Genomic DNA, 121,533 nt, shown 5'->3' on the forward strand with positions numbered 1-121,533 from the left:
ACTGAAGTAGTGTAAGGAGATCGCAATTCTTGGAAATCTAAGGAAGTCTCGTTTCTGGCCTACAAGGAAGAAAAGGAATAGTCGAATAAACTCGTTATTTTTGTTTGTTTTTTCGCACAAAACGTATTCTCGTCGCTTGATAAACATATAGTTGAGCCACGGTAGTCACTTGGGATATTTAAACATTTTCTTCATTGACTTTCTGGGCCGTCAAGAGGCAGTCCCTTAGGAGCCAATGTGGTAGTTATACAGCTCTCAAATTTAATCAAAAATATCTTTATTTGTGTTCCGAAGATGAACGAAGGTCTTACGGGGTTGGTACAGCATGGGGGTGAGTAATTAATGACTTAATTTTCATTTTTGGGTGAACTAACCCTTTAAGGAGTTAAAGGGGATACTCCACTTTTTGTGGGAAATGGGCTCATTTTACCATTCCCCCAAAGTTAAACAGTTGAGTTTTACTGTTTTCGAATGTATTCAGCTGATTTTCTGATATTTAAAAATATGTAAAATGAGCCTTTTTCCAAAAAAAAAAGGTGAGCATTTAGTTTTAGTGAGAAATTTTGTTTTCAGATTTCCTAGGTACAAAACCGGTAGTTATATTTTCAAATGTGATTTATATTGCCTGCCTGGTTGTAATCATACTTTTACTCATTTGCTCAATTAATTTTTTTTAAAAGACTGTTAGGTTGTTCTTCCAGCACAATTAAAATGGCTAAAGTCAATGTTACACTACCTCTCAAGACTTTAAATGAATCCAGGTCTAAATGTATAACCCTTTATACAAGTTTCTTTTTTTCTTTTATATGTGCCTGGTATAAACTTTTAATTGTGACATTTATCAATGACATGTGAAATCAAATTTTTTTTTTTTTTTTTTGTAAAAGCAATGTTGTTGGCTTTTCATCCATCAGGACGTAAGTAACACAAAGGAATCATTTTTTCCCCCCACAAACTTCAAAGATGTTAAATCAAGCTATAGGGGTAAATCACACAACACAATGTCTGAATAATGAAACTTTTGGTATACTAATCACAAAGACTGAAAATAAAGTTATTTTTCGTTTAATGTTTCCCCTTATCTGATGTATCACTTCTCACTCATGACTGAAAGAAGAAAAACTCACAAATGTTGAGAATCAAAAGTACTGATTTTAATTGGACCAATAAATAGTTCCGCCGAATGACCAACACAGGAACGTATCACAGCAGAGAGCCTGCATTATATCAGTGCTTATACAGATCTACAAACGGACCACTTTTTCTGAGTGCGTGTATGGTTTGCGTGTTCTCAGAATATGGGAAAACAACATTCAAATCTCCGACAGATGATTCAATCCCCATCGATCTAGAACAATTACCAAAAAATGACATTTTATTCTGTTTTAGCCTTTGTAAACACAGAAATGCATGGATTTAGTGGGACCAGGGAGTAACAATACAGGTCAAAGAAACAAATCAAGGCCCTATAAGTGGACAGCATTTGTTTTGACCTTCTGAAAGTCCAGAGGCTCTGCCCAAGACACGGCTGGATGGGTGTGGATTAGTGGGCATGTGGGGGTCTACCACGACCTCTTCCTCTGCCAGCAGATGCTGACGGGGCGTCAGCAGAGGAGCGAGGGTTCTTGATGGTCTCATCTACCGAGAGGATGAGGCACGCGGCCTCAGAGGCAGCGGTCAGGGCATTGATACGCACAACAGAGGGCTCCCATACACAAGCTTGGTAGTTATCCGCTATGTCTTCATTATTTATGTCCACTCCATACCACATGCCACCCTAGAGGAGAGGGAGATTATGCAAATGTACATTACAACATTGACATTACATTAAAACATGACATTATGATCAAGAATGACTTGTGTAGCTACCTGTGCATGCTTGGCCCTCAGTTTATTTAAGATATTGGTAGCATCAAAGCCTGCATTGTCACACAGCTGTCTGGGAATAATCTCCAGGGCTTTGGCATAGGCTCCGATCAGCAGCTGCTGCTTCCCAGGAATTGTTCTAGAATAATCCCGCAGATACTTCGAAAGCTCCATCTCAATAGCGCCACCTCCAGCAACAATTGAGTCATTCTGTCATGGGGAAATAGGAGCCAGTTAATATATATATTTATATATTTGAATTTGTCTCCCCCTGCTGGAAGTTCTTAAAACATTCTGAAAAGTCAACATGATTCCCTACCAGCATGTTTTATCATTTTACACAATTTCATGGTCACCAGCATTTTGTTGTAAGAATATTTGTACATGCAATATATAACGTTAGGTGTATTCTAGCTTCATGCTAATTTTAAAATAAATATTTGAGGGCAATTTTCATAAAAAAAGAGTGATGTAAAATGTTTAGTAGTACATTATTGAGCATTTGATCCTTTCTATAAACTCTTATCAGCTCCAATGTAATTACAATTCATATCAACTGGATCTAAAATACACTCCAGGGAAACAAATTAATGCAAGAAACTCAATATAGTGGTTGTAGGAATGGAAGTACTGCATTTCAATTAAGAGCCAAATGCCTTCTTGAAGGAGGGAACAGCTATTGGTTCACCCTGTAACATGCATTGCAAAAATAGCTTTGATTCGGCCGATAAGACAAAATACGTCTAATTGTAATTAATTTGAAGTATTATCTTAATATAATGTTTCAGCCATCTTTCTCCAAAAGACCTACTAACTAGCCAAAGGAAATCAAGGATAAGATCAAATCTGCAGTTGTAATATCTGTAGCAAGAAATGCTCAGGTTTTCCCCACCTTGATCGCTCTGCGCACAATCATGATGGCATCGTGGAGTGAGCGCTCCGTCTCTTCCATGAACTGCTCTGCGCCGCCCCTCAGGATGAAGGTGCAGGTCTTGGCTTTCGGGCAGCCTTTAAAGACGTTGTATCTGCAATAGAATACATATTGTTAGCATGGAAAATGTTAATGTGAAATCATCTATCAAATTAAAATCCCTCATGTTATGGACATAATTACGCCTTGTATTAACGTAAAAAAGAAATAAGACGTACCTTTCTCCTCCAACCTGCACTTCTTCAAAGAGCTCACACTGTCCAAGCACATCATCAGTCAGGGCACCAACACTGGTCTGAATCGAGCCGCCACAGGCCTGGAGGACACAAAACAACTGCTTTAAAGGGTAACTAAAACAAACATTTTTTAGTTAATGATCTGTAAGACTGGGGGTTTATTAATGCTTTTCATTGATTTAAGTCAATTTTTTGACATTTGGGTATAAATTGTTTTAATTCTACAATATATGGTGTGAAAAGCAAGAGGGTCGCCATTGTTTAGCAAGCCTTCACCTGCTGTTAGCATTCAATTGACTCCCATTCATTTTGGATTCACTTTGACAGCGAATAACTTTACATCTGAGGTTTTAAAGACTCTATTTGTCTATTGTTTATTTCTAAAGAAACACGACAGAGTATAAAAGGCTCCATTATCTTGCGTCTTACGGTTTGACCCTGTAGAAGCAGTTTTTGTAAAAATAGGCTAATGATTGTGTCATAACCACTCTCTGTCGCACAGTAGAGAAACTACCGTATAGACAGGAGAAGCACACAGGCAATCAGGGGGGGGGGGGGGGGGGGCGTGGAGGCATAAAGTACAGGTAGATGCCCATAGAGAGTCATAAAGTTGATCTGCTGCTAGTTCATGGACAACTCCTCATGCTCTCAGTCTCTGCAAGATTTGGAAGGGAATGATTCAGATTCCTTTTGGAGACAGGAGAAGCTCACAGGCAATCTTTTACTGTCTATGAGGTAATCGGGGGGACATGAAGGCATAAAGTCAAGGAAGAAACCCATAAATAGAGAGTCCATAAAAGCAACGGATGTGTTTCAGATTTCAATTCAGATTTGTTTTGGCACAGCTACAAGAAGACTTACAACTGCCTGACAGGTTGCTCACATATGACGTCAATACACACCATCATCGTTCTCTTGAGATCTTCCTCCACAACACGGCCTGCACAGAACAGATCTCTGTCTGCAAAGTATTGTGTGGCCACATCTCCGATGGGCAGCTTGGACAGCACCACTTTGGCGCCAGATTTGTAGATCTTCTCCAGCTTGTCGTACAGAATGTTCCATTCAGCATCAACAATGGCCTGATATTCCTGCAAACAGCCACATAAACATGAGGGGATTCAACTTTGTTTACATGGGCCCTGAAGGTTTACTGAAATAAGACTCTGTTATAGAAAATATTGGATTGTGGACTTTAGCGCTAGTTTCACTTCAATAAAATAATTGTAGAAGCTACAGAAATCAGATTTTGCCAGTTCAGTCAAAACATCACTCCAGGTTCAAATCACAACTACACCATCAGTAGCTGTTTCAATCCTTCTGGACCCCGAGCTGCTCATGGCCCAATCCTTTCGTTATTCAAAAATTAAAAGGAATATCCTTGACAAGTACATTCAAAAACCTGTGACGGTGAAGAGCAGCACTGACCTCCACAGAGTTCACCCGAACCTCAGCATTGTCCTTCTCTGCCTTCAACTCCAGCTCAATGTTGAGCAGTGCGATCTTTGGGTTCACATAGCGCTTGGGCTGCATCTCAAAGCCAGCATAGGAGAAGGTCTTCTTGAATGCAACACCAGCCACAAGCTGAGATTCCTGACAGACAGCAAAAACAAAAACAGTGTGAATGTACGATCTGCAAGATCATTTCAAGAGCTGCAATGTGTAAGAGAGAACGTTTGTAACGAATTGCAGTTTAACACAGATTGAACGTTTTTTGTTTTGCCAATTTACACTTTCAAGCAATTTTAAACCATTGGGTGAACGTTAACGGTTGAGAAAGAAACGTATCATTAAAAAGGATCAATGCATTGGTCCTAAAGTGACAGCAGCCTATGAATATGCTTACTTCTACTGTCTATGTCATTAAAGTTAATCAAAAAACAAAAATCTTTAACAAAGATTTATTTCATTTAATTTAAACAGCAAATGCTATAGTGTTATTTCACATTTAGGCCTAATTATTACATTTCTGTACTTGAATCCTATAGTTTTATATTTACCTATGCTTCTTAAATTACTACTGCCAATTATTTTTCTTGCTGATCCGAAACATTCTCCCCTCTGTGTCTCGAAACCTGTAATACGATCCAAACTGTGAGTTTTGTGATCCACTGAACCCCTTTTTTGTCCCTGTGACAATTTGCTAAGTAAGAAAATGTATGATGCCTAGTATCCTAAAAACTGTGTGAAAAGACGTGTCCAGACTAAAAGTAGTAATGACTAATAGTGGAACGGATCACAAAATTCACATTTCGGATAATTTACGTTTTTTGAGCCACAGATCGGATTTTTCGGATCAGCAAAAAAAAACAAAAAACTAATCATATATTAGTGAAGTGACGTTGAGGATATTTTCCCACTGGTTAATCAACGTGTGACAACACCGGTGGGGTTTTTTAAATCGCTAATTTAAAGGAAAGCGTAAAATGCGGGCGTCTGCTCGGGCATTCATAATGGTACGGAGGAGCACTGTTTTATATTGGTTAGTTCATTATAGGCTTTATTGGTTAGTTCATTATAGGCTAATGAACTAACCAATAAAGCAATCCGCCCCGAATTGGCGCTAATTTAAAAACGAAACTAACATGTATTTCAAGCTAAAATTATATTCGAAAATTGCTGGGTATTATTCGAAAAACGCACACATGCATGTATAGCATACACGTGTGACGCGGCTTAAATATAACTTAAACATTTCATATTTATTATTATTATTTTTTAAATTTCATCTATGTTGATTTAGACATAATTTTGTGTTTGTGTCCGTCCAAGTGCAAGAAAATGTAAAAAAGAGGAATCAATTCGGTTTTCTGAAACTCACCTCTCTCTGCGTGCACTTTCGGGGTGTGTATACAAATAACGCACGATAAATAAATCACCTCTACTGCATTTAAAATAGTTTGAATGTATAAATTGGCAAGACAAAAAAACTTCACTCTATGATGGTTAAATTTAGCAGTTTATCCACGAATCACATAAGTGCCGAACCACGGGGCCTGATCCATATGGATCACAGATCAACTGCGATCGATCCGCTTCACCCCTAGTGCTGACCCTTGTATCATTACAAAAGCAAGCAATAAGATACATTAGATTAGGGATGGGCAATATCAGTCCTGAAGTGCTAATGGGGATATTCAAATTAAATGACCCATCATACCATTGATCTGCTCTACCAAACTTGGATGTCTTTTATCCAGTAATAAATAAATACTGTTAAGTTGTTTTGATTGATTCTGTGAAGCAGCTTTGATACAATCTGTATTGTGAAAAGCGCTATATAAATATATTTGACTTGACTAATAAACCTGCCTGTAGCAGTAGTAATCTTGAAGACATTGATTTGCATTAGTCTGAAAAATTTTGCAGATTGTCTTTATGAAATCATTTTTCCTTGTTTGAATATGCTGATTTCCTTTATGGATATGCAAAAAATCCTTTAAATCTAGAGCACAGCTCCATCTCACCTCCAAAGCTCCACCCTGGACCTTCTTCACTCCAATCATCTTCAAAGGCAGCAGATCGTCCAGCATCATCACTGCATCCACCACCATCTTGGAGAAGAAATCCTTCTGTCCTGCGATCAGCTTTGAGTTCAAAGCCGTAGATGCACACTTCTCCAACAACCTCCTTTGTTCCCTGTGGTGGCAAGAGAGGATAAATGATCACATCTGTGATACTAACACATGCCTATGGAATAGCACACAGGGTCTGGACTTACTGCTCATCATCCCTTTTGACGGTAACAGCGATTTCCTTGATCTTTTTGACGGCAAGCTGGGTGGCGATGCGGAAAGCTCTGATGATGGTCTGGGGGTGAAGCCCTTCCTCCACGTACGGCTTCAACTGCTTCAGAAACTCGGCAGCAAGCAGAGTCACTGAGGTAGTGCCATCACCAACCTGAATGAGCAAAGAATGTTGAGGATACATTTTAATGTATTTAACTAGTTGTAAGTTAATTATGCACTTTTCAGCACAACTTGCTCCATATCAAGTTGTTTACACGACCACGATATGCTTGAAACGGAGAAGTTTTTCGCATACAGACGACACCATTGTCAAAACGACCCCCATTCACAAAGATCTGCAAAAATGACTAAAAACGCTGTATTCTGCTGCCAGGCTTTTAGATGGTGATGAAACACTACAGACTGAACACGTAAACACGCATGATGTTAATATCTTCAGAATTTCGTGTTTTTGCTGTTTACACAGACACCAGTTTCAAAACTTTGCGTTATCAGGCCCTCAAAACGGTGTTGACGTGTAAACAGCCCCTAAGAAACTGACGTGACATTAGTGGTCGATAGGGCTGCAACGATTCGTCGACGTTGTCAACAAAAATCGATAATAGAAATAGTCGACAACGAATTTCATTGTCGAATTGTCACCAGACAAGTTATTATTATTTTTTTTTTTCGACCGAGCACATTCGCTTCTCCGCTGAGCGATAACATACAGAAATGGCAGTGTCCAACGCAGCAGCTGCACATACCAAAACATGTAAAGTTTGAGAGCATTTTAGCCTGGATACGGTGAATAAAAAGGTTGCCTGTAGGCTATCATGCAAAGCTGTCCTTGCTATCACGGCAGCACCTCGGTGATGCACGAACATTTAAAAAGAAAGCACGTCGGACAGTTGAATAAAACGGAGTTTGACTCGCCTCGGTAAGATTTACTGTATTTTCCGCTCTATAAGGCAAATTTAAAAGCCTTTAATCGTCTCAAAAAACGACAGTGTGCCTTATAATCTGGATCTTCGCCCCGCGTTATTAAACTCGCGCTCGTGTCCATCTTATGCCTGCTTTGTCACACGGCCAGTTCAACCTCGTATAAATCACGTTATGTGCGTCTCCCGCTCACGAGCGCTCACTTTTAACAGACACACTGTCCCCGGCGCTACTCGTCACAGAACGTTCATAAAGCGCTCCCCGTTCATAGTAACCGGGTCGTCTCACTCTCATTCATAACAGCCAGCTGTTGCTGACGAGCCGCCGCAATATATGAGTCAGGCTGCGAAAGTTACGTGCAGCGCCGCGCACTACATTCCCTGATGCATAACGCAAAGTCGCAAACCCAGTCAAACGTGTGACTGCAGCATCTTATGCGCCTCATAATCCGGTGCGCCCTATATATGAAAAATGTTCTAAAATAGGTCATTCATTGAAGGTGCGCCTTAAAGGGTTAGTTCACCCAAAAATGAAAATTAAGTCATTAATTACTCACCCCCATGCTGTACCAACCCCGTAAGACCTTCGTTCGTCTTCGGAACACAAATGAAGATATTTTTGATTAAATTTGAGAGCTGTATAACTACCACATTGGCTCCTAAGGGACTGCCTCTTGACGGCCCAAAAAGTCAATGAAGAAAATGTTTAAATATCCCAAGTGACTACCGTGGCTCAACTATATGTTTATCAAGCGACGCGAATACTTTTTGTGCGAAAAAACAAACAAAAATAACGAGTTTATTCGACTATTTCTTTTCTTCCTTGTAGGCCAGAACGAGACTTCCTTATAGATTTCCACGACGCATGCGCGAGAATTGCGATCTGAAGTAGTGTAAGCTGGTGTAAGCAGATCGCAAATCTCGCGCATGCGTCGTGGAAATCTAAGGAATTCTCGTTCTGGCCTACAAGGAAGAAAAGAAAGTTGAATAAACTCGTTATTTTTGTTTGTTTTTTCGCACAAAAAGTATTCACGTCGCTTGATAAACATATAGTTGAGCCACGGTAGTCACTTGGGATATTTAAACATTTTCTTCATTGACTTTCTGGGCCGTCAAGAGGCAGTCCCTTAGGAGCCAATGTGGTAGTTATACAGCTCTCAAATTTAATCAAAAATATCTTCATTTGTGTTCCGAAGACGAACGAAGGTCTTACGGGGTTGGTACAGCATGGGGGTGAGTAATTAATGACTTAATTTTCATTTTTGGGTGAACTAACCCTTTAAAGTGCGGAAAATAGGGCAAATAACATGGAAGTCAATACGTTTTGTTTTGAATCACGAGTAGTAAAGTTATTTTGCAACAGATTGACCACTGAATGCATCTCACAAAATGCACTTAATATTTTTGTTCACTGTTTTATTGCTGCTAATGTGCCTGCCCCTGGTTTAGCTACAGGAAGAAAATGTTTACTTGATTTTAATTTATTTTTTCTTGTAAAACAAATGTGCCTGGCCTTTATAAAAATGATAGTTTCTCTATTTATATATTTATGTCTATACTGACCAAGCCCTCTGCCTAATTGGTTTTAGACAGGGCATTTTTTATTTACTTTTAGTATGAATCGGCCTATCAGCAGCAAAGTTTAATAAAATATGCATTTTTCATTGAAGTACCCCCTTCTTTCTTGTGTTTACTATCATTTTCCACAGAATTAAAGCAATTCATGCTAAATTTGAGAAAAATGTAATAATTATCCGATTAGTCGACTAATCGTTTCAATAGTCGGTGACTAGTCGACTATTAAAATAGTCGTTAGTTGCAGCCCTAGTGGTCGACCGATATTTTTTTAAAGGCCAGTGCCGATATCTTAGAGACCAGGGTGGCCGATATTACTTTAATAAATTAGAAAACAAAGCCGCAAAATAAACACGCTTATTATTTAGATGGTAACTTCATGAATCCGCAATCCTACTACAGAATTTTTCATAAATAATGTAATTGTTAAATATATGAATATGTGAATAAAAAGGAAATAAACACTTTAACAGGGCACTCAGTAATCTGCTAATTTCGTGCGCACTAGTAATCTTTTTTTTTTCAAATCAAGACAATGTAACACTAATTTTACATAATTTAGCATAATTTTAAAATTAAGGATTTCAAGTTTTTCGATCACGTCTCCAGTGAAGCTGCTAATAAACAGAACTGCATGCGCCTGGCAGAAGAACATTGTAGCCGGAGCTACTTCTCTACGTTTATGTCTATGATGCAGGCGAGTCATGCAGGCCCCGGGACACTCCGCAGCGGTGCCGACCCGACCGGTGTAAAGTAGTCCGACCGAGTCTAAACGCTTATTACAAGCTTACCGTTGAGATTCAGGAAAAGACAAAAACATGGTTTAAAAAAGGGCATTCATGATTGTATACATTTAGTAATTTCTGAACATAAAAAGTTACAGACTGCAGCTTAAACAATAGTCTTATGAATGTTTTGAAGCATCAGATGTAATCGATACACTCAATATTTGAAGTGACTTTCAAAAGGTGATTTACTTTATTTTGATTGCTACCGACATCAGTGTTTAGAATCAAACTGTAAACTCAGTACTTCTGTGATCATCTGAATATTTGCAACACAGAAATATCAATACTGTGTGGTTGAAAAGACTGTCCAAGTAAAGCGTTTTCCATATATATTGACAACTGCTCTGTCTGGGTCAGCGGCAGAGGAAACAGATTCAAATGTTCCGGTGTGAAGTATTTGTCATTCAGGAATAAGATCAATTGGGTGTTTGAATCGAAATTGTTTAAAGATTAATCGTGCAGCTCTATTCTCTCTTTATACTCTCTCTCTCTGCATTGATATCATACGCAAAATGCATACGAGTATCGTGAGGGCCAGTGCATTAATTACTTTTTTTAATATTCATGAGGTGAGACGTCGCTATTAAAGGATAAGCTCCCAGCACTTCGCCCCCACACATCACACCAGAACCAAAATTTAGGAATTTTGCACGGTTCCCGTATTTTACAAAAACACAAATGGTTCTGATAAGGATGATTTTCAGTTCTCAACCCTATTGACAACCAGAACCATTTTCTTTCAAAGCAGACTAAATATGCAGACATCTTACCTCAGCATCCTGAGATCTGGCAATGTCTACCAGAGTCTTGGCTGCGGGGTGTACAACTTCCAGAAGTTTCAGAATTGTGGCTCCATCATTAGAAATAGTTGCTTTGCCTGCAGGATAACATCATGTTAATCACAGCATCCTTCTAAGATATCAATAAATGTATCAATACTTTCCAATAACACAACACCTGTTTATGGGAGAGCAGACTTACCTCTGTTATCCACCACAAGCTTGTCCATGCCACGGGGGCCGAGGGTGGTCCTAACAGCCTCTGCCACAACCTGGCAGGCATTGATGTTGCTGACGAGCTGCGGGACCCCCTGAGAGGAGTCTGTGCCCTCCTTCAGGAGGATGACTGGAGTGGGCTGAGAGAAGACATTCAAGGGTCATAATCAATACAATATCAAAATTAATTGAGTCATTTAATTAAAAGTAGTTTAAAAATGTTTCTTTATTTCTAACTTTATTTAGAATAGAAATGTCTACAATATTTTGCTTATTACATGACATAATATTTGAAAATGCACTGATTTTTCAAGGTTTTCATGACCATGGAAGAGTTTTGACAGCTCCTGTACAGACAATGTAATTGATTATTTGTGTAAGTTTTGATTATTTGTGGAAGTTGTGCACAACGCTGCGAGGGCTTACACATAACTTACATGTGTGAAACAGTAATTTCTGCTCATTTCTTAGTTATTGCAGTTGATCATGTCGTCATGCACACAGAGAAGCGAAAATGTCTCACTTTATGGCACTATGTGCTAAAAATAATGCCTGGCTTTTAATCAAAAATAATCGTTTTATAAAGTCACCGTTTTATCGTAGTGACTTATGAGATGAACGGCATTCAAGGGTGTAACCGGTTAACAGTCCACTACCTCTTTCTCCATTACCGAAAGGATGCTAAACTAAAGCCTTTAGCATTATTTAGATACTAAACTATTGTGAATTAACAATGTGTAAATAAGTAACGTTATATATTCCGTACAAAAGTGATCTTTTGCACGTTGCGTCGTAACGCACATCTCTAAAATCTGCCTGTCATCCACAAACAGAAGAATGAATCGTTAGCAACCAAGCTAGCTAGCATTAATGCACAACTTTAAGTGTATTCTCGCATTTAGAATAAAAATAATCTCTCAGCCATAACCTTTATGCTTTAATCTCTCCGGGCGTTTATTTCCCAACACTAGGAGAAGAGAAAATAGCTAAGATGACGATGGATTTGAAAATAAAACAGGCATGAGTACGCACTCACCATCATGTTTGCGTTGCGGTGTAGAGGAGGAGGACGGTGCCGGTGAGATACCCACAATGCAACTAGAACTCTCTAGAACACGAGACGCGTCTGTTGTTGGACTGATGACGGCCGTCAGGGGGCGCTATCACTACAGTTTTCATGTTTCTGAATCCTGGTACTCAATTGAGGATCCCCTCCCCCAATATATTAACTTAATTTATGATAAATAAATAAACAAATAAATAAATGGACAGATAAAAAAAATAGTGGCTGCACAAATAATTATTAATTAATTATGTATCAGTTATTATTATATATTTTATAACAATAATGTGTTTACATTTATTTTATTAAATGTGTATTATTATTTATAATATTAAACAAATACAAGTAAAGGAAGGAAATAAGCAAACTAACCCTGTAGGCCACAATATGTAAAATGGCTGCTTTGCTACGGTATGCCTTTGTAAAATAGTCATTAAAATTTGCTAAATAAATCATTAATATGTAATATAAAAGGTCAAATGAAATTTCCACAAGGAAACATAATTGATGAAGTAAGAAGAATGTGGTAAAACTATTTGACATTTAGTATATTTTATCCGAATTGTTTATTTATCAGTTTCTTACATTTGTTGTACATAATAAAAAAGCCTGGTAAGTGAGTAGGCTATAAATAAATTTTGCATTATGAAAAGAAAATTTACATTTAAAAAGTAAGTGGTTTGTTTACATAGGCGACAATAGGCCTAAACTATTTTAAAAAGCTAAAACAGCACAGCAAACTTGAAAAGCAAACAATCAAACAATGATAAATAAATAAATAAAAGGTTTGCATTATGAAAGGAAATTGTGTTCATGTATTTAAAACATATAAAGAAAGAAATAAAAGAAACTGTATGAGATTAGGGATGAGATTGAATAGAGGCCATACATGTTAGGGATTTATGCAGATTATAAATCTCTCTCTTTCTCTTTCTCTTAGGCTAGGCTACTCCCCCTTCCACCTGTGCCTGTTATTTATAGGCTATCCTGTATGGGCCTATATATAGATTTTTTTGTTTTGTTTTTTTGTTTATATAGATTTTTCTCATTTGTCGGCCTCTGTCTTATCACCGGGCAAGCTTTATCATTTTTACTGCCTAGCCTTAACTTCACAATTTCTTTTTTGACCACAGAGAGATTATCCTTCAGGCAAACATCTGACGGTTAAGACATACGTCACCGTGTTTAAAGCGCAAATAACAACGCTCAGAGGGGGTTTGCTGATTTTTTGCTAGTCGACTAGTTTTGCATAACAGTCGACGACTAGTCGACTAGTCGTTAAATGGTTTATTCTAGGGGTGTGCGATATCCTGAATAATGTCTCGCAACGCATTCTCCACGATCTGCTTTTGAAGAAATATCGTAGTATCGTATTACCTACAGTGCATTCTATCAGTTGAGCCCCATTTATCCCGCTCTTACTTTAGCCATGTTCCCAGAAAATGTATAATTTTATTTGGAGGCACAAAGCTCATCATATTAAAAAAGCAGACATCATTAAACCTTACGAACAAGGTAGTTTGATGTTTTGTTTGTTTGTTGAAGACAGTTTTTGGTTTACAGTTCCTTCAACTTTATTTCAAGAATTTGGTGGAATTCAATATTTTCTCAATGTGATTTTGATTTATCCAAACTCCCGGTGAAACTACAGTATCAACATTCCATCAACAAGTTCTCTTATTCTGGAAATTGGCATACCTACACACAATTTTACACCTGTTTCAATTTGGAACAACAAATACTATATATTGCACAGGAACAAACCTTTATGCTTTAAGAATTGGCTGAGCAGAATATGGTCAGTGAGGGATCTAATGGATAAAAAGGGTAACCTTTTAAACTATAATGCTTTTACATTAAAGATTTACTTGTCACCCCAAAGAGTTCTTCACTGTCATTAATGCAATACCTTCTGGCATAAAAATGCTGATGAGATGCTCTTAGTTAACCCAGTTCTTCCCACTTTATTCATTGGTGATATTCATTTTGAAAGTGCTCACTGTACTAACAGTGGTCGTCTTAAAAACATGTTATCCCTGTCAAATTAAAAATAAATTAGATCACACATTTAATAAGACAACTGTAAAATATCTTAGAACAGCTTATTTAAGTTTTCCAATTCCCCCTAAAGCAAAAGAAACACACTTCAAAATCTTAAATGAAATCTATCCTTCTAACAAATTCTTAAATCAAAAATGTTATATAGATATTGTCCCCTGTTCTTTCTGTAATAACCATCCTGAAGACACTGACCATATCTTCTTTACATGCAATTGGTCCAAAATCTTCTGGATAGTGGTTCAGGTCTGGTTGATAGAAAAGAAGGTGATGGTTTTGCTTTTTACTATATGGAATTCCCAAAGACTGCTGTGCTAACGTTTATTTGATTAATAACATTGTAATAATGGCAAAATTTTTCATACACAAATGTAGATTTTTTAATTCTTTCCCATTACTTGTTGTTTTCAAAAATGGTTTAATATGTTTTTCTAGAGCCCTTAAAAAAATGAGAGGTGGGAGTGCGATTAAGTTGCTTGATCTTTTGATTGCTTATGACTTTGCATTGCATTGCCCCTTAATTCTAAATTTAAACCTTTTATTTTAGTATTTTTTTGTGTTAATTTTAAGTTAATGTAAATTTTGATTTAAATTTTGATTTATTTTCTGTTAAACTGTGTTGAGCCTTTTACTCGTTATCCTTACGCATTGTAGAAAGAATATGTTTGCCTTGGTTGTATGTGTTTTTTGTATTAAAAAAAAATCAGTTCAGTCGCTTGCTGATCTAAAGGCGACAGTAAATAGTCCTGCCGCTTGTACTTAAAGGGATAGTTCACTATATATAGTCGATTAAGGCCGACAGCGCCAACTAGTGGTTGTGACCAACTAGTGGTAGTTGATGAAACCCCTTCTTCTCTTTTTCTCTCTGCTTCCCGCATACACACACCCATGTTCAACATGGCCTGGTTTTAAGCACTGTGTTCTTCTCTATATATTTAAGATGTCTCAGATGTAACAGTATATGGATCATCCCCCCCAAATGTAACTACAGGCTTAGGCTGCTGTGGTTTGCAAGCAGTTCTGGATAGTGAGGGTGGCGCATGTTTCCCTGTGATGTGTCTACAGTCTGTGGCTGAACTCTGAGCTCTAAGGGTTCCCTGATTTAGACACATGTAATTATCAGACGTTATATATACCCGCCCTGCCTCGCCCTTATGGAGGGTACCTTTTAGCTGGGATATTTCTGGCTTTCTATGGCAGTTGACCCACCCATTTGTGAGAGAGAGAGCTCTGAAAAATATACAGCATTGAGCATAACCTGCCAAGACTGGTCAAGCGAAGCGCTCTGAATGTGATTTGAATTGTCAGTCAAACCCTTCAGAGCTGAACCTTCATTGACAACCTTTACAAATTGAATCAGATGTTAGGCACCCTGCCTTAGCACTCAAAAGAGACCTACCACAGATCTCATTCGGCCTTCGTGCCCTCTCTCTCTCTCTCTCTTTCTATCCCTCTGTCATTATCAACCCTCTTTCCAATCTCTCCTCCTTTACTGTGGCCATACAACTCCACATGTGTCCTCTGTGTGATGGAGCTCAGGCTGTAATAACAAACACCAGTGATGAATGAGGGCTACTGGTGGCTTTTCACACCGACAATCTTTTCCTCCCAGTCTGTTACATGGACCACCAAACACTGGGTGCTTAATGTGGTCTAGATGATTCCAACTAGCACAGAAATCAAGCTATATATTGGTCAGATAAGGCTGGGTAGTTCCAAATACTTCCATTCTAGGAATACTGCAAACAGTAATTTAATCATGGCACAATGTTCTGCGTGATGGATGCGCATTGGTTTCACGCATCTTTAGACATTAAAGAGCAGTGCAGTGATTTGGATCCAAGAACTTGCAAAGCGGGACTGAATCAGTTATGCTCGATTTTTAATTTGCGATAAGAGTGTGCATGTGCGTTCATGCATATTTTCTTGTTCCCTTTTTTTGAACTGATTCCCACGTAAATGTCCACACATGCACACTCAAATCCATGGCCCAAATTGTTATAGGGCCATTAATCTGAACACTTGCATCATGCTTGACAATTAAGAAGCCAATCCATCACAGCCTAATCAATACCCTCTCACTCTGAGGTGCGGGGGTGTTTGTCCTAATAACTGTTTTGGGACTTGACATTTATCTTTCTATAACAAATTGTGTGCGCTGTGTGTGTACTTGTACACCGGCCGATTTGGGGTTCAGAGTGAGGACATTTTGGCTGGTCCTCACTTTCTGAGACCTATTTAAGGCCTTTTTGAGGGACAAGACTTGGGGATTGGGTTAGGGATAAGATTATTATTAGGTTAAGGGTATAGGTTTATGGCAAGGGCTCAAGGTTAGGAAAAAAGGTTCGAAAGCTGTCACTGGGGCGGTACCTTTTCAAAAAGGTACACTTTTGTACCTAAAGGGTGCATATTGGTACCATAATTGTACAAATATGTACCATGAAGGTACCAATATGCACCCTTTAGATACAAAAGTGTACCATGAAGGTACCAATATACACCCTTTAGGTACAAAAGTGTACCTTTTGAAAAGGTACCGCCCCAGTGACAGCTTTCGTACCTTTTTTTTCTGAGAGTGATTGCATTGCCAATGAAAATCCTCACAAAGATAGATGTACAATGTGTGTAGGGTGGGTAGGGTTAGAGTCAGGTGTGTGTGTGTGTGTGTGTGTGTGTGTGTGTGTGTAAGAGAGAGAGAGAGAGAGAGAGAGAGAGAGAGAGAGGGAGAGGGAGAGAGAGAGAGATTATTTGTATTATATGATTTGACTGAGGCAACCACCTATAGGTGCAGATAGTAAGGATGCTACCATATGCTTAGGATTGTGGTTAGGATCAGAATCAGGATCAGCCACTGGGAAATTAATATTGATTGACCATTAATCTGAATATCCTTTAATGTCTATTGCTCAGACATCCACCAAAACACATTTACCAAACATGTTTTGCTTAATGTCAATAAAGAGGAATTAATTAAATTCCATATAAGGTTATTCAAATGGAGAGAAAGAAATCCTGCTAAAATAGCTGCTATTAATAATGCTTTCTGTATTGAATTATGATCAGTGAGTCATGACAACATGTTTTTACTATAATTTAACTCATCAAAAATAGGTTAAGCAACTTTCAACTTTCTTATACAAGATTTAACTAATTTTAAGTCAGTTTAATGTAATTTAAGTTGGAATGACATACATCTAATTTGACTGTACTTTGACTGTACTGACAGTAGGGTTTTCTTTACAGGGTAAGTTGGTTTGGTTATTTACAGAACAACACAATATATTTACAAGGAGGCTGTTAAAGGTGTACTCAGTAAATTGTTGCTTATTTTTAACTGCTTATTTAGGACTTTACAGTGACACCACTGGCCTGGATGCATACAATTTATTTTTTTACCATCTGGTAAAGACAAACATTCAGTTTGGACTGTCTGGTGAATTGCATGTTGATAAATACCATGACACAGAATTAAATGTACACTGTAAAAAATTAAAAATGAGGTTGTAAACTAAACAAAGATTATTGGAATACATTTTACAAGAAAAAAAAAAAATTCAGTCTATCTACTTTTCATGTTCAATTCAGTTTGTTATTTGTATGTTTACGCTTTATAAAGTGCCATGAGCTCTGACTAAAAGTATTACATAAATAATCCCTATTATTAGTAGCATGACTTGCCATGTGATATCAACATGGCAGAACTCATGAGGGGGCGACCAGGGGCCTGTAAATGAATAAATAGCATATATAAAGGTAAAATAAATTTAAAATCAATTAGATGAACTTATAAAATGACTACACTTGAGCTTAAATATTCAATTATCTCTATACCATTATCAACTAAACTAACTTCACAACTTTTACTAGCACTGATATACAGTAGCGAGACTTTTTCTTTAGTTGTCCTCTTTCATAGACAGCTATTTTCTTCTTGCTGTGAGAATTTGTTTAAATTCTTAAAATTGTAATACTTTTATTAAATAAATAAATAAAGAAATTGAGAAATGAATTTCAATGAGTTTTGAATGAGTTTCCCAGCAAGATTGGCTGTTTAGGCCACTTACTCCTATTCTCTGGATCAAAACCTGAGTTGACAGAGAAAGTTGATGATCAGCATTATGGTACCAACAAAGCCTGGTTAGGTTTGGTTTTGTCAACTTGAAACTAAACTACAACCTGTTTTTACGCATGATGTTGAAGTCATGAGCTCTCTCTCTCTCTATATATGGTAGCATCCTTACTATCTGCACCTATAGGTGGTTGCCTCAGTCAAATCATATAATACAAATATGAAATCTCTCTCTCTCTCTCTCTCTCTCTCTCTCTCTCTCTCTCTCTCTCTCTCTCTCTCTCTCTCTCTCTCTCTCTCTCTCTCTCTCTCTCTCTCTCTCTCTCTCTCTCTCTCTCGTCACCCTCGGTACAGCAGCTGATGCTGATGCAAGTACACTCATTCTGACTCTCCCATCCTGAGAGGACACACTGTCACCAGCGCCTCCCTTATCTTTTATGAACTTTGAACAGCGCGTTATAGGATAGTCAGCGGCGTTTCGTCTCTTTTATTCTCAATGAAGATATGACAAAGGCAACCACTCACGAAAGGAATAAATTACAGTAACGGTGATCAATCTAGGTGACGTGCATGGACACTAGATCAGTTTGATCTTTTGCAGGACACACAGAGTTCTGAGTCCAAAGAGGAAGCGAGAACCGTGTGCATTCCGTTCAGCTCAAACAGAGTCAAACGGGAACTGACGGTCTTTTTACTACAGATCGTGTGCTACTTAAGAGCAAAGAGAGGTGGATGAAGACTATTTTATTTAGAGATACATGTCAATACAAAACATCGCCGAAGTCCATCGTTAACAATAGAGGGGAATTCACTGACGGTGCGCTGCATTGAATTTGGAAGGTCAGTTGTCAACTTAAACTGAAGGATCGTTGTCTGTCTGTGAAGTTTTGAATTACGGTCATTTTAAAAGGATAAGAAGGCTACCATACCAGTGAGTCGCAGAAAATAATTATATTTTTAAAAATGTATTTTATTTTACTGTAAAATATCTGCTAGAAAAAGTAAAACTTAGTTCATTTTAACTGTAGCTACATGTTGTTAAAATAAAGTTACAATGTATGAAATATCAAGACCAAGGTCATAGGGTTAATTCCAGACTCAAGTAAATATAGGCTATAGCCCTAAATGCATTGCTATGAGCGTCTTCCAAATGTAAAAAGGTTTTAGCCATATTTAAGAAGACAACCCATCAAACCAAACAAACTTGCATTTTATTGTAAAATGAGTTTCAAGTTAGGCTACATTGGGTTGGTTTTATTGCTTTTAGGATATGTTTTTCAGTTTGTTTACTGTAAACCTATGATAGATGCAAGATCTCAAGAAAAGTCTGTTAAAGACCACTTCATGAAAGCATCTGCTGTTTACTAACATCTGATAGACATCATTAAGATATCAGTTTTACATCCATTCTAATCATAAACATTTTAAAGACAATTTCTAAACGTCTATTGGACATCTGAGGAAACGTCCATGTATGCAGATGAGCCAACATTCAAACAAATACATCTTTTAGATGTAAACAACACGCACATCAAATAGACATCTCTGTGACGTGCACTATCTGGGTAGAAGCTAACACTTAAAATACCTAATAATGCTTGAAACGTCTTTTTTTAAGGTTCTGTCAACCTTGGCATCCAAAATTGTAGGCCTGGCCTACAGTTTTATTGTGGACAAAACAATGACGCTTTTTGTGATGTATTTGAAGAGTAGCCTACGTCTTTAATAACGTGTTAAAAAAGAAAATGTTTTATCGACGCACAGCGACCGATAAAATGACCGAATCATCTGTTTCTATGGTTTCTATGGCTTCACCCAAAAGCGATTTCTATTCACAACGAGCATATTGTGCAATTTGATTAATTCATATAATGTAACTTTGTAGTTAAGATGTGAAAACATTGTTGAAACTTAAGAGCTACCCATGCATACAGTCCCTTTTTGGGGGTTCAAGGTTAGAGCATACTTGTCAGATGTCGAATAGACGTTTAGAAAATGTCTTGAAAGATGTTTATGATTTAGAAAGTACAGTATGTATAGCTGACATCTTAAAGACGTCTATTAAACAGCAGATGCTTTCCAGATGAAGTGATCTTTAATAGACATCTTGCAGATGTACTGCTATCTGGGTAATGTAGACCCCCCCCCCCCCTCCACTGATCTATATAATGGCATTCTATATCAGTGTTCCCTCCCCTCCTCCCCCATTCAAATCCTATATGCTAACCATGATTTTACTAATTTCTTATATGAGAAATTTCTTATATGAGTTAATATGGGACAATTGTGGCACTTATTATATATATATATATATATATATATATATACACACACACACACACACACACTGTATTTTATGTAATTTCTATTTTATGTAATTTCACTGTAATTTCTTATATGAGAAATTTCTTATATGATTTAATATGGGACAATTGTGGCACTTATTATATATATATATATATATATATATATATATCAGTGATTCTTGGGAATTTGGATAAAACAGGTTTTAATTTTGAAAATAAAAAGTTAGTTAAATTACAAAATCTAAAGGTATATCATTATAAAGCAAGGTCTTGGCTGTTCAGCAATGCACCGGTGCAACCTCCTCATTTTGTATTTTTTTCATAAAATAGGCGTTTCTCCAGTTATCACTTTGTTTTTGTCAACACCGTCAGACAAAATAAATAGCAAATTATTTTTTATTTGTTTGGTCTAATATGTATTTAGAATTTTTAAATCATTATCTGGCATTCTTGGTACACATATATGCTGTTAAATGTTGAATATTCACTTTTGTTCATTTTTTATACTGTTTTGCGTGTACTCCTTTAAAAGATATAACATCATACAACATTTACTTTAAGCCTAAATAGAAAAATTAATGTTGTTTTACTTAACAAACATATTTTTGTATTAAAAGAGACTATTACTTTAATAACTCAACAGCACTGAAGAATCATATTTCAAGTATATTCATTTAAAACCAATAAAACTCCCTCTGACGGTGGTGACTTTAGAACTGACGGTGGTGACATTAATCTGACGGTGGTGACTGTGACTCTTTACAACATACAATTCCACAATGTATACCACTCAAGTCAATCAATTCTTGCTTAACAACTTCATTTAACTCTTTGGTCCAAAAAATAACAATCTTGAGCACTGTGATAAACATTTTTTTCCTTTTATGAGGTATTCCTCATTTAACTCTGCCTCACTGTGTATTTTCTCTCTCAGCTTTTTTTGGTATTCCCTGTTTCTTCTCCTTCTCTCCTCTATATAGCTGCTGCCTAGCCATAACTTTCGAAAATACATAAAGTCAAAGTTGAGTGTAATGACTATGAAATTGGGGGTAATTACAGCGAATGTTAGATTTGTTTAAATGATGTCATGCCATTTTCATTTGGCTTTAGTCATTGGAGATGCATAGCCTGGAATGGATAGTGCATACTATGTGCTGTGTAGGTAGGCAGTAGCTGCACTATGTGCATCCTTAGTTCTGGTTAGTTCTGGCAGGTCACGTTAGTCAAGCTCGCATCAGCCGACTATTAGCTGATCCACCTCCCCCTATAGGAATATGACGCCTATCACTGTACACATATACAGTATAAGCTCCTTCAGTATTATCATCAGCTATCACGTTTCTCAGGAGCTCATTACCCTCCTCCTTCCCCAGCTCCACTCGTCAGTCAGGACTTGACATTCTGATTCCCCAAGAATCTGAATAAATTCTCGAATTATATTGTACTTTAAATTTTGAAATAATCTGCAAAACATTCATGTTGGTTCTGTTCTGTTTACCCCAAGGGGGTTATTGCTGCTCCTATCCATGCTAGGCTTTAACAAATTTTTAGTGTGGGCAAAAATCTAAATGAACGTCATGAAACACAATTTAATCGCATCAAACGTGTTCAGATTAGAACTGCTGTATTCCTGCAGCTGAACCACAGCCGTGAGGATATCAGGAAACATCCTCACTCTCACTCGCGCTCATAGTAGCATGCAGTGTAAGCCTGAATGGAAGAAATATAGGGGGAATTAAATAAATAAAAATATTAAAGAGGTGAATGGAACATTACAGGATAATATATTGGTATTTATTGTGATCAACAATTATATTCTAGCCTCTGTTATAGACCATTTGGGGGGTTTTGTCACCACCGTCACACGGTATGTCACCACCGTCAGATAGAAAACCTGACGGTGGTGACGTCTGACGGTGGTGACAAAACCTACTCTTTCACATGATATGCATGAGTTGTTCACATTATAGCCATCTTGTTTCCCCTCTGTTGCTAGCTACTTCAGACCTCTTCTTAAAAAGTATACAATTATGTCATAATCTAATCTAATATTTTCTATACAAAAGAGACGGTGTTGACATGTTATGGTTGTGACAGTAGCAGTGCCCAAATATATGAACAAATTTAAGAGAAAATAGCAAAATTACGGGAGCTTGAGTGATCTTGAAGCATGCTGTAAAGCTGAAGGTTTGAAAATGGGGTATGGAGGAATGTAGTTGACCTTGTAGTTGCCTGATTTTATTGCTTTTTATAAATATCTGACGGTGGTGACGAATATGTGGGACACATTTTGAACAACCACAAAATAATAGTAAATATTGTTCAAAACTCAATGTTTGTAGTTTTTAATACATATTACAATGTACTCTTTTGTGTGGTAAATATATTATTCAATTCAATTATTCCTTTTTGTTTTTTTAATCAAGTTGAAATGATTATCTCCTATCCGAGGACAGCTGATTTTGTAGGCAATGGGCCAGGATATAATCATTAAAATAATAAAAATGAAAAATAAACCTATAAAAGAACCTTACATATGTGCAAAGGACCCCCTGATTATAAACTTGATTCTTTTCATTCATGAAAATGTTATTAATTTCCAACAGAATTAGCACTTTTTTTAGTGGGACATGTTTTTGCCAAAGTTTCAAGAATCAGTGATATATATATATATATATATATATATATATATATATACTGTATTTTTTATATTTCAACACTTTGATTTTGATAGGCTTATAGCTTTTTGGTCAGTCTCACAATTTTTGTATTCAGTGCTCTGAGATTATTTTTAACTGTAAAAACAAATTAAAAAGTAGCTTATACATTTATAAATTAGCCTACAGATGTACAGGTGTACAATTCTTCCAACAATAAGTGATGAGTTCTAGCGTAAGCACTCGTGGTGACTCGTTCATTAAGGTTAGGCTACACAACTTGTTTGAGGCGCGCCTCAGCAGGGCTTTTAAGGTGGTTAAGTTGTTTATTATTTGTGTTACAGTGTGGTCAGCGTGATAACCGCACATAATCGGGTCTCCTCATACCGAGAAGCTAGTCTGGCTGGAAACCTCGCCTTGGACGCGCTGGGGAAATAGATCCCTGACATGAGCGACTAACACTATCGACAAACAACAACACACATCGGCGGATAAACCGCACTGATCCCTGAGTGACCACCTGTTCCCTGCACAGACCAACCGGTAAGCGCTTAACTTTACTGAGGGACACTAGCATACACGAGAATGCTGTTTGTAGCCTATACGTCTCCAAAATGTTTATCAGATGTCTCTTCATGTGAATATTGCCGTTTGGGCGACCGCTATATGCAAAGCGCATTAGATATTAAAGAGTGCTGCAGGGGTCTTGGAAATCGTTTAGCCATAGAGTTATCATGCTTTATTATCCAATCACTTTATAGTGTAGTTTAAAGAGTTGAATGATTGTTAAAAAGAGCACAGAATCACAAATAAACGAGATAGGCTACTTCAAGGATTCAAATCCACTTTCTCTTCTTTCATTCAGACTTTATCTCAGTCACCCGTTCCCCTCATCTCTTGCTCAGATTATTTTCCTGTAGCCCAATCCAACGCGGATTCTTCCTCATATGGACCAGCGTTACGCAATTGGTAACACTTGGATGTAGTTTTAGGCGCGCGTAACCTACGTGTGTTTCGTGTCGAGCAAATTCCACATGACAGATTATTGAGAAATGGAATTAACGTGGGTTTGTGATGTGTTGGTTATACATTTTAAAAATAGATTTTTTTTCTTATTGTTTCTTTTCTCTTATTATTATGAGAGTAATTGCTTTGTATTGTCATTCCTAAAATGTCTTGCTCAGGAATTATTAGTCACAGAACATTTTCCAGTTATGCTAGATATTTTGTCCTGTGCGTGTCCTTGCTACACTGCCAACAATACACACACAGACACATAATAATAACAATAATTTGACCAACACACCCAAACAAGCAGGGAGAGACATACTTAATGACCAATTATACGGCCAGATGCCTTTCTAACCCTTGTTTGGTTTGAAGGAACATCATCCCAAGAATATCTATGATGTCAGAGTTGTGACGTTACTGGCAGCAGAAAGGGGGAAATATTAGACTAATGCTTTTAAAAAACCATCAGAAAAATACTCAAGCACTGGTAAAATATCTTTTTTGCTATTTTATTGTTTTACTTTCTTTTAATCGTTTGTTTGGAAGTAAGTACATTTCAGTCCTTTCGAACGTGCCTTCATTGCTATTATCCATGATAAAGTTGAATGCAGGTTTTGTTGCATGGGCTGATACTGTATATAGAGTGAATGCTTCTGTTCTGTATATGACTGTCTTTCTTCAGAAGAACACAAAAACTTTTAGATTTTTAGAGTCCACATAACGCAAGTGGATAGATCCCTCAAATTTGATGCTTCAAAAACCATTCAAAACAAACGATAATCCATATGAGCCCAGTAATCAATATCTATATATCTAATTTGAAAACTTGGCTGAGAACTGAATGAGCTGGAAGATCACATCACTGGTCATCACTGGATCACAGAGCTGCTTTATAGATGCAGTTAACTAATAATTGATGATCTTTACAATGGAATTGAATCAAAATGGAACTGACTTTTCTGACACATTCCTTTTTTTATTTTACAACTGCTGTGCTGCCAAAATGAATCATTTTCCTGTCACTGTAAAGCTGTTTTGAAACAATCTGTATTATTATATCTAAAAATAAAGGTGACTTCACTTGTGAAACTTGCATGGGAAGTGACAGTCCTCTCTGCTTCCAAATCACTTCCTCACAAGTTTCTGAAATTGCTGATAACACGCTTTGCAATGTGTTCACAGTAATGTCAAGCGAACACATGTTTGACAGTTGGCTGGAAGCAGTGGTTTATAGTTTAAAAACTTCAGAATTGATTCATCAACTGGGGTCATATGGGGTCAGATTACAGTTGTGTTTTGCATGTTTTGCATGGTTTTTGAAGTGTCGGCTTGCATGGAGGGGCCTATCCATTTGCCTATTATATACTGTAGAATCACGGAGATTAATTATTTTTCTAAAAATCTCAGGCATGACGCCTGGGTGCGTGAATGAGAGAATTTAAATTTTTCTGTTGAGTATCTCTTTAAGAAAGGAGATAACTTCCTGTCGCCTTTCGAGCTCTGATCAATACTGAAGTCTTGTTGAAACATGGGGTGGTGATGGCGCAGTGGATAAGACGCATGCCTTTGGTGCCTTTGGGTTCGAATCCACTGTGAAACACTAATGTGTCCCTGAGCAAGACACTTAACCCCTAGTTTCTCCAGAGGCGTGCAACCTCTGTCATATATAGCAATTGTAAGTCGCTTTGGATAAAAGCGTCAGCTAAATGAATAAATGTAAATGTACATGCAAGTGTAAGTACAAAAATCACATTTAAGTGAGCGAAAATGGCGCCTGACACGGCAGCTGGCTGGCTGTATTGAACACCAATGCCTTTGAATCTTTCTCCTTCAGACACTTGCTCAGACAACTCTACTGATGCAAAGTCAAGTGAATCGAACTCGAAAGAGAATGTCTCTGGTTACTCAATGTAACCTCGGTTCTCTAAGATGAGGGAAAACATTTTTAAACATCTCTGAAACTGGTGTCACATTGCTCAGAGTATCTCATGAGCTCCACTCTTCAGTCGACAGATTCTGAGTCAATGGCATTCAGTGTCTTAGCTGCTGGTTTTACACAGTTGAACGCCATTGGCCAGGGTACTTCAACTGCCGTGATTCAAGGCTTCAGTATTTGGCGAGAATGGAGTTTCCCCATAGCGTCAGCCACTGAGACAATGTTTCATAACCTCATCCCTGGGAACCGATTTTATGTTGAGGAACCATAGATGTTTCAGAAGGAAATTAATTAAATACAAGAATGAAAACTGGGCTTGTCTCCACATTAAGGGTTTAGTATACTAAACTATTTAAATGTATCTTATTAGAGCCCGTTCTCATCCCAAAGCGCCATATAGGACGCTTTTGCAAAAGCGTAAATATCCAACGCACATGGCACCCTTTAACGTCAAATGAGACGCAGATATATTTGGGCAGAAGGCGCCCCCTAGTGGTCTAACCCTTACCCTACACCATACCTTAACTTAACCATAACCGAAGCGTCTCATTAGACTTTAAAGGGTGCCATGTGCGTTGGATATTTACGCTTCTGCAAAAGCGTTGTATATGGCGCTTTGGGATGAGAATGCGTTGCTTATTATGATACTTGTAGTCAACCTGCTCATTGGAAAAATGTGCCTCTACCTAAATTTTGGCAAAACTCCTACAATTTGCAGCAGTTTCCATCTGAAATGACTACCAGTGACAGTAAAGCCCGGAACACACCAAGCCGACGGTCTGGCAGATTTTGTGTGTCGGCCAACTAAGTTTCCTCAGTGTGATACGGACAGTTCTGTGCCGTCGGCTGAAAATAGTCATCGTCGGCTTTGTTTCGCCCGATTCGACATGTTGAATCGGCGTCGGGCCGTTGGGGAAAGAGAGAACTCTGATTGGCTGTTCAGCTTAAAGAGTCAGCACGAGAATAAAAGCCAAACAGCAAGCAAATACGTCAAAATGGTAAAGATAGAAGGCTGTTCTTATGCTACGTCTTCTTACCTGAGTGTTCCTTGGCGAATATTTCAATATTAACATGAGCGGAGGATTGATGTTCAAAACGGTAAGCACGCGCTGCTTTGTTTACGTTATGTGTATCTGCAGCCGGTAGCGTCGGTTTTCCTTTCTGAATGATGAATATAGACTAATATATCTGCAGAAATAGACAGTTGACTCATTTACATGCAGGCAACGCACATTCTAGCTGACAGTCGGCTGCAGTTCTCTCGGTGTGTTCATGTGCAGCTTTTTACCTCGACGAGAGCGGACGAGAGGCAACAACACAGTCGGCGCTAGTCATCAGCGCTAGTTCGTTGGCGTCGGCTTGGTGTGTTCTGGGCTTAAATGACGAACAACTTTTATTCTTGTTCACACAAATTTTGATTACAGGGGAAGATTGTTGTTAGCTAACATCATTCATGAGTAAAAAGCAATGTCATCGACATCTTCCCAGTTAGCTTGGGTTGTTTGTAGTGGGTTGACATATGTTTTCCAAAATGAACGAAGGCTAAAAGTTTCTTAAGCTACTCTGCTATTTATTTGAGACTGCAAGCTTTTTCTGGTCCAGGTCACATTTTTTATTTATATGGATCGTAAGTGTGCCAGGAAATATGTCTTATTTGACCTGCGGGATTGGTGGTTGGTGTGAGCGAGGGGAAGAGGTAATTAAAATAGATGGGTTGAGGAAATTGAGATTGGCTAAGAGAGCCTAACGTTATGGAATCACTTGTCAAAACCAGCACTGTCATTACTCATACCTATTCGTGTGATAAGCGAGGCACCAGGTTATGTGTGGTGACAACCATGGTGTTGTTGAATGTTTTGTGTTTGTAATAGAAACAGGAAGGTTTACTTATGGTTGTGATAAAATCTTAAAATCACAAATCAATCTAATGAGGCAAAGTGGAAAACAGAGCTGTATAATCCATATCTGATGGCATTTAAACTGGTTTTATGACACAGACCCTTACAGAGGTATTTGCTTCTTTGTGGTGTAGATTAAACCTAATTCTGTGCCAAATCCCTTATTTAATTACTAGTGACAGTTTAATTGCTGTTTCTATTCAAGCCCTGAAATCCAAAGGTTAAATGAGCATTTGCTGAAGATGTGTCAGTTTTATGAATGGAATTAGTTGGTTTAGCTAAAAGCCAATGTTTCTGCTTGAAAATGTTTGTTTATTACCTCAAAAACCTTTTCTAAATATCACAGTATATACTTACAAAAGAGTGGTAAGATCATTAATACCTCGTGCAGAATCCGCAGGGCAAACATCTTTACTCCCTCAGTGGATTTATTATTTGATCAAATGAGGAGAGACATCACCTGACTCCTCAAACAGGAAAATTGTCACATTCTGGAATGTACTGACTGGTGTCAAACATGCAGAATCAGTAGCTGAATCATTTCAACTAAGTTTTTGATTGTTACAGTTTAGTTTGCATTTTATATATTATTTACAGTAATCCTACTTAAAGGGATAGTTCACTCAAAAATTAAAAATTACTTGCCCTCATGGTGGTGATTGCAACTTCCTGAGCAAAAGATTGAATCCTGTTCAGTTAGTTTTTTAAAGCTACACTATGTAACTCGTTTAGTTTATTCTTATCTAAAACACAAAAATATATGTGCTCATTAATGTATATTTACTTCGTTCAAGTAATAAAGTATTCTCGTGATTGTATAATATGCCATTGAAAATACCTACGGGTAAGGGGTTCTAATGTCGGTCGCCATGTTGCCCCTCCATCTTGAATGTACATTAGCCAAAGAAGGACATACCCGTTAATTCAAGCTTCACCTTTCGCGTTTACATTTGAGTTAACACTCATGGACGAGGTCGAACTGGAAGCCATGTTAATCTTGGACTACATTGGCCACCATAGGAGGTAAAACGAAATCGGAATTGAGAGGAACAGAAACTAATATTCACTGGATGGGTATATTCCTTTTCACCACTAGATGGGGGTAAAAATCACACAGTGTAGCTTTAAAGATATATTTAACAATGTCAGACACAATTCAGTTTTAGCAATATATCTTGAAAACCATACCTAGGTTTTTATTAGTACATTTTAATATATTTTAATTTTGATGCCACCCTGGCATGGTGTTCAACCACAAAACAAACTGATTCTCTAGTTATTTTCTTTCTTCTGTTGAACACAAAAGAAGATTAACATTATTTGAAAAATACAGTCAAAGTTAGTGGACAGGACACTCTTGAAAAAGAGATTTTTAATCTCAATGATAATAATCATTTAATCATTTAATAATAATAATAATAATAATAATAAAATGTATTGCCTTTCCACTCATAGGGACATCTGAAATGGTTTGTAATGTAAACCATAAGAAGTATTGATTAATTGCACAACAGTTAGATGCACATTCCACATAGACTGGCACAGGTCAGACTATTGTAATGCGTGCTTGATTAAACCTATAATTTTTTTTTTATTAATAATTATTATTATTATTTAAGTTATTTAAGTTGTTTTTCACTTTAGGCTTTCGTTTTATTTGTGCTATGTCAGTTATTTATTTTATTTTTTTATCCATAACTAAATAGTTTTTATGTACGATAATAAAATAGATTATTGATGGTTGTGTCAAAATCATTGATGGAAAGGTAGGACAGAGGTGATGGATGAAGGAGGGGTGAATGCAAAAGTGAGAGATGATCTCTTATCTGATAAGGGGAGACAGTCTCTCACATGTCAGCTGATAAAAAAAGTGATGAGCAACATCTACCTGAAGATGGAGAGAACATGAGAGAAGCATGGAAGAGTGAGGATGAGAGGTGTGAAGAAGAAATCTATGTATGAGAACGTGAAAGAGAAAGATACGAAAGGCAGGCTTTTTTTTTTTTTTTAGGTCAGATATCTCCCAGAGGCTCTTGATGTTAGATACCACTCTCAGACATCCTGGAGGGGGAAATCTTTTGAATTAGGGACCTACATCTTTCTGACAACCCTTAAACAGCAACACAGACCACTGAGACTGTGGAGGAGCATGCAGTGGCCCCAAAAGAGAATTTGGACACTTAATAATGTATGAATGTCTTTACATTTAGGGTTTGAAATGAACCTTTTCACTCACTGGCCAATTTGGCTACTCAATTTTGTACAAAATTACAAAAGTTTAAGAGTCATTCAGAACTTTTTTAATCCAAAATAAAAATATCAGAAATAATCTAGATTATTAAACAGAATTTACTAGATTAAATATATTTATTATGAATTATTGAATAGCTTTCCATTTTATGACGGTCAATCTTTGTGGATAACATGAAAATATACAACTAACTGAATCCTATAGTCCTCCTCACAGTGTCTTGGTCCTGCCTTTTGTTCACACAGGGACTGATCCCAGCAAAGTTACTAGGTCCCACAGGTTCACACAGAAGGCAGTTTTCTGGTATCAATGCTCTGTGTGAAAGGGGCTTTGGTTAAAGGAGCAATGTGTGATTTTTAGCGACATCTAGTGGTTCGGTTGCGAGTTTGCACCAGGTTTGCACTAAGGGCTCAGCCCACTGCTCACCCCTCCCTTTCGAAGAAGCTACGGTTGCTAAAACGGGACAAACATCTCGTCGGCTGAGACAGCAGAGAATAGCCAGAGTAAGCCAAGAGTGTGTAACATTGTCACTGTTTCTGTACCACAGTCCATTATAAACCACATCATGAATACTGTTTACAAAGCCATAGTCAGGTGAGGATCAAGGGTTTTAATATATAATTTAATAAAATAATATTAATCAGCTGATTGTCTCACAAACGTAACCAGCAGCACATTTATCCCCACATACTGTAGCAAACCCATAATACAGCGAGGGAGCAGCTATATATTTTTTCTAACAGGGTAGTAATAGTTTAGCTGGCTAATATGAGCTGTTACTGTGGCTGAGCTGGGACTCGTCCGCATGAGTCCAAAGGTCGGAACTGCGTGCGCTGTTACAATCATGTCATCTCCGCATCCCATAGATACTATTTACTACACACAATAGGCTTTTTTTCTCTGATTTTGAAAAATCTTCGCGATCGACTTTAGTGATAAAAGACTTTAGTAAAAGTCTCTATCGACGGGTTAGTGATTCCTGTAACGTACTGTTTTACGGTCAATGACATGAATACTAATCATCAGCTGTCTCACGAACGTAACAGCACATATATCCCCAACATAACAAACCCATAACACAGCGAGGGAGAACTAAGTTACATGAAACAATCCCAACTACATATTTTACACCACTCACAAGGGAAAAGTCACTACTCACGGAGTGTAAGGCTAGCTTCCAGCTTTCCGCTACTTCTCTTTCAAGGTAGTGATGAAATGCGTTCTGTAGCACTGTGTGTTCGCGTTCGGCTACGGTAGGAATATGACGTCACAACATGGCGACCTTCATAGAAGGGGATTCCCTCGGTTATGGAGCTATTAATTTCTCATTCTAAGGTAATAAAAACATTACGGTTAATTAAGTAAGTTCTTTATACACCACTGAAAACATAGTTATGGATGTCATATTGCATTTCTGTTAATAGATACTCAACTTTGTTACACATTGCACCTTTAAAGTCCCTGTAAAGTCAAAATTATGTATGTGTTCTCATGAGTTTGTCACACCACAGAAAAATATGTTATTAGCCACCCAGCCAAATTTGAATGATTAAAAAAAGCAGGCAAGTACATAAAATAAGCTAGCAAAATCTAGAAAAAATGAGCAGTTATCTCTGTTCTCAAACCCTGGGGGCGTGTCCGCTGGCTGCGCTGAAACCACGCCCACTAGTGGGAAAGAGCTGCCGACTGTGATATTAGCTGATACTGCTTTCGGGACGATAGGAAGGCCGAGGCGTTCGGTTCGGCTCGATATTTGGTTCGGCTCCATTCACCAGTAACAGCGGATTATCAGTGAATCATAGTTGCCTCTGACGAAAGTTTAAAAAACTATCCCGTGTAAAATGATCACTACAGAGGCCGGTGTTGGCGGTGATCCTCAGCTCTCCATCAAGGTGGCTCTTCACAAAATTAATCCACCTCTTCTTGATCGTTTTTAGGAAATTTAAATAAAGACGCCGATCTGTTTTGTACATGATCGCATCCAGGTAGTACCCTACGCAAACCATGTCGAAGGCATAGCTATCTAGAAAACTGTAGGCTGTAGTAACTAATAGTACTGACCTCGCGATTGAGCGGCGAACTGATGCGAATGTGCTCTATTGTTAGGGGAGGACCCAGCCCCTCAGTGGCTTCAGTGCGTCATCAAGTAGGGGCGTGTCCACAAGCTCAGGGGCTCCAGCGCATCATCGAGCCCTGTTTTAGCCCCCCAAAAAAATCCGGAAAATAGGGAAAAATCCAGAAAATAACGGTCTAACTCTACAATTCAGTACTTTACAGTTCACAGTCTTTGTAATATGTTTTAGCATTACACTTGTAACATTTATAATGTGTTTAGAATGTTTTTTTTTTTTAGAAAATGCCTTTACAGGACTTTAACTGGCAGCGTCAGAATAAAGATGCTAAAGGGCACTTTTGGTGGCTGTATAACTTGCAAAATTCTTGGATATGTGGTACTTATCAGATGCTTAGGGAGTGTGAACGGGTCGAAAAAGTGGTTTCTTCTCTTTTCCAGAGTACCGGAAAGTGCTATGCTGTGTTTAGCTAATGTTGGAGGTTCTAGCGATGGCATCAAGTGATTCAACATAATCATATCCCACCAAACTGGCTAGTGTATTCATCACTTTACCACAGTTGACTTTCACATACATAGTTCATTTCAAACCTTGATTACATTACATACAACATATCAAGCCAAGTGACTGCAAACAAATGGTGCTAGAGTTATTCTTAGAACTTTCTTTTAGCCATCTTTGCAATGACTTTTAACCAACTAGTGTAAAGGTGAGTTTTGGTGAACAAGTCATCACATTCCCTGTGAATGAGTCCTCAAATTTTCTATGAACGTGATTCACTAATATTAGACAATCTGCTAATTTTGTTTTGTCCTACAATATATCTGTATATGTGTTTGTGATGCTACTTAATATGGTCCTTTCAATGAACATTTCAGATAATCTTTTTGGTTTCTTTTTCCATGTTGTTCATTTACTCATCTTACAGAATTTATACTCTGCCAGATGCTGTCTTCCACACCTCCAGATGTTTTCTTGCATCCTTTTACTTATCTTAATGAAATATGATGTTCACAGACCTTTGCCACTGTGAGCCCAGATGTTAAAAGACAGAAAAAATACGAGATTATAAAACTCTGAGGGAGATTCTCAATTCAATTCACATTTACCCGCATAGCACTTTTCACAATACACATCATTTCAAAGCAGCTTTACAGAAAATGCATGAATCCACTAATTTAGAGTGATCTGTTATCAGAGGTAACTGTCTAATGTAACTGTATTTGTATTTCAGAAATGTACATATACAAAATCACAGTTAGCGAAAATAGTATTAATTTAAACATTTTTTAATAATTTAATTAAAAAACAATGAGCTCATTGAAGTATGAATACTTGTTTGTCAATAAATGATTATGACATTTAGACAAATGTCGCATTGGTGCATGTTGATTCAGAGATTAAGTGTTGTAAATATCTAAACAAGAGGAAGCAGAGATATGTTTATCAAAGGGAGGCATGGAGGAGACGACAATGTGAATTCAGGCGATGTTGTTTAGCACTTAGCCACTGTCCACTTGAGGACATTTTTGTTTGACACTAGCAAGCTGTGACTCTGAGCATGGAACTCGGCATGGGAGCATCCATTTGAGGCTACAAGAATGTAAATTGCTCATGGATAAAATGCCACTTTGAAAACCGTGTGTGTGTATGTGTGTGAGTGAAGTATACCCTCCTACTGTCTGCTAATATCATGCTGTCTGTTTGGCTGACGACGCTCAGCATGGCACAGTTCTACTCCTCTGCCTCAGTCCAACAGTGACGGCAGTTTTCAGAGCTCTTACTCACAGAATGTGAAAGCCTCTGAGAGCTCTGAGGGGTTTTAAGGAGCAGAGACGAACTCGCTTCTGTGGAGAAGTTTTGAAAGTTGATCTAAAGTGAGAGTTTTGAAGCTGAGGCTGACCTCTCTTTCTCTGCTGGATTCTGAATGAGCTTGTGAGGATTTTTAGATTTCGATTGTAGATTTCTGGTTTACAGTTTCTAAACAATATGTTTCTGCATATATTAGCATATTTAATTGACCCTTCGCTAAGCCCCGCCCTCCCTAGTTACTGTTGCTACGCCTGTCAAGCATTCGCGGCTGGCCCATCTATTATAGTGTGGATGCACCCGGTGTCAGACATTCCCAATGAGATAATTAGTAATTTTTGGCGAACAAGTGAAATATCTGAGAGAGCAAGACAAAAGGGACTACAGTATGCATGTGAGGGATATATTCACGACATTATATGCAACCGATTATTAGAGAATAATTTCTTAAAATTGAAGTTAAACCCCAACGTTAGTGCAGGGCGAGCAGCAGCGCCTCATACGCTGACCGTTCAAATGGAAAACACAAATTGAGGAACAGCTATGTTCATACACAGCAGGGTATGTGAAAATAATCTTAATAATTATAAATCAAACAGCTTATCAATAAATCTTGTGGAATAACACTAATACCGGGAGAGCCGCGATCGGATTGGGTTAAGTTAAGGGGTAACGTTAGTAGGACGTCGATTAACAAAATACTGAATTATATTTTAAAGTATGTCAGTGAGCCTTTGTCTTTTCTCTTTAATCGTCTTATTTTACGTTGAATCATTATGACCAAAGAACAGTCAATATTTCCAAGCAATAGAATAGGTGTTTTTGTTAAGCATGTCGACATTTACCAGAATGGGTCTCGCACATATGCTAGATCACGCCAATCATTTCTCCCCTTGGCTTTTAGATTTTCTGGAAGGAAAACTATTCCTCTCCCCCATCCAAACTTTTAGTATACCGGTATCAGATTTGCACAATCCATACGCACAATGCTTCAGCATGTTCCCTCGTTCGAAAGCTTGACGGACCTCCCGCGCATAGTTACGGTTGCTAAGACATGATTGGCCAGTGGCGGTTTTCGGGTGTGGCTTAGCGAAGGGTCAATTAGAGAATGGAATTATGGCCCATTTATAATGGTACACTGTAAGCACACATACTTTGTCAAACATCTGATACTTTTGATAAACATCTGATAAACATATTTAAAAGTGCTTATTCATGCACATTATAAATCACAAATGTTCTCCCGTAAGTCTAAGTGGAGTGGGGGCCATGTTTGACTTTTTTGTGACATCATTGCACGATGATTCCTTAACTCATGAATATTAATTAGGTGGTGCTGGATAGCTATTCAAGTACTTATTATTAATAAACAGCCAACTTTTACTCAAACTTTTATTGCTGTGCTAAATATTTGAAAGCACACATATCTTAAATTATATTGGTTGAATAAACAAACAGCTCTGTTGCTAGAAGCTGCGTCAACATGACAATTCCCAGCATTTCACTGTCTAGGTTAACTACATAGCCAATATAGTCCGGCTATGAGTAGCCCACTTCTAGAATAACCAAAATAACCTTGATGAAATGCCAAAATAACCTTGAATTTGGTTAAATAATGTTTTTGCCAAAATAACTTGTGAGATGTATGATATTCTATTATTTAAGCAAAGTAAATGCTGATTACAAGGTGTTTGGTTTCATTTCTTCTCATTTAATTTTTTTGTTGTCTAAGTGATGACTAGTCTATTTTCGGGCTATCAGGTTTAGACGTCGATTACATTTCTTGTTCAGCCTAGACGTCTGGGCTGTGTTTGGACGGCTATTAGACATATTTTAAACACAAAATTGCTTGAGGGTTCCTTTTGTAAGCATAATTTTCAATAAATTTCATTGTCATTCTCATTCTGAAAGTCCACCACCAAACTCAGGCTATTTGTCAATGTTGCTGAGGTCTTCAAATTTTTTCGAGTCTTCTGAATGTTTACATTTCTGGATGAATCATCGTCACTAGTTAAGGAGTTAACTAAAGAAGGTACATTAAAAACATTAGAGACACATAATTTCAATAGCCCACTAAGTTCAGAGATGAAATGGAGGATTTCATAGCAAATATGACATAGACCATATGTGTGCTTTCAGGGTTAGTTAACTATACTAGTCATGTCCATGTGTGTCTGACAGATGAGAGATTCTCAGCCTCAAATGCAAGAATTAGCATTATAAAAAGTGGCCGTTATCGTTGCATGTTGCTTTTACATCACCACCAGCAGCACAATCAGCATTTGCGATTATTATTCTTTTCAGTGAGAAAGCCATGTGTATTCTGCCCTCAGTCCCTCTCTCTCTTCATTTTCTATTCCTCTCGAATTTTCTGTCCATCATTTCACACATTATGATAGTCTTATTTAAATGAGAGTCAGATGAATGGTAAGTGCACTAATGCACTAATCCTGTTTTTCAAGCGAGCTTGATATTTTTACACAGAATGTCACCACTGCAAGTAGGCAACATTCAACACTGGGTTTTATCTTTTTTATATACTGTGTGTAACATTGACCAGAAAATCTCTTGAGAGATTCATTGTTTTTATTAGAGCATGCAGGGCTCATTTCTTTTATCAGCAATATCAGAACATTTATTTTTGTCTTTTTCTGTCTTTCCTTGGTTTCTACTTCTCTATTTCACTTTCCCCTCATTTGTATGTTGTTTTTTTCCAATCCGTTCCGTGATTGTGTTGATACAGTTGTTAATTGGAAGCGGCGAGGTTTGATTATTTAGGCTCAGTAATTATATCCCTTCTCTGTATATCAGCATGCTTGGACTTTTGAGGACTTGTACAGTGCCAGTCTTGGGTGTTACAGTGTCATCTGTTAACTTTCTGAACATATGCAGCTTGCTGGATGTGCCCTGTGTGTGTTTACATCTGGCAGAGTGTTGTATTGCTTTCTTGTTAGCTGGCAGAGTGTGAGTTTATATACATGTCTAAGTTTGTTCAGATATATGTGTGTGTGCGCATGTGTGTATGTGTTGAAATGGAACAGTGCATGATTCATTTATTGAGGGACAAGAAGCACTGCAGTCCTGTATAGTCTCATTTGGTCTGCTGAGAGATTCATTGTACATGGTGGAAAGAATATTACTAAATGGTGATATACAGTCATCCGGGCATTATCATAAAATAAACATCAGTGTGATCATGACATGAAGCTACACACCATTTTAAGAATATTTTTTTCTTTTAATTTCAAATTATTAATTGATCAAAAGCTTCAGTAAAGTTTTTTACTTTGTTACAACAAAATATTTTATAGTAAATACTGTTCTTTTGAACTTTCTATTCATCAAAGTATCTTGTAAAAAAAAAAAAAAGAATCACCCCCCCCCCCCCCCCCACAAAAAAATGAAGCAGGAACTGTTTTGCATTGCATTGATAATAATAAGAAATGTTTCTTGAGCACCAAATCGGACTATTAGAATGATTTCTGAAGGATTATGTGACACTGAAGACTGGCATAATGGAATAATGACTGCTGAACGTTCAGCTTTGTCATCACAGTAATATATTTTAATATATTAAAATATAAAATCATTCATTTTTATCGTAATATTTGTCAATATTATTGTTTTACTGCATTTATGACTAAATAAATGCAGCCTTGGTGAGTATAGGCTTCTTTAAAGGGATACTTCACCCAAAGATGAAAATTAAGTCATTAATTACTCACCCCATGCTGTACCAACGACGAGAGAGGCCTGAGACGAGACTTCAAGAGATTTCCACGACGCATGCGCGAGAATTGCGATCTCCTTCAACTACTTCAGTTCAGTTCTCGCGCATGCATCGTGGAAATCTCTTGAACTCTCGTCTCAGACCTACAAGGGAGAAAAGGAACAGTCGAATAAAGTCGTTATTTTTGTTTGTTTCTTCGCACAAAAAGTATTTGCGTCGCTTGATAAACTTATAATTGAGCCACTGTAGTCACATGGAATATTTAAACATTTTCTTCAATGACTTTCTGGGCCGTCAAGTTTCAATCCCTTAGGAGCCTATGTGGTTGTGATCCACCTCTCAAATTTAATCAAAAATATCTTCATTTGTGTCCCGAAGACGAGCTAAGGTCTTACGGGGTTGGTACAGCATGGGGGTGAGTAAACTAATTAATGACTTAATTTTCATTTTTGGGTGAACTAACCCTTTAAAATGCATTTAAAAAAATGATAAACCCCAAACTTTTGAACGGTAACGTACATGGACATGACATATTGATTTGAGTCTGAATTACTTTATAATGTGAGAAGAAAGAGACAGCAGAGTTATACAAAAGTCAAGATGCCAGCAAAGTGTAGGTGATAACTGCCAAGGATAATATTGAACAGTCTAAAACATTTTAGCAGTTATTGAAAAAATAGTTTCCCTCTAGTCAGATTCATTTAACACTGTAACTGTAATCCATTTGTAAAGACGGGAGATATTCATCTAACCCATTTGAAGGGTTTTTCTCAGGAGGTTCCCATCGACCTCATTTTCTCAGCCCTTCTCAGAAGGTTCCTGGCATGTACTGTACGCAGTCTGTCCGAACAGACAGTTTCTTTAGAAGGATGGGACTTAAGAAGGTCAGCATTGGTCCAGAAAAATTATACTGCAGCTTAAATAAATTCTCCAGCTTACTTTTTAAATGTAAATGCATTGCCAGACATCCAAACACCAAAAGATCTAATAATATAATGTGACTGGCATTGATCAAATATTGGGTTTCAGTTTCTTTGCCTCTGGGCTGATAATAATGACATCCGGTTGAAGAGCATATTCTGGTCTGTTTGTGAATTGAAGATGAATCCTGTCAAATGAAGCTTAAGGTAATCAAACATTGAAGAGCTGACATGATCACTGAATCGAAGGCAGAAACACTCAGACTACCTAACAGCTTGTCTCCTTTAGCTCTCCCTGGAGCTGTTCAAAATGTCAGTGGGATTAGTATTAAAATAATGATTAAATGAGAGGATGACGTTAAACCTTGTATTGTGATTGCTGTCGTGGGATTGATCTACAGAGTTAGGTCAATGCAGCCAGTCATTTCATTTTCAATACCCTGCCCTTTCTGTTCAAGTGCAGAAAAATTGAGATGCGAATGGGGTAGCAGTGCTTGGGGACAGACTGAGAGAGAGAGAGAGACAGAGAGAGAGAAAGAGAGAGAGAGAGAGAGAGAGAGAGAGAGAGAGTAATAGTGTGCAAGCTTATTTGAAGGGCACTGTGAAGCCATAACCTTTACCTTTCCATAGCATATTAATCAAGGAAAAAGGCAAAGGCTGTAAACTTCTGGCGTCTCGAAGCTGTCAGTTCCCCTCCAGTTGCTAATTGATGAGCTCGTATCCGTGTAGAAGTTTGGCCATCAGTGATCTCCTGCGAGCCAAGACAAGGGAATGTGGCCCGTACACTTCATCAGTCAGAGGACTGCTGAGTTACTGCTGTTCAGGGTGAGATGCTGTGAATACAGTCCAGACTTCCTGGATATTACCACACGGGCCTCTGGGACACTTGATTCGGATTGGTTAATCGTGACATTTTGTGGTCAAGTATTTTTTGTGTAATAAACACTTAACTGTCCAATTAATGGATGCATGTTATTTGGTAGCATGTCATTATCAGCCATTAGCAGAGAGTTTTAATTTAACATCCATTCTGGTGTTATGTAAAATGGTGCATGATCATTTCCCCTATTTTTACATTTAAATCACATTTGCAGTCAATGCTCACTTAAAGTTTGTCCTTTAATAAAATCGTTGTATGGAATCTTTAATTCCTAAATATATATCTTTTTTTAGAATAGAATTTCAATATAGGCCATTTAGTGGTAATCGGCCAACATGAACATAATTATTGATTTATAGGCACCAGCCAGAATTTTTATATCAGTGCATCTCTAATTAATTAACTAATTGTCCCAGGCAACTGATTCTCCTACTTAGTTGCGTTAGTTGTATCTCTCTCGTGTCACTCTGAAGTCTTTTTCTTCTTAAATAATAAAATTGTCTAAATTCGAATTAATATTTAATGTCCATTTATTTATTTCTATGGTAAGTTGCCATGTAATATGTGGCTTTCCAAGCTTCAAGAAAAAAAAATATCTAGATGCTGGAATGATGGCTGAGGATCTGATGAGAAATCAGGCTTGGAGCTTTTTGAGTTAGACTAAATTAAAATGGAATGAGGCTGCTTAATCTCCTCAAAACTTGGCACCTTCTTTCTCACTCTCATTCTATGTTACTTTCAGTTTTACACCCCATGTCTTTTTAAAGAATGTCTTTTTAGCACTCTCTCACAATTCTTTCTTTTTAAACTATTGATGTCATCTCACCAACGTCAGCTTCTGACTTTCCTTTCGAAAGAAGTATACTTTAAGTACATTCTATGAAGTATACTTAATTAACATTCAAGTATTTTAAGTATATTTTATGTAGTAAATATACTAATATCAGCATACTAACTTGTAAGTGTACTCTTTCAATACTGCTAGGGACTAAATTGGCCCACTTTTCATTGAATAAATGTTACAGTTAAGTAAGTATAAAGGTTGTTTTTATACTTTTTTTGTATTTTAAGTATACTACTTTGTTCCTATTTAGGTATTATTTTTTTATACTTGAAATACCTCTAACTGTACATCAACTCTTTCCATTTTAAAAACATGCATCCTTTTTATCAACACTTGAATGTTAAGTTTCATAAAAAAGCACCTGAGAAAATTGCATTTTGATCAAAGACTACACCGAATCAGATTCAGAACAATGACAAAAACACAGATGTAGTAGATCCATCAACACTCTCAACAATTATTACCTCTGCCTGAGACCTATTATGCCCCTTTTTACAAGATGTAATATTGGTCTCGGGTGTCCCAGAATGTATTTGTGAAGTTTCAGCTCAAAATACCACACAGTTAATTTATTATAACCATTTGAAAATGTCATTTTTGGGGCCTGTTTAAAAATGAGCTGTTTTGGTCTATACGACCTTAAATGCAAATGAGCTGCATATCCCCGCCCTGCCTTTGGATGAGGGCGTCATTTGCATATGCATTTGCAGTCGGTAAGCTGAAGGACTGAGAGAGTGAGAGACCCGCTGTTTTCATTCAGCCGTACGTGTTTGAATCGCAATATATAAATAGTCTCTGATCAGACCCAGATGACGAAGAGACTCCGAATAAACACAAATGAGAATGGACCAGTACGTCTCAGTATGGTTATTTGATACATTTTGATACATAATAGGTGCCCTTTAATTCAGTAACATTTGGCAGTTTTGATATAAATGCCAAAATATTGATATATTTTATATAAATCAGTAGGGCTGAAACGACTAGTCAACATTGTCGACGTTGTCGACAATAAAAAATTGTCAACAAATATCTTTGTTGTCGAGTAGACGTTTGATCTCACTTCACCTAATGTAAGGGCGTGCAATATCACGATTTGACCGCTATGGCGCTGTGGAGCCATATTTGACCGCTATGGTGCTGTTTTTCATGGGAGCACAACATGCATGTTGGAGCACTTAAAGAGGAAACATCCCGGCAAAATAGGAGCCGGTGAGAATTGAGTGTTCTCCAGCTGGAGCAAACTAGTGGTATCTCTTCGAGAATGCAATACTACTAATAATAGTAATAATATTATCAATAATAATATAATTACAGTAATGTGATGATTTGTTTTGCATAGAATAATGCTTGATCGAGCTTTGGAGTCAGGGCTGTTTTTATTATTGTAACACTATTAGGTATTATAGTCTTGTATTTTGTTCCATAATCATGAATGAATGTTAGGAAGAATATCATGGCAGTTACTTTTTTTTTCATACTGAAAATTAAAAGGTGAATGATAATGTCTCTGTCAGCTCAATTATCATGTAAAAAAAGATTGTAATTTTATATTTATAATGGTTTGCAGATTAATATTTTACCATTCTTTGTGTAAATGAAGTAAATGACCCTTTTTCCGTTTCAGTTCTAAGAAAAGCAGTGGTCCTGTTAAACAATGCTTAGAGAGCATTTGTATGTGATTTGAGTTGGACTGAAATCTGAAAACTTAAAGGGTTAGTTCACCCAAAAATGAAAATTCTGTCAGTATTTACTCACCCTCATGTTGTTCCAACTCCGTAAGACCTTCGTTCATCTTCGGAACACAAATTAAGATATTTAAGATATTAAGATCGCTCCTGCATACTAGTCCATAGGCTTCTTGAGGGACTGGCTCTTGCTGTCCCCGAAAAGTCATTAAAGACATCGTTAAAATAGTCCAAGTGACTACAGGGGCTCAATCTTAAGTTTATCAAATGACGAGAACACCTTTGTGCGCAAAAAAACAACAAAAATAAAGACTTTATTTCAACTATTCACTTCCTTCTCCATGGGCCTGTAGTAAGTTAACGTAGTGTGATTGCGTAGAGCTACGTCACACGTAGGCTCACTATTGGCCGACGCTGGTAATGTGTGTCTGATGCGTGTGACTTACAATAACAGAAGCTTACGCTATTAAACTAGTAACCTGACTCGCGCAGAGGGAGAAATAAACGAATAGTTGAAATAAAGTCGTTATTTTTGTTGTTTTTTTTGCGCACAAAAGTGTTCTCGTCATTTGATAAACTTAAGATTGAGCCCCTGTAGTCACTTGGACTATTTTAACGATGTCTTTAATGACTTTTCGGGGACAGCAAGAGCCAGTCCCTCAAGAAGCCTATGGACTAGTATGCAGGAGCGATCTTAATATCTTAAATATCTTAATTTGTGTTCCGAAGATGAACGAAGGTCTTACGGGGTTGGAACAACATGAGGGTGAGTAAATGCTGACAGAATTTTCATTTTTGGGTGAACTAACCCTTTAAAGAGAATGACCTGTTTAGTTGGCTAAAAGTTAATTAAAACAACTATTTCAAAAGCTGAACTGATTTTCTTTTTTATATTATAGTAAGAATATGTATAACTCAATGTTTTAACTAACTGAAAAAAGCTGAATAATTGTTTCAACATTAAACTTACCGATTAGCCGGCAAAATAATCTACGATTAGTCGATTAATAGTTCGAGTAATCGGTAGCTTAATCGATTATCAAAATAATCGTTTGTTGCAGCCCTATCTCGCAGTCGTCTGGGGTCCGCAACAAACGCGGGAATGCAGCTTTGATCTGCAAACAAATCCTCTCCCATGTCTCACGCTTAGTTTAGCTTGATATCCCAGTGCCGAATTTCACTTTTATAATCTTTTTTTTTTTTTTTTTTAATTTTCTAGCACCAACTGGGCCAGCAGCAGTAACTGATCCTGCTTCCAGGTGGGCTTTCTTTTCCATTTTGGCGAATTCATAATCCACCGTCATTCAACTACATTACTTCAATAGGAGCAACATTTCCTTGCTTTAAGTAGACTATTTAGGCTAATAGGATGTCAATTAACCAAGCAAGTGTTAATGCAAGTGTCGTTTTTCATTATTAGGCAAGTGACGGTTTTCATTGGGGTATTAGGCTACCTTGATTTTAATTTAATTTAATTCACGACTTTTCTCTCTCTCTGCCTTTTTAGAATTACACTTCACTGGGGCCTGCACAAACATGTCATTATATATGCATTTCGATGACGTTACTATTATTATTTTGTGTAGCACACAGACTTATTTAGATGTTGTAATTCCGTGATTTGTTGTGTCTGTGTTGTATTTCGCATGATGGCCCTGTCATCTAACAACCAATCACTGCAATCATTGCGAGGAAGCTCGTGCATGAGAATTGACGTCATCCATAGCAACGAAGACTCACTCTTAGTTTAGTTGTCATTTTTCCTTACTAAGAGTAGGTCTGAAAGGCGTTATGAATAACTTTCAAGAGTAAACTCTTAGCTAAAATATTTTAGTGCAAATTAGGGGTACTCCTAGTGGTAAGATAAAATTATTTGTGATTACAGCCCCAGGACACCTTACCTCAAATGCTGCCTTTGTGTTTTCGAGGCAACAAGTCAGCTTTCTAAGCTTTTTGACGCAGCCCTAGAAAGTTATTGACAAGTGATTTTGATCAAGGTTGCAGCTAATTGGATATTGAGGGCAAGAGTTGAGAACCCCTGTCATATAGACATGCTATAGACCCCCCAAAAATTATTTAAAAGCTCAGCCCGGTATACTGTATATTTATCACATTTACTCAATGTTTTATCTTGTAATGGAATATTTTGTTATTAGCCCCCACAAAAACATTTATTCAGTCCATTCAGAAATAAAAGTATTCTGGAAAGTATTGTGTTGAAGATAAAAAGTGTCTGAAGGGTTATAAATCCAAATGACACTTTTCTGTTATGCATAGCCAATGGGAACTTAGAATGGACTTCGCTGTTTAAACTGAGGCTTTTGATAACTATTGGTTTTCAATTTCAAGGGCACACACGCTCTCTTTTTCACACACACACAGACACTTGCGGTACACTCTCCTGCTGAGCAGCCAGCTGCTTGTTTTGTTAGTGGTGGGCTGTCTGGTTCTGAGCTTGCTGTTCCTGTCCAACAGGCTCCATAATTCAGCTGCTGCTGAAGGTCACCATGCATAAATTTACTGTAAACTGTATCTACTAAGATCAGTCCGTGTAGAGGTCAGAGAACTTGAGCTGCTCTGACTGCTGATATGTTCCCTGCTGGGATATGAATGACTCTCAACATCATTTCCTTTCTGCAGACTTACTAGTGATCCACTGCTGTGTTATTCTGAGACTGCTGTAGCAAATGAGAAGTTATGTAATATGTGAAACTAATTATACAGAACCACAAATTCTTGGACAGTTTTTGGAAAAATCCCTCGTAGAAATAACAAGATTTCAAAAACATGGGGTTTACAGTTAGCCATTAAAAGGAAAAACTCAACAACTGTAACTCTGCCAGTTTTATATAAGGGATTAAAAATGGTCGATGGTAGATGCCACAATTACACCGTCTGACACTTTAACGAATATTTCTGATTTCAGGTAGACATTATTTATTAGGTATTTATTTGGATTTTTATATTTTGCGACTTAAGCTGGCCAACAACTGGTCACTATGTATTTCAGAGTGAAGCATGGCATGGTGTTACTTTTACACAAGCAACTCATTAGCTCATATTACTGTCACCATTCAGCTCAGTTTGGTATTGTTTTCATGGACTTTCAGTCTGTTTTCTATGGAAGCTGGTTTCCACCACTGAATAAAAAAAGAAAAAAATAATTGCGATTTTTATCTCACAATTGCGAGATATAAAGTCAGAATTGCGAAATATAAAGTCAGAATAGCGAGATATGTATCTTGCAATTCTGACTTTATATCTTGCAATTCTGACTTTATATCTCACAATTGCGACTTTATATCACGCAATTCTGACTTTATATCACGCAATTCTGACTTTACATCTCGCAATTCTGATTTACATCTCGCAATTCTGAGATATAAAGTCAGAATTGCGAGATATAAAGTCAGAATTGCGAGATATAAAGTCAGAATTGCGAGATGTAAAGTCAGAATTGCGAGATATAAAGTCAGAATTGAGAGATATAAAGTCAGAACTGCGAGATATAAAGTCAGAATTGCAAGATATAAAGTCAGAATTGCGAGATATAAAGTCAGAATTGAGAGATATAGTCAGAACTGCGAGATATAAAGTCAGAATTGCAAGATATAAAGTCAGAATTGCGAGATTCGCCGAGCCCCGCCCCCCTTAGTTACTGTTGCTACCTCCGTCAAACAAATGGTCAAACACGGGCAGCGCGACAGATTGCCATGACGGCAAAGGGTATTCCCGTGCGTGTCAGTGACCTTTTTTGGAGCAATACCTCCGCGATATCAAGCAAGATCGAAGCAAAAGGGGTTACGGTATGCGGTGGAGGGATTTATTCCAAATATAAAATTAAGAAATGAATGAGACACGACTACTATTGATGCTAATGCTTACCAGTCTCAAGAAAAATCAGAAAAACCCATGATCATGCTAAGTTACCTCAAATGCAACCAGCACAGCCTTGAAGATTTTATAAACTGGTTCAGTGGCTAATTGTTTGGAGTTCGAAATATATAACTTGCGCTGCATATTTATTCATTTTGCCTCCGATACAGGAGTACACGTTCGCTTTAACAAGCAGGTTGTTCATTACCACAGCAACCGATTGCGTGTCATGCTCATGCTGAATGCGATTTTCGTGTTTAAAAAGTAACTAACGTTATGCATAAGAGACGGAAAGAGGCAGAGAACCATACGTTGTTTAAGGTTATTTCTATTCGTTACGATATTGATATATGAACTGATGTTGTCATGTAAGCTTCATGCTTTCCCTGTTGCGAACGTCCTCTAAACTGTAGTCTACGGTGCTGCACTGCTAACTTAGCTGACTGCTGCTCATTTTCCCAGAGAATATCATGGTATGTTAACAACAACCCTTTAGAAAATGTACAGTAAGTCCTTTGTGGATCCTCTTGATCTGCTTTCTCCGTGCTTCTTTGACTAATCTCAGTCGCACGCACACTGCACGCGAGACGAGTTAACCATGTTCGACACATTTAACTGGAATTGGGGCGTCCACACTGTTTAATACATCTTAGGCACCGCTCGCGTTGTGTTTTGGGCTTTGGAAAGGGAAAAAACACAACTTCTCCAGACAATCTCTCGGGGTATCATGTGTCCGATTTACAAACGCCGTGGGCGCACCGCTTACTGTTTGACGGAACAGCTCACACAGTAACGGTTGCTATGATGTGTGATTGGACAATGGCCATTTTGTGGGAGGGGCCGGCGAAAGGTCAATTGCATGATATAAACTTTATATCTCGCAATTCTGACTTCATATCTCGCATTTGCGAGATATGAAGTCAGAATTGTGAGATATATAGTCAGAATTGTGCGATATATAGTCAGAATTGTGAGATATAAAGTCAGAATTGCGAGATATAAAGTCAGAATTGCGTGGTATAAAGTCAGAATTGTGTGATATAAAGTCTGAATTGCGAGATATTAAGTCAGAATTTCGAGATATAAAGTCAGAATTGCGAGATATAAAGTCAAAATCACAGATTTAAATCTCACAATTCTGTCTTTATATCATGCATTTCTGACTTTATAACAAAATTGCGACTTTATATCTAGCAATTCTTACTTTGTGTCTCGCAATTCTGACTTTATATCTCACAATTGCGACTTTATATCACACAATTCTGACTTTAACAACTCACGATTCTGAGAAATAAAGTCAGAATTGTGAGATAAAAAGTCCCAATTACCTTTTTTATTTTTCATTCTGTGGCGGAAACAAGCTTCCATACTTTTCATTTGTCCCATGTCTTCCTTGTTCTGGTTACCATCATTATTACTTTGTTTGTTTCAGCTGTTTGATTAATTATCTTGTTTGATTTTCCTATTTAGGGGCTGTTTACCCGACACTATTTTCAGCTTAACAGTTTTTATGCGCTGTGGCCGCTCATTTACACCGCTACGGTGTTTTGGGTGCCTGAAGATGAAAACTTTAGAAAACAGGTTTCAAAGTACAAGTTTTTTTAAATGGTGTCTGTGTAAACAACAAAAACGCTAATCTCTGAAGACGATTACGTCATGCACATATGTACTACGTGTTCAGTCTATGGTGTTTCTTCGCCATCCAATGGCCTTTAGTCGTTTACAAGAATCAGTGTGAATGGGGATTGTTTTGACAATGGTGTCGTCTGTACGCGGAAAACTCAAAGGAAAAACTTCTTTGTTTCAAGCATATCGTTGTCGTGTAAACGTACGCTTAAATTACACCTGTAATTTTGTTTCTTTTTTGCATGGCCTTTTTGAGTTTTCCCAACAAGTACAACAACAAAAAAGGGATAAATTGCACAGACAGTATATGCTTAATTTACTAAAATCAAAAAAGATTTTCTTACAGTGTTCATAGATCCCCATGACAGTGGACTAGCTAACTGAGCTCCAAACCAGCACTTTTTTTATCACAGTTAATTTATTTTATTCTTTGTCCGTTCTATCTTGTTCTCTGTCTGTCAATTCACTTTTCTACAAAGCTTTATGTCCTACAGCAACCTTTCTTCTTGCCCTTTTCACACTTCATCTCAATCTCTCCCTCTGTGTATTTGTGTGTAGAATGGACTGTGGTGCTTTCATCCATGAGTGGACATGTTCTAAGAAGGCCTCGTCAGCGTAGCACACACAGGTGCATCCACACACACACACACACACACACACACATGACTACATGCAAAACAGTTTAGACTTCTATTTTAAGCACCCATTTATTGTGAGAATGACCATGAAGACATTTATCTCCTGTCCAATCTTATATTACAGCAGTTCCCACAACAATTACCCGCAAGCATTTACATCTATTTAACATGCATGGCCATGGCACCCGCCACGCAAGACAACCACTGGCCATCATCATTAGCTGCCAAGCATGCAATTAGCTAATTATGAAATATAATAGCCTGCTTCTTTCAGCACATCTGACTGTGAGGATGATGGGCTGAGTCCTTAATTTTCTGTTTTAGAGGGATATTATGAGCTACACAGTGGTTACATTTGATCTCCATTGCCTATAAATCCCTATAATGGATGTTCTTCTCTCCGCCCCATTGGTTTTGCCTTAAGAAGTCAGCGGGGATCATAGTTAGTAACAATGAGCCTCTGTGAAACATTTCAAAGGGGGGGTTGACTGCTTTTTTTTCTTTGCATGATTGTGTTTATGGGGTGCAATATAACATGTATTCATGGTTTTTCTTTTTTTAAAAGTCTTATTTTTCATAAACTTTACCTTTATTGTCAGCCGTGCTCTCCTCTGTCCTCGAACAAACGGTTGACTTCCTGATTCTATGAAACCGCTCCCTCAGAAACACGTAGTGGGCTCAGATTGGTTAGTTTGGGCTGGTGTGTTGTGATTGGCTAAACTGTCACTCATGTTGTCCTGAAGGTTAACGCCCATTACCTTTACGGGCGAAATGTGAGCTCCGGTCCAGATGTAAATATGTGTCGAACTGCAGTATCAGTTTGAGGCAGAATCAGACAGAGAAAGCCGCGATGAAGAGAGTACACAGAACCTCACCACACACGGCTCTTACTAGACATTTCTGAAAGATAATTTGCTACATTTTCTAACGTTATGCACGTTTGTTTTACACATCTGACTGGCAACAATACCAACTGACTGGCTATTAATGTTATACTCAAACAGCGTTGGCATGTTTACGTTCTTGATCAAATCGAAAATAACGTCATAAAGCATATATACATGAAAAATACATTTACAACATTAGTACTTATACAAAATTCAGGTCCATAATGTTTGTACGCGTTTGTCGTAGACACAATACCATTACTAGTAGCCTATAGTGGCTATAAAGCCAGCGCTGGCATTTGAAAAAAATAAAACACAAGGCTACATCTGGAAATATTCATGAAAATACATTTAAAATGATTAAGTCTCAGCCTACTTACAGGTTGTGGCCCAACAACTGCTGCCTCTTGTTTTAAAGTTGAAACTGCTTCACGTTTTTCTTTTTAAATCCGGTGTTGAACTCGAAAATGTTGTGTGGAAAATGTACAATCATTTCTCAAATGTGCATCGATGTGATTCAGAGAACAAAAAAATTTCTCTTCCAGATGTGAAATCTATAAATCACAAATGATCTTGAAGTTGTACACAGCTGACTGGTTTCAAATCTATGTCTTATAAACGCTTTCTAAATAATGTCATTTTAACATATAAAAGAGCACCAATCAACAGCAAAGTCCTTTACTTGAAAATGGCGAGCAGCAAGAATTGCTTAGATTTCCAAACAGCTGTTGTACTCAAACTCTCTACCACAAGGAAAATGTGTGTTTGATGGGGATTGTGGTAAACTTTAAAATAAAAGAGGGCTAGGAATACAATCCTAGCTTTAAGCAAGCATGTGTTTTTTTCCTAAAATAATCATGCAGATTCATTTTCAAAGATACAATGCTGTTCAATTTTTAGGTTCAGATTCTGAAAAAAAAAACCCTCACCAAGGCTACATTTATTTGACCAATGTAATGCATTCTTGCTGAATTTCAGATCTCTTTAAAAAATTATATAATTTTTGAATGATAATTAACTTTTTGTTGTATTAAAAACCCACTAAGTTCAAAAAGTTGCCTTTTATAGACATAGGACTTGATCTTTAAGAGATATTTTACTAAATCTAAAATTCTGTCATCATTTTCACCTTATCATTCTAAACTTGTATGGCTTCCTTGATTTTGTGGAACATAAAACAAGTTGTTTTGAAGAATTTTGGCGACCAAAAAGTTTTGTTTACCATTGAATTCCATTGGAATGACAAAAGAAACACTGACACTGCTTCCGAAATTGAATACTTCCCTATAGTATGTGAATAACAGTACTCCAACCGAGCCAAATACATATAGTATTTGGAAAACAGTAGGCAAAAAGTAACCGGATGACCTACTACTTTAGCCAAGATTCTGAAGTGTGCATTTGGTGGACACTTTACTAACCCATGGCCACGGGAGAGAATTTATGAATGGCAATGAAGCGATGCAACTGATGCTGGTATTTACGTGACAGTTAACAACATAGTGGATTTTCATTCATTTTCATTCATGTTAAATGCATACTTTTTCAGTGGTCACAAAGTAATTCAAATTTAAATATAGTGCCAACTCAGACTGAGATTTCAGATGCACTATAGACATTCCTTAAAATATCTTTTTATGTTTCACAGAAGAAAGAAAGTCACATGAATTTGAGTAAATGATGGCAGAATTTTTGGATGAATCTCTTAAAAATATTTCTAAGTTCTGACATCCTGTATAAAAAAGAACAGGTGTTGTGGCTATCCAGTAGTTCCTGGAACTTAACATGAGCCAGCTGGAGAGAGGCAGGTTCAGTCAAAGGCTGATCTTGGGTCAGACCAGACTGTGCTGATGTAGGACAGGAGTGACCTCTGCAGCTTTTGACTGTGGTTTTTAAAGAGGGAAATAAAGGAAAATGAATGCAGGTGGTGGATAAATAAGAGTGGTAGAAAGGATCACAGAGGGCAGCCATGATTGGGAAAGTAATGAAAAAGATGAGTGGAGAGTGAGCCACACGCCTCTCAGTGCAACATATAATCTCTTTTTGCTTTTCCTCCAAGGTCAGCCCTTTTAAAAAACAGCCTACAAATTATTTGGTAATGAAACTGATACCAGATATGCATCAGTAGGTCTTCTCTTCTTCTTATCTCACTTTTATTTTCTCCACACTATGTCTTATTTATGATAGTACTTACTCCTATTGATCACTACTAATGGATTCACTAAGATAAGAATCCTTCTGAGACAGTCCTTTAGACAGTGCATTCTCAGTGCTAGTCAACCCGATAGTTGCAAAAGTAAAATAAAATACAAATAAATAACTACACACTTTAACATAATAAAAAGTTACTTTATGAATTTTGACTTTTCTTTATGTGCGTAGTCTTTGACACACAAGTGTGAAGAATAGACAGCATAGAGTTACAGAGTCATGTGAATCAAATTCAGTGTTTGAAGTAGCTGTTTATGGGACAAATACACAAGAAGGAAATAACCTGTTAGTCTGGCTAGAATGTATTTAGAAATAAATTCTGCAGGTACCTAAGTTGTTACTGTTTTGAAAATATAAGGGGTGAGGACATTGTCTTGTTCCCCTGGCCTATGGATACTGATGTTAATGGTAACTGACTCAAATGATTGTTAGCAAAGATGATGTTTCCCACCTCAAAATGCCTTTTCCATGGTGAAACCCCATCGGACAAGGCCAAATTGGGCTATTGGAAAAGGTTTATTTGCTGTGGTGGAAACCTTCAGGTTTCTAAACTCAGGCCTCATGCTACCTTCACATGCTATCGGGAATGTCCTACTTTTTAAGTCGCAATTATGAGCTTGTCACGTTCAAGGGCTTTGTTGTCAAAAAGAAGATCAACCATGATCAATGATATTTGGATTCCCATTCAAAGTTGCTGAGAATTCTGGAATTTCCATCAAATACAGGCTATGTTTGTGGTGGATTAGTCAAGTCAAGTCACCTTTATTTATATAGCGTTTTTTACAATACAGACTGTATCAAAGCAGCTTCACAGTGATGACATGAATTAAATAATACAATGTCCCCAACTAAGCTTTCCAAAAGCCAAGGCAACAGTGGAAAGGAACCAAAACTCCATCAGGTGGCAGAATAGAGAAAAAACCTTGGGAGAAACCAGGCTCAGTTGGGGGCCAGTTCTCCTCTGGCCAACGAAGGAACACTGTGTGATTCGGGCAGCATTACAAGTCAAATTGGATCGGAACATTAAGAGTATTTGTCCATTTCCATTTGTTTGGAAGTCGAAGTAATCACGCCGGTATGGAGACGAGTTGTTGAGGATCAGTGCCGATGGCTGTCATCGAAGGATGATTTGGGATTGGTCCAGGCACAGGTCCACCATAGAGGGTCCCTCGGGATAAATAGAGACACTAATATTAGCGTAGACGCCATCCTTCTTATGAAGTACCAATTACATCAGGATTTACGGGATGTGTTCCAGGTTCTGGCTGATTAAGCCAAACTTCCAAACTGAAAGAGTGTGTCTGCTTCCCGGACAATGTTAGGAAGATTGTTCCAAAGTTTTGGTGCTAAGTAGGAAAAGGATCTCCCGCCTGATTTTGATATTCTAGGTATAACAACTGGCCGGAATTCCAAGATCGCAATAGACGTGAAAGACTATAATGCGTTAAGAGCTCACTCAAGTACTGGGGAGCTAAACCATTTAGTGCTTTGTACTGTAAGTAATCAACAATATTTAAAAATTTAATAGGCAGCCAATGTAGGGTTGACAAAACCGGGGCTAATATGGTCATACTTCCTGGTTCTGGTAAGAATTCGAGCTGCTGCGTTTTGAACTAGCTGAACAAAATATGCTTCAAATAATTATTCATAAATGCACTACTTTAACAATAACACAAAACTAATAAAGCACAGGTCTGGGAGGATTCAGCCTCTTAGTTCCTTTAAGGAAGCAGATGACCAGATCATTCTCCCTCAGTGACAGGCCAGTCGAGGGTTTTGTGAACTGTAAAGACTCTGGGTGGATCTGATATGGGGAGTTTCATAATTAATAATTATTCATACAGGTCTGGATCAGATCAGTCTTGCATAATATTAAATCTCCCGATAAGGGATGATATGTTATTTTACCTGCATGCATGTGTATCTTGGTAATTAACCACAAGTTGATTGCAATTAATCACACAGATCACGTTTTACAAACAGGTAAAAATTAGTTCAATTGTCTGAATAATATTTGTGGGGATTTATGATTTGTAATATTTTCGGGGATTTATGATCGACGTCTGCATGCTGCCGCAACGCATTTTACACTAATTCAAAATTAAGGGTCATTTTTGGCTTCAATATCTTGTGGAAAAGAGATTTTCCTGTAGTGTAAGATATTATGCAGTATGAGAGAACCTCTCGTAAGAGAACTTGTATTTACGATAATTCCGACAGCACGTGAAGGCTGCATTATTAGACTCTTAGCCCTGCAGGAACTCTTGTCAGCAAAGGACACTCTTGATTGCCAATTTTAGTCTGTTACTTATTGACAAGAGCTCATGTCAAGCTCATTTTGATCAATAATAAATCCTATCTGTGTGAACTTTAGGGCAAAAAACTTTTTTACTTTTTTTTTCTAAATAAATAGTAGTTTCTCAAACTTAGTCTTTCAGGTCAGAGAGTGCGAGGACTCTTAATTCTGCAAGTCGTGGCACTTTTTCTAATCATGTAGTAGTGGCCCTGCCCACAGAGCCTGTAGTGGATTTCAGCTTGTGCACCTCCAACAAAACTCTTTGAAGGAATTAATGCTCCAGGGACTTTTTTGTGTAATAGGGAAACAAATAGGCTTTTCGCACTTGATATTGCTAAAGCCTGGGTTAACACAATTAATCCTGGGTCATCAGATTTGGAAAAACTATGCATTTGTAAACCATGTGTTAACATTCTTATTTAGAAACATTTGCAGGGCAAAAGCAGTGTCTTTTAGTCTTGAGTTATTAAAACATTGCTTAAAAGTCCCATGAAAACTGCTTTTTGGATGCTTTATATCCACAAGTTTCCTACGCCCCATGAGGCCTTGCGCCAAAAGTGGGCGCGTATTCCGGTTCGAAGTAAACAAAGCACGAACTTGACATGCTTGACACTCGTTCATTCAACAGTTGACAGTCATTCAAGTTATAGCGATCCAAACTAGCTAACGATGTGGGAGCACAACCTCAACAAAATTCAAAAGGGTGAAATAACAGTACCTTTACCCTCCGCAGTAGTTGATTGGGAGTATAATAACATTATTAATAATCAATATTCATCAAGGCATGGTGACAGACAGTTGTTTGAGCTGACAAATAAAAAAATACACACTTAGTCATTGCGGTTTGGAGTTGATTCAAAATTATAAATGAATGTGCTACTTGAATACATTAACTGCACATTTGGTATTCTGTCAACACAGGCTTTGATCCTGAGTTTAGGTGTAACATCAGTAGCGAACAGTATCACATGCTGGTAGAGTTTATAGAATATTAAGACTTTAAACAAATGTACACAGGAAGATTCGTCGTCTTTTGGGAGGTGATGGAAACTACAGTCGTTGGCAGGATCAGAGACGGGCTCTGGCAGGATCACTCTGATTTCGTTTTCAGCTTATGTTCAAAACAATCACGTTTAAGCCACTGAATTAGTTTAGTCCGGGTATACATACAACCACGAACAGCACATGTTGTCCCTGAGCTCCGTGACGACATCTCTCGTAAAGATTTGCGTCTTTAAATAGTAAAATAATTCTCAGAAAAACAGCTAGCCTCTTCGCTAACTAACACAGAAATTACCATTGGAATGCTACTTCCGCCGCCTCACCGGAAGTTTCACCCACTTTATTTTTTACAGGAGCGCCCCTCGGAAACTTGCGGATAGGCCTTATTGGTCCCCTAATACTGTATCTGAAGTCTCTTTCCCAAAATTCAGCCTTGGTGCAGAATTACAGCCACTACGAGCCAGTCCCACAATGAGCTTTCCTTAGTACGTGCCATTTCTGTGTCTGTAGCTTTAAATGCTAATAAGGAAGACAGAGGGGGGGCAATGTGGAGGGTGGAGGTGTGGCCTTGACCAGCTTGCGGCCATGGTACCATGCGCTAAGGTTTACAGTGGATGAAGACATGCAATCGTTCAAGCTTTCCAGTTTGACTCAGAATCTGATCCGGATGGAGAATCACCTAAAGAAGTTGCAACTCAGCGGCTACAGCAGGACATATCCGAATGGTTAGTTTAAAATAATATATTGTGTCTGGATACGGTACCTTAGTTGGTTTGATTGTGTATGCTTTTACAGTTAATATCATGTACGTATCGTGTAATAGCCTACGTTGTTGGCTTTTCATGTTGCTCTGATTTGATATCGTTCTAAAGCTGTATTGGCATCTATATCAGTAATTTTTGTAGTTTAGAGAAGACTAAATGCTCCCGACCACTAGGGGGCTCTTGGAGAGTGGTAAAGTTAATTTTCCCTTCCAATGTTCAGCAGTCTTAAAATTATATCAACACTACTATTAGTTTTATTGACATTAAATATTAATTCAAAATAACTTATGTGCATTATAGCTGTGTATTTACACTCAAACACTTTCACGTGCATGATCAAAGCGTTCTCGAGTAGAAATACACAGCTATAATGCATGTATGTGATTTTGGGCTTATCAACCCCGCTCATTTACACAGAAACATGCAGACTTTATATTGAAAAACAGGCACTTGATTTTTTTTTTCAAATGTCAGGAACATTTGATTTACTGTATTAAGTCATTTAAAGAATCTGTGTTGTTGTAATTGATTAAACACATAATTCAATGACTCACTCATAAAGATAGTTGCTTGTCACCATCTGTTGGCATAACCGCATAACCTGCAGAAAGAGTTAATCGACACCACCACTAATACACCGACTGAGTATATTAGCACTTGTATGATATAAAATGGAATGTACCTGGTTTCCTTTAACCGTTCCCAGTGGTGTATCAATAAAATAAACAGTGTTTGGCACTGTTTATTTTACTAGTACTTTTACTAAGGTACTGTGTAGACATCAAATAAAACATATAACATCACCGCTGGCCTATCAGTGCAGTGTAAAAAACCCTTTTTCTAGGGTGTAACTTCCAGTAAGCACCCTGCAAAGAAATCTCCATTATTTTCATGTCCTCATCACAATGTTTTGTGCTTCTTAGTATAAAACAGCTTTCAAAATATGCTGCATGCATCAGTGAACCAAAATGATGTCTCAAAGCAAAATACATATTTTTACAAACTTGGTGGCTATCTTAAGCACTATAAAAACACACCAAAGGAACCTGTTTCACATTGAAAACTATGGAAATGCATATAGTAGGCTGTAATCTTTTTGGTCAACCCTATACTATAACCCACACTCCACCCTTTATATCCTCAACATCACCATTCAGCCTGTGGCTCTCCACTTTGGGTTAAACCATTGTGGGGTGGATATTTGAATGGGGAACTCTGAACCCAACTACATTGGGATCTAAATACGGGCATGGTAGACTGTAGAACACCCATGGAGAGGTCTGGAAGATCATACTTGTGGATCCAAGCCCGGATCTAACTGAGTTAGGCAAGCTTTGAAAATACCTGGTGCTATATTTGGCAGCTTGTAAAACAGCTTGTAAAATGTGCTTCTTCAAGTAAGAGAGAGCAAAATATGAATGTATTTTCATAGTTTGCCAATGTCTGTCTGCATATTTTAGAAGATTGAAAAGATTTTAGGAGGGAATGAATAGTGTGCCTTAAGACAGACAGAGTGCACGGCCTCCAGCACCTCCAGTGTGTGTGTGTGTGTGTGTGTGTCAAGAGCAGACAAGACAACTGGTGAGATGGTAATGAGGCATATGCTGAGAAGATGTCAAGCCTTCCATAGTGAAGCCACAGTAACAGACTGCATCTACACACACAAACACAACTGCAGGAATATAAAATGCACCAATGGACTTGCATACTCAAAGAAAAAGTAGGCCTTAAGCGAGCTGAATCAGTCAACTTTATAAATTCTGCTGCATTTACCAGTTTGTACCATGTTATGAAAACGTCTAGGTTGTAACTGTAACCTCTGTTCCCTGAGAACAGGAAGCAAGACACTGTGTCAATGACGCTAAGGGGAACGCCCTCCATGTGAACCGGTTTCTGAAAAGCTATCCAATCAGCGCAATCGAATTTGACCGACGACAGCCTTTGACGTCACTACTAGTGCAACCTGGAAGTATAAAAGAGGCGCCTAGAGAACATGCCATCCACTTTCGTCTGAAGGGACTGTTCAGCAGGCATCTCATGGCTAATGACGCAGTGTCTCATTCCCTGGTCTCAGGAAACAGAGGTTACAGTCGTAACCTAGATGTTCCCTTTCAAAAGGAAACTCGCACTGCGTCGATGATGCCATGGGTTCACCATGCTGAGGGGAGTGCATGCCAATTATGGCTTGTGACAAACGTCAGAACTGGCAGTTTCAACCTGAAATGACAAAAAAACTCCCCATTCGGGTCACATACACACTGTCAGTGACCTTATTCCCTACGGTCACTGCCCAAGCTATAAGCCTCAAAGAGGCCTCAAAACAAGGAAAAGACTACCAAGGCTGCTCAAGGGCTTGAAACCAACAGCTACCACTGAAGGGGTTCCTTTAAGGGAATAATACCACGGGGTCCGAAAGGAGTGCCGTCCAGTCACTAGTCAAGCAGAAATTCCATCAGGAATGCTGACCTGATCAAATCTACTGACCTAGTCTTGTCAACAACCATCTGTTTTCCTAATCAGAGTCTCTGACTCTGTGAAATAGTTAAACAATAGTGAAACAATAGTGAAACCAGACTTAGGGTTAGCTAGGAAAATTATATATATCAAAGCTATGTGGACGGATGTGGACGATTCTGAATCGATTCTCAAACATCAAAAAATCGATTTTCCAAAAAACATTTATTATTGTATTGTATGTATTTATTGCGATGACTGAGCTTTAAATCAAAACACCCTCCTCGTTAGAAGCTCACGTGTGGAAATATTTTGGTTTCTATGAAGTTGAAGGGGGAAAGGAGCTGGACAAGAGCCACACTATTTGTAAGCTTTGTAGAATAAAATATTTCGTAAACACAACAAATATGAGAAGCTATGACACGTTTCCACCCAGACGAGGAAAAACACTCGGCTGTACCGGTCGTTGTTATATTATTAACTTACTACAAGTATACTGCTAGTTCAGCCACAAATTTGTTTTCCTGTTGGTTCTTTGCAATGTTAATAGAATATATTGTACGATAATTCTTCATGGCTCATTACTTGGTACTTTTAAAACAAAGTATTTATAGTCACACACACACACACACACACACAAACAAAAGATTTAGATAACCGATAATCGCAGCCCTCTGAATCGTAATCGAATCAAGTCGTGAGGTGTCTAGAGATTCCCACCCCTACTCACTAACAAGCCCGACTTCAGACCTTCATAAGCATTCCGTTTAATGGGAAAATATCATATCAAGAAGAGGGGACAGGATGGTTGTTAATTACCCTCAGAGGAAGGGGATCATTCACTGGCACTGGGAGCATCTGTGCTGGATCACCTCCCTCAGATCCCTCTTCTTCCTTGAGGTGCGACGACTTTATCTTTTAGAAGGAGGAGGAGTGCGAGAGGCGATGCTGAACCTCTGTGTCAGGAGTCAAGTTTAATTCCTCAACTTGTTTCTCTTCTCCCTCTCCTCCACATGCGCATTCACACAGCTGAACACTATCTAAATCAGCGTGTCCCGTTTCCCTCTCCTTCACGGTCACTCTCGCACTCTCATATCTCAATCTGCATTTGTGCCTTCGCTCATCTTCTCACATGTTTCCCATTTGCCCTAATCTTCTTGCCATTTAGATCTTGTGTTCTTATCCTTTCTTTGTTGGTTTATTGTTTGTTCATTCATGCCCGTTACAGACGCCTCATCATTGTACAGACTGATCTCGTAAAATGGCGTATGTATGTCACGGCAATTCGTATTTCCATATTTGGCGTGCTATCAACACGCATAATCGCTTTTCAGCGTGTTTATGAACGCCGTTGACTTAACGTTATATAAATATATGACTTACCTCAACCCCGTCCCTAAACCTAACCGTCACTGGGGTTAATGGCATTTATGACTGGAGATTTGACGTCGTGTACAGACACGCGGAATGACGCGGACGTTAATGGCGTAGACATGCACGCAAACACGCGGATACACGCGGATAGCTCAAAATGCGTAGAGATAACATGCCACTTGACTCGAAAGTCGTGATGTTATGTTGTTATATTACTGTATATATAAATATATGACCTACCCGTCATGGGGTTAATAGCATTTATGAGTCTTCCCCTACCATCCTAGGAAAAAAATATCGCTCCCCAGGACATTTAACGGCATTTACATACGCGCAGAATCACTCAGACATTTAACGGCATAGACACACACGCATACACGCGGATAACTCAAAATGCGTATAGATAACTCCACTTGACTTGAAAGTGGCGTGCATGTTTGCGCAAAAGTCATGATGTCATGTAGCATTGTGAATTATCTCTGCCTGATCTTGTCCTGTCCTGTCCTGTGTGTGTATCAGACAAGAGATATCACCTGTTATCCTGTGCCAAGCCTGTTAGTGTTGCTGTATCCACCAAGTGGAGTCAGCGCTCATCATCTCCTGTGTGCATTTCCTGACAGCAACTACCTGTGCCTTTCACTCTGTCTGGTTGCAGTCTGGTCTTTTTCAGTTTCATTCCGCCTAAATTGCCGGTGATCGGAATTTTCAACATTTATCTGATCCTCAAAAAACCTTTGCAACCAGCTTTCGCTTTTGGGTCCTTTTCGCACTGTGACACTCCGGCCCTGTCTCTGATCTTAGAACCGGAATGAGCCAGGCTCCCTTGGCTGTCTGGGCATGGATTCGGGCCGCAGCGGAATCCATGATTTAAATGTAGCCAAGCGCGCCTTCGCCTCTCTCGTCCAATGGCAGTAGAGAGACCCTGCCCCTGATCCAAATCCTTCAGCAGGTCTGCTGCCTGCAACACAGACATCGTGTATAAGGCAGCCCCAGCCTAACCTGTTGCCGCGTAGGCCCTGCCATTCAACCGAGATGTCATCTTGAGTGGCTTGGAAGGCAGGGCCAGGGGTTTTAGTGCCAATGCCTCTCCAGCAGTGGGATAGTTCGGGATAGTTTAGGCTGTGAGGGTTCAAGTTGTATCTCTTCTTCACCCTCATCAGTCATCTCCTGCTCTCTTGGGCTAGGTGCCAGAAGAGCACTTGCTGCTGGATGTTACATCAGAGGATGTAAGAGATGACACATCCTTGTCCAGCAGCTCACTTATGCGAGTTTCTGATGGGCATGATGGAGAAACACCTCTTTTAAAAACTCATCAGCAAGCTCCATCTGTGAACTCCATGATCCGAGTCTCCGCAGTGCATCAGCACGAGTGAGACCCGAACCACTGGGCCCAGATGCCTGTCCCTCTTCCATTGAGAAGAGCAGAGTTTTCTTAGTGGAAAACTCTCTGAGTCTGCACAATCAGGTCTCTCAAGAGCTGATTGTGCATGCTTTTCACCCAAACAGTAAACGCACAAGTTGTGTGTGCCATCTGGTGTAAGAGCTGAGACACGGATCCACAGACTTTTTGAAACGCTTATCACTTGCCATATTTGTTCTTACCTTTTTCAGGTGATTGCAAATCAGACAAAACAGTCCCTGAAGATGAAAAGAGGATAAGATGTTCTCTAGGCACCCCTTTTATACTTCTGGGTCACACTAGTAGTGACGTCATGGCTGTCGTCGGTCAAATTTGATTGCCGTTTTCAGAAATCGGTTCACGTGGAGGGCGTTCCCCATATCATCACTCAGAGCATCCCTCAGTTGGTAACGCATTGCAAGTTCCCTTTCGAAAGGGAACTAGTTTTATCTGAATATCCTGAGTTTTCTGTGAGAAATTATGATGCTACTGCACTTTTATTGCACCACTAAATCTCACTGTGGTGCCCCCAACATATTTTGCAATGTGTTAGTAAAACAGATTTTTTATCCCAGTGCAGTGAACCATGAGTGAATTTTGTCACCACAGACATATAGAATGAATATTAATAATAATGTTGACATATTTTTGATATGTTTTATATATCAACATATTGTTGATTTATTTTTATACACAGCAAATTATTAATCCATGTTTTTTTTTATTCAAACCCCACCCATACAGTCTAAAAAAATGCTGGGTTGGTTTAACCCAATTTTGGGTAAAATATGGACAAACCCAAATGTGTGGTTAAAAATGTTAACCCAAAGGCTGGGTTGTCCATATTTTACCCAATATTTAGAGGTTTTAGAGTTTTAGAGTGTAGAGGAGTTTACTGCTCAACTCAATCACGTAGTCACCTATCCACAAATTTTCAGATTTCAGAATAAATAATTGCTGGACATGGCTGTTTATCAGGCTAACAATGCTAGGTTAAGGTTAGAGGTAAGGTAATATATATAATATAATATAATCTTATATTAGGCGACAAATCTGGTTGTAAATATAGTAAATAAACATACACACACACAGACAGACACATTTGTTAGGTTTTCATGATTTATTATTTTATCTAGTAGTTTTCAAGTGCTCAAGTCACATATGCGCTGTTGTACATGCACTGTCCATTTGGTCACAAAAATGCAGGATACTCTGCACTTTAATCTCTAAGGCACAAAAATCATTGTCATTTAAATTAACTAAGTTGAACATATAAATTACTGTGAGCATCAGGCCACTTGTAAGTCCTTTACATGCAAACTACTTTTTGTTTGTTATAATGTACTGTAAAATGTAAAAGAAATGTTATTGAACATAATATATCATTTTTATACATAATAATACATAATGTGGTAGAAATTATATTGTGGTGGACAGGACATATTGATGTTGGTTCAGAGTAAACAAAATATTCTTGTGATGTATGTAGTTTGTTGGACACTATTGAACATCTAATGAGTGAGAAAAGTGTATTTTAAGAGAGACTATTTTCTGAAATTCCACAGGGCCAAAAGCGCCTGTGGTTCAAGAAAAAACGCCCCCTCACTGGTGACCCAACCAACTAATCTTCTTTAAGGCTCTATTTTTTTTTTCCATTCAAGTACACGTACACAGTCTGCAAGACCTGTTTAATTTATCTTATGTGTCAGTGTGTGTGTGTGTGTGTGTGCGTCCTGAGTCAGCACTGTGCTCTCAGCATTAGAAAGCTCAAGAACAGCAGCACTCTCCATTCAAGCTGTCTCTCTCTCTCTCTCTCTCTCTCTCTCACACACACACACACACACACACACACGTGCGTGTGCAAACGCACATACATTACAGATCTGAGAGGGACTTACTGACTTTAGTATACAAGCCTATAAACATGTTCAGACAGCTCCCTCTGCACACACACTTATAAGCCGTCCATTAGGTTATTAACGCAGTCATTATTTACTGATGACATCACAGCACATTTTTCTGTGTGTATGTGCAGTTTATTTGTGTAAGGTCTCGAATAGTTGTATTGATTTTGCTAGTGTCTAAAATTTTCTGGACTCTCATGTTCATTATTGTTTTGATAATCCCCATGTGTATTGAATGGCAGCTTATGAAATAATGTCTCCTCTCCTACGGTAAAAGTTTAAGAACTGGTCAATAAAAAAATGGCCACCAATCTTAATATTGAGAGTTGTGAACAGTACAGTGAATTTTGGGTGTGTTGTTACTGTATTCTCATATTTATAATGTTATTCCCAATGAAGTGGTGGATTTAGGAGAGGGGGTCAAGAAAGTTAAAGAAATAATGAGATGAGATGATGAAAAAATTGAGAAGCTAGGGGCAAATATGTCAACTCTGCAATCGGGAGGGATTGAATGAAGAAGCAGATCAAATGTGTATGAAGGAAGTAAAGAGAGGGATGTATAGTACGAAAGTGTAGGCACGTTGAGATGAAGCAGAATTAATGCGGTGAGACAGCACTACAGAGAGAGCTGTACAACCGTACAGAGACAGTGACAAGAGAAAGAAGGATTTTCACACCTTATAGAAATGGCCACAACCTCAATACTTAAATAATTTTTTGCTACTTTTGAATGAAAAAAAAATAATTATTTTATGTAACAAAATGATTCATAATTTTCTCTTGAATATTGAGTTCACTAAACAAAAAAAATGAAGGTTTGAATAAACCAATTTTTGAGTTGGTTTATTTTTGAGTTGGTTGAGTACGACTTGGTACTTTAGTTCTAAGCAGGTTTCTGTGCTGTAAAGTGTAGCATATTTGAATTTCCATCTCTATTAGTGTAACGGAGGCCAGCTAGTAGTTGCTGTGCGAGTAAACCTCACTCCTCGATCTCGATAGACGCTCTAGCGACAGACGCTAGAGGCTGCAGTCTTTAGCCTCCTTGTTAGCGCGCCTGACTCTCATGCCGGAGACCCAGGTTCGAGGCCCGCTCGGAGCGGGTCGAGTTGGACCCGAGTGTGAGGGGTTACATTAGCTTCTTATTTTCTTGAACAAAATACAAGTCAGAGTTTAAAACTCACTCACCCAATGTCTCTCTGTTTCTCCTTAGGTGGCGTGAAGAATTGTTGCAGAAACAGATCGGCCCCACCTCACCATGCCTTTGTCCCTCAGTTCAACCCGCATTTTCCCAATCTCCTTCATTCCCTTGATCCTCCCTGTCTTTCTCCTGTCTTTCTCTATCCCTTCTCAAGCTGACTCCCAAGATACAGTCCAATCTACCTCCAACTGTTCCCAGAATGACGTGTGTGCAGACGGGGTCCTCTTGCCAGTGTGGAATCCTCTAAATCCCTCAGTTGGTGACAAAGTGGCTCGTGCCATTGTGTACCTAGTGGCACTAGTCTACATGTTCTTGGGAATGTCGATAATTGCTGACCGCTTCATGACTGCCATCGAAGTTATAACTTCTCAAGAAAAAGAGATCACTACAAAGAAATCCAATGGTGAAACGGTCACCACTACTGTTCGCATATGGAACGAGACCGTCTCCAATCTGACTCTCATGGCTCTGGGTTCATCAGCTCCTGAGATTTTGCTTTCGGTCATTGAGGTCTGTGGGCATAATTTTGAGGCCGGTTCTCTTGGTCCCAGCACCATCGTGGGCAGCGCTGCCTTCAACATGTTTGTGATCATCGGGATCTGCATCTATGTGGTACCTGATGGTGAAAGGCGGAAGGTCAAACATCTTCGTGTGTTTTTCGTGACTGCGGCGTGGAGCATGTTCGCCTACGTCTGGCTCTATCTTATCATCTCGGTGTTCTCGCCTGGTGAGGTGGAAGTGTGGGAAGCAGTGTTGACGTTCCTCTTCTTTCCTCTCTGCGTGGTCCAGGCCTGGATCGCTGATCGGAGACTGCTCTTTTACAAGTATGCTCGCAAACGCTACCGAACCGACAAGGGCCATGGAATTATTGTGTCCGAGGGAGGGGAGGAGATTGGCAAGGAGGCAGGATTCACAAAGATGGACATGCTTGAAATTGATGGAATCACAACACATCTGGATGGAGTCCTGGGAGGGGAAAGTGGGCATGGAGGACGGGATCAAGAGGACGAGGCCAGAAGAGATATGGCCAGAACTTTAAAGGAACTGAAGCAAAGACATCCTGACAAGGACATGGAGCAGCTCATAGAGATGGCCAACTATCAGGTTAAAAAGAAGAAAGATATTAACACATTTTAATTATTTAATCATTTAAAATATAAATCACACAGTGATAAGCTGCACTGTGTGAATAAAAATCACACAGTGCAGCTTTAAAAGAAAAAAATAACCAAAACTTTCTTCTCTTTGTTCTCATTTTCTTTTGAATTCGATCTGCAGACGTCCTTTGAGTTGTTACAAAACAACATGACATTTTTATCCTAAACTAATATTACAGAATTTGCCCAGAATTTGTGAAAATTTGCATTAATCTCTATTCAACTCTAAATCTAATTTATGACGTTCTATTTTTTTGCAGGCCTGTTCATTTTAAACTGCTGTGTGTATTGTATATTTTTATAATATTAAAGTACTCTCCTAGTTTAGTAGACAATTGTAACTAAACCATTCATAGATTTCCCCAAAACTATAAACACTGTCTTGTGCTATTTTAAACATTGTTCTGTTTATTTTGACTATTTGACTATAGACCCCTTTTGCTGGAAGCAAAATAAAGTGAAAACTGGAGGCGGCCAATACAAACCAGCACAGATTCGGCTACATAATAAGGAGCTTAAATTATTGTTACTATTTTTGAATGTAATCTTGTTATGTTGTTTGGTGCGATGAAAATGCTGTATCTGGAATTTTTTATTTCTAGAAAATATTCACATCATTAAAATCGCACCGTAATGTCACTCTTTACATTGTCGTCGCCTCGGCGTTGGCTCGGCAGAACTGCGGATCGTACACACAAGTCTTGTACAGGACCATATAGTTACAGTATAGGCATCTAAAGATTTATATGCCCTCAGTTTCTCTTTACGATCGGTTTCTCTATAAGGTAGGTGTAGAAGTCAGGCCACTCAACCGAGGTAACGTAACATTAATCCTGTCAGATCGTCCATGCATTGAGTGAGCGTGTAGGTAGCTACGGGTCGGCCAATCTGGTTCCGTCCGTTAAAAATAACTTTTGGAAATAACAATCGCGGTCCTGGACACTGAGTGACCTTACACATTAGGATAAAATCAGATTTTCTCCATCATTGTTAAAAAACAAGCTAACAATACTTGCTAATAGCGTCAGGGAAGCGGCCAGAGGGATCGTTCTGCCTCCACCTAAGCTCCGCCCACAAAAAAACTTCAGCATGTTTACCAACTGAAAAGGGGTCTATTAGCTGTCAACTGAACTATAACAATAGCCTAGATTTTAAATACATTTTAAAAAAAATGTAATGTAAATGCTTTATTTCAACTTGAATCGCACCGGATCTGGATAATGTGGTTGTAGCGTGTATGCACATTAGTCGGATAGTCAAATGAATTGCTTATTGGTTCTTTAGGCTGCTCATTTGCTCCCAATCGCTTATCAATGGTGTGAGATTGGTGGTGACACCAGCTGTTTGTCTAAATAGTGCAAGACTAGGGAATTGTTTGGTAAACCTTTTTGAAAACAGTGATTATTTTTAAAAATCCCATTTAGTGCTGATTGTGGTGCGGACTTTACATGCTGCAAATTTAAAATAGTTGTTTTACAGCTTGAGAAAGCAGTCTGAAACTTAACTGCAGGATAAAAAAAACTTTCCCAAACCTACCTTCGCAGGTTCTGGTACAGCAGCAGAAGAGCAGAGCTTTCTACCGCATTCAGGCGACAAGGATGATGATTGGTGCGGGGAACATTTTGAAGAAACACGCAGCAGATCAGGCCCGTAAAGTGGTCAGCGGTGGGGAACCCCGAGAGCAGGAGGATGACCCTCATGTCACAAGAATAGACTTTGAACCTGCCCTCTACCAGTGCTTTGAAAACTGTGGTTCCTTAAAACTTTCTGTGCTAAGGCATGGAGGAGATGCTGGGTGTACTGTTAAGGTGAGTTTAAAGTAATATACTCTTTAGTTTATTCGTTTTTCCTAGGGAATAGGATACTTCAAAACTTATTCTCTGATCTTGACTATTAAATGATGCAAGTTATGGAATAGATTTTTTCGTTTGTTTATTTAATGAGAACAAGGAAGATCTTTGATCCTTTCAAATGTTTATTCATGCGAAACTCCAGGTGGATTATCGCACAGAAGATGGCACAGCTAATGCCGGTTCTGATTATGAATTTGCTGAGGGCACAATCGTCTTCAAACCTAACGAGAACCTTAAAGAGATCACCGTCGGCATTATTGATGATGACATCTTTGAGGAAGACGAATACTTCTATGTCCGCCTGAGCAATCCCCGTATAGTTGGCTGGGCTGATGGACATCCTATTGCTTTGGAGACTGGAGCACCTGCCCCAAGCGCAGCCCTTGGTGAGGCCCACACCGCGACCGTGACCATCTACGATGACGACCACGCAGGAATTTTTTCATTTGAGAGCGAATCGACACGAGTTAGCGAAAGCATCGGCATCATGCAGGTGAAGGTCCAGAGGACATCAGGAGCACGTGGTCTGGTGGCAGTACCGTACCATACAGTGGATGCGACAGCTTGTGGAGGGGAGGACTATGAGGCAGTGTCGGGAAAACTGGAGTTTCAGAACGACGAGACAATGTAAGAGGTTTCTCTCTGCTAATGTGTTTGTGTGTGTGAGAATGTGTGTGTCTGAGTGTTTGTGCCTTAATTTAGCTCTTTCTATCAGGAGATTTTAGTGACCCTTCACAGTGAAAATTATCTTAGGCACATAGTAGTTATTTACTGATTTAGGAAGTATAATTTTATTTTCTGTCTAAACTTTCATGTCTTCTCTATTTTCATTTTGTTTTGATGACTGTCTAGATTCAGAAAACAACATATTGTGATCCTAAACAGATTTAAGACTTAAACAGTTGAGTTTCACCGTTTTCAAATCCATTTAGCCAATTTTCTGATATTTAGAAGAATATCAGTAACCAGACAGTATATGGTCTCATTGACTTCCATAGTAGGAAAAAAAAAAATATATACTATGGAAATCAATGAGACCAGAAACTGTCTGGTTATTGATATTCTTCTAAATATCAGAAAATCGACTGAATTGATTCGAAAACGGTGAAACTTAACTGTTTAAGTCTGGGGGAGTTGAAAAATGAGCCTATTTCCAAAAAAAGTGGAGTATCCCTTTAACAACTCATCAATGACATATATTTATAATTGTATATTCTGAATTATTGGATGCTTTTTAATAAACACTGACCAAAAAAAAAACTATAAAGTTTTAGGGTTGGACCATATGATGATATGAAGAGTTCAGATGCAAAAGCATCTAAATGCCATTTGAAATTTTCTTCTTTAATGATGATTTTTATCAAACTTGTATATTTAAGTTCAGTAATGTCACTTAAATAACAATTAATAGGTAATTATCATTGCCATTTAAGTGAAATCACTGAACTTAAATATACAAGCTTGATAAAAATGATCATTCTAGAAGAAAATTTCAAATGGCACTTAGAGGCTTTTGCATCTGAACTCTTCATATATAGACTATAACACTGATATAAGTGATCACCGGGATTTAGACCTACCTATATTGTATTTATATAAAGCGTTCACGGGCAAATTTGCTTTAGCCATTTAGAGTCTATATTGCTTTTATTTCCCCGGTGTTGAAATCAGGCAAACATAAATGTCAGGCAACACGATTCTGCATTTCAATATCCATGGATCACTGGATCTTTAGTAAGTAGTAAGGAACAATATTGAGTCCAGCATTTAGTTTAAATTGATAAAATTGTTCATTTTAGTTGCATTTTCGCAGTTTCCCCTATTAAATCCAGTCACGCAGCAGATCTTTTGCCACTTAGTCAGGCTGAGGGGGGTTGTTCAGGCGGGAAAGTGACGTCAATGCATTCCCTCTATTGTAAGTAAGCTATTCATAGATTTTCTAAATACTCTGTCTCTGTGCTGCTTTAAATGTTGTTCTGTCAATTGGAATATATTTACATGCAATTTAAAAGTAGATTTTGAAGATTTGATTGAATTTAGAAGTACGTAGAAGTGAAGTTGTACTAACAGACCTAGATTGCACACCTGGAGTGAACCTTCACTGTGAAAATGGTTTTAGGGGCAGTAAGGTTATTATATTGTGCTAGTTAGGATTTTTCAGGTATGTCAGATAGTGTATTTTGGGGGGGGGGGGGGGGGGGTCTCTTTATAATCACTAAAAAAGCTGTCATTCATCTTCAAGTTCCGTTATCTCTTACTAGAATCTCTTACTTACATAACGGCTACACTATGTTAGCAAAAACTATTGCAGGAAAAACTATAGGCGGATTGATCGGTGAGTGAAATCTGATTTACCATTGCTTTAAAAAAATCAACAGATATGTCTGTGATTGGCTTCGTTGCTCAATGCTGCAAAAACATATTGTAAATAGAAACATTTGATACTCTCCAGAGCGTAAACACTGATATACGGGGGATTTGTCAAATCTGTTTCATCCATATGCTATCATTACTGAGAAAACTGATCCTAGACCAGCAGTTATGAGCAGGTTTTCCCTCTAAAAGCAATCAGGAGGAGCAGCAGGCAGTGTTTTGAATGAGAAAATTCCACGCTATTCTCGATAGGACCATGACTCGATGTCAAGTTGAGACTTAATATGTACATTTACATTTATTCATTTAGCTGACGCTTTTATCCAAAGCGACTTACATATGTCAGAGGTCGCATGCCTCTGGAGCAACTAGTGGTTAAGTGTCTTTCTCAGGGACACATTGGTGTCTCACAGTGGATTCGAACCCGGGTCTCTCACACCAAAGGCTTGTGTCTTATCCACTGTGCCATCACCACCCCTTCATGTATATAGCCTATATATATATATATATATATATATGAAGAGTTCAGATGCAAAAGCCTCTAAATGCCATTTGAAATTTTTTTCAAGAATGTTAATTTTTATCAAGCTTGTATATGTAAGATGAATATTACCTATGAATTGCCATTTAAGTGAAATTACTGAATTTACATATACAAGCTTGATAAAAATGATTATTCTAGAAGAGAATTTCAAATGGCACTTAGAGGCTTTTGCATCTGAACTCTTCATATATAAATATATTAAGCATTTAAGCATGTTGGGAACATATACAGTCGATTTGGCCGTTTGACTTCGAAAAAAGTAGGTGAAAGGGAAATTAAAGTGTTCAGGTAAAGTTTACAGCTAGCAAAGGGTTTATATGATGTCCTTGTGAGATGATATGTTTCTGTGGGCCAATTTAACCTAAAGGTGATGCTGGTACGTTAGCTGTGGATTATGGTTGGTTTCATATTGAGAAAGCGTGCAATAATGTGTTATGCAGTTTCAACTGTGCATAACATTTGTGTCATTCAAGCCACAGGTAACAGCAGTAGTCATTGGATGATCATAATAAGGCTGGTATTACATTAAATATAACCATTTTGATTTTCCAACATTAAGGCTACAGCTCTTGTTTTTATTATTTTTTTTTTTATTATTATTGTTAAAAAAGCTTCATAAAAGCTTTCTTATGTCTAATGCTTCATTCCCTGGTCTATAGTAAGCCATCATCTACACTAAGATCAGAAATGCTTTATTGATGTTTTTATTTTAGATCAGTTATGAACATACTGTAAGTTAGTTTATTCTTGGTGTCTGGAACCTAACATAAATCCAACTTTGATAGTTCCTCAGTCCCAGAAACAAAAGTTGTGATAGGTCGATAGATTGATCGATAGATCGATAGATAGATCGATCGATCAAAACATTCCTCAATTATGGTGGTGAGCCCTGGTCTGAATTCAATGACATCGGACAGAGGACAAAGCGAATGGCTTGTATCATTTTTGTTACAATCAGTCTCTGATGATTTATTATCCAATAAGCCTTCACAACAGGAGCACACAGGAGGCAGACCCACAGCAAATGAAACAGAAAATACACACACTCACACATCATGGGTCTGTAATTGTCAAAGGAGGGCTGGAGACAATCAGAAATATTCTGTATTTCAGTGTTGATACACTTTCCTGGCACCTGTCTTCCCTCCCTCTTATCCTTTTCAATTCAAGTCACTCTTACTTTCACTCCTGCTGGAAAAACCAGGTCAGATAACAGCTTAACCAACATGTTCTTTTGAGATTGATTCATGCAAAAATAATGATATTTAGATAAATTACCTCTTATTTTCCCTTCAAAAGTTCATCTGACCTATCAAAACCCAATATACTGAGATTATTAAAGCTGGATCTCTCTATTTAACGATAAGGTAGGCATGTGGTTTGAGAAATGTCAAAATTTGACCCAAGCAAAAACACATAACTCTTCAAAATTCATGTTTAATTCAATGTGTTATTTGCCATTTCTTTGTAATTTTTTGAGAAATGTTCTAGTAATTTCTGAGTGAATATTTTTCAGTGTAATATAAAATATAAATGTGTGTATGTGCCTGTGTCTGTGTGTGTGCAGGACTGTGTGAGAGAGAGGTGGATAGGTTAATATTTGTCTGGCCCCAGTGGAACTCAGTGCAGTGCCCTGAGCTTGACATAAACATAGAGACCAGTGGACGGGTGAAGAGGTGGCAATGCACTATAAGTGAAATACAGAGGAGACACAGATGAGATGAAGACAGACAAGGAGGTCTGGGGGATTAGTTTGAATGTGTATGAATGTGTCTTTGCCTGTTACCTTCATGCTATGATATTTCGAGGGCTGTGCCTTGATGTCATTCCATCGCTTTCACACTGATTTATTGCTCATATTTCATGAAGGATTTATGAGATGCTGAGAAGCACTCTCATACGCGTACTTGCATATGAACTGTCTCGCCATCCTATCTCTTGTAATCCCATCATTTTACGCTCAATCTGTCTTTCTAATAAGATTTCCCTTTGCTGTGTTTGCACAGATTCTATATTTCAGGCACAAAATTTGATTCTTTCCTTTCAATTCTCAATTTCAAATCTTTTGTTTTCTTCGCTGACTTTTTCTAATTCAACCCCTCTGTGTTCCTTGTCATATCAAATGTTCTTTTGCCTCTCACTTGTGACATGGGATCCTGCATTAGGCCTTTCCCTGGGGTGACATAGAATACTGTGAGCACTATATGTGTTCCAAGTGGACCACAGCATGAAATATATTACCATATAGAGCCATATTATATTATATATATTATATATTATCCAATACCATATTAGAGTTTGTGGGCAAAGTAAAAGTAGATCACTTTTCAGATTCATGAGCAGTTTCTGTATAGGCAGATTCAGACTGTTTAAAAACCTGCTCAGCATTTACACTTTCTGAAAATACATTGTACTTGAAAAACTCAATTCACACAAAGCTTTCTTTATTAAGAGACACAACAATAAAATGTAACATTAAAGGGATAAAATACATATAATAAATACATATAACATATACAACATAAAGGGATAAAATACAAAAAATACCTATAACATATGAAGAGTTCAGATGCAAAAGCCTCTAAGTGCCATTTGAAATTTTCTTCTAAAATGATCATTTTTATCAAGCTCGTATATTTAAGTTCAGTAATTTCACTTAAATAGCAATGAAGATTACCTATTAATTGTCATTTAAGTGAAATTACTGAACTTAAATATACAAGCTTGATAAAAATGGTCATTTTAGAAGAAAATTTCAAATGGCATTTAGAGGCTTTTGCATCTGAACTCTTCATATATAACATATTAACATACAATGCTGTCATGCCATGTTGCAGTGGTGACCAGGGGCCAGTATTCAAAGTCAAGTCAAGTCCATGTAACTTGTGCACTGCATTCCAAATAGTTTAAAGTCATATGGTACCTTTGTGTGAAGAAAATAATAATACTGATGGCAACACTTGCGTAGACAACAACTTTTCCAACACCCATTTGTTTGACCTTCCTAAGGCAGACGAGAGTGCTTAAAATTGATTTGAAACACTTTTCCTGAACATTATAACCTCAACGTTTACCTGTGCCTTGCACATTTTATGGAGAATAGCTTGTTTTCTGTTGCTTTTGTTAGCTCTCACTTTTGTAAGATGGTATATGGTTCACCGCTCATTAGGAAAGTTAAACATTGTTTTTGTGATCGATTACTGTTTGTATTTCCATAGTTTCCAACAAATATCACACTTAAATGGTGGATTGAAACGTCTAGTGAAATCTGTGAAGTCCAGTATTCTGAAGTCCGTATTATGAAATCCGTTCTGCCTGATCCGCTTGTTCGTTAACATTGTCAGGGTCTGAATCGGGCTTGAATTCATTTGTAATTGACGCCTAAAAATTCACACTAGAAAAGATCTTGCAGTTATGGGTGGGTGGGACATTTCCCGAACACATGCTAAAGTGCTGCCAATCAGAATACACTAGGCCAGCTAACCAACCAATCACAGCAAATTTCGTATTTCGGAAAGAGGGGCTTCATCGAAAAATATGTGAAAAATAATGCATATTTTGAACAATCAATCATGAAAACATATTCTAGTAGACCCCAAAAACAAAATCAAGACTTCATAAAAGGGCATAATAAGACCCCTTTATAAAATAACTATTTCGTCATTTAGTCATATGGACTCCTTTTGTACTTTCATGGTGCTTTTTGTAATTTTTAGAGCTTGAAAGCCTAGTCTCTGTCATACAGGTTTGGAACGATGATGGGGAGTGAATGATGACAGATTTTTCCTTTTGTGAACATGCACTGTGTTTTTTTGAAGACTAACTCTGCACCTTCAAAAAATCTGCAGTTTCCAACATCTACTCTCAGATCTCTTTGTAGTTTATTTTACTATTTGCTATATTCCTACTGTGATGTATCAGAATGCTCTGTTTTTTACATGAATTGCAATCTTGGGCTTGCTAGGGCAAACTCTGATCATAACCTTTGGTAAATATAACGAAGAAAGACAGAAGAGAAAAACTCTCAACTCACTCTCAATGTCTGTCTCAGTGTCAGGTCAGGTATCTCTGGAGCTCTGTGTGTGTATGTGAAAGAGAGAGTTTACAAGAGAGTTTGTATCAGATACAAAATGTAACTGCTTAAAGGTGTGGTTGAATATGATTTCACTTTTCTACCTTTTTCTACCTTGCTGTTTGAGCATAAACAACATCTGCAAAGTTATGACACTCAAAGTTTGAAGCAAAGGGTGATATTTTCTTTTAAAGAAATAGTTTTTTAAGGACTCCAACAAACGGCTGGAAGGGACTACATGACATTCCCCCTGGGTTTGTGACATGATGAACCTTAAAATTTACATAAACCCCGCCCTGAAACACATTTATAGATTATCAAGTCAGAATATGCTAATTAATGACTAAGATAACTACACATAAGCTACAAAAAGGCAAAAAGTTTTTGAAATTTTCAGTGCTTGTATGTGTGAGGTAATAGGACACAAGCTGTTGAAGCTCTATCCTCTGGTTTGCGAGCAGCTGCTCATTTGCATTTAAAGGGACAGACACAAAAAAAGGTGTGTTTTTGCTCACCCTCAAAAAATGACAACTTTAACATGCCATATAAAAATATCTGTGGGACATTTTGAGCTAAAATTTCACAATGCACACTCTGGGGGACAAAGACTTATTTTACATCTTTTGAAAAGCGCATTACAGTTTTTTTGAATTGATAAAATACATTTCTTGATACCATCACTCCCTTTCTCAAAACCTTAACCGCAAAACCAAATTTTGAAACCACATTCACAGAACTTCTGACTCTTCTGGCAAAATCAAACAATTGCATCAAAACGATTTTATCTGTGCTCAAAATCAAACAATGCTCTCAGATCAGTCAAAATTATAAATAACACTGATCATTCATTAGACACTACATCAAAAAATGAAGCACACAGTATCCAAAGCATGCAGTTAAAGAAAAGTATATTGTAACAAAGTAAACAAATTTTGCAATTACGTAAAAACAACAACAACAAGATTTATTTATAGAGTACTTTAAAATCCAAAAAATGGACACAAAGTGCTGTACAGTAAAACAATACATACATAAAAAGCCCTACACAACCATACAATGAAACAATAAAATCAATATAACCAAACCTGGATTATCAGTTTCACTTATCAAAAGCCAAAGAATAAAGATAGGTTTTAAGAAGAGACTTAAAAACAGACAATGATGATGCCTGTCTAATGTTCAAAGGTAGATTGTTCCACAATTTCGGAGCTGCTACAGCAAAAGCACGGTCCCCTTTTAGCTTGCGCTTTGTTTTAGGCACACTTAGGAGCAGTTGGTCGGCTGACCTGAGAGAACGAGTGGGCCTATAGGGGTGTAGCAGCTCCGAGATGTAAGGTGGAGCAAGACCATTTAGACCTTTAAACACAAATAAAAGTATAATGACAACTTACAGTACAGTACATGTTACAGTAAAGTACATTCAGAAGACTGCAACATAAAGGTCAGTTTGAGAGACTGATTCTGCTTCAGCGTCATGTCTTCATGTTGGTCCATCCGGAGGAGTTTCTCCACATCTCAAACTTTGTCATGTCTGAGGGAAAGGGAAAAACCCTAAAGCAGAGTCAGCCTTGACAACATTCTCCACACCTTGCTCTTCCTCGTCCTCAACCTCTTCCTGCTTGTTCACCACCTCTTACACACATACTTTTCCTCCTCTCCCTCTTATGTTGTTTCCATCCATTGTTGGTATCAACATTCAGTCCAACATTTTGAGTAAATTGCGGGACTCTGAACTGACTTGTTTGGTCACATCACTTAGAAATAAGTGTGAACAAATTTGAGTCGTTGTGTGTAAACAGTGACAGCTGTGTTGCAGTTGGGTTTAACCTTCGCCTACCTGTGTTTAGCATTTTAAAACAACAAGTGCATCACAGTGCAAAATGTGTTTTAGTGAGTGAGAATGTGTTTAAAAAAAAGAGTGCATGAGATTTGCAAAGGGATTTGCATGAGATTAACCACCTGAACTTGATTCAAGTTTTACAGAAAGAGTGATTTATTCAACTTTTTTTTTTTTTTAGACTATTGAGAATTTGGTTCAGAGAATGGGGTTTAGTGTTTTAGCAAGGTGGATCTAGCTGGATTTAAAGTTGTGAAACTATACTATAGTGTATAGCTCTGCAATTGTCAACATGGAAATTCTGGTTCTTCGTATGCTTCGTATGTGTGTGTGGGCATTCAACTCTTTACACTGCAACAGAGCCTTATCGTCAGTGTGCCTGCCATGCCACTAATTTTACCATGGGTTTACCCGGCCTGCCCTAACCTCATTCTACCACCGGCTACATGTAAAACCACATTACTGAAAAATCTCAGAGGTCTGCTGAGTTTCCTCCAGTCGTGCTTTGAAGATAGTTTGGATTTAGATGCAAAAGCTGTAATTGCCTGAAAGAAAATTGTGTTCCTTGTTTGTAATTAGGGACATTGCAAGAGGACTGCATAGCATAATAATATGTGAGCATGAATGTGTGTATGATTGATATAGCCAGAGAAACAGTAAAATGGTCTGACTTGTGAAAAATGTGTCATAAGCTACTTGATTTGGAATAATTCCTCTTCACTTCACTTATCTTACATAGGTGCTATGTAAGATAACCTGTGTACTGCAGACATTGCGCTTTACTGTTAAGACTGTGCACCTGTAATCTTTAAAGAGATAGTTCACTCAAATAAAAAAAGTAACCCTACAAAAAAGCATATTTGATCTGATCATCAGATATTTGATTAAAAGCCTCTGAATTATCAACATGATCATAACTTTGCTGAAAAACATGTAAAATGCTTTTACTTTTTATATACTTTTTTTTTTTTTTACCTTTTAACATAATTCTAAAATTACACTCTTTAATGTCATGGTCCATGTGCCTTTTTGCTGTGAAATCTTTATTTATTTATAAATAAATGTAAGAATAACTTTTTTATTTTAAGTAATAATTCAAGAAGAAGACCTACTGGACTGAAGAAACTGAGATTTACATGTTTTTGAGGAATGTTTGATTATTGCATTTTTTGTAGTCAAAATTTCTAATATTTTGGCTATATATCAGCAACTCCACCAAATTGCATATTTTGAGGTATTTTTTTTTCTCTAGGTAGTTTTAATAAACTGTTCCATTTCAAGAAAATGGTTAAAACAAATAGTTTTTTCAAGGTGAGCTAAATGTGTAAACAGACCTTTGATGTAGCCTAGAAATTTACTATTTTGCAGCAAAGTGTGGTCTAGCAACTCTCCGTTGGCTTTCGAAGTGGAAAAAACAAACTCTGGTCAGGCCAATCACATCGTGTATAGAGTTGGTGGGCGGGCTTAACGCAATGACGGCAGAGCTGTGACAGTTCTGCGCCGTGATTTCCATAGGTGATTTCCCTGATACTCGAAAACAAACAAGATGCAGCTGGCAAACAGCGGTCTTTCGATTCGACTTTGGCCGCGACTCGGATGACTTGGAGTTAAGAGAATGTCACTTAAGCTATTCTTACAAAAGGAAGATGTGTTCAGAGTTTTGACGACCGGATACGGCAAAAGTTTAATATATCATTTTGCTCCGCTGGAGGGAAAACCATGGGAAAAACGCATGGGACTCTCTCAGCCACAGGCTCACAGCCATTAGTTGCTCTGGTTGGTTAGCGCTATCCTATGGTGTGCAGAGGGATATTGAAAGACAACCTTTTATCCCGCCCCCCGGATTGAGGTACATGCCAATTGTGAGTTCCCAGACCTAACATCTTGATAAGTCTGGATTGCCTTTGATGAATATCAGCAGAATTATTTTTGAGAAAATACTGTTAACCTTATCCTGTGACCAGCACTATTTCTGCCATGTGAATGTGCTTTAAATATTAAACAGTAAGCAAACAAGACTAAAACAGCCACAAACAAAACATTATCTTGATGTTTTTTTTCTGCATTTTCGAGCATGGTGTTAATAACAGGCCTATAGTTATGTTCAGCTAGTGTATGTCATAGCAATGAAGGGAAACTTGATTATATATTGTCGCAGTGTGATGCTTGCTACATTTAGCTTTAAGCATTTGTGTGTCAGATATTGTTATCTACTCATTTGTTCTGGGCCATTTCTCAAGAATCCCCCCAGCATGCCTTAGCCTATAGTCTGTATCCACATACACACATTACGGAGCTCTTTAATTAGAGGGCAGATGTCCAGGCAGAGGGAGACTGCAGGCCTGATGTCCAAGCCTTGATAAGAGCCTTCACAGCTGCCTCATTGGTTTCTCGGGCTCATGAAGCCTCTGTGGAGAGCCAAGGCCTCCTTCCCAACTCTGCATCTATTATTATGCATGACACCAGCATGCATGCCAGTAAAGTCCTTGGCTGCATTAATTTAAGAGTATAAATGGCATACAATACACTAAAACTTTGATAGGGCTGTTTTGAAATGCATCTAAATTAAAGTGCATAGTGATTTGATTTATTGTGTACTTTTAAGTGATGGAACCAAGACAAACCGAGGCATGTTGCCATAGCGGTGAGTCCTGTGCCAATTTGTTAAAAGTAAATGCAAAAAACTGATTTGGTTTATGTTGAGATGGAAACATGAAATATACATTTAGATCTATGTCAATAATGGTGAGTGTATTCCTCTCACGCTCTGTCTTTCTCTGTCATTCCTTGTTTAATATTTATTTAACACAAAAACTGACCATACAGTTGTCACGGGCGGTTGCAGGAAGGCACACAAAGAAGACTTGTTCCAACACAAAGTTTAATAAAGATCAAGCATCAAACAACACAGCGCAACACACACTAAATGTGAATGTAGACAGAAAACAAACTACAAAAACTCCATGATAATGTAACTGTGTGTATGTAATGTAACATAGTGGTGACATCAATTAAAGTAAATCGGTCTTTAACCCTTTGATGCGCAAGTTATGGATACCCCTTCTAATGCACAACATGGGTCTAAAAATGGGTCTTTGGGTCTAATCATGCTTTATGATTATTCAAAATATCTTGTTTTCAATTATCACCAATTCATATTTTAATGTTTCCAAGATTTTGTGTTTTATATACTATTTATTTGTCTAAAATGCCCCAGCGTGATAAAACAAAAGAATAAAGAAAACTTTTTTGTTAAAAAATAGCCAATGTCACAGTTGTTTAAACACATGTAACACTATAAATATATGTTTATTGGCCACTTTGTCACAAATATAACACACATATAACTGATAACACTGAAGTTGAGCTGTAGTGTAGTGCAACTGCAGAGGGATCTCCCCACCACCAATGTGCAGAATCCACCCGGATGATGCGACAGCAGCCAAAAAATTCCATGACCCAGCAAATTGAACATGTTCAATCTGCGTTTCAATTGGCAAAAAGGAGAGAAAACCATTAGCAGTAGCAGACATGCTACTGTATTTGTCAGAGCGCTACCTATGAGGCTATCGGCTTTGACAGGTTGAACCTAATTAAAATATTTTACACTCCAGTGTTATTAAACGCCAACTCAATCTCTGCTTCCCTGTCTGTCTGTAATTATAAGCGGGATCAGACCTGTGGTGGTCAACCTAATGCTCTGTCAGTGATCTATAGCAACTTTCTTTTGTCTCTTCCTTTTATTTTTGTCACCTTTCTTTCACCTTCCTGTCTGCTCACTCACACACTGAAAATCGATCGACGTTCTTTTACTTTTTGATAATCAATGCAGCAAATGTTCAATTATCAAGGGAATATTCTTAAATAAAGCTTTTAACCCTGTGCGTATATCACACCCACTTAAGATGCAGCCAATAAGGCGACATTATTGTGGCTTCCCAGAATGCCGAGCTTTAATGTTCCTGCAACACCCCTGCTCTCATCTAACACCTCATTTAGTTCATGGTATGTAATGGCCTATTTTACATTCTGGCTTTTTAAAGTCTTATCTCCCCCCTGAAAGTCTCATCCTTAGCGTTTATTATCTCTAATCTGGACCCTTGTTTGCTGGATTAATGTTTGCATATTTTGAGCATGATTTAGGATTAGTCTCATTACTCAATTTGCTTTGTTTTTCATTCTGATTGTGGGTTTGTGATTATACAAAAAAACGATTTAACTTTGCTCTGTTTGCATTTAGATGCCCTTACCTTAGTTAGTCCCCCCCCCCCCCTTACTGTTTGTCATCTAAATCCTACACTATTAAATAGGAAGTGGTTTAATTAGCACCAAAGAGACAACTCGTTGAGGCGTTTCCTGCCGATTAACTTGAAGTGACATTGTGTGCTTGTGTGTGCTGTTCTATGTTTATGGGAGATGTCAGACCGAAGTAGACATGGGAAGAGGTGCAACGATGAGAGAGAGCACAGTAAGATAACAAAATGTGAAAGAAAAGTCTGCTGAATTGAAGAGTTATTTATCAGTATGCTAAGTAGTCAAACTGTTTAAGGAAGATTGTAATGCAGAGATCAAGTCAACAGACTAAAAAAAGTTGGTAGATAAAATATTCAGTGTAAATATTACAGTGGAAGTTCATCAAAATTCTGTCATCTTTTACTCTCCCTCATTATAAACCCATGACTTTATTTCAGTGAAGCACAGAAAGTCTCACTGCTCCATTCAAAAACAACATGGACTGGCCCAAAATAATGGAGTTAACATTGATATCTTCCCAAGGTGGAGAATTTGACTGGCATACAAGTGTGTGAATGCAGCCACCTCTCAGTCAGAGTGTGTGGATTGAATTGAGCCAGGACTTGGTAATGCCGATACTGTAGAAAGTTTGTTATAGAAGTACCAGGAGTTTGAATTGAGTACTGCTAATTGGCCATGTTTGACTAGACTTAAGATAAAAGAAAGAGAAAGACACATAGAGAGGTACAGGAAAACAGCTGCTAGTGCCAAACATTGGCTCCATGAACTGGCATGTTTCCCATAAGATGTTGACTGGCAGCTGTTTGATTGGATGAGGTTTATGGGATGACATGCCAGCTTGTCGTCCCGTAAACCACATCCAATGAAACAGTCACCTTCAACTTGTGAAAAGTTGGTCAATGATACCAATGACCAGTGGTCCTCTGTGGCATCAATTAACTTTAATGTTCAACGTAAGCTAAATAGGTAATGATGGCAGGGGAGAAGAGGAGAAAGACTGATGTGAGGATGTTAAAACTTACATGAGAGGAGAAAAATTAACCGGGAAGTGATGCAGTAGATGCCAAATGAGCGGGTGGAAAACTAATTTTTCCGCATAAAAATGGAAAGTTTAATGAAAAAAGAGGGAGGGGGCAATACTTTGCTGCTATCGAGGTCAGATCATCTATTTATCTTTGTTTCTCTTGCTGTGGGATTGGAATATCGAGATATTTCAAGTTCTGCATAGACTGAGATATCGAAAGAGTCACACCATCTGTCACTATGTTTAGGTGTGTGAGAAAAAAACAGCTGTGATTATGTGGTTATCAAACCTGTTAAAGCTTTCACAGTTTTGATTTGAAAGGAAGATCTTAGAAAACCAGAAAAGGAGAGAAAATTTCAGTTGTTAATTTGAGAAAGATGATTCAGTTGAGTTCTCAATCTCACAATAGCACTTTCAGACAGGATTGGGTTTTGAAATTACTTTTGAGTTACATTTATTTTAGCAAATCACATCTATTTCAGGTAATAATTCAGATGGCATTGAGATCTCTGTAGTTTTAGGAGTATTTAGGATCTTTGTTACTGAAGGTTATGTTCTCTAGACTTGTGCATCAGGAAACGCATACAAAAAAAAACATTTACATAAATGATATAATTATAACATTATGTAAATAATTAAAGGAAGGAGTTTATTCCTATTGTTTTAATTATTTTTTTTATGTCACATGGAATGCCAGCAGTACTTCATTTATGAACTGTGACAGTGTTCCAGGGATTATAGGATGGCATATTGATGCCTGCAGTTTTATTTTATTTTTCGACTTATATTTTTCATAGGTCGTTTAAAACAGCCACATAATAAATCAGAGCTCATTGTAAGTGGCCTGTCTATAAAACATGGTCAATACTCAAATAAATACCATGTAAACAGACATAAAATGACAACAACAAAAAAAACTCCTTCAGGGTAACACACAAAACTAAAATAACATAAAACACAAAACACCATAATGTTACTGATTACAAAAGTAGGAAGAGACAAAATTACTGTTTTTCACAGGAAATTCAGATACAATATAATACAGTATAAACACATTTACAATTCTACACCGTATAAGGTAACTTACAGTAAACCAATTTTTTTACTATAGAAGTATTACAGATTACAGAAGGTTTCATAACCACCACAGACACTGTTTGCTGTATCTTCTCTTCTCTGTGTCTTCTCTGTCTCAGCCAGTTATACTGTATTACTCCACTCATCCCAGCGCTCAAAGATGTCAGGTTTCTTCACCATCTTCTTTCTTTCCTCATTGAAGGAGCAAACAGCATACAGTATATGTCATCCCACTCGTCTCAGCATTCAAAGGTGGCAATGGCATGGTGGCGGCCATTAGAGGTGGCAAAGGAAACCTGTTTCCATCTTGTTGTTCATGTACAGTACATGGGTCCAGATGACTTATGAGCCTGTTGTGTTTCTTTGCTGCCATTCTTTCATTTGACCTGCTTTCCAGCTTGTCATCAAAGAATATAGAACAAAGGATATATGTCATCCCACTCGTCCTAGCATTCACAGCAGGCTTCGCTGTGACTAAAGGTCTTTTAGAGTGGGAACGTCACATCTGACTGGCTCTCCAGCTTCCCAGCATTGTCTGTTGTCTCTTTACAGCCATCATTCCATGCACTCCAGTCAATGTCCTTATCCCAAATAACAGTAGATTGAGCCAAAGTTTCATCAGACCTGGAATCCCTGCTGGCAAAGATAAAAGACTCAACCATTTTTGCAATAGTTGGTACCCACAGTGCTCATCCATTCACTGTGTGCCCGGCAGATTGGCGGATCAGTCTTCTAAAGCCCCTTAGGCCCATAAGTTTCCTCATTGGGGTTGGCTTCTCCTTCTGTCACCATTCAATTATTTTGTCCCACTTGTTCCACAACATCCATAAAACATTTATTCACATCAAGCTTTTCATTCACATCTCATGTACTTTAATTAGCAGCCAAATATGAAAATATTAATCTATATACTGTAATAAGACAAACTATGTTTAATTTAATACTATATTTAATACTCCCGACATCCCCCCCAGGACAGTACATCAAATATGCATGAAGCTTTACTCCATCTAATGTAATTGTGAACTCGTGAGTTCTTTTGAGCAGTTTCAAAATGTAATCCGCAAGTTATGGTTCACCATATTTGACCTTTGGAACTCAGCTAAATGTGAATCTTTTTTTCATGAGTTTGCACACCCAAAGCGTGGACACAGAAAGCCACCCTTCACCGAAAAATACTTTGACATCTTTTCCCAGCAATGCAGATGTTTTGCTCCATATTAGTCCAAAACATTAGTGGGTCAGTCCATAGCTACAGTTTAGAGTGTAGGGGTGCGTATTATGTGGCCTGTTCTCACTGCAGGGTTAGAGTAGGTGAAACACTGTAGATGAACAATTATCATTGCATAATCGCCAGGCTGCTACAGAGGAACTGTCCCTTTAATAAGTGTACAGTATGTTGTTTAGGATCATTAGTAAATTTCATTATTGACAGTAGTGACTATTATAGTTTTCTCTAAGTTGTATCACTCCGTCTGCTAACTAAGGACTGTGAGGGTGTATCATTGTAGTAATTTAATTCTAATAATCCAATTTCCTCCACACCCTCTAATAAATCTGTTAATAAATCATCTGTTAATCATCATCAGTATATTTACTATGTTCATCTGGGCTGTGGCTGTCTTCATCCTCTATGTTGAGCGTAGAATCATGCAGACAAAGTCAAAGGAATCTATCTCCAGAAGACAGAAGCATTGTGTTAGGGCAGATGTTGACAGATTCAACCAGTGCCTGTACAGTAATTTGTTTAATGCTCTCTGTTCGGCCCGTTGCCAGACATACAATAATATGCTCCTATTTTGATCCCTGTCTGTTGTATGCCTAATTCCAGAAGACTTATTCACTCTTGCTAAAGGGCTAAAGAATCTCATATATCATTTGCTAGACACTTCAGCAACACTTGAACATGAATGAGAAGGTAGAGAATATTTGGACTGGTTTTAGATGAGCTCTTAAACCAGTTTAATGTATTATCTAACATCCTTTTCAAGAACTTCGAAGATGTGCCCACTGTCTCCAACTGAGTCAAAGCAAATACCTACAGCTTCTATAATTTCTCCTGTCTCCTCTCTTACCTTTTTTTTCGTTGTTAACACATCCCAAACGAACTTCCTGACAATCTCTATAGCCCCTTTCACACAGAGATTCCGTAAAATACACGGATAAGGTGACCCGGCATTTGTCCCGGGATTGTTGATTTCGGTTCATTCACACTGCCAGTGATTTGCCGGGATCTGTGAGTGCGTTCACACACAACCCTTAAAGATCCCGGAAACACACATGACGTCAGGATGAGACAGGATCAATGGGCTGTGTGAAATGGGCTTATGAAAGTTGGGATATTCAGAAACATGTCTACCTTCCTCAGTAACAACCGCTTGACTTCGTCAATCAAATGGATCATCTTCAAGGACCTGTCTATTTTTTACAATATATACTCACCTGCCTGTAACTTTCTAGCAAATCTGCGTTAAGGCAAGCCTCCAAGATTAGCAAAACAAAACAAACAAACAAACAAAAATAAAAACGTAAAGCTGTGGTGCGCAGGAAATTAGACCAGAGGCTTTTTTTAATGGATATCATCATTGGACGAGAGGCACTAATCTTTAACACAATGACATGCTGTAAAATGCTGTCAGTTATGACAGAAATTCAATGATGTCTTGGCTGTAATAAAATACAAAAAATAGTTCATTTTATCAAGTATACTTAAAGTAAAAAGTATACTTTATGAAGTATACTAATATCAATGTACTAGTAGTATACTTGTAAGTTTCAGTACTGTTTCAGTACTTGGGAATAAATTGGCCCATTTTTAAGTGTATATAAGTAAACTTCGTAAAAGAATAAAAGAAAAAAATACATACTCATTTTCACAAATACACATGGTAATCTGAAAATAAGGTCTATAACAAAATAAAAGAAATGTTTTAATACGTCATGACATTTGTTGTCCGGAAACTTGCTTGTATCCTGTGAAGACAGGTCTCCATGAGAACGTTGCATTCTTGGAATTTAAAAACAGCCTTTTGATTGAAGATTGAAGACCTTGATTAGCTTGTTCAGGTGTGTTTGATTAGTGTTGGGGCTAAGCTCTGCAGGAGCTATCCACCTTATTCCTGACGACCTTACTGCATTTTGAAATATGGGTGTCACTTCTGTTTTGGGGAACTTCCATTCAAAAAGACTGAAACGATCATTTCAAATCATAAGGTTGCCCTACAAATACAGGCCTGTTTACACCGGGACCAATTTCACGTGTGATATTCGCCGACGTTTAACGCCTTCCCAGATAGCAAACTGACATTGAATCAACGTGGAAACATGACATCGAAACAACGTTGATCTGACATTGTTTTGCTCATCGAATTAACGTTGAACCAACGTCAGACGCGTCATTCTTTCAAAACTAACGGAAAATCAACTTGAAATCAACGCGTTGTTTCAACGTTATGAAAGCAAACCAATTTCCGATTTTCATTTAGCTTTGAAGAATGCCGCATCTGACGTTCGATGAGCAAAATCAACGTTGTTTCAATGTCATGAGAGACATCGTTTCCACGTTGATTCAATGTCAGTTTGCTGTCTGGGTTGTGACTAAACAAAGGGCGCCAATGTGAGTGTGCACACTGACACGAAAAACGGCACGCGTAAAAGCATAATTTTTTTTTTTTTAAACGCCTCGGGTCGTTTTTATTTTTGTTGTTGTTTGACGCGCTGCGTCGAAAACTATGCGTCCAATGAGATTGCCGCTTTTGCTCACGTGTCTGGTGCTTCTGAAGTTACAGTAAAACACAACTTGGGGGCGCTCAAACACAAAACGGTCTTACCGAGCACAAATATGTAACGTTTGAGAAGATAAAAGTCACCGTCTACACTGCCGGAAGACGAGGAAGGTGCAAGGCACGATATCTATGGGCAAGATGAATGTTGAGCTGCTGGTCTCAGAGCATAAAAAGCTATATGATAATATTTATATTAGTATTTCTGTAATAATAGTATAGTGTACTATTATTATTTCTGTTTTACATTAAGCGCCATCTAATGTCAGGGAATGAATTTGCATGTTCACTCGGCTCATCATCAGCGAAAATCGCTTGGGTGTGAACACAAAAAATCATATATATATATATATGATATTCATCCCGGTGTGTACATGCCTTAAAGCTGATCTGTCAGTTTAACTGGATGAGCTGTCAATTTTCCTTCATGATTTATTTTCAGACATCATGAGAATAACGTTATACTTTGTATAATGTGACATGTTATAACAGGAATATCTATGGCAAGAGCTCTTTCCAGTCGTTGCTTTCTTTTCCTCTTGATGATTTTAATTTTTTCCTTTGCAATCCGCTGTAAAAGTATGAAAAAGGACAACATATACGGCACATTTGTGGTCTGTTTTCCCGAATTTAATTTTCGAAATTCCATTAATAATTCACTGGAATGCACAAAGAATCTCTCGTTATTCTCCTCAAATCCTCAAGTCTCTTTCCAGGTTTGTTTTCACATGTAAATGCAATTTACAATCTGTCAAAATGACTGAAATCACTTTGATATAGTGTCATGTAATGCAGAAGTTAACGTACATTTTTTGATTAAGGCTTGTTGTACAATATAGATATATATATTTGCCTACTACAGTGATATTTAACCAAAGACTCATGCTTATGGGGCTATTTTTGGTCTGTTGAAAGTACCTTGTTTATTCTTTTACACTTAATGCTCGATGGTTGAAGGGTGAGTCAATTAATGTCATCACATTGTGACAATTTTTTTAGCGTATTGCATTCATAGAGCGAGCCTTTCACCAGAGAATGTCTAATATCTCTAATATCCATTAGACGGGCTTTGCTTTCACTGATTGTTTGCAGCTTAACGGAAGTTACACAAGGAATAAGGTGAATTCTAACCCCTGATGTAGTATATGTACAGTATGAGAAATTAGTACTCACGTTTGAGATTTGCTAAAGATTACATTTAATGGTTTTCAGTATTATTATTTCTGAAAATTTAAAGTAGTTATAAAAGCCATACATAGTGACATCATTGTGTGATGTTGTAAGGGACCAATGAATTGTTTTTTTTTAGTACATACACATCATTTAATTTCATTTTTTACATTGTGTGGCTTGTAGCAGATATACTGTACTGACAGGCAAGGTTGAGAATCATGCCTCTGTCTCATAAGCTTAAATGCTTGTTCCTCAACATTGGTGAAATATTCAGAGACACTGTCCGTGCCAGCCACAAGTTGCTTGTCATTGTTCTTTAATTAGAAAGCTGTTACTCAGGGAGCGTCAGATAGAAAAACACGACAGAAAACAGACTTTAATGCAATTTAAATTATGACTGAATGCAACTGCCTAAATCTACATTGCTGACACTTTTTGATCAATTACTCCACCCAAGATGTGTCACATTCATAATGAGGGAGGAGAGCGCACGTGTGTGGACTGCCTCGAGCAGCTCTGCCCTGGTTTCAGTGTCTGCTGTGTGTGCATGCGTGTGTAGAGCGGGGAGCAGGTGGTGAAATTTGGAGAACATGACCGACTCATAAATGATGAATATCTCAGTCCCATTGCCCTGCCTGGATGCATCACATCTATGATATATAAAGCTGCACGACCTCATGTCTCTCTCCCAAGCACACGTTGTGTTTTGCTGTACAAACAGACGCTTCAATGCTACCTGACAAGAGAAAACAGGGATAAACTGCCCTTTTGCTAAATAGGTAAGAAAACATTAACACCCAAAATGCACTGGCAATGTTGCCAACCCAGGCTATTCCCACCAGTCTGCTCTGAGTGACTCTGAACACTTACCAAAACGTTTACTCATAATGGTGTCGACTGGTATTGTTTCCGGGTGCGAACACTCAAAGATGAAATGTTTTGTGGGAGCGATCTAATTTTGGTTTCCATGAAGAATAACCATGAACAGTGTTTTAGACCAAACGGGGGGAAAAACTGAAAGAAACTGCTGCTCTGTCATTTCCTAGCGTGACTACGTCAGACTTCCTACTGCCGCTAATTTCACTTCGCTGTTGTAGTCCGTCTGAGATTGCAGCCTATCTTTCAGTTTTCCAGCGGTCTGAAAACAGCCAGCCAATCAACGAACAGAGGGCGGGCTGAGAGCCGTGACGTAGACGCTAAGCGCCGAGTTTTACATTGTAGGTTAGAGAAATCGAAAACCGAAACGACCGCAGAAATGGGAAACGAGACACGGGATGCAATTCGCTCTGTTGTGGAGAACATTCCGGGGTTTTTCAAACTGAAGCAAAAGTCGTTTACAGCCATGTTCACTCTGGGATTTCGCTCGCATCATCAAGTGTTCACAGCCAGGACCGGCGCGTGCACTTCTGCCGCTCTAGGCAAAAAACAATTTTGCTGCTCCTCTATTTGCAACGTATACCAGCAACAACCAGCATGCTTGGCCATTATGTAGCTTGCACAACGCGCATACAGTACACTTTGCTTCTCTCATCAACACAGATGCAGCCGTTTTTATTTTTGCAAATCATACATTATAACAAGGAAAATATTAACACTTCAAGCTTACACATTTAGGCTACCCAATTTTTTCAGGCTAATTGTAGTAATGACGGATCAGACCTGTTTGGCCATAACAAGTCTATATGCATAACTATAAGGACATAATTTACCCCCATTCAACGTCACTTCTCTGTCTTATACGGCCATGACAAGAACGTCGGTCTCCTCGGCTGTGAACACTCCGTGCGCGCTCTTATTATCATATTATTATTATCATAATAATAACAACAATCCACCATATTTCGTTTCGACATCCTGCTGCATTAGTCCCAGATATGTGATTCATGAACGATCTGTTCATTGCGTATGTCACGTGACAAATAAACGTAAGACTCGGAAGGTAAAGTGATTATTTTTGTTCCCTGTAAATCATTTTTTACTGCATTATGATTTCTTAATTCAGAATATGACCAACATTGCGCAGGTGGATGTGATCTGGGAATTTTGCTGTTAAAATTATAAAATTTAAAGCCACTTAAATAAACGAAATGACTCGAATGACTCAGAGAGTCAGTAAAATGAACTTCCTATTAACCAGTCATGACTCGTGAGAGCAGGGGCTCGGGCTCGCGGAAGCTAAATCAGTCATGACTCGTGAGAGCAGGGCACGCCGACGCTGCGGGGCGGCCACAGCTCAGTAAACCATATAAATAACCTAGTTTGTGAATTGTTCATTCCCGGTTGGCACACATTTTGCTGCCCTTACAAAAACGCCACTTCCTGTTTACAGTGGAAGTTCGTAGATTTGAGTTCGATGCATAATGTCTGTGGTTCGATGCGGCTGTGTCGGCACATACGTCATAAATAGACTTATCTGATTGGCTTACGGGTAACCAATGATTTTAAACTTCAGAGAAGCGCCCCCTTGCGAGAGAGAAAACACTTCTCTATTATGCCATTCCTGACTCTGTCTACGAAGCAAAGTGAATCCCCCGAATCCTCCTAATCCCCCGAAGCAAAACTTTGCATACATTGTCAAAAAAGCTTTTTTTCATAGTGTTCCATGTATCGAGTAATGTTGTACAATAAAATTTTCATTGATAAACCTAACCTTACAAGAAGTGTTTGTTTTTTTAGCGATCCGATTTTTCAAGAAAGCCCTGGAGTTAACAAAAGTTTAACTTTTGCTGACAAATAAATTTTAATTTCTCAGTCCATGATAAAGTTGAACTTTTGCTGACAAATAAATGTAAATTTATCAGTCCATGGTACATAGATAAAAAGTAAACATTCACTTACTACTGAATACTACTGACATCGTAAACAATACAAAGCGAGTTGAAAATGCAAAAAATAATATTTTGTCAGGTGACAATTGTTGCAATAAAAACGGAAATAAAAGTGCTGGCTCTATTTGCAAGCAGTTCTTTTATTGAAAACAAACCGAATATTACTCTTCTCTGGAATTCTGGAAATAGAACAACCACTTTTTAAAAGATGGGGTCTGACAAGGAACAACTGAAAACAAACACTATAAATGCAGAGAGAGAAAAGCAAGGGACTGAAGGAGTATAACAAGACACAGCTGAGACGCATGAGGGCAAAACAAAGACCATGGCAACAGAAGAGCATAAACAAAGAAAACACAGGAAACTGAACTGAGAGCAGTGCAAAACTAACTCAAAGTCCAACTGAAGGAAATCACACAGATCAAACACGACAATATTAGCTGATAGAATGAATATAATTAAGAGATTGTCGATTTAAAGTGTCATATTGTAATATTTTATAAACCTTAAAAAATCTTAGAAATTGCATATGAGCAGGGTGCAAATGATGACATTCTATTAAACAATATTTCAGAGAAAACTTAAATATATATATATATATATATATATATATATGTATATATGATTGACAGCCCTATAGTGGAAGTAATTAGAAGAGGATATGATCAAATCACTCGTCTCTTAATAAACAATCATCTCAATGCACACTCACCCCCTATGATGAAAATGTAGATTGCATTACCATGTTAATAATAATTGCAGAAGCGTTTTTGATTTGAGTCTTAATTGATTACATGGAAATTACATGCATTTGATATTATATATCTGATGTCATGACCTCCATATTTGTGTGCTGAAGGTTGTTGAACACTCTTCTATTTGGCTTAAGGGTGAACAAGAGATTAGAACTTAATTCAGAGTTAGTATTTTATATTTGCCTGTGAAAGTGTGTGTGTGTGTGTGTACACTCTCAGAAAAAAAGGTACAAAAGCTGTCACTGGGGCTGTACCTTTTCAAAAGGTAAACTTTTGTCCATTTGAGGTGCTAATATGTACATTTGAGGTGCTAATATGTACATGTTATGTGAAAATATGTACCTTTTAGGTGCCAATATGTACTTTTTTAGTGTTAATATGTACATTTTAGGTGCTAATATGTCCATGTCATGAGCTAATATGTCCATTTTAGGTGTTAAAATTTACATTTAGGTGGTAATATGTCAATTTTAGGTGTTAATATGTACATTTTAGGTGATAATATGTACATTTTAGGTGCTATGTCCATCTCATGTGCTAATATGTCAATTTTAGGTGGTAATATGTCAATTTTAGGTGTTAATATGTACATTTTAGGTGATAATATGTACATTTTAGGTGCTAATATGTCCATTTCATGAGCTAATATGTACATTTCAGGTGCTAATATGTACCACTAAGGTACCAATATGTAGCCTTTGGACACAAAAGTGTACCTTTTGAAAAGGTACAGCCCCAGTGACAGCTTTTGTACCTTTTTTTCTGAGAGTGTGTGTGTGTGTGTGTGTGTGTGTGTGTGTGTGTGTGTGTGTGTACAGTATATGTTCTTGTTTTTTTTTATTGTTTAATCATGAAATCAGAGCATGTGTTTGCCAATATGTATTTTCTAATTTTTTTGTCCACTTAATTGCACATTTTGTCTTTAAATTGTCACATTTAAAAATAATAATTTTTGGCCCTCGGATGTCATCGGATGTCTACGCTTTGGCAAAAGCGACGTATATGACTCCTTAGGATGAGAACGGGCTGGAATACCTCATCGCTGTGTCTGATTTATAGTGGGCAGAATGCTAGAACTAACAAACAAGTTGACAAAATAACTGACGAAAATAACGTTTATTTTCTAGTTTCTCCATTTCTAGTCTCCACTTTTGGTTCTGGTGGTTTTTAGTTTGAGGTATACCACACAAGGTTGCATGCTACAACACTGGTGGTTAGCAATATTACAAGCTAGAATTTTAAAATTGCAAAAAGGTTCGAAGTAGGTTGTTTAATACATGATGGTTAAGTTAATTTACCTTTAAATTAATGACTTTACATCTTGTAAGTTAGAAAAGCTAATTTATTTTAAGACTGGCCCATAAACCATTGTGTTCATAAACAATAGTGTTTGCATGATCTCCTACGATGGTAATACTATGATATAAACAAAAATCTGTTTTTGTAAATGTCATTCTTCTTCAAACATTGTCACTGTATTTTTCTCTACTCTACAGTGGTGGACAAACCTTTTCAATCTGACATTTTTCAGTTCAGATGAAAGCTACACCTCATTACCTTTTTTTGACAGCTTCTGTCAAGCCAATACTTCTCAGTCACTGCCATTGAAATCCTCTTTATTTCACATTCTGTTGGGAAGAACTATCTTTGTCTTTCTTTCTTTCTTTCTTTCTTTCTTTCTGGTGTCATTTTGTGACATTCAAGGTGAAGTGTGTAATTTTTTCGATTTTAAAATACTTTCTCCTATCCCAGGCTAATGTGCAGAGACAACTATAAATAAGCTATTCATAAGCTGATTTGCTGAAGAGTGGAAACATGGTGGATCGGTGGCACTTTCAAAACTTTGCTATATTTGAGCGTTTCAATATATCATCTTTTGGTTCTACCAGTGGCGTGATTTAGGGGGTCTTTGTCCAAACTTTTCAGCCAGCTGGTAAATGTATTGGGTAAAACCCATTCGAAAACAGTGATTATATTATTTTAATTTATGGCACAAATGACACACTGCAGCATTAACTTGAGTAAATTGTGGTCATCCATCTAAACCAACCTTATGTAGTACTGCCTTGTGTAGTTTTGTTTTATTGCCTAAATAAGCAATAAGAACTGCTGTACCCTGTACAAATTAGTTCCTAAATAATGATATGCTGATAATAATAATGAAATTTAATCAATCCTCTCCTCCAGTCATGTAATTATAGGTTGGTGTGTGTAGCATTTATCTTTATTAATCAGCTTCCGTTCGTGTGCGAGTTGCATTAATTAAACTATGCACACAGTTCAATGTACTGAACATGTCGGTTCTTGTCTCTTATTAATTATCAGTAACCTCAGCCTGCTAATCATTATGATAAGCTAGCCTAGGACTACTGGAAGTTATGTGCAGAATGTTTGGGAAAAAATGTTTAGCTGAAGGTGCCTTCAGTGCATAAATGTCAATATTGGCTCTGTGCGATTCTGGCTGTGATTCTGTTTCATCTCTTTGTTTAATTTAATGCTTCGAGGCTTTTGTTTTTTTTAGAAATGAAACTCAAGAAAATGAAAGAGGAGAGTTTTAGGACCCGCACTTAGAGAAGGAGCTCATTAATGCTTCAAGTGAAGAAAACACTCAACATACCTTTTTATAGCTAATACCCTTGGCAAAATGAAACTCACTGGGACAATTTCACTTTTGCGTTTTTTATTTCAGTGCCAAAAAATTGGTTGCACTGTACAGTTTTTGACAATTTTATAGTCTGTTGTAAGGCTCTTTGACCGATAATTGCGGAAAGTTTCCAAAGAATCAATCAGAGAAAAGCAATGAAAGACAAATATTAATGTCTGTATGACATGCAGCATAAATACTGTATCTTCCTTCGGTTTGAGCTACCTGTACCATTTCAGTTTAATCCGTCAATGAAGGTTTCAAATGACTGTGACACACTCTACTGTTTGAGCTTCAGTAATGCAATACAAAAGATAATTGAGGATGGCTTTTACACAAGATCTCACTGGGCTCATCTTGTACATTGTTTGATTAAAGGGATACTTCACCCTAGAATGAAAATTCTGTCATTTACTAACCCACAAGTTGTTCCAAACCTGTATGAATTTCTTCAAACACAAAAGAAGATATTTTGAGGAATGTCGGTAATCATATCAAACAGTTGATGGTCCCCATTTACTTCAATAATATTTTTTTTTTCTCAACTTTGGGGCTCATCAACTGTTTGAAACAACTGTTTGAGAGGTTTGAAACAACTTGAGGGTGAGTAACTACCCCTCTAATAACAATCATAAAATTCAAGTCAGGTCACTTTTTTTTTTTAAAGTGGACATATCATGCTAAATCCATTTTTTTAGCCCTTAAATGCATTTTGTTGTATATTTGAAGAGTTCAGATGCAAACGCCTCTAAATGCCATTTGAAATTTTCTTCTTTAATGATGATTTTTGTCAAGCTTGTATATTTAAGTTCAGTGATTTCACTTAAATGGCAATGATAATTACCTATTAATTGTTATTTAAGTGAAATTACTGAACTTAAAATACAAGTTTGACAAAAATCATCATTAAAGAAGAAAATTTCAAATGGCATTTAGAGGCTTTTGCATCTGAACTCTTCATTTGTAGTGTGTATAAGTACAGAAAATATGAAATTATTCTCTTCAGGTGCTTATTTATATCTTTATATTCTGTTTTGGTCATATTTTGCAACCTGTTCCGATTTTTCTGTTTTCTATGACGTTTTTTGAACTATAACGTCACAGTATTTGCAGTGGAACTGACAAATAAGACCATCGACTACCGGTTCAACACTTCGAGCAATCCCGCCATTTTTATTTCTCAATCCGATTTTGTAGTCCAAGCTCAAGGATGCATCAGAACCTCTTTGAAGTGGCTGGTTGAGTTTTATTTATCAAGGAAATGTACCCACACATCTGTGGGTAAAGTCATTTTTTGTGTGCGCGAAGCACTTCAAGGATTCCAATTTCAACAACCTCCACCAGCATAAAGAAGGGTTTGCCGATCGACTTCGTCTGAATGAGGGGTAAATTCCTTCTATCTTTGGAGACGAGTCGACAAACAGAGGATTTCGAAGCTGTAGATATTGTTAAATAAAAATAAAGTAGTTTACTTTCTTAAAACACTTGGTCATGGTATAGCAGTACTTTGTCTTTCTTTGTTTTTGTTTTGAAGTAACGTTACACGTCTGCAGTATTATTGTTCTGAGTTTCATCAATGGTCATTTAGCTACTGAGTTTTCTGATGCTTTTCTAAATGTATCATAATATCAATACAGATTTTTAGTGGTAAGATTAGACCGTAGTCATTTATCTTGTTAGTGTGCTTGTTTTTACAAGAGAAATAATCAACTTTCACTTACAACACAAGACAGTTACACACCACTGCAATACATCCATATGAAGACTTTGTTCTGCAGGTTCGTCGTCTTCTTTTTCAACTCGCTTGCACTGGCTTGAACATGTAAGGCTTGATGGAAAACTCTTCTGTTGTTGACATTTTGTTAATGTATGAATAAAAATGTTCTGTGATGCTACATAATCGTATATCTCTAATCAAACTACAAAAATGGCCGAACGAGGTGGAGTTGAACCGAGTTTCAACTCGGCAATCTGAAGAGCGGGTGGGGTCCTTTGCATCTAAAGAGACCGCTCCAAAATGAGTCGCTCACTGACGCACATCAGAAAAGGGGTAGAATTCAGACTCAAGCATTGCAGTTTCACTTTATATAGACCACAAATGTATGATTTATATGTAAAAAGGAACAATTTAAAAGCATGATACCATTAAGGCACATCATACAATACAGATTATTTCAAAGCAACATTACAGCAGTAATAAGAAATTTCTGCTGTAAAGCAGCTTTACAGAAGATCATCTCATTATTCAGCTCAATTCTGTTCAGTTTTGATTCAGTTCAATAAATGAGTCAAGTTATTAAAGGAGAACTCCGGCGCAAAATAAACCTTTGGTCTAATTAAACATTGTTACCTAGTCAACCGTTATCTGAGATTTGTTTTCATGATTGCCGAATGTAAATAGTTTTATCTATAAAAACAGTTTAGCCTATAACGCTAGTATAACACTAGTATATAGGCCATAGAGTAATGACAAATAAAAATTGCTTGTTATTACCACTAATAAGGCTCAAAATAGCCCCACATTAACACGGTAGCATAATAAGGGTCCCTACATTCAAACCGAAGCATTGAGAACTTTGTCAGTGTCCATACAGTTTAATAAGAAGATATTTTATACACACAATCAACTTCGTGAATACAGGAAGAAGCCATCTTTGAAAAATAGTCTCTACCAGTCGATTTACGAATGCCCATCCAAGTGCGCTGAACTGTGCAGAATCTCATATGGTCCGTTGTTTCCGGAAGAGAAACAAACACGAACCATTTTCTTCTCTTCAGTATGTACACGTAGCCTACTGTTCGCGCTCACCTTATCACCTTATTCACATCTCACCAGCGCACTTGGATCGGCATGCGTAGATCGACTGGTAGAGACTATTTTTCAAAGATGGCTTCTTCCTGTATTCGCAAAGTTGACTTTATGTATGAAATATCTTCTTATTAAACTGTATGGACACTGACAAAGTTCTCAATGCTTCGGTTTGAATGTAGGGACCCTTGTTATGCTGTCGTGTTAGTGTGGGGCTATTTTGAGCCTTGTTAGTGGTAATAACAAGCGATTTTTATTTGTCATTACTCTATGCCCCATATACTAGCATTATACTAGCGTTATAGGCTAAACTGTTTTTATAGATAAAACAATTTACATTCGGCAATCATGAAAACAAATCTCAGATAACGGTTGAATAGGTAACAATGTGTAATTAGACCAAAGGTTCGTTTTGCGCTGGAGTTCTCCTTTAAATTGTGAAACAACTTCAAAGTCAGCTTATCAGGAAACAATAGTGTCATTATCCAGCTAAATTCACAATTTATTGCATATTGTGCTATGAACGTGTGCTGAAAGGAGGTGGTTAATGTATGTTCATTTTACAGGGCATGTTTACATTTTTTATTGATCATAGCAGTAATTCACTGAAACATATACAGTAAGTCCCTGTATATTAAACAGTGGCGTAAGACACTAACAATTCCACGGACTCAATTCAATTCCCAGAGAACTCATGAACTTGGTTAAATGAAATACCTTGAACACAATCTAAGTTGATTTGGATAAAAGCTTCTGCCAAATTTAAACCTATAGGCAAGCATTTTCAACATGATAAAGAGCCATTTCAGGAGTGATTCTGTTGTTACACCAGAACAATGCAATCTGCTGCATCCTACACAACCTAACACACAGACACCACTTGGAAGATGCATGGCAAGAAAATGTTTTTAGCACAGATGTTACCCGATTTGCTTAAATCATTTAGAGAATTTTACGTTAAAACAACACGAAATTATATGGGTAAATAAACAGTACGATTTTTCAATCTTAGAAAATCTCCTCTCTCTTACTTTCTGTCCTTCCTTTGTTTCTTTACCACTTCTCCATCTTCAGCTCCCTTCTTCCTACTGTTTTACATTAAATAATAATGTGTGTGTGAGGGAGAAGCAGCAGCAGGCAAACGCAATAAAACACATAGCTGACAAGATCTTAATTGAGCTTCTGGATTCAGCTCAAGAACACACAAAAAAAATCTAATAAGAGCCCAGCGAAGTGAGGGAAGGAGGAGGGAACGGGTGGAGGGCATGGGGAAATGTATTAGTGGGAGATGGTGAAGGAGAGATGGTGAGCGGGAAGGTAAGAGTGTGTTGGTACAAGAGTTAACAGGAGAGCAGGAGGCCAAGGAAAGGTGAAGAGCTAAAAAGAATCAACAATACAAGCTAAAGGTTGATCAGTCAAACTGACACTGAATTAATGGTTTGAGAGAAACACAAGGAGTGGAAATGTGTTGAAATGTCTGCGCTGGGAAGGAAGATTAAATAGAAGAGGCACTTATAATCTGTAATACTTTCGGATTCAGAACACTTTCTTCTGTGTGTGTGTGTGCAGTGTGCTTATATACTTAAGGAATGCACATCTCTTTGTAGAACAGAAAATCCCAACGTCAACGGAATAATTTTTATCCTCTTAAAAAATGTATTCGCCCTCTTTGTCTCTCTCTCGCTCTCTCTGTTCCTCACACAGAAGAAGATGAGGGCTATTGATTAAGCCTGCTTTAATTTAATGTATCTGTCAGTTTTAATTGAACAAAGATGAATGGATGTATAATGTCAGTGGTGAAAGTGGGGAAGCTGTGGTATTCGAGCCACAATAATAGTCTGTTCTTTTTGAGGTTGACACAGGGGCTTGTGTACCCTAGCTTTTCTATATAGAAACACAAATAAACAGTTTGTGTGTGTAGTGTTGAGACTCTAAAACAAATACAGTATAATATCTAAATAAATAATAAATCACTCCCCTTGCTTTTCAGTCTTTCTCAGATTTGATATCCCTTACCAAAATCATACATGGTACTATAATGAGTAGACTTGAGTACACTGTAAAAAATATTGTTGGTTTAACTTAAAAAAGTAATAACCTGGTTGCCTTAAAATTTTAAGTTGATTGAACTGGAAAAAGTGAGTTAATACAATGAAGGAGAATGATTTAATCATCAAAAATTCAAAATAATAAGTTATCTGAACTAAATAAATTATTTAAGTTGATTTGACATAAGAAAAAAAATTGTTGTGATAACAAATTTTGAAAACATTTTTTACAGTGACATTTTTTCTTTTGTCAAATCAACTTAAATAATTTATTTAGTTCAGATAGCAAATAATCTTGAGTTTTTTGTGATTAACACTAGAAGTGCCAGAATTCCAAAACTACTAGAACGGCCACAAACGGTCATTTTGACCGTTAGATTCAAAACAGTGTTTATTTCTTTGACGAATAATTTTCGTAATTATTTTCGTCAACCACATTTTTTCAAAGACGGAAACGAGACGATAACTAAATAAAAACTAGGTTTGAATGACAAAAACTATGACGAAAATGTTAGATAGTGACGATATGCGAAGCGGTCAATAGGCTAATAATAATAATAGGACTCGCAGAACTAGTGAACAGCCCATGCAGCAAAACAAACAGCGCAGGACAGGGCAGCAGAGCTCACCAGGATCATCCGATATGAATTGAACATCTGGATCCACCGTGTCTGATGATAGCAGCCGTCTCTTTTTCCTTGATGTGAACTCTGACTCTGAATCACTCTCTGATGATATATAGCCTATAACGCAAGTATTGATAACTGTAGTCTGGTTTTGTTTGCTTATTTCTGATCAACAACTAATGTAGAAATTATTATAAAGCAAACACCACTACAGAGGTGACCGGACGGACCTTTCTGTTGACAGTTGAGAGAGAACACGATCAACCGCGGGATATTTAACAAAAAAAATATCGCGAAATTCAGTGCGGTCAATATGACCGTCTATGGCCGAAATAGGTAAATATGTATATATATGTAAATATATATATCTTAATTTATATGAAAATCATTTTAAATGAAAATACAGACAATTTTAGGAAAAGTCAGGTACCAGCAGGATTCTATTATTTTTTTCAACAAAGTTATTGTAGATATAAAATTCAAAACGGTCAAAATGACCGTTGTGGCCGTTCTAGTGTTAAATCATTCTCTTTCATTGTATTAACTCACTTTTTCCAGTTCAATGAACTTAAAATTTTCAGGCAACCAGGTTACTTCATTTTTTTAAGTTAAACCAACAATATTTTTTTTTTTACAGTGTAGACCTCTGCATATTCTTTAATTTTATTTAGAATATTGTAATTTAGTATTTTCCTTAGCTTTTTCAGGACTTTTTTGTTTTAATTTTACAAAACCTTACATTTACAGCTCAAAAGTCAGGTTGCAAATGCACCCGGTAAATGGTTCACAGAAAGATAAATAAATGAATTTAAATGAATTAACTCCACAGTTTATCATATTATTATTATTTCCAGAAATTATGCATAAATTTAAAAGTGGTGGTAAAGACATTTATAAAGTTACAAAAGATTTTAACTTTCTATTCATCAAAGAATCCTGAAAAAAAAGTGGTTTCCACAAAAAATATTAGGCAGCACAACAATGATAATAATAAGAAATTCCACTTGAGAACCAAATCAGCATATTTGAATGATTTCTGAAGGATGATGTGACACTGAAGACTGGAGAAATGGCTGCTAAATTCAGCTTTGTCATCACAGGAATCAATAATACTATAAAAAAGAAAAGTTATTTAAAATATTTCACAAAAAAAATATTTCTTTTATAATCTTACCAACCCCGAACTTTTGAACGTGCTGTGTATTGTGCTACTTCACATAATACCACGACACGCAAGTATGAATATCATAGGTTTCTGTGCTGAATAGTGGCGACCAGTTTCAGTGTAGTTGTGTCGTTCTTATTATAGCTCAGGGATGTTGTTACTGCTGTATCTCTATGTGAGTATGATGTTCTCAATTTGTTTATTAATTATGAAGCAATTATTATCAATCCTGTACTTAAAGTTTCCACCCCATTGGCATTTACATTGACACAAAACGTCATCATTACTGCATGAAATGATGTATTTTGGGTGTGTGCTTGTTTACTATATGTCAGTGTTATGCAAATCCTAGCATTAATAACAGATGAATCCAAATGAGTTCATCAAACTGATATTATTGTTGTTTGGAGTCATAGTTTCATAGCATGTGTATGGTATTCACAGTAATTAAAGTCGAAATTATGTAAGTGTGTTTAAAGCGATGACAGTGTTTTTGAGCTTAGTTTTTTGACTGTGTCTATTTTTCTCTCTCTACAGGAAAATAATTGAGGTGAAAATTATAGATGATGAAGAGTATGAAAAGAACAAAGCCTTCAGCATTGAGTTAGGAGAGCCTGTTCTGCTTGAGATTGGACAAAAACATGGTAAATTGTGTAAATATGTGTGTGCACATATATTTTTACTTGTCTTAAAGGGATACTCCACTTTTTTACCGTTTTTGAATGTATTCAGCCGATTTTCTGATATTTAGAAGAATATCAGTAACCAGACAGTTTCTGGTCTCATTGACTGAAGTAAAACTATTTCCAAAAAAGTGGAGTATCCCTTTAATGTTAATTATGCAATATTTAGAGCTGAATTGAAAGGCCTTTCAAATTTCTGCACTTGAATTAAATTTAAATGGTGCTTTAGGCAATTTCTGAGAAACGCTTTTGATATTTGAAATCACTGAAACAAACACGCCATTACCCAAAAGCACCACACCCCTATATTGATAGCTCCACCCCCAAATTCACAAACATACCATACAAACACAGGCACCTCCCCCCTTATGTCTGTATATGCCCCTCACTTCTGATTGGCTACAAGTGTGTTTTGGTTCTCGGTCTGATTCACTTTCAACAGCATTTCCCAGGATTTGCTTACTGAACCTTTAAGTAACACACCAAACCTGACACAGAATTGCAATCTGCATTTGAATTTTAAAGGATTAAAGTGGAATAAAATTCAAAGAAATTCATGTGTATTTTTTAACTTGAAAACATAAGTTTGAGTGTTGGCTTGCAATAATAATAATAATAATTCTCTGAAAGTTATTCAAATCAATATAGAAGTAGCCTACTAAAATCTCTTATGCTTGCCCCTTTGCAAAATAAGCAAATGTTTATATCTCGCAATTCTGACTTTATTTCTTATTTTTAGAACTGTAAACTCACAATTGTAAGATACAAAGCCGCAATTATCTTTTAAAATGTTTTATTCTGTTGTGGAAGCAAGCTTCCATTCAAAATTGGTCAAATTAGTCATTAGCAAAGGTTACGTTTTTTGTGTGTGGACAACATTTGTGTGTGTGGATCTTCAATTTACCATCCATTATTTCACAGTTCTGCTAATCGGATTGATAATAATAAGAGACTGCTTGCTAATTAGCCATTGGTTCACAGTAGACGGGAAAAGCCGAATGTCTCTTGGTTTCACAAGCAGTTGCTTTTGTATCACTTTCTGCTGCATGTTCTCAGACAAAAAATAAATAAAGCGTGCAAATGAGCAGTGCTGTCTAAGCTGCAAATAAAATGATTGTGGGGGTCATTTAATGAGGAGAACATGAACAAAGTAATGAAAGATGAAAGGTTGCAGATAAAAGAAAGAAAAGGGGCTAAATTAAAGAACAGACGTGGACGAATCGAGCGTTCAGGATGAGGAGTGATTACATGATGCTCTTTTAAGCTCGAATTTTAATGGAATGAAAATGAACTATTTCACTTTTTTTCTTTGCATGTATCATTTGATATCCTTTGGCTTAGTAAATAGTGTGTACTGTAGGAAATGTGTTTACAGTGAAGTATTAGACACTACCTGCTGGCTGTGAAGTGTTTTACCTCAGGAAAAAGTGGGCATCACCTCTTGTTAGCAGTGTGGCTGGAGGCTATCACTATTCTCTACATTATTTATACAGCCTTCTCCGCCAATGACCCTTCAATCATAAACGCCTTATTTTGCAATTCAATTAGCATAGTGTCACTCATAAAAGATTTATGAAATTTCCTGCTTGTCAGTTTTAGAAATTGAGATGTGTATCTTTCCGTCCAGCCATCAGTCACAGTTATACAACTGTATACCTGGTTATTTTCTCTGATTATCTTCATGAGATTTAATATCTACATTCTATAGCTGGAGAAATATAGAGAATATGTTTATGTCTAATATACTGTTATTCTTTGTCTACTTTGTCATGTTTGTGTGTACTGTAGGGGACTCTAATGAAAATAAGCCGGAGATTGGGGCAGATGAAGAGGAAGTAGCTAAAATGGGATGTCCTAGTCTGGGAGAACATAACAGATTGGAAGTGGTGATTGAAGAGTCATATGAGTTTAAGGTAGAATTCCTTAATCTCCCTTAAGTTGAGCAACAATGCAGAATGAGTTAGGGAATATTGTTATTTAGCAATGCACGGTGATTAATGTGAAATATTTAAGCAGTACCACCACAGCCATGCTACTATTCAGTATTACTGTGAGTGTGAACATATATATATATAAATTCTCCATCAACAAAGCTAAAACATTGAACTGTGCAAAACACAGACTGCAGGTCTGGAAAAAGTTTTTAAAGTGTGTGTGTGTGTGTGTGTGTGTGTAGAATACAGTGGATAAGCTCATTAAGAAGACTAACCTGGCTCTGGTAGTCGGCAGCAGTAGCTGGAGAGAGCAGTTTGTTAGTGCTGTTACTGTGAGCGCAGGTAAGCTACTTCCTGTTTATTCATCCTTTATATTTTGGGTAACACTTTATTTTACGACCCGCAAACAACTGTATAAGTACACTGAAATTACGGTGTACGTTTCTGTAATTATAATGTACTTCCGTGTAGGTATAAGGGAACAATATGTTAAGTTTGGGGTAATAAAGGGGTAACAAACAGATATACAACCTGCAAATAACTTTGTAAGTACACTGAAATTACGTTTAAGTTTCTGTAATTTTAGTATACTTCCGTGTAGTTATAAGGGAACAATATGTTAAGTTTGGGGTAATAAAGGGGTAACAAGCAATACAAGCAAAATATTTAATTAGTTAAAAAATAACAGGTACCTATTCTGTTAATATATCCCAGGCAAAAATTGTACGTCTGTTGTTTATAAAACATATCACATTTCTGACAAAATATGTTCTTGTGCAATGTTGCAGGGTAATTTTGACATCTGTGGGTTAAAAATTAAACACACACTCACATATACACTGTATATATATACTATGATCAAAATTAAATTTATTGGCATTTCTTACTAGATTACTTAATGTTAAGTCAAAATAATTTGTTTTTGCTATAATTTTAATTTAGACCTTACCATGTGGTAATTAGTACCTTATTCCATTGAATTGCAATGACACTTAAATGTCATGGCAAATATAATGTGTAGCCTAATTAAAAGTTTTTTTTTTTTTTTTTTTTTTTTAGATAACAGTACCTTTCTCTGTAATTATTACAGTGCGTGTTGTTTCGTACTGCTACATAGTAGCGTTTGTTACCCCCTTGTTCTGCGTAGTTACAGGGTAAGTGTAACTCCTGCGGGCTGTAAATTAAAGTGGTGCTTGATACCCCTTTATTACCCAAAACTTAACATATTGTTCCCTTATACCTACACGGAAGTGTAGATCAGTGTATTACAGAAACGTACACCGTAATTTCAGTGTACTTACACAGTTGTTTGCGGGTCGTAAAATAAAGGTGTTACCATATTTTGTCACATTTGAGGCATGTGTACAATTATGAATATGCATTAATGTGCAAATAAATGCTGTTCTTTTGAACTTTCTATTCATCAAATATTAACCAGAAAAATAAGAAATTATAAGAAATGTTTCTTTAGCACCAAATCATATTATTTAAGATTTATGATTATGAGAGATCTTGTGACTGAAGACTGCAGTAAAAATGCTGAAAATTTAGCTTTGCCCTCACAAGAATATATTATAAAACATTTTAATATATATATATATATATATATATATATATATATATATATATATATATATATGTTCCTTGAGGTTTGATAGTATTAATGTTAATTGAGTATTTTGCACAAATATGAAACAGTCATATATTCATAAAACATGATTATTTATAAAAGTCCAGGGGAACACAGGCTGCGATCATGACACATTGCATAATAATCAGTATCAACGCCCACTCTCTATGTGTTTTGAAAACATTATCCAGATAAAAGCATAATTTACATACAAAGCATTATGGAATCTTTTACTTATGATTTACAATGTAATACTGCTACAATTTGGCTGCTACAAATTTTCAACAAAAAGAGTGCAAAGATAGTCACATTTTCATTCAGCTTTAACTCTCTAATGCCCACTAACACAATCTACTCGTCTCTTTTTGAACTCTCAGGTGATGACAATGAGGAAGAGAGTGGTGAAGAGCGTCTTCCGTCCTGCTTTGATTATATCATGCACTTCCTCACAGTCTTCTGGAAGGTTCTGTTTGCCTTCGTCCCGCCAACAGAGTACTGGAACGGATGGGCATGCTTCATTGTGTCCATCTGTCTGATTGGTGCATTGACGGCGATCACAGGAGATCTCGCTTCTCACTTCGGGTGCACTATTGGTCTGAAAGATTCAGTCACTGCTGTGGTCTTTGTTGCCTTGGGGACATCTGTCCCAGGTAAGTGTCCAAGTTACCACATAATACAGAAAAATAGTTTCGCCTCTCTCTTTACATGTAAGCAAGAATTCATTAATTTAGGGATTAAATTAATGTATGAAATTATAAATGAAATTTGAATCAAAGAAAAATCTATATTTTTACATTTACCGAAGAACACATGAATTGTAGCTGGTTCGCTCACGAGCTTCACCAGCTTCACTCGAGTCGCTCACCGACGGACAACGGCCGCCGTCTGCCGCGGCTTCCGCCATTAATGATGACGAGATAGCTGCATCTGTATAGGAGGCCCGCTGCTTTATCCTGGCGTCGGACAGTGAGGATTGGGCGAGCTCTGTGGCTATTCATTTTAGCTATTAGCTAGGTACCCGCAAACCTCCCGGAGGGAGTGTTAAACACAATCACGCAGGCTAGAGTGCCATCTACTAGATGGTTCTATTCCTCAAAAATTCCCGAAGCTTTTCACCCCTAGACTGCGGGGTTATGGAAGTTCTCTCCTGCCTTCAAGAGCTACTGGATAAGGGCAGAACCCCATCCACGCTCAAAGTTTATGTGCATAGCAGCGCTTACAAAACCCTAGCGACTGCCCAGTCACTGGGGATGAACGATCTGGTCATCCGCTTCCTTAAAGGAGCTAAGAGGCTGAATCCTCCCAGACCCCCCTCAGTCCCCATGTGGGACCTTTATACGGTTTTGGAAGCCATGAAAGGTGCCCCGTTCGAGCCAATCAATTTGCCGGACATGAAACATCTGTCATTCAAGACAATAAATTGAGGTCCCCATGAGAAAACGAGCTTATAAATCACACAGGAGGAGTTTTTTTGAAAATGTAAAAATGCCGAAAGTTTTCTGTGATGGATAGGTTTATGGGTTGTGTTGGTGTAAGAGAATCGAATATAAAGTTTGAACAGTATAAAAACCATTACGTTTTACATCAGTCCCCACAAAGATAGCAAACCAGACATGTGTGTGTGTTGTTTTTGACTAGATGATATACAGTTTGTAGGATGTTCTGGGTCGTTGAGCCTATCCTAAGTCTTTATAACCTAGAAAGTATCACTAGTAAGAACAGTAATAATGTATTTTGTGTTTTTTTTATATATATATGTGGAATTTTTCATGTACAGTAGTATTATGTCTTTAAAATGTCTTAAAATAAAATCTTAATTCAGGAGCTCCATCACCAGTGTTGTTATTAACTAAAACTCAAGAAAAAAAAATAGTTTTTTAATTAAAATGAAAAATTTCCATTAACGAAAGCTCCTGTCCGTAACTTTTTGGAGTAAGATATTATCCAAAATACATTTTTGAGCAAGTACATAACCTGACTGTACTTTAAGTGTTCAAAACTCGGCTCTGCTTAGGTTGATTTAAAGTGGTAAGCTTGTAATGATGTTTTTAATTCCAATGTTAATGGTGGATTTCCGCAGGAGATTCATGCATGTCTTGGAGTCATTACGTCCAGTGTTGTGCAAGTTACTTCCAAACTGTAATACATTAGGTATTACTTGTTACTGTTATTTAAAAGTAATTCATTACCTTACAATATTACTGTCCCAGAATTGTAATGCGTTACATTACTCATGTATTACTTTTGAGTTACTTTCACCAAAATAACTAAGTAGAACTTAACTTTTGGGCTGTAACGATATGCAATATGAAACCGAAATCGCGATTCGCCACACGACTCAGATCCACGAACCTACAGAATCGCGACACACCTCTTCCAACTCCAGCGTTATTCTCCTTACCGTCCATATCCAATGCTGCCTTATCTTTAAATTAGGCTATTAGTATTATTTGAAGTTAACATTATAAAATACGTGGACCTACACCACAAAACTAGTCGAGGATAAATTATTTAAAATTGGGGAAGTCCAGCATTATGGACATGACATTTGCAGTCAAAACTTGAAATAAAAATTCTCAGAAAATACATGTATTGAAACGTATATAGGCTACTTCCTTAAAGGACTCCAGACATTAGACAAATATCAGTCTATGTTTTATTTTTAATATTAGGGAAAAGACACACATTCATGCGTGACAAAAAAATAGGAGGCAAAATATATTTTTTGTAATTCTGTTAATTACACTGCGCAAATCGGATGAGGAAGGGTTGGCTCTCCAGTCTCCATAGAACTTAAAATATTCATTTTATTTTAGTTTTCGTGTTCGCATTTATGAGGAAAAAACAATGTTACAGACGCGACCGCTCTGAACCGGCACTAAAAGACTGCTTTAAAACTTTGACATAGTCTGTTGCCTTTAAGAAGTAAAAGCAGACAATACACTGTAATACAACTGTAATACAAGCCTCACTGAACATGTAACGAGTAAAATATTACTGAAAATTGATTAGTAATGCCTTACACTACTGCGTTACAGCAAAAAGTAATATGTTACTGTAATGTATTACTTTTGTAATGCGTTACTCCCAACACTGATTACGTCACATCTATACACATAAAGGGGTCTCGGCTAGTATAATCCATATTGGGTGTGAGGATGATGGAGGTGGAGATTTATAGCCTTTTCTCACAGCACTTGATAGATTTAAATTTATCAATTTGATGGTAGATCCAGAAAGGTTCAAACAATAACCATCAGTGACAACTGGAGATTCACCCATTGTAGAATACAATACTTTGGAGTGGCTACAGAAAAAAAAGAGACCCATTGGGGCGTGAGGCCAAGTTTCGCAACTGGGCGCATGTGGAAAAAAAAAGGATAAATATTGGAAGGAATGTACAGGTAGTCACGCAATGCTGATGTTAACATTAACAATTTGAGAACAAAGTATAATTTGCACCGTTTGACATGATATAAGCGATTGTTAGATTTAATCAGCCCGACTTTGCAATACTTTTTCCCCTTAGTTGTTCAGAACAAAAGTGAATGTTACTGTGCCATGCCGAGGCACAACCCATGTAAAGTTGATAATTTTGAAAATAACTGCAATTGCAGATTTCGAACAAAGATGGCGACAAAGAGGAAAAACTCAAGCATTCAAGTTGAAATAAAATAAAAAATAGATACGAGATGAAAACTTAAAATAAAAAAATGAATGAAAAAAGTAGTAAAAGACTAATACCAAGATAAATTAAACCAAAACAGAAAAATAAACTAAAAGCATAAAAATAAGATCTAATTCAAAATATTAATAATTGCTATAATAGTGCATAAGCTGTGTCTCATTTCGAAGAATGTCACATTTGTCGGTCACACACAGTACGTAATAAAAGATGCCTTATTTCAGAACAGTTACCATTATAAAATTGACTGTTATTCCTAGTGAAGCGTTTATGATTTTGCCCGTGTGTTTTACATGTCTGTACTATATGTGTCTACTTGTTATTTTTTCTTTGATTCTTTCCAGTGCACTACACATGAACCCTTTTTCTTTTTTCTGTCTTCCTCCTTTTTTATTTCTCTTCCTTTTTCTCAGTTCCTCTTTTGCTTCTGATAATTCCCACTTCATCTTTCAGTCAAATCCTGTTCTCTTTTTAATTCAATAACAAGATCTTACAGTTCAAATTGTAATTGTATTAGTCTGATGATTTTTTTTTAAATTTGTCTCTCTGTGCACAGACACGTTTGCCAGTAAGGTTGCTGCCATCCAAGACCAGTATGCTGACGCCTCCATTGGAAATGTGACGGGCAGCAATGCTGTCAATGTTTTCCTGGGCATCGGTGTGGCGTGGACCATTTCTGCTGTATACTGGCGTACCAAAGGCAAACCCTTCCTCGTGGAGCCGGGCTCTCTGGCCTTCTCCGTCACACTCTTCACTGCGATGGCTGTGGTGGCTGTCGCTGTGCTGTTGTATCGCCGGCGCCCCTCAGTGGCTGGAGGAGAGCTCGGCGGTCCACGGACGTGCAAGATATTAACATCCTTGCTTTTCTTTTCCCTCTGGCTGATGTATATCCTGTTGGCCTCACTGGAAACGTACTGCCACATCCCTGGATTCTGAGGCAGCAAGGCCTCATATTATTTAAGCTTTGAGAGGAATATGAAAATGGCCGCTGAAGGAGCATTTTTGTTTTGTATTTATTCGATATTTATCTTTTATGATAAGTCAGTTTTTGTAATTTTCCATTTTCTTCCTTAAAGGGATAGTTCACCACCCCCAAAAAAGTCATCATTCACATCTTCTCATATAAAAGTGATTTGTTTTAAAACAAATTTTAAGAAATTTACTTTAGAAAGGGAGCGATATGATGGTAAGTAAATGATGACATTTTTTGGATAAACTATCCCTTTCAATAAGTTTAAATGCAGTATCTTAAACATCATTCCTTGTTCCCTAGCCTTACATTTGTATCCATCTCTCAGTGCTGTCTTAAGTTTTTCCAAACCTGTAATCAAGTGACTTTCTTTTATTTATGTTTTACTCCAGTTTGAGCCAATCCGAGTTTTCGGTTACTAAATGAAGTGGTTGACTTTTTTTGTTCTCTTTTTATATGTTATGTTTCAGTATAACTCTCGTGAAACTGTAATGATAATATTTTAAAAGACATTTAAATGAACAGAGTGATCGAACATGAACTTTGAGTTATTAAGTTATTATACAGACTAAACAAACTGAATGGACTATATCTTATGTAAGAAGAAAAGCATGTTTCAGGACTTAATAAGAATCAGACAGATGGTCTGAAAAGCATGTCGAGTTCATAACTAATCAATATCATGAATGAAGGCTGACATTATTGGGAAGTCGAATAGCAAAAAGGAATGAAACTCAAAAAAAGTGAGTGGGAAATGGACTGGAATAATCCTAAAGAGGACGGAAGAAGAGCAATTGGAAAAATAATGACAGTGACGTTGCTGAATATCATTGAAAATAATTATAATTTAAACATGTATATAGTGTGTGTGAGTATATGTGTGTGTGAGAGAGAGAGAGAGAGAGAGAGAGAGAGAGAGAGAGAGAACCCAACCAAGAATAAACAGCTCATCTGATGTTCTCTTGAAATAACAAAAATTGATGTAATTAGCTGTCTGTATCTATCTGTATTTGTCTTATCCCATGATGGTCACGCTCCTTGACATCAAATACTACATTGGAAATACTGGCCAGTTAACATGATGTGACATTTGACAGCGTGACAAATGCACTTACTTGACTGTATTCCATAGCCTGGGAAAACCCAGACAACTTCTGGCAAATTTAGATTTGCTCTGAAAGTTAGTCTGGCAAAGAGCTCATTCAAACCCATTTCCAGTCCGCGGAAATCGCGGCACCAATCAAAAACGTTAGGGCGGGCTTTACACGATGATGACAGCGCTGGGATTTTGAAGCAGATTTTGTAGCCGACATTACAAAGATGGATGCTGCCGGCGAACATCACTCGCTCGAATCAGCTATCGCGTCTGTTTTTAATTGATTTGAACGTTTCCTTTTTTGTTAAAGAGTAACTAAACCCTAAACCAACTTTTTTTAGTTAATGATCTGTTAGAATGGATCTTAATACCAGTCATTGATTCGATTAACTTTTTTGACATTTGTGTATAAAGTGTTTTATTTCTACAATATATGGTGTAAAAACGAGTGCTGCCCTCTTCAGGTTGAACGGTAGCTGCTGCAGATGAATTTTCCTATTGGATATTCTGCACTTCGTGACATACTCAGGTTTCAGCTCACCACGCTCTTGGAATAAAACCAGCTTGTTTCATCAAAACCACTGTAGCGAGTCAGGAGTTGGAATTGCGAGTTTGGAAAATCATCAGGTCTTCCCACTTTTTCAGCATTTTTCAAATATTGCCAGTGGGTGGAGTCAGGCTCTGACCAGGGGTTTAGTTACCCTTTAAAAACCGAGCAAAGAACAAAACTCGGAGATGTTTCTCCGCTGGCCGCCGCTCTGCAAACGTCATCTCCTTCATCACTCTGATAGGTCTACCTGCGACGTCCGCTGGTGATGCCCCTCTGGAAATGATTTGTCTATGACGCTTTGCCAGACCATAACTCAGTTACAAAGAGAATGATCTGGTTTTAAACAGGCCATGTATTCCACACTGTATCGCTTAAATTCACCCCAAAATGACAATTCTGAGCATTTACACACCCTCATGTCATTCAAAACCCGACCCATGGCGTGGACCATATAAGGAGATGTTTAGCTGAATGTTCATGCTGTTATTTAGGCCGACATTGACCATACTGAAATCAATGTACTTATAAGTTATACTACTTCACAAAATTAACCTATTTTTAGTTTTTAAAGTATACAATTAAGTGTAGTAAACTTTGAGTACACAACGAGTTCACATCTAAATTTAATTTTTTTATTCCAAACAAGTGAACTTAAGTTATCCAGTTAGTTTTCTAGCTATACACTCCTAGCCCACTTTTTAGTTTATGAAAGTCCACTTTAAAGTATATTCTGAGTAAACTGCTAATTTTAAAGAAATGTGATACTGCAGGTATACCTGTTTTCTTCAAGTGAACTTAAGTTCTAAATATTTTTGACTAAGTATGATGTTAAGTATACATAAGTACACAAAAAGTATGTGACTGAAATAAGTATGTTCTCTTATTTTTTGTTAAAAACACTATACTGATAGCACACTTGAATACACTAGAAGGACATGTCATGCTCCCAAAAAAAGCCTAAAACTCACCATAAAAGCACTGCAAAAGTAGTCCATAAGAGTAAATGCAAATGAAACCAAATGGTTGAAGGAAACATTTTCAGTCTGTCCCTTGCAGAATATAGCACACAAGTCACAATGACTACTTTTATAGTGCCTTTTTTCTTTTAGGATTTCTGGATTAAAAATACGGGTTTAGAATGAAATGAGGGTGCATGAAAAAGGAATACACTTATTTATCAGTATTGGTTGTTTTATTATGTCTGCCACAGTGAATATTCTGTCTATCTGTTTCTGACTGCTGTGTAATTATTCTGTGAGACATGTAAAGAGATGGTGGGAGGCTCTGGCATGCTGAATGATGGAGAGCACAGAAAAAAAATGAATGAGAGATTTATTTGTAGCGTAGAAATTTAGCTCTCACAAGTAGCTTCTATCCTCAGTCTAGTACAGTATTCGGAGTGAGAGAAAGTGCACACAGAGTATTTTTAGTAGTATCTTGTTGCTAGGCGACCCGCCCAGAGAGTCATTGTCTTGTCTGGGCCCAGTGACGAGTCCGTGTGTGTGTGTGGGTGTGTGTGGGTGTTGCTGTATATGTGTAAGACCCACTTATTTAAGTCTATTTATGGTTTAAATCATTGAATAAACTTCTTACACTAATCTAAGTTTAGTGGGGGTTTCAACTGAACTAAAAAGATGTAGCTTTTTATGATGTGGTTAGCGAAAAGATAATCATTGAAATCAGTCATGATCGTGTATTTGACTTGACAAAATTAATGATCATTAACGATCAGGCCAGCCCGTACTGACAAAGATCAACTAATGAATCCCATATCAGACTGACACACAGCAGAAGACTGTGCACATAATCGCTTTATAGGATCACCGTTTTCTCTCTCTCTCTGTCAGGTTACTCTTGTAGCAATTGAAGTGCAATCCCAAATGTCACACTGAGAAGCAGCCATCGTAATTGGATTAAGCAGCCTGGCCAGAGAGAGAACGATAAAGAGAGAGATAGGGAATGTAAACACTTCCCCCAACTACACAATCACACATAGGTCTACCTGATGAAATTGTATGTAAAGATTATCGTGTGTGTGTGTTTATAGCTTTCTAACACTGCAAGACAAAGTATGTATTTGTGTTGTGTCTGCTGGCCTCTTAATCCGTTTTGTGATGCAGTCGTTTCAGTGCATGTTTAAGTGTCTAACACGTGAAAAAACGACTAATGATGACACACTAAAAACATAGGAATGTCGTTACATTGAATACAATATCAAACAGTGACAAGTGCAAACAAATGATGCTTTCGAACATCTTCATGTTCCATAAACATTTTGAACTGTAAATCAAGTTCAAAATCAGCATATAATCTTATTGAGAGCAATTAATTCATGCATGTTTATTTTTTTTAAATGTTGACATTGTTCAGGACGTATTCATCTGCCTTCGTCTAATCAACAACTGATGAATAGTACCATCCCAGCAAACACAGAACGTTCCTGAATGGTCCCATGAAGTTATTTTGTTGGGAACCAAACAAGAACGTTGCATGTAGGTTATTTTTAGGTTCCAATTTTATAACGTAAGGAGAATGTTCCGTGAACGTTCCCTTAACCTTAAGGGAACGTTCTGGGAACCAAAAACTAACGTTCCCAGAACCTAAATTTGTTTGCTGGGATGTTCTCGTCTGACATTTTTCTTTTTCCGATACAACTTTCATTCAGATGTGTCAAAATACAGAAAAAAAATATCTGTTATTACTTCCGTTACATCGCCACTTTTGATATTTGTTATCTAATGCAATGACATTCATACGTTTCCAAGTGTGCCCTAAGTGTTCACTTTTTTAATTAATTTATTTTTTTGTGGGGAAGCTGTAAAAACACTAAAGCCACAAATTCAAAGATAAGCAGGCAAGCGTGTGGTTCCTGTTGCTAACTCATCCTGTCGACTAACTTTCTGTAACAGGAAAAAGAAACAAGGCAATGCTCAAATGTACGTTTTGTGTTTTTATTTCTTGGATTTTTTTTTTGGTGTGATTGGACTTCTGTGCATAGTGGTGCAGCTTTGACTTTGGTGTGTACAAAAGATATGCTAACAGAAGAGGTTAATATGATAATATAACAGGTCATTTGAAGTGCCCTGAAGAAGTAGTCACCATGTCATGATGTATCATTGTGTGTGTGTTGCCCTCGGCTGGACTCTGTTCGGTGTAGTCTGGTCCTTGTGTGAAGCATCTCTCTTGGATCTTTCTGTTCAGTAGTCTTTTGATTTTTCCTTCATTAATGTTTCGATTGATTTCATTGTTCATTTCTCAGTCTTTCTTTTGCATAATGAGTGAATCACCAAGTGCTTTTCTTTTCCTTTTATATAGCAGATTTTAGTTGGATTCTTCCTATTTTTATTTCTCTTCATGTCTCTTGATTTGATGCATGACACATCCGCTTGCCCTTATTAAATGTTTTCGAAATTGTTGTTCTTTTTTAAAAATGTCTTTTATTAAAAAAAGTATACGAATCACTTATTAAATGGATGATATTTATTTGTGCATACAACTTTTTTTGTGCAGAAAAAGTTTCATTTCCGACAAAGAACATTCTCAGCGACCAATATGAGTCATTGAATCATTCACTCAAACATTTTGTTTGTTTGACACTAATAATGTATGAACTAAATGCCACTATGTGTTGGTGAGCAAAAATATACTAAGTAACTGGAAATAATTGATCACACTCAGGCCCTGTTTAGAGCTGCTATATATCTCAGGGAGAACTATATGTCAAAACAAAAGAATTAAAATATATATATATATATATATATATATATTATATATATATATTATATATATATATATATATATATATATTTTCATTGTACAGTCTACAGCAGTGCACTTTACTACAGTATACGATGTATACAAAATAAGGGACACAAATAAGGAGTAAACATGTGATCAATGTGCTTCTTGTCTTTGGCCTGGGTCATGCCAGAGCACTTCGTCGACATCACAAGCAATATTGTCCCTTGCCCCCTTCCTCCTCCTCCTCTTCCTCTTTCTAGCCCCCCTCCTCCTCCTCTTCTTCCTCTTACTCTTTCTTGCCCTACTCTTCCTCCTCTTTCTCTTTCTTGCCCTCCTCCTCGTCCTCTCACATTGTTTCTTCTATCCATTCTCAGACTTTCTCCTTTCCACCTTCAACAACCTCTCAGTTCAGTTTGCTCTCTGAACTGGCTAATATTGGTTGTGTCACATCATTTGAAACAGGTTGAATCAGTTTTGAGTGGTTGTGTTCAATCAAATGATATGTGTTCTCTATTTGTATTTGATTGTTGCCACTTGTGTTTACCAGTATGGATGACATGTGCATTAGAGTGCAGAATGTGTTTTGAGAATGAGAATGTGTTCAGAGTTTTGCTGAAAAGTCTAAGTGAGATCTGCAAATTGTGTTTTACCATGAGAAAAATGTTTACGGTATTGACAACAGACTTCACAATTAGCTAAATGAGTTCAGGCAACTGAGAACTTTGTTCAGCCAATGGATTTTAGTGTTTTAGCAATTGAGAAAAACTGTAATACCAGGTGTAAATAGGGCCTCAATATCAAAATCAATTATGCTCTTATAGTCTGAATATCTACATATATACACTATATAAATACTACTACTGAATATCAACACAACCCGCTTGTGGACTGATGAATCTTTATTCCATTTCAAGTGAGAATACTGAGCAATTAATGAGAAATTTTCATTTATAGCACATCTTTCTTTTAAAATTTCACGTCGTCAGTCTACAGTTAGTGTCCCAGACACTAAAATTTGATTAATGATTCAGAAAAAAAATGAGCTAAATAAGCTTTCAGTATGACGGGGGGTCGTAATTTTTCAGTAGTAGGGCCTATTATAGCACACCTTGAGTGTTTATCTACACTGTTTTTTCTTTGCTTGTAAATTGCTAATTAAAGGGTTAGTTCACCCAAAAATGAAAATTAAGTCATTAATTACTCACCCCATGCTGTACCAACCCCGTAAGTATTATCGTCGCTTGATAAACTTACAGTTGAGCCACTGTCGTCACATGGAATATTTAAACATTTTCTTCAATGACTTTCTGGGCCGTCAAGTTTCAATCCAGGAACCTATGTGGTAGTGATTCACCTCTCAAATTTAATCAAAAATATCTTCATCCGTGTGCCGAAGATGAACGAAGGTCTTGGGGTTGGTACAGCATGGGGTGAGTATTAATGACTTAATTTTCATTTTTGGGCGAACTAACCCTTTAAGTGTAAATGATGACGCATGACGTCAGACTTTACAAGCAGATACAGTCGAATAACGAACATGGTAATTTCCAGAATAACCGCATGATTGTTCACAAGATATTGCTTCGATGAACTTGTTCAGTTGGGGTCTAGAAAAGCAGATTGGATGCAGGAGCTACAAGTGAGCAAGAAGAGTGGGATGTACATGTTCTTCTGTAAACTAAGTTGATGGATGTCAGGCATGACATTTGGGCGTCAGCTCTACGCTCTGACTCTCTCACATAGACATGTCCACTGGAAAGAAAGAAACGACAGAACGAGAGCAGAAAGAATGAGGCGGAAGCAGATGCTGACTGGGGAATACAACAGAAAAAGGGAGTGAGGAGAGAGGCTTTGTGCTCGAAATACAAAGGCAGGAGATAAGAAAGAGAAAGAACGTGAAGAGTTCAGAAAAAATGAATGAGTGGGAAATGACTTGGAAATCTAATTAAAGACTGACTGGCTGCTGCGGCCATTGAGAGAATGTGAGAGAACTTGACTGCACAGGTTATGCCTCAGAAATGGAGTGAATTGGATTGTTCAGTGCATTGTTAGGCTATATACAGTGGGGTCCAAAAGTCTGAGACCACAATTGGGGTTTAAAATCTAATTTAAAATATTTCGAATTCTGAAACATTAAAAAAGCATTATGGCAAAACTAATTTCCAATTATGTTCTACTAAGCAAATAAGCGTATCTGTTAACTCCTTTGTACAAATGGTCAGATGTCCCTGCTTCCATTAAACTACAAGACGGTCTTTGGATCATTCTCAAATTATGTATGATCATCAGGGTTGACTGCGGTTTTTGAGCCGGTTTCACAAACAATATGTATATTTTTGCCCTGAGGGGTTGCATTTTCAAAACAATAACAAAGGTGAAGGTTGACGATGAAGGGGAGTGGAACAATGGGAGATAGTTTTCACCATTGAGAGATATATGGAATTGGCTTTATGCCTAGCTGCACTACTTCCTGAACTTCAGCCAGCTCCTTGTTTTCTGTCTGCAGTTATTGGCCAAATTGATTAATTCAGGTGTGTCTGATTATTGTTGCCATGACTACTGAGGTCAAGCACACCTGGATTAATCAATTTGGCCAATAACTGCAGACAGGAAACAAGGAGCTGGCTGAAGTTCAGGAAGTAGTGCAGCTGGGCATAAAGCCTCTTCATGTGTTCCATATACATCATTCGTTCACATATGAGGTGACAAATTAGTTTTTGTATTACCTTTACGTTTTATCACGAATTAGCTGAAAGGATGTACAAATGTTATTCTATATTAGCCTATTACTGATTTGTGATATGATATGTGACTATTTTAAAAATGATTTGGTGGGTTAATGCTGCACACTTTTACAGGTTTAAAACAATCTTAGTAAAGGTACATTTAAATGAACCCACAGTATTTTCAAGTAAAGGCTAAATATTTGTTTGCAAAATATACTTTAATTTTACTGTCATAGACTTGGTCACCAGACTTGATAAAAGCATACTGAAGTACAAACAAAGTGCAATATACAACTGTAGCCTATGTGTAAAACAAATAATATATATTTGCTTACCTGTCTATTAAAACACACATGCAAGAGCAGAGTCTCTGTCATGTCCGAGTTTATTGCAAAGCTCTCTCCACCTCGAAAACGCCACACCAGTGTTGATCCTTGATTTATCTGTTTTCCCCAAAGCCAGCTTGCCTCAGTTGATCTATATGTTTTTTTGTTTGTTTGTTTGTTTGTTTGTTTTTTGGGATTTTCCATACTGGCCAATTATTAATCTTGAACTATGATGACCGACCGGCACAGCAGATGCAATATACACTCACCCAAATGATTATTAGGAACATCTGATCAATTTCTCATTAATGCAATTATCTAATCAACCAATCACATGGCAGTTGCTTCATTGCATTTAGGGGTCAGAATTTGGCCTAAACCGAATGAGAACATGGATCCATCTTGTTACCACTGTGCAGGCTGGTGGTGGTGGTGGTGTAATGGTGTGGGGGATGTCTTCTTGGCACACTTTAGGCCCCTTAGTGCCAATTGGGCATCGTTTAAATGCCACAGCCTACCTGAGCATTGTTTCTGACCATGTCCATCCCTTTATGGCCACCATGTACCCATCCTCTGATGGCTACTTCCAGCAGGATAATGCACCATGTCACAAAGCTTGAATCATTTCAAATTGGTTTCTTGAACATGACGATGAATTCACTGTACTGAAATGACCCCCACAGTCACCAGATCTCAACCCTATAGAGCATCTTTGGGATGTGGTGGAACGGGAGCTTCGTGCCCTGGATGTGCATCCAACAAATCTCCATCAACTGCAAGATGCTATCCTATCAATTTGGGCCAACATTTCTAATGCCATTCAATGCCATATAGAATTAAGGCAGTTCTGAAGGCGAAAGGGGGTCAAACACAGTATTAGTATGGTGTTCCTAATCATTTTTTAGGTGATTGTATATATATATATATATATATAAAATACTGGGTTTCGTCTTCAGAACTGCCTTAATTCTATGCGGCATTTATTCAACAAGGTGCTCAAAGCATGCATTAGAAATGTTGGCCCATATTGATAGGATAGCATCTTGCAGTTGATGGAGATTTGTGGGATGCACAACTGAATGAAATGTATCACACTGTGCAAGTGGTTTTTGAGCTTGAACTGTCTTTAACTTAAAAGAAACTCGCTCTAATATAAATATGACAATATGCAATGCTAATTTTTCAGTTCACTCATATTGAGTTTAAAATATAATTTGGAATGAATATTGTTCTATTTAATTAGAAAAAAAGCAAAATAAAATAATTTGCACCGGTAGGCTCCCACTGTGAAGATTTACACGCTTTCATGTATGCTTTATTCTAATGTCTGATTTTTTTTTTTATCCTAATAACCTAATAGCATAACTAACTAGGTATCTAAATAATCCAAGTAAATTGATATCCTAATATTTAAGGAGATTGCGGAGGATTGTGTTTGTTAAGACGCAATCAGAAATGGAGTTCCAACCAGCAACATCACTATCCCATCACATAAACAAGCCTTGCAAAGCAATCCCAGCTGTAAAGGGAAACAGGCTTTTTTTTTTTTTACTGTCGCAATCTTCAAAATGAATGAAGAAGACAGGAGAAGCTTTTGTACTTAGAAGCTGTTGAAGGGTCTTAGAAATTCCATTCAGCTCTGAGGCGCTTTCATAAGCCTCACATTTATTGTATGTTTTTTTAAACAGCTGCTCTGAAAAGGCAACTCTGTGGTAAAACTTTATAAACTAGACAAAAATGGAACAAAGTTTATTCTAAAAATCATGTTCTCATCGACGTCATATAACTGACGTTTTGGGACGTCTTTTGACCATACGTCAATATTCGCCTTTTTAGGGCCCCCTTAAACGTCGGTAGATGAGGTTATGGGATCCTAACTCTACCCCAGACCTAAACTTAACCCTAAACCTAGCCCGTCACCTAACTGACGTTAAAGGTAAAGCGTCAGTTGTATGACGGCCCGGGATCGCCATCTACCGACGTTTAAGGGGGCCCTAAAAAGGCGGATATTGACGTATGGTCAAAAAACGTCCCAAGACGTCAGTTATATGACTTTTTGGGATGAGACTGTGTTAGTTTCACAAATGTCTTTCAAAAGAAACCATCAGAAGACAACTGAGAAAGTATTAACTCTTCAAAGCAATGCCATATGACAATAGAATAGTATCTACTTACAGTATACAGCAAACTGTACAGCAAAGCTGAATGATAATATTCAACACCACAATGCTTTATGTATGTACTGCAATGCTTTTGTGTAAAGGGGGATTAAAAAAAAAAAAAAATTCCAAAAGTGCTTCACATATTTGTTCCCTGAAGTTTAAAACTTATGAGTCTTATCACTTACAATACCACAGCTTTACACATATGTTGTGTTTTATGGGGACTTTCCACAGACATGATGGGTTTTTCAGCCCGATCTCATGAAAGTTCGTATCTATGGCACGAATGTCATTTCTCGTGGCATTTATACGCCAAAAACAGTTTTTCCGTGTATTTGGCACGCGATTTTCGCGTACATATGATACGCACTTTTTTGCGTATAATATACGCACGAACTCCCCACCCCCCTCCCCCCTAAACCTAACCCAGGGTTTTTTAGTGCGTACCATATACACGAAAAAAAACAGTTTTGGCGTATAAATGCCACGAGAAATGACACTCGTGGTATAGATACGCATCTTCATGAGACTGTGTTCTGTACGGTGCTGGTCAGAATCATTTGTCCCCTGACTCCCCTTGGTAAATCAAGCGTAGCGTCAGTTCTGGCAGGTCACGTTAATCAAGCTCGCATCAGCTGACTCTCAGCTGATCCATGTCTACCAATAGGAATACGACACCTATCACTGCATTCATATATAATCTCATAAAGTATTATGAAGCTAATTACCCTCCTCCATCCCCAGCTCCTCCTATCATCAGTCAGGATTTGGCATTCTGTTTCCCCTCGAATCAGAATAAAATTCAAGAATCATGCTGACTTATACTCTTGAATTAAAGACACACTACATAAGATTTTTGGATTAAAATATCCAAAAACCACCAGAACAATGTTATACATTTTGTTGATTCGTGTACTTACATTATCCCAAATGTTTCTAAGACTGTTTAAATCCAGAGAAATAAGCCGTTTTAACCAGGACACGGACCATGTCCGCGCATCGCCTATTAATGACATCATACCCTTGATTACCCTCGATTTCCGGTTTATTTTGTAGAAACCAAATCATGGAAACACTTTAATATATTATGTGTTTTATTAAAGAGGTGAGCAACTCTTTGGATACATTTATCGACAGAAAACGAATCATTGTTCTACAGCTCAACACTGTTTAAATCTAGTTTACCGCCAGTACCATAACTAATATCGATCAAGCTCACCGCAGCGTCTCATATAGTAGCCGCTGAGCGAACACACAGAGTAGCATATCATAACTACTTTCATCACACTCAAATGTATCTAATATGATAAAACAGTGCTGCATTACCCCAAATACGCATGACCGGAAGAAGCGGAACCAGCGTCGGCGCGTTAATAATAAAAGCTCCTGATATCTACAGTACGAGTACCGTCGTATTCTCCATCAGCTGTAAAGGTGAAGACAACAACTCCCTAGATTCCTTGAAATCAAGGCATCATCACGCTACCCCTTTGTTTTGAATAAGCGACCTCTAGCGTCAAAAAATTACATAGTGTGCCTTTAACGCTATCTGCAATACATCCATGTTGGTTCTGTTCTGTATATCCTAAGGGAGGTTATTGCTGCTCTCTCTACACTATGCTAGGCAGCATGGATGCACAGGGAGTTCTTGAAAGTTCAGAAAGGAACCATACTGTTTTGCTGTATCTTTAATGCTGTGAGCCTAATTTTCTTTCTCCAGAGGTCCTGGTCATGAATTTGATTAAAAAACCAACAGATAGAAAATCAAAACCTGACAGGCTGAGCTAGAAATCTTACAACGGGGCTTATTTGGATCGGACAGTGAACCCTATAGAAAATAAGTGGGCTGAACTGAAGAGAAGCAGCGCCAACATGGATATGGTTATCTGCAGGATCTGGAGAGATTCTGTATGGAGTCTCTTATCTCTTATCAGGTGTTCACCAAACTCATCAGGCATAATAGAAGACTCAAGAGCTGTTATCTTGGAAAAAAAAAGGTTGCAAAAAGTATTTAATAAAAGAGGGCAAATAATTCTGACCAGCAATGTATATTCGATCCCTTTACACTAACCCATCACAAAACATTCTACATTTTTACATTAAAAACAACAATTCACACGAAATGTAA

General features: G+C 37.5%; 2 protein-coding genes across 3 annotated transcripts; one reads left to right on the forward strand and one right to left on the reverse strand.

Moving 5' to 3' along the window:
• Nucleotides 1-1,132: 1,132 nt before the first annotated feature.
• On the reverse strand, nt 1,133-12,238 carry cct7 (chaperonin containing TCP1, subunit 7 (eta)). Its single transcript, XM_039669720.2, has 11 exons — nt 12,097-12,238; nt 11,047-11,200; nt 10,836-10,942; nt 6,755-6,933; nt 6,501-6,672; nt 4,462-4,626; nt 3,936-4,124; nt 3,016-3,113; nt 2,759-2,891; nt 1,870-2,076; nt 1,133-1,777 (listed from the first exon to the last, which is right to left on the reverse strand). The coding sequence occupies exons 1-11, from the start codon at nt 12,100-12,102 to the stop codon at nt 1,544-1,546; spliced, it is 1,644 nt and encodes a 547-aa protein (XP_039525654.1). The 5' UTR covers nt 12,103-12,238; the 3' UTR covers nt 1,133-1,543.
• Nucleotides 12,239-18,645: 6,407 nt separating this feature from the next.
• Nucleotides 18,646-113,866, forward strand: slc8a4b (solute carrier family 8 member 4b). Of its 2 annotated transcripts, XM_039669551.2 has the most exons (11): nt 18,646-19,090; nt 23,558-23,756; nt 43,472-43,511; nt 63,894-64,985; nt 66,583-66,846; nt 67,034-67,518; nt 100,440-100,546; nt 102,374-102,498; nt 102,762-102,861; nt 104,527-104,799; nt 108,391-113,866. In XM_039669551.2, exons 4-11 carry the CDS (start codon nt 63,939-63,941, stop codon nt 108,768-108,770), a joined length of 2,781 nt encoding a protein of 926 aa, XP_039525485.1. In that variant the 5' UTR covers nt 18,646-19,090; nt 23,558-23,756; nt 43,472-43,511; nt 63,894-63,938; the 3' UTR covers nt 108,771-113,866. The 2 variants fall into 2 exon arrangements, with proteins under 2 accessions (XP_039525485.1, XP_039525484.1); XM_039669550.2 differs by lacking the exon at nt 43,472-43,511.
• The last annotated feature ends 7,667 nt before the right edge of the window (nt 113,867-121,533 follow it).

This window comes from Pimephales promelas, chromosome 1, assembly GCF_988280905.1.
Source record: "Pimephales promelas chromosome 1, fPimPro1.hap1.1, whole genome shotgun sequence".
NCBI lineage: Eukaryota > Metazoa > Chordata > Actinopteri > Cypriniformes > Leuciscidae > Pimephales > Pimephales promelas.

Coding starts and splice junctions, on each gene's coding strand:
- cct7 (XM_039669720.2), bottom strand. Junction 3,114..3,935: donor ATCTCAAGAGAACGATGATG/GTGTGTATTGAC, acceptor TGTGTCCTCCAG/GCCTGTGGCGGCTCGATTCA. Junction 2,892..3,015: donor GTGCAGGTTGGAGGAGAAAG/GTACGTCTTATT, acceptor ATTCTATTGCAG/ATACAACGTCTTTAAAGGCT.
- slc8a4b (XM_039669551.2), top strand. CDS start 63,939: ATGCCTTTGTCCCTCAGTTCAACCCGCATTTTCCCAATCTCCTTCATT. Junction 102,862..104,526: donor TGCTGTTACTGTGAGCGCAG/GTAAGCTACTTC, acceptor TTGAACTCTCAG/GTGATGACAATGAGGAAGAG. Junction 104,800..108,390: donor CTTGGGGACATCTGTCCCAG/GTAAGTGTCCAA, acceptor CTCTGTGCACAG/ACACGTTTGCCAGTAAGGTT.